Below are 101,447 nucleotides of genomic sequence, written 5' to 3'. Positions count from 1 at the left end.
GTCTATTTCTCATTACACTTTTTAGTCCACCAAGGCATTTACTCGCTTCTCTCAATCTACATCCTAACTCCACTTCCACTCCTCCCTTTCCTGCCACGTTCGCACCCAAGTATCTAAAACTATCCACTTCCTCCAGTCTCTCCCCCTTGATACTCACTTCCAGTCTGCTGCCACTTTCACCCTTTGTACATCTCATCACACACTTTCCCAAACTGTGTCACTAGCTTCTTCAATCCCTCCTCTGATTCTGCCACAAGCGCAGTGTCATCCGTAAACAACAACTGGCTTATCTCCCACTTTTCTCCATTTTCTTTAACCATCTCCAATCCCTGACCCACTACCTTTGCATTTACCTCTCGCACCACCCCATCCATGTATAAATTGAACAGCCAGGGTGACATAACACATCCCTGACGAAGTCCCACCTTTACCTCAAACCACTCACTCTCTCCATTTCTAATCCTGACACATGCTCTACTACTCTCGTAAAAACTCTTGACAGTTCCTAAAAGCTTTCCTCCTATCCCGTATATCTGCAGTACCTCCCACAGTGCCTTCCTGTCTACCCTATCATAAGCCTTTTCCAAATCCATAAAAGCCCAAAAAACATCCTTACCTTTTCCTATAGCTTTCTCACATACCTGACTTACAAAAAGAAATCTGATCTACGCAACCTCTACCTGGCGTAGACCACACTGTTCCTCACCAGTTACTCCCTCTGTTCCTCTCTTAATCATCTCAATCAATACCCTCCCATAAGCCTTCCCAAGTACACTTAACAAGCTAATCCCTCTGAAACTACTATATTCACACTTGTCCTCTTTTCCCTTGTAAAGTGGAACTGTACAGGCACTCCTCCAGTCCTCCGGCACTTTACCCTCTCTTAAAAGATATTAAATAACATCACCAGCCAGTCCACCATCACTGTACCTCCTTTTTCCAGACATTCTACATGACTCATCCTGCTTTCATCATCTTAACAACTGCCTTCACTTCATCCTTCCTTATGTCTCCTCCATTTTCCTCACTCATCACGGTCCTTTTCTTAGCGCTTCCCACTGCAACTACCTTTCCCTCCCTATCCCTCTTCACATTTAGCAACTCCCTAAAATACTTTGCCCATCTTCCTCTTACTGCCTTCTCTTCCATCATTATCTCTCCATCTACACCTTTTACCTTATCTTCTCTACTTGATTCACATCCTCTTCCTTTCTTAATTTCTTTCCAAAACATCTTTTTATTACTTTCAATATTTTGTGCCATACTCTTTCCCCATTTCACATCTGCTCCTCTCTTTGCCTCCTTTATCTTATGCTTTACTTCTCTTTTCTTTTCTTTGCCTCTCATATGATTATCTCATCCTATTTTGTAACCAATCTGTGAAAGCTCGCTTCTTCTCTTCTACAACCTTTTTTGCTTCCTAATTCCACCACTCACTACCCTACCTTCTATTTCCTCCCGTCCTCCTTTTTCCACACACCAACTTTGCACACCTTGTGACTCCCTCCTTGAAACATCCCCATTCCTCCTCCATTCCTAGTTCTACTCTATCCTTCACTCCCTCATTACATGTGTCCAAACCATCCCAATACTCCATCAACCCTATCTCCCAGCTCCCTTTCCATCCTCATTCTCCTCTCTCAACTTCTTGTACTTCTCCTTTTCCTTCTCATTTAAGCAGTTCACTTTAAGTATCTCCCTACCTTCTGCCCTTTTCCTCTTTCTCCATCTATTCTCCACTCTCAACTTACCCTCCACCAAAAAATTATCTATATTCCCCACGCTCTCCCCTTAGAACATGTACATCCTTAACTCTTCTTACTATACTCCTCGTTACCACCTTCTCCAATGGGTACTTATGCTTGACTTTCTTCTTAAGCAATGTATTTGCTATCATCAACTCTCTACACACATCACCATCAACTCTCCAATACAACTTTTTCCTGGAACTCTACACTTCCCAATCACTCCGTCTATTGGTTCATTTCCTACCCTAGCATTAAGGTCTTCCAGTACTATTACATTGACATTTCTCCCTAATCCCTCTATGCAATCATTTAAATCCATCCAAAAAGCCTACCTTTCATCTACAGTCTTCTCACTACCAGGGCCATATCCACTTACAAAAACCCACATATCCTTTCCCAGTTTCACCTTCATCCACATTAACCTTGAAGAAACCTCTTTCCACTTCACTACACGCTTACCTATCTCGTAACTTACTTGTATAGCCACCCCTTCTCCCTCGTCCTCTCTTCACTCCTGAGATCCTCCCAACTACACTCCCAAGCTCAAACTCGCCCCTCTCTTTCAACTTAGTTTCACTCAATGCCAACACATCCATCTTTCTTCGCACAAACACACTGTCTAGTTCTTCCCTTTTACTCACATCTATACCACATCTACGCACATTAAAATACCCAAACCTTAGGGTACTGGTTTGAAAACTCCAGACTCTTTTATGCCTTTTTTTTTTTTCCTCACACCACAGGGTTCGGTGAAATGAAAAAATTAATATTCAGAGAAATGGTACAGGACCATAACAAGAGTGGGGGCACAGCATAACGGAGGGACAGTCACAGTATAATAAATTAGCATCATTTCTCTATGAATAGAGATTTCCTCTACCACAGACAAAATTATGTGTGGCTCTGGTCCGTAGGGGCACCCAATATAGTCCCTAAAGCATCAGCTACATGCTATTCAGCAGCTTTTAACTCCGCAATAGGATGAAGCCAGTACCCCAGATGGGGTAACACGTGCGAAAAAAAATCGCACGTGATATAAGAAAACAACAATGAGTACGACAAAAATAGATATCACCACCCTCCCCTAACAATGAACCGCAACAACTTACCACTAGACGTCAAAAACTAGAATGAACAACAAAAAGTCGTACACGTTGGGAAAAATGGATACAACGTATAGAGATCAAGACACCCCTCCCCCCTCACCGATGAACCACAATAACCTGCCCCTATAGACGTCAAACCTAACATAAGGAACAGAAAATTTCGTATACATTAAAAAATATTAACAATAACCTACTAGAATTAATTGACCAATAAAAAATCAAGAAAGAATAAAGAAGGACCGAAACCAAAATTACGAAAACCTCAAGCTCCACGACAAGGTTAAGAAATCAACACCTCAGTAAGAAAAATAACAAGACAACTGGGTCTTCCCCACATCTGAAATTGACTTTTCAGACAGGCTGAACCAACTGGATGATGATGAGCTGGCCATCGGCATGCATTGGCATACACCTTTTGCCGACTGCGAGGAAACTGCGTCAGCCACTCAACGAAAGTTCATGTTCGATGTCCGTCAGTTCTACATGGCATGTGTGAGGTTGCTGGGCAAGTTCATATTTGACAACGAGACCCTATCTGACCTCCAGGTCCTGAACCCCAGCAAAAGGGTGAAGCTGCCATACACTTACACTGTGAGCCTTGCAACAAAGTTCGCCCCTGCTATCGACCAAGAACATCTGAAAGATGAGTGGGAAGACTTCCAGTTCATGAACGATCAGGAGGTGATCTCTGTGGGCCAAGAAAGGCAACCCAAGAAGCTTGATGCTGCCTGGAAGGACATACTTAAGAAGAAAACCCTTTTTGAAGCACCAAGGTTCCCTTTGATGGACAAAGTGTTGCCTGCCCTTCTCTGCCTCCCTCACAGCAACGCTGACAGTGAGATGATCTTCTCAATGGTCAGGAAGATCCACACTGAGGCCAGGAGCAGCTTGGGGGCAGACACACTGACTGCTTTCTTGCGGATCAAATTGAACTCAGATGAGTGTTGTAATGACTTCCGCGTGACTGCCAACATGCCAGAGAAAGTTAGGTCTTGTACTGCCGAGTACAACAAAGAGCATCAGTGAGCTGCAGTAAGTTCACTGCAGCTCCGCCTCACTGATGGTCTTTGCCGTATTGTTGTTCTACACAGTGTAAGCACATGCCACAGTATGAGCACCACATAATGAAAAACAGTACTGTTTACAAGAACCTTTGTAAAAAGTACTGTTTTTCATTATGTGGTGTTCATACTATGTCTTGTCTTTACATTGTATTTTCATTCTGCATTTTTTAAACAGATGAATATTGAATTACAAAAATATGGTTTTCATATGGTTTAATTACCGTTTTATACACAAACTTAAGGTCTCTAACGCAAAAGCTTACAGCAAGAAACCACAGTAGCTTAACAGATATGAAATTAGAAAGGGTACAACCAGGCCCGTGCAGAAGGGGGGTGCTGGGGGTGGAAGGCACCCAAAACACCTCCACCCAAAATACCTCCGGCCAAAATCCCACACCCAAAATCCTTCACCCAGAATACCTCCAAAAATGACCAAAATACCTCCATGCATATTGTGCTGTTTGTACTGCTTAGAAGGTTATAATCTTAAATTATCAAGTTTATGGGAATAATTATAATTTGCGGAATGAAGATTTAGATAAATTATAGCAATAGTCTGAAATTGGCCAATGAAATTTAACACAAGTAAATGCAAGGTAATGCACATAGGTAACAATAACAGTAAGTACGATTACAAGATATTTGGAAATTCGTTAACAAAAGTTAGTGGAAAAGATCTCTGCGTAATTATCAGTAACGATCTCAAATCATCCATGCAAATGATAATTGTTATGATGAGGACATTTGGGAATGATATTGTAAACAATATGTAGAGAATAGAATCCTATAGAAAGTATCATTAGAGGACTTTTTCATTCAGGATTATGGTAGTATGGTAGATCAAAGAAATAATCAATTCTATATAGAAATTGTTAATCAAAGGAATCAGACAAAACAATTGATCAAAGGAACTATTAATTCTCTATAGAAAATTTTAATCAAAGGAATCAGACAAAACAATACAACGACTTCAGTTCACATGTTCACCCATAGGTAATTGTTTAATAAATTGGATACAATGGTCCTTAAAATCAGAAGTTAAATCAAATAATGTATTTTACCCTATATCAGTACCTGGTCGCCATCTGTAATGGCATATAGTAATTGGCAAATAGTAATTGGAGTCGGAGGTATCTTATTTTATTTTATTTATTTATTTATTTATTCTATTTTATTTTTGAAAATCGGCTTAATTACTATATGCCATTATAGATGGCGACCAGGTACTGATATAGGGTAAAATACATTATATAGGGTAAAATACATTATTTTATTTGAACATGTGAACTGAATATCGTTTTATTGTTTTGTCTGATTCCTTTGATTAAAATTTTCTATATAGAATTACTTATTCCTTTGATCTATTGCTTTGTCTGATTCTTTTGATTAACAATTTCTATATAGAATTGATTATTCCTTTGATCTACCATACTACCATAATCCTGAATGAAAAGGTCCTCTAATGATACTTTCTATAGGATTCTATACTCTACGTATTGTTTACAATATCATTCCCAAATGTCCTTATCATTTGCATGGAGGTATTATGGGTAGTTTCGGAGGTATTTTGGGTGGAGGTATTTTGGTTGTGGGATTTTGGCTGGAGGTATTTTGGGCGGAGGTATTATGTAATGGATCCGCTGGGGGTGTCCGAGCACCTGCCCCTTTGCCCTGTGCCCCAAAAGTGCCCTTCACAAAAATATATAAAAGTGAATGAAAAATAATTTCTCACATGCTTATTCCATTTTCTTACCATTCAGAAATTATAATGTGGAAAATGGTGTTGTACCCTACCGGATAGTTGCCAAATACGAATAATACAAAAGAGTGAAGTGCCCAATTTCCAGCCCAAAGCACCTGCCCCTTGCAATGTCTGTGCACGTTACTGGATACAACGTTGAATCAATAAAATGGCCCCTCGTTTACACAACAAACCCTGTGAAGTGCTTCTAATTTAATTTAAGTCTAATGTTCCATGGCTTTGTTAATACGAACAAGGGTGAATATTTCATAGTGGACCGTGGTATTGTCACAAAAAATAATGCTTACAACATTGTCTATAAGACATCAAACACAAAGGTTTTCTTTCTATAACCACAAAGGAAATGGTTGGAACAAACTACCTGTTTATGTTGTGACTTCAAATACAATTGACAATTTAACAAAATGCCTAGATAAAGTTATGGAGTCGAACTCCAATCTGACTTCTCAGTATCGTGAGCTCATACATTTAGTGGTTTAACATCACTCTTCACACAATATTTCGAATCGCAAGCAGCCCTGTAATGACTAAAAAATCCGTTATTATTTGCTGTTGTTGTTCTATTATCACGTGAACTTCACTAGGGCTTTCTGGTGTAAGAACAATGTCATCAGAGAATCGAAGGTATGCACAAAGAGATGAAAACCCGAAGGTGACAATCGTTCGGTTGGACAGGAAATTCACGAAAGTTGGTGGGCTACAACTTGTCATAGGATCGGAGTGGTTGGGCAAATTATGAAGGTCTAGGTCGTAACAAGGTCTAAATATACAGGTCAGACCGTTGGAATTCTTCTGCGCAGCTTCTGACGTCATTTGGCTGAGTCCATTTTCTCTTTATGATACACTGAAGAAAACTGTGAAACGCCAAGGAAGACAGGAACTATAATATTTTATATATATATATATATATTATATATCATATATATTATATATTCATATATATAGACAGGAACTATAATATTTTATATATATTTATATATATGTTTTATATAATATTTGTCAGAATATAACTAATTGCGTGGAGCGTTGCGAGCGAAGGCAACGTCATTTTCCAACGACGGACCAGCTTCAACTGACAGCTATAGGACCCGCTAACCCCATTTTGAACAGCCAGGTGACGTTCACGGGCCCGCTGCGCCAACTCCCTCGAAATTCGGTCGGAAGTGGTTAGACCTTATATTCTTAGATCTTGGGTCGTAACAAACTGTATTTTCGTGATTCCAAGATAAGATAGAAAAAAGACGCCCAGCATGAAAAGTATTACATAAAACAGAATCCAATATAGATGCTACGATTCCGATAAATTCACTACATGTGACGTCACACGCTGCGTCGCTTCCCACGAGTGCGTGGGTTGACTTCTATTACATAACGTTGTTTTCGCTATCATAAGAAATAGCCATTTCTTGTGGCAGCAAGAATCACACTCGTCTCATGTACTCATACACATACCCTGTACCCTGTAGTTAGGGCAAACATCTCCACGACATAGATAAGATACGGCTTCTAAAAAAAAGTGTCTCCCATTTCCGGAAATGTAAAAACATGTTTGAATATTTGTCTAATGAAATGTCTTTTAGATTAAGGTAGTCTTAAAATTTTGTAAAATTATTCATAGCGCACTTAGGATAAATGTAGTATGAATGTTGTCATAACATCTCCACTCTTCACACTACATTGTTCCAGAGCTTCTTACGGTAATTGTTTACCTGATTTTAAGAGAGAGAGAGAGAGAGTATTAATGTAGAGGGTGCCCTAAGCTGCGTAAATTTAACCAGCCAAAACAAAATGTATAAAGGACTTTTAAAGGGATTAATGAGATAACCTTTGGATAAAATTATGTTTTTTGTTTTCCATAATATTACTAATTTCAACAAATCATAATAAGGACATGATTGTTCTTTTTTCGAATTTCCCGCTATTATTGACAATATCGATTTCCTTAAATTTTATGTGGATTCACTCCTACTGTACCGCAGTCGCTTTGTTTACTAAAGCACTCAGCTGTTCTTGCGTACTAACCTGCCAATGGTCATTGCCTTCTAGGTTAAGATTTGTGGTAAGGGATTATGTCAGTCGTGTTATTTTTGTTACAAACTTTTTTTCTGAAAGTATATGACTATGAGTGGTGAGACAGCAGTTGCAATGCAATAGAAAAGTGAAACTGCGATCAAAAGTAGTAGAATGAAGTTGTACCGTAGCATGGTTGTGGAATGTTTGGCGTGATGCTTATGCAGTAATAGGAATTGTCAAATCGACCAGCGTAATCAGACACTAATCAATCAATTAATGCGAGTGGCAAGGCACTAGTAATGCAGTGAGATACATTACATTCATGCCTCGGGAGGACTCCTAGTTTAGAAAATATATGAAGGCCTGTAAAATATATACATTTTTTGTTGTTGGATATTGAGTTTAGAATTTATCAAGTACCATTGCTTTCATCGTTAATTTATTCATAGAAGATGTTCCACCCCCTTATTAGATCCTTGAGCCTTTGCTTGTCATATGATATGACTGTTGGGATGATGTCTGTACTTGTAAATAACATGATTAGTAAACAATATTATGATTGTGAGTGACCCTGTTATCATTGTTATTTTGTATTGTTACTTTTTAAGTGCCTAGGTATTTAAGTTCCATATTGATGGACTTGCTATAATCTGGGTAGATACTGAATGAGCATGTGCTATTCTCTGTATACTTAGCTAGGTGTTCCTTTATAGGGGAAACTTGTTAGAAAAGTTGGACTGCACTGGGTAATTTGTTAGTGGTACACATCCATGTCTATTTTACTCATACCTGAAGGCAGGAGATAGGGATAAGTGGAGAGTGACTGTGTATAGATGATACTGTTATGCAAGGAAGGGAGGGACAGGGGATGGGGGTGGAGTTAGTGGGTGCTAATATGTGAATGATATTTTGACACAGCATAGAGGGATTTCTCCCCATCCCTTTTTTCTGCTTGATGGAATGGAGAGGGGGGTTGCCAGTTAAGTGAAGCAGCCTGACTGGATGTACTGTGTCTTGCTATATTGCTTCTGACCCAGGTCACTGGGCTGGATACAGGGGTGACCTGTCATCCATGAGGAGCTAAAATGAAAGGAGAGAAAGGGTGGTGGATGGGAGTGAAATAGGTGGGAGTAGGTATGTGCTTTTGACTTGGCTACCTGCCTTATTAGGGAGGATAAAGTTCTTGGTATATTGATAGACCTGATGAAAAATTACATTGTTATTGGCAATGTATTACTGACATTTTTAACTTTAAAAAATGAAACAAGGATGCAGAGTCAGTATAAGGAAATCTGTGTATTATTTGTATTGGTTTTGTTTCTGTATACATCATGACCTAATTATCATTCATCGATTGAGAGTATATGCAGAGAAGTGTTGGCTCACTTGTACACTAAAACCATTCTCCACAGTTTCTTTGAGCATGCCACAGTAGAATTACCCTTCTCCACTGAATGGCTCTTGGCAAGATCAGTTAACTTGCTCCAGTCATGTGTTCAACTCCCAATATGGTTGTGTTTTGTGGAGATTGCCCAGAGAAGCATACAGTACATACATATACCAAAGACTTTTTTTCCCCCTTACAAGGGAGGGAGCCAAAAAAGCAAAGGCATAAAACCACTCCCACCCATTCCATCCCCACATACTCCACTTCCATCCACCCCCTTCCCTCCCTTTTATCTTTGCTACGCCTGGATGACTGGTCATCCTTGCATCTTGTCCACTGCCCTGGATCAGAAGCAGTGTTGCAATACACAACACATCCACAGCAAGGCCGCATCATTAAATAGGCACCCCCCCCCCTATGTCCCCTCATGCAGAAATGGAGAAGATGGGGAGAAATCCTTTCAGGCTATGTCAATTTATTTTTCACACGCTCCCTCACCTCCCATCCCCCACCCACTCCCCCTTATGCATCACAGTATCATCCATACACAACCATTCTCTATTCACCCCTATCTTCTGTCTTCTCCCATTCTTCCTCAACATACATTCCCCTCTTTCCCAATGCCCCTTTACCCCATCCATTCATCTTATTCTTGGTCACCTCCTCATGTTCACTCCTTCCACCTCTGCCTTCCACACCTCTTTTACTGATCTTTCTTAACTCATTCTTTCCATGTGTCCAAACCATACCAATACTCTTTCATCAACCATATCTCCCAACACCCTTTCCACCTCTGTTCTCCTCCTCACCTCCTCGTTTCTCACTCTATCCAGCCTAGTAACCCCTACCGTACTTCTGAGGCACCTCATCTCAAACACATTCAAACTCCTCTCTTCCTCTCTTATGTTCCATGTTTCTGCCCCATACAGTGCTGTCGGCACAATCACTCCTTCATACAGTCTCCTCTTAGCATCCATTCCCAAGTGTGTATATCTCATTACACTTTTTAATCCACCAAGGCATTTACTTGCTCCTCTCAATCTACATTCTACCTCCATCTCCACTCTTCCCTTTCCCACCACATTCGCACTCAAGTATCTAAAACTATCCACTTCCTATAGTCTCTCTCCCTTAATACTCACTTCCAGTCTGCTGCCACTCTCTCCCTTTGTACACCTCATCACCTTACTTTTATTCACATTTATCTTCAACTTTCTTCTTTCTCGCACCTTTCCAAACTCTATTACTAACTTCCTCAATCCCTTCTCTGATCCTGCTACAAGCGCAGTGTCATCAGAAAACAACAACTGGCTTATCTCCCCTTTTTCTCCATTTTCTTTAACCATCTCCAATCCCTGGAGATGGTTAAAGAAAATGGAGCTTGTAGCATAGAAATTGTCCCAGACTAATACAACATTATTCCAAATTTTCTTCCTAGCAATAGTCTACTCAGTCATCTACAATAACCTGCCCCCAGTACACTCAGAATACATCCATACACAAACACACAATTTGGGATCACAAAACAGGCACTCACTGCTTAATTCTATACTTAACCAAACTTTCCCCAATTAAACCACCTGAGAAATCACCCCCCAAAAGAAACAAGAATTGTATTGGCATACCAGTGTTCAGATCACTACTCCACACTATATCTGTTCCAACACAGAATCAGCCTGACAAGAGACCAATTGCTTCAGATGCAACCACCACACAAACACAGAGCACTTTATACTACACTGACAGTGAGCATTGCTCTAACTCTATACTCTATAACAAGGTAAACTAGGTAAATGCTTAATGTTTCCAGACAGCAGCTCAAAATCTTTTCATTTAGTAACTTATGGGCTGAAGCTGAATCAGTGGCTGTGGCCATTTTCCTGGGGGCTGCAAGTCTCGTGCCAGAAAGATCCATCCAAGGCAGTGGATTGATTGCTTGAACCTCTATACACTGTTCTCACAGACAGCTGTTGCTAGCCTAGATCCAAATGAGATTCATGACCATCCCCCATTCCGACTACACATCAGAAATCGGACAAAACAGAATAAAACGAGTTCACTTAAGTAGACTCCTTTGCAGTAGTCATGCATTGACATACCAGCACAGTTTAGAAAATGCTAGAGATGACATGTCCATCCTGCCAGGCTGCATCACACACAGTTGAGTACATATTTACAGACTGTTTAGCCCTAACAGTGCACAGACAGTGCACAGTAGAATTAAGGTGGAGGACCTCTGGCTAGAGAATAAGGTGGTGTTTGGTTTCCTACATTGGCACTGGGCTAACCAACAGCAGTTGTACCCAAAGTCTCTCCTCTCTCTGTCAGCTTCAGCAATCTTTCCTCTGCATGTACACTTTAAGAGAAATGACAAGTGAAGACAGAGATCACAGAAGCATTATATATATGTAGATTTTAGTCCTTTTAGAGATATTGTAATGTGCCCAAAGGGGATGCCACAAAAATTGCATTAGGGAAGCTGCTGATGCAGTGCTTGTCACTGATAAATATCAGGTGGTCATCAGTCTTGGAAACTGTGAGTCCAAGATACTTGAAAATGATAACAAGCATTACTGGAATGTTATCAAGGGGAAGCAAAGGAGGATTGGGACGTATGCCAATGCTTTGATCAAACTTCCATAACTCCTCATTAAGATAAATTGGTGTGTTTGAGCCGGTCAATTGAGTTGCAGAACATTGTAGTGTAAGCATATGCAAGGTCTGCCAGGATGTAATCTGGATATACTCCTTAATTATTGTCATCAGATAATTATAAGTCTTGAGACCTGGTATAGATACTATATGCAATATGTCATAGGGAAGTAATAAGAACAAAATTGAAAATATTTTCATGCAAAATACTAATGAGATAGAAATAATGACATTAAAATGTGGGCCTATAGATCATTCAATCAATCTGTTGCCCCAAGTGTCTTACAGGAGACCCATAGATCCCAGGTAACTGGCAACAGTCACCAGATTGATCCAAACGTCGCTCAAGTAAAAGATGTTACGTTATTGACTTGCCTGGGTAAGGCTAGAATGGGGGCGTATAAAATGAGGTGTTCAGTGTCCTCAGTGTAATGATTGCACATGAGGCAGTTTCCTATGACTAGACCTATTATGTGTTAGAATTGTTTTAAAGGTGGATGATGACCAGAAATAGTCGTGCTAATGTGGTCCTTGCTTGTCATGTGGGAAAGGAATATTCTGTAAAGTTGATGCTTGGAGTAGTTTGGTGAAGTAGGGAGTATGGTCATTCTTGGAGTGCTTGTTTTGTGATCTGAGTGTATATGCATTTGATGGTAGGTTCTAGAAAATGTGTGAGTAGTATATTATTTATATATATATATATATATATATTTCCAATTTGTTGTGCATATGGGTGGTTATTTATATTATGGGATGGATGTGTGGGGATAGCTGAGTTCTTTTGCATGGAACTGTTTGCTTATCAATTTCATACACTTCTATGGAGAGGATCTTTGTTCTGTTGAGATTATATTAGTATATTCCATTAATGCTTTATTTTATGTAGTTTGTAGGGTGTCTATGTTTTCTTTATTGGAAGAAATTATATTGGGCTGGTGTAGTTGTGTTTTTTATCAACTGTTTGTGGACTAATTAGGATCTATTTTTTGGACATGGATTTAATGTAAAAGTAGGTAAAAACAATTTTGCCACCTGGATAGTCAATGAATGCTATAAACTTCAGGCCAAGGTGACTAAATGTAGTTTTTTCACAATTCAAAAATAATTTGGACAAACACCTAAGCAAAATTATATAATGTATGTTGATTAGTTATTTTGCTACAGATGTTTTAATTACCTGTTGAAGGATTTACTTACTTCTTAATTGTATTTATTTGTGTGTGTGTGTATTTACCTAGTATTTACCTAGTTGTATTTTACGGGAAGGGGAGCTATGCTCGTGGGGTCCCGTCTTCATATCTCATTTTATCTAAACTATTTTTAAATTCATGTATTGTTTTTGCACACACCACTTTCTCATCTAACTTGTTCCAACTGTCTATTGCTCTGTGAGGAAAGCTGTTCTTTTTCAAATCTCTTCTATAGCTTTCTTTTTTTATTTTCTTTCCGTGTCCTCTTGTATTTCTGTCATCCCATTTTATCAGATTCTCTCTATCAGTAATTTCTATGCCTTTCATGATTCTGTAAATAGCTATCAAATCTCCTCTCTCTCTTCTTTGCTCTAGTGTCTGTAGTTTAAGTTTTTGTAGTCTCTCTTCATATGATAGTTTTGAGAGTGTTGGTGCCAATTTTGTAATTGCTCTTTGTATTCTTTCAAGTTTTTTTATACATTTTTTTGTACTTGGTGACCATATCGTTGCTGCATATTCCAATCTTGGTCTTATCAGGGTGATTAGGATTTTCCTCACCATTTCTTCATCCAGGTATGTAAATGCCACTTTGATTGTTCTTATTAAATTATAGGTTTCTCCAAAAATCTTATTTATATGTTTCTCAGGTGACATATTATTCATAACAATGACTCCCAGGTCCTTCTCACTTTCTACTCTCTTTATTCCTTCTTCTCCCAAATTATATGATCCTGTTATTCTGTTTTTGCTTTTTCCAAATTCCATTATACTACACTTTTTTGTAATGAACTCCATCTCCCACTTCCTACTCCATTCTTGTACTTTATTTAGATCTCTCTGTAGTGATTCACAATCTTCTTCAGTTTTCACTCTTTTCAGTAATTTTGCATCATCTGCAAAGAAGCTCATATAGCTTTCAATTCCTTCATCCATATCATTAATATATATAGCAAACATTATTGGGGCCAGAACTGTTCCCTGCGGGACACCGCTTATTACTTCATTCCATTTTGAGTGCTGATCTCTTATCACTACTCTCATTTTTCTTTCTTGCAAAAAGTCTTCCATCCAATTTAGCAATTTACCTTGTATTCCTCCTTCATATTCTAATTTCTTAAGCAGCTTCTTATGTGGTACTTTGTCAAAAGCTTTTTTTAGGTCTAGAAATGCACAATCAGCCCATCCATCTCTTTCTTGTATTATATCTATTAGCCTTGAATAGAAACATATTAAATTGGTGACGCATGATCGTCCTTGTCTGAATCCAAATTGCCTTGGATTTAGTACGTTGTTTTTTTCCAAGTATTTTACCCATCTACTTTTGATAATTCTTTCACATATTTTTGCTATTGTACTTGTTAGAGAGACTGGTCTATAGTTGGTAGGTTCTTCTTTATTTCCTCCTTTATATATAGGTACTATATTTGCTTTTTTCCAATCTTCTGGAACTTTTCCTTCTTTTAAGGAACTGCTTATTATGCTATGTATTTTGTCTGCCAGTTCATTCCTGCATTCTTTCAGAATCCAGTTTGCTATTTCATCTGGCCCATGCGATTTTCTAACATCAAAATTACCCAAGTGTGTCAATATTTCATTCTTTGTTACTTCTATTTCTTCCATAGGGGGGACTTTTTCCTTCCACTCAATCTCTTCAGGTTGTATATTTTCCCTTGTAAACACTGATTTAAAATGTTTGTTCATAATTTCTGCCATTTCCATTTCCTCAGTGTATTCAACTCCTCCTTGTCTTAATTTCTCCAAGTCTTGTTTGTTTTTCAGTTTATTGTTTACAAATCTGTAGAATAGTTTTGGTTGATCTTTACACTTTTCTATAACATCTTTTTCATATTTTCTTTTTTCCTCTCTGCACTTTTGTACATATTCATTTCTATAACCAGTATATATTTTCCATTTTTCAGGTCTTCTGTCTTTTTTCCATCTGGTCCAGGCTTTGTCTCTTTTGTCTTTTAACTCCATACAACTTTTGTTGTACCAGCATTTTACATATTCTTTTTCTTGTTTTTGTCTTGGGACATACTTTTCCACTCCTTTTTTGTAAATTTTTGTCAAAATATTCCATTTCTCTTCCACTGATGTTTCTTCTTTGTATATTTCTTCCCAGTTTTCTTGTTGGAAGAATTCTCTTATTTTATCAAAGTTTGTTTTTTCATACATCATTCTTCCTTTTCTATATTGTTCATTTCTTTTCATATATTTTTCTTCATTAAGTTCCAGTTCAATCAATATGTGGTCACTTTTACCTATTGGTGTTTTATATTCAATCTTGTCCACTATTCTAGGTTCAGATGTAATTATTAAGTCTAGCCTCGATGGTTCTTCTTCATTTCTATACCTAGTGTTCTCTTGTATCCATTGTGTCATTGAATGGTCAGTAATCATCTCAAGTAGAGCATTTCCCCATGAGTCATCACCACTCTTTACTGTCATTTCTTCCCAGCAGATTTCTTTGCAATTAAAGTCGCCCATCATAACTATTCTTCCTCCGTCTTCCATTATTTTAGTTAATGCTATCTTTGTGTCCTCTAACATACTTTTATGTTCACTCTCCTCCCATGAGGCTGTTTTCGGAGGCACATAATTGATCACAAATTTTCTGCTCTTCTTATCTCGGTCTTCCACTTCTATCATAATCATCTCTACTGTATTCTTTCCATATATGACACCTTTCACGTTTATATCCTTCTTAGTCAGGAACATAACTCCACCCCCTTGTTTTTTCTCTCTGTTTCTAATCCAATAATTGTATGTATCATGTCCTACACTGTTGGGTGGTAGTGGGCCTTTTAATTTTGTTTCTACAATTCCCATTATGTCCGGTTCTTTTTCTTTCAAATAATCATTCAGTTCATTCAATCCTGTTATCAATCCATCTATATTTGTGTAAGACACTCTTAGTTTTCTGCCACTTCCATTGTGTTCTCTGTTTCCCTTATGTTTTTCTTTAGTATGTCGAACTGCTTTATTTTCATGTTCACTACTCTCCAATAGAATCTCTCTTTCTCTGACTCCGTTCTTTCCTCGTTTTTTGCCTTAGCTTCAATTCTTTTCTGCTTTTCTTCCTCTCTTTCCTCCTTATTCATTTCTCTTTTTATCCATACCTTTTTATATTGATCATTTGTTGCTAGTTTCCCTGTCTTGGATAGAATTTTCTCTGCCGTTGTTTGTGACCTGAATTTAATCTTAATTGGTCTGGTCTTATCTGTACTATATTTTCCGAGTCTGAATTTTTCCTCAATTTCCTTTATAATTTCTGGTTCATCTTCCTGGACTAATTTTAATAAACTGCTTACTCTTTCATTTTCCTCCTTGATTCTTGCGGTTCTGTCTGGGTTATGTTTCTCTTCCATTCCTAATATAATTATACATTTCTTTTTGTCAGCTAATTCTCTTACTATATTCTCCTTCTGTCTCATCACTTTAATAACTGAGTCTTCATTATGTTCTTTCAATTGCTGTTTGACTATGTCAGTGAATGAAACCTTATTCCCTTCTTGAGTTATTCTCCAATTTTTAACTTCTGTAGCTATTTTCTCTCTATTTTCATTACTATTCTTCTTCAATTTCTCATTCTCCTCCTTTACATTTCCTAACTGTCTTTTTAGGTCCTCTATTTCTTCAGTTAAGTTTCTGTTAGCCTTCTCTAGTTGTTCCAACCTTTCAATTCTCTGGAAAATGGAGTCTACATTACCTAACTTACGTTCCAAGTCCTCGATCACCTTATCAACTCTCTCCTCTAGTCTTATCAGTCGGGGGGGGGGGGGGTTGTGTCCCCCCCACCCTCTTTAAATCCCTGGAACATATTCTCGTCACTTTCTTCTGTATTGCTCCTCTCTATACTTCTAATCTTTACATTTTTATTAGACATTTGATCCTCACTCAGTCTTTTGTTTACCTTCCGCTTGTCTGTCTGGGCAAAGTCTACTCCCTCCTCATTTCCTTCCATTTCCCTCAGTAATCCCTCCCCTTTTCCTCTTTCCCTACGTTCCCACTACTCCACGAGCAATTTCCCCCCCACCCTGCAAAAACACTAGGCACTTCTCTTTGCGTTGGGATCCACAGACTTCAGTTTTCTTCAGAACGTCATCCAAGCCGTCCATTCGCTGAAGTGTGTGTGTGTGTGTGTGTGTGTATATATATATATATATATATATATATACATATACCAAAGGTTTTTTTTTTTTTTTTTTTTTTTTTTTTTCTTTTTTTCTTTTTTCTTTTTTTTTTCTTACATGGGAGGTACCCATAAGACAAAGGCCTAAAAACCACTCCCATCCATTCCATCCTCTACATACTCCACTCCCCTCAACCCTCTTCCCTCCCTCTTATCTTGGCACCCCCTGGATGATGGGTCATCCCTGCATCTTGTCCACTGCCCTGGGTCAGAAGTAGTGTCACAAAACACAGCAAGGCTGCTTCATTAATTCAGTGACCCCCCCTCTCCGTCCCCTCATGCAGAAAAGGAGAAGATGGGGAAAAATACCTTCAGGCTGTGTCAGTTTATTTCTCATACATACTCTCTTGCCCCCCATCCCCTACCCACACCCCCTCATGCATCACAGCATCATCCATACACAACCATTCTCCATTTACCCCTATCTTCTGTCTTCTCCCGTCCTTCCTCAACATACATTCCCCTCTTTCCCAATGCCCCTTTTACCCCATCCATCCATCTCATCCTAGGACGTCCCCTCATGTTCACTCCTTCCACCTCTACCTTCCACACCTCTTTTACTAATCTTTCTTCACTCATTCGTCCCATGTGTCCAAACCATCCTAATACTCTTCCATCAACCCTCTCTCCCAACTCCCTTTCCGCCCCCATTCTCCTACTCGCCTTCTCATTTCTCACTTTGTCTAGCCTAGTAACCCATATCATACTTCTCAGGCATTTCATTTCAAACACATTCAAACTCCTCTCGTCCTCTCTTATGTTCCATGTTTCTGCCCCGTACAGTGCTGTTGGCACAATCACTCCTTCATACAATCCCTTCGTAGCATTCATTCCCAAATGTCTGTATCTCATTACACTTTTTAATCCACCAAGGCATTTACCCGCTTCTCTCAATCTACATTCTACTTCGACCTCCACTCCTCCCTTTCCCACCACATTTGCACCCAAGTATCTAAAACTATCCACTTCCTCTAGTCTCTCTCCCTTAATACTCACTTCCAGTCTGCTGCCACTCTCTCCTCTTGTACATCTCATCACCTTACTTTTATCCACATTTATCTTCAACTACCTTCTTTCACACACCTTCCCAAACTCTGTCACTAACTTCCTCAATCCCTCCTCTGATCCTGCTACAAGTGCTGTGTCATCAGCAAACAATAACTGGCTTATCTCCCACTTTTCTCCATTTTCTTTAACCATCTCCAATCCATGACCCACTACCCTTGCATTCACCTCTCGCACCACCCTATCCATGTATAAATTGAACAGCCACGGCAACATAACACATCCCTAATGAAGTCCCACCTTTACCTCAAACCACTCTCTCCATTTCTAATCCTAACACAGACTCTACTACTCTCGTAAAAATTCTTGACTGCTCATAACAGCTTTCCTCCTATCCCATATATCTGCAATATCTCCCACAGTGCCTTCCTGTCTACCTTGCCAAGCCTTTTCTAGATCCATAAAAGCCCAAAAAACATCCTTACCTTTTCCTATAGCTTTCTCACATATGCCTTACCACAAAATTATCTACACAACCCCAACTTGTCCTAAACCCACACTGTTCCTCACCAATTACTCCCTCTGTTCTTCAAATCCTCTCAATCAAGACCCTCCCATAAGCCTACCTAACCACACTTAACAAGCTGATACCTCTGAAACTACTACATTCACACTTGTCCCACTACCTCTTGTAAAGTGGAACTATACAGGCATTCCTCCAGTCCTCCGACATTCTACCCTCTCTTAAACAAACATTAGATAACCTCACCAGCCTGTCCACCATAACTGTACCTCCTTTTTACAGACATTCTGCATGACATCCATCCAACCCAGGTGCCTTACCTGCTCTCATCATCTTAACAGCTGCTTTCACTCCTCCTTTCCTTATTTCTCCTCTATTTTCCTCACTCATCATGGTTATTTTCTTAGCATTTCCCGCTGCAACTACCTTTCCCTCCCTATCCTCCTTCACATTTAGCAACTCTCTGAAATACTCTGCCCACCTTCCTCTCACTGCCTCCTCTTCCATTATCATCTCTCCATCTACACCTTTTACCTTTTCTTCTCTACTTGATTCGCCTCCTCTTCCTCTTTTAATTTCTTTCCAAAACATTTTTTGTTTACTTTCAAAATTTTCTGTCATACTGTCTAGAGTAGCAAGATGATAAACACAGAAAACATCAATGTTTTGCCATTCATCTGTCTTCCATACTTCAATTAAATATGTGTTTGTGTTTACCTAGTTGTATTTTACGGGAAGGGGAGCTATTCTGGAGGTGTCCCGTTTTCATATCTCTTTTTATCTTGACTTTTTAAATTCGCGTATTGTTTTTGCGCACACCACTTTCTCATCTAACTTGTTCCAAACATCAATTACCCTGTGGGGAAAGCTATTCTTTTTCATTTCTCTTCTATAACTGTCTTTCTTGATTTTCTCTCCATGTCCTTTTGTATTTCTACTATCCCATTTTATTGGATTCTCTCTATCAATAGTTTCTATGCCTTTCATGATTCTATAAATAGTTATCAAGCCTCCTCTCTCTTCTTTGCTCTAATGTCTGTAGCTAAAGTTTTCTAGTCTCTCCTCATATGATAGTTCTGAGAGTATTGGTGCCAGTTTTGTAATTGCTCTTTGTATTCTTTCAAGTTTTGTTATACTTGGTGACCATGTCGTCACTGCATACTCCAATCTTGGTCTTATCAAAGTGACTAGTATTTTCTTCACCATTTCTTCGTCCAGGTATTTAAATGCCACTTATTAGCTTATAAGTTTCTCCAATTTTTTTTTTTATATGTTTCTCAGGGGACATATTATTCATAATAATGACTCCCAGGTCCTTCCCATTTTCTACTTTATTAATTTCTTCTCCCAATTTATATGTTCCCATTTTTTTTTTTTCTTCTTCTTCCAGATTCTATTATACTACACTTCTTAATATTGAATTCCATCTCCCACTTACTCCATTTCCATACTTTATTGAGATCCCTCTGTAGCGACTCACAATCTTCTTTAGTGATCACTTTTTTCAATAATTTTGCATCATCCGCAAACAAGTTCATATAACTTTCAATTTCTTTATCCATATCATTAATATATATATATATATATATATATATATATATATATATATATATATACGGTATAGCAAACATTATTGGGGCCAGAACTTTTCCTTGTGGAACTCCATGTATTACTTCATCCCAATTAGGGTGTTTGTCTCTTATCACCACTCTCATTTTTCTTTCATGCAAGAAGTCTTCCATCCACTTCAGCAGTTTGCCCTGTATTCCTCCTGCAGTTTCTAATTTCTTTAGCTACTTCTTATGTGGCACCTTATCAAAAGCTTTTTTCGGGCCTAGAAATGCACAATCAGCCCATCCATCTCTTTCTTGTATTACATCTATTAGCCTTGAATAGAAACACATTAAGTTTGTGACACATGATCATCCTTGCCTAAATCCAAATTGCCTTGGATTTAGTACGTTTTTTTCCAAATGCCTTACCCATCTAATTTTGATCATTCTTTCACAAATTTTAGCTATCATACTTGTAAGAGAGACCGGTTTATAGTTAGTAGTGTCTTCCTTGTTTCCCCCTTTATATATTGTTACTATATTTGCTCTTTTCCAATCTTCTGGAACTTTTCCTTCTTTCAGTGAACTGTTTATTAGACTATGTATTTTGTCTGTTAGTTCATTCCAGCATTCTCTCAAAATCCAGTTTGCCATTTCATCTGGTCCATGCGATTTTCTGACATCGAGATTATTGAAGTGATTCATTATTTCATTCCTTGTTACTTCTATCTCTTTCATAGGAGGGACTTTCTCCTCCCACTCGATATCTCTAGGCCTTATCAATGTGACTAATATTTTTCAATCATTTCTTCTTCCAAATATGTAAATGCCACTTTTATTGCTCTTAGCAAGTTAAAGGATTCCAACAATTTTGTTTATTTGTTTATCATAGGACGGGTCGTTTGAGATAATTACTCCCAAATCTTTTTCAGATCTCACTTTCTTTATCTCCTTAGTTCCAATATCATATTGTCCTGATATTCTATTTTTACTTTTCCCAGATACCCCGTCTGGGGTATTGGTTGCATGTTATTGTGGCAAAGTAGCATGCAGTTGATAGTTTAGGTACTATATGGGGCACCCCTACAGACCAGAGCCACACATCATTTTATCTGTGATAGAGGAAAACTCTGTTCATAGAGAAATTATGACACTTTTATACTATGACTGTCCCTCCGTTATACTGTCCCCCAACCCCTTGTTACTGTCCTGTACAATTTCTCTGAATATTCATTTCCTTTTTTGCCTACCTACCCTGTGGTGGGGGCAAAAGAATACTGCCACCAAGTATTTCCACTTGGATCGTAAGAGGCGAGAAGAAAGGTACGGGGATTGGGACCAGGCATCCTTCTCCCTGTAGCCCCACAGGGGACATTCCTATAAAAAAAGTAAAGGCATAAGAGGGTCTAGGAGTTTTCCAACCAGTACCCTAAGGTTTGGGTCTTTTAATGTGTGTGGATGTGGTACAGATGAGAGTAAAAGGGAAGAGATAGGTAGTATGTTTGTGAGAAGAAAGATGGATGTGTTGGCTTTGAGTGAAACTAAGTTGAAAGGGAAGGGCGAGTGTAAGTGGGAGGTTATCAGGAGTGAAGAGAGGGCGAGGGAGGGAAGGGGTGGCTATACTAGTAAGTGAAGAGATAGGTAAATGTGTAGTGGAGTGGAAGGAGGTTTCCTCAAGGATAATGTGGATGAAGGTGAAACTGGGAAAGGAGATGTGGGTTTTTGTAAGTGCATATGGGCCTGGTAGTGAGAAGAGTGTAGAAGAAAGGGAGGCTTTTTGGATAGATTTAAATGAGTGCATAGAGGATTTAGGGAGAAATGTCAATGTAATAGTACTGGAAGACCTTAATGCTAGGGTAGGAAATGAACCAATTGATGGAGGGGTTGGAAAATGTGGAGTTCCAGGAAGGAATCGTAGTGGAGAGTTGATGGTGGAGATATGTCTAGAGACTTGATGATAGCAAATACAGTGTTTCGGAAGAAAGTCGAGCATAAGTTCACATGGGAGAGGGTGGTAGATAGAGTGTTAATGGACTATGTAGTGGTAGATAGGAATATAATAGAAGGAGTTAAGGATGTACATGTGCTAAGGGGAGAGAGTGGGGGAATATCAGATCATTTTTTGGTGGAAGGGAAGTTTAGAGTGGAGGATAGATGGAGAAAGAGGAAAAGGACAAAAGGTAGGGAGGTGCTTAGAGTGAACTCTTTAAAGGAAAAGGAGGAGTACAAGAAGAAGCTGAGAGAGTGGGAGGGAGTGAAGGATAGAGTAGAGCTAGGAATGGGGGATGGTTCAAGGAGGGAGTCACAAAGTGTGCAAAGATGGTGTGTGGAACAAGAAGGATAGGAGGAAATAGAAGGAAGGGTAGTGAATGGTGAGATGAGGAATCAAAGAAGGTTGTAGAAGAGGAGAAGCTTTCTTTCACAGGTTGGTTACAAAATAGGATGAGGGAGTCATATGAGAGGTACAAAGAAAAGAAAAGAGAAGTAAAGCATAAGGTAAAGGAGGCAAAGAGGAGAGCAGATGTGAAATGGGGTAAGAGTATGACAGATAATTTTGAAAGTAATAAAAAGATGTTTTGGAAAGAAATTAAGAGAGGAAGAGGAGGCGAATCAAGTAGAGAAGAAAAGGTAAAAGGTGCAGATGGTGAGATGATAATGGAAGAGAAGGCAGTAAGGGGAAGATGGGCAGAATATTTTAGGGAGTTGCTAAATGTGAAGGAGGATAAGGAGGGAAAGATAGTTGCAGTGGGAAATGCTAAGAAAATTACCATGATGAGTGAGGAAAATGGAGGAGAAATGAGGAAGGATGAAGTGAAGGCAGTTGTTAAGATGATGAAAGCAGGTAAGGCACCTGGGCTGAATGGATGCAATGCAGAATGTCTGAAAAAAGGAGGTACAGTTATGGTAGACCGGCTGGTGAGGTTATTTAATGTTTGTTGGAGTGAGGGTAGAGTGCCGGAGGACTGGAGGAGTGTGTGTATAGTTCCACTTTACAAGGGAAAAGGGGACAAGTGTGAATGTAGTAGTTTCAGAGGGATTAGCTTGTTAAGTGTAGTTAGGAAGGCTTATGGGAGGATCTTGATTGAGAGGATTAGGAGAGGAACAGAGGGAGTAATTGGTGAGGAACAGTGTGGATTTAGGATGGGTAGAGGTTGTGTAGATCAGATTTTTGTGGTAAGACAGATATGTGAGAAAGCTATAGGAAAGGGGAAGGATTTTTTTGGGCTTTTATGGATCTAGAAAAGGCTTACAGGAGGGCACTGTGGGAGGTTTTGCAGATATACAGGATAGAAGGAAAGCTTCTAGGAGCTGTCAAGAGTTTTTACGAGAGTAGTAGAGCATGTGTCAGGATTAGAAATGGAGAGAGGGAGTAGTTCAAGGTAAAGGTGGGACTTAGTTAGGGATGTGTTATGTCACCCTGGCTGTTCAACTTATACATGGATGGGATGGTGTGAGAGGTAAATGCAAGGGTGGTGGGTCAGGGATTGGAGATGGTTAAAGAAAATGGAGAAAAGTGGGAAGTGAGCCAGTTGTTGTTTGCGGACGACACTGCACTTGTGGCAGGATTGGAGGAGGGATTGAGGAAGTTGGTGACAGAGTTTGGGAGAGTGTGTGATAGAAGAAAGCTAAAAATAAATGTGGGTAAAAGTAAGGTGATGAGATGTACAAGGGTAGAATATGGCAGTAATTTGGAAGTATTAAGGGAAAGAGACTGGAAGTGGATAGCTTTAGGTGTGAATGTGGTGGGAAAGGGAGGAGTGGAGGTAGAGGTAGAATATAGATTGAGAAAAGCAAGTAAATGCCTTGGGGAATTAAAAAGTGTAATGAGAAATAGACATTTGGGAATGAATACTAAGAGGAGATTGTATGGAGTGATTTTTGCTGACAGTACTGTATGGGGCAGAAACATGGAACATAAAAGAGGAAGAGTTTAAATGTGTCTGAGATGAAATGCCTGAGAAGTGTGGTAAGGGTTACTAGACTGGATAGAGTAAGAAACAAGGAGGTGAGAAGGAGAACAGGGGGGGGTGGAAAGGGAGTTGGGAGATAGGGTTGATGAAAGAGTATTGGGATGGTTTGGACACATGGAAAGAATGAATAAAGTAAGATTGGTAAAAGAGGTGTAGAAGACAGAGGTGGAAGGAGTGAACATGATGGGGTGACCAAGGATGGAATGAATGAATAGGGTAAAAGGGGAAGGGAGAAGAAACAAGATAGGGGTGAATGGAGAATGGTTTTGTATGGATGATGCTGTGATGCATGGAAGGGAATATGGAGGTGAGGGAGTATATGTGAATGATATTTTGATGCAGCCTGATGGGATTTCTGCCTGTATTCTCTTTGTCTGCATGAGGGGATGGAGGGGGGGGGGCAGATAAATGAAACAACCTTGTTACATTGCTTCTGACCTGAGGCACTGGGCAAGATGTAGTGATGGAGGAGCCAAGATATGAGGAAGGGAAGGGGATGAATGGGAGTGGAGTATGTGGGGATGGAATGGGTGGGAGTTGACTTAGCTGTTGGAATATGTATGTATGCATGTATATTTATATACAATATATATATACATACATACATTTACCAAAGGCTTTTTTCCCCCTTACACAGGGGGTAGCCAAAAAGAAAAAGGCATAGAAACCACTCCCACCCATTCCATTCCCTACATATTCCACTCCCCTCCACCCTTCTCCCTCGATCTTATCTTGGCACTTCCTGGATGATGGGTCATCCCTGCATACTGTCCACTGCCCTGGGTCAGAAGCAGTGTAGCAATACACAGCACATCCACAGCAAGGCCACTTCATAAAGACGGGGAGAAATCCCTTCAGGCTGCATCAAATTGTTTTTCATACATACTTCCTCACACCCATCCCCCACCCACTCACCCCCCTCATGCATTACAGCATGATCCATACACAACCTTTCTCCATTTACCCCTATCTTCTGTCCTCTCTCATCCTTCCTCAAAAGACATTCCTCTCTTTTGTAATGCCCCTTTCACCCCATCCATCCATCTCATCCTAGGATGCCCCCTCATTTTCACTCCTTCCACCTCTGCCTTCAACACCTTTTTTACTAATCTTTCTTCACTCATTTTTTCCATGTGTCCAAACCATCCTAATACTCTTTCATCAACCCTATCTCCCAACTCCCTTTCCACCCCTGTTCTCCTCCTCACCTCCTCATTTCTCACTCTAGCCTAGTAACCCCTATCATACTTCTCAGGCATTTCATCTCAAACACATTCAAACTCCTCTCTTCCTCTCTTATGTTCCATGTTTCTGCCCCATACAGTGCTGTTGGCACAATCACTCCTTCATATAGCCTCTTAGTATCCATTCCCAAATGTCTATTTCTCATTACACTTTTCAATCCACCAAGGCATTTACTCGCTTCTCTCAATCTACATTCTTCCTCCACCCCCACTCCTCCCTTTCCTGCCACATTCGCACCCAAGTATCTAAAACTGTTCACTTCCTCCAGTCTCTCACCCTTTATGCTGACTTCCAGCCTGCTGTCACTCTCTCCCCTTGTACATCTCATCACCTTACTTTTGCCCACATCTATCTTCAGCTTCCTTTTTTTCACACACCTTCTCAAACTCTGTCGCTAACTTCCTCAATCCCTCCTCTGATCCTGCTACAAGCGCTGTGTCATCAGCAAACAACAACTGGCTTATTTCCCAATTTTCTCCATTTTCTTTAACTGCCTCCAACCCCTGACCCACTACCCTTGCATTCACCTCTCGCACCACCCCATCCATGTATAGATTGAACAGCCAGCGCGACATAACACATCCCTGATGAAGTCCCATCTTTACCTCAAACCATTCACTCTCTCCATTTCTAATCCTAACACAAGCTCTACTACTCTCGTAAAAACTCTTGATTGCTTTTAACAGTTTTCCTCCTATCCCATATATCTGCAGTACCTCCCACAGTGTCTTCCTGCCTACCGTGTCATAAGCCTTTTCCAGATCCATAAAAGCCCAAAAAACATCCTTACCTTTTCCTATAGTTTTCTCACATATCTGTCTTGCCACAAAAATCTGATCTACACAACCCCTACCTGTCCTAAAACCACACTGTTCCTCACCAGTTACTCCCTCTGTTCTTCTCCTAATCCTCTCAATCAAGACCCTCCCATAAGCCTACCCAACTACACTCAACAAGCTGATCCCTCTGAAACTACTACACTCACACTTGTCCCCCTATCCCTTGTAAAGCGGAACTATACAGGCGCTCCTCCAGTCCTCCAGCACTCTACCCTCTCTTAAACACATTAAATAACCTCACCAGCTTAAATGTATATATATATATATATATATATATATATATATATATATAAATACACAAGCATGCATGCACACACTTTTCCACTGATAATAATCCATAACCCTACAATGATATGTAACAAACCTTTGAATCCCCCTACCACCTCATCAGTAAAAAAAAAAAAATGTCACTGTTGTGATATGGGTTTGCTTCTGTGTCACCAACTAGTAGGAGGAATAAGATAGCAATTGTGCTGTCATCCCTCTTTGTGTGTAAAAAAGTGAAAAAATAGTGGAATTTGATCACTTTTATGCCTGCTCAAGAGGCTTGTGCCATGAGTTCTACTGGGTGGAGATGAGGGTGATGTTGAGTTTTGGGAACAGACAACAGACCACCATGTATAAGTACCCATTGTTGGTGCTTGCCTGGGTAACTGAAGCTACTCCCAGGGATCAATGCCAACCACAGGGGTGGCAAGGGCTTGTGGCAGTTTTGCCCCCAACACCCACCATGCTATGGTTGGGGGATGGCCACATGACATAGATGAGGTTATGGATATATCGTACTCTTGATATGGGAAATCTCAAGTAGTACATGCATACATATACCAAGGGCTTTTTCCTCCTTACAAGGGAGGTAGCCAAGAAACAAAGGCATAAAAATCATTCCCTCCCATTCCATCCCCAATACACTCCACTCCCCTCCACCTTCTACCCTCCCTCTTATCTTGGCACCTCATGGATGACAGATCATCCCTGTATCTTATCCGCTGCCCTGGGTCAGAAGCAGTGTCGCAAAACACAGTACATCCACAGCAAGGCCACTTCATTAAATCAGCGACCCCCCCCCCTCCATCCCCTCATGCAGAAAAGGAGAAGACGGGGAGAAATACCTTCAGGCTGTGTCAATTTTTTTTTTTTTTTTCACATATACTACCTCATCCCCCGACCCATTCCACCTCATGCATCACAACATCATCCATATACAATCATTCTCCATTCACCCGTGTCCTCTCCCATCCATCCTCAACAGACATTCCCCTCTTCCCCAAAGACCCTTTCACCCCATCCATCCATCTCATCCTAGGTCGCCCCCTCATGTTCACTCCCTCCACATCTGCCTTCCATACCTCTTTTACTAGTCTTTCTTCACTCCATGTGTCCAAACCATCCCAATCCTCTTTCATCCACCCTATCTCCCAACTCCCTTACCACCCATGTTCTCCTCACCTCATTTCTCACTCTATCCAGCCTAGTAACCCCTATCATACTTCTCAGGCACCTCATCTCAAACACATTCAAACTCCTCTCTTCCTCTCTTATGTTCCATGTTTCTGCCCCATACAGTGCTGTTGGCACAATCACTCCTTCATATAATCTCCTCTTAGCATCCATTCCCAAATGTCTGTTTCTCATTTCACTTTTTAATCCACCAAGGCATTTACTCACTTCTCTCAATCTACATTCTTCCTCCACCCCCACTCCTCCCTTTCCTGCCACATTCGCACCCAAATATCTAAAACTATCCACTTCCTCCAATTGCTCTCCCTTAATGCTCACTTCCAGTCTGCTGCCACTCTCACCCCTTGCACATCTGATCACCTTACTTTTACCCACATTTATTTTCAACTTCCTTCACACACTTTCCCAAACTCTGTCGCCAACTTCCTCAATCCCTCTGATCCTGCTACAAGTGCATTGTCATCTGCAAACAACAGCTGGCTCACCTCCCACTTTTCTCCATTTTCTTTAACCATCTCCAATCCCTGACCCACCACCCTTGCATTTACCTCTTGCACCACCCCATCCATATATAAGTTGAACAGCCAGGGCGACATAAAACATCCCTGACGAAGTCCCACCTCAACCTCGAACCACTCACTCTCTCCATTTCTAATCCTGACACATGTTCTACTTCTCACATATAAACCTTTGACAGCTCCTAAAAGCTTTCCTCCTATCCCGTATATCTGCAAAAAAAACCCACAGTGCCTTCCTGTCTACCCTGTCATAAGCCTTTTCCAGATCCATGAAAGCCCAAAAAACATCCTTACCCTTTCCTCTAGCTTTCTCACATATCTGTCTTGCCAAAAAATCTGATCTACACAACCTCTACCTTTCCTAAATCCACACTGTTCCTCACCAATTACTCCCTCTGTTCCTCTCCTAATTCTCTCAATCAAGATCCTCCCATAAGCCTTCCCAGCTACACTCAACAAGCTAATCCCTTTGAAACTATTACACTCACACTTCCCCTTTTCCCTTGTAGAGTGAACCTATACAGGCACTCCTCCAATCCTCTGGCACTCTCCCCTCTCTCCAACAAACATTAACCCCTTCCATACGGTGCCGCACACGTAGGCGTCATGGGGAGCGAGTGTATTCGCGAGGCTGCCATATCGGCGTCTTGATTATATTTATTGTAGTCGCCCCACCATAATGACATTCTTTCTAATTCTTTTGTAATCGCATTTTCTATGGTTATCAAAATTCACGGGTGAAGAGAGAACGATCGATATAAGCGGTGACTATATTTTATGATGCGAATATTATTACGACACGTCGTACGGCTGGCATTGGCTGCTGCCACCGAGATCTAAGTCCATGACGCCTACGTGTGCGGCACCGTATGGAAGGGGTTAAATAACCTCACCAGCCAGTCCACCATCACTGTACCTCCTTTTTTTTTTTAGACATTCTGCATGGCTTCCATCCAGCCCAGGTGCCTTACCTGCTTTCATCATCTTAACAACTGCCTTCACTTCATCTTTCCTTATTTCTCCTCCATTTTCCTCACTCCTCATAGTCATTTTCTTATCACTTCCCACTGCAACTATCTTTCCCTCCCTATCCTCCTTCACATTTAGCAACTCCCTAAAATACTCTGCCCGTCTTCCTCTTACTGCCTTCTCTTCCATTATCATCTCACCATCTGCACCTTTTACCTTTGTTCTCTACTACATTTGCCTCCTCTTCCTATCTTAATTTCTTTCCAAAACATCTTTTTTTACTTTCAAAATTTTCTGTCATACTCTTACCCCATTTCACATCTACTGTCCTCTTTGCCTTCTTTACCTTGTGCTTTACTTCTCTCCTCTTTTCTTTGTACCTCTCATATGACTCCCTCGACCTATTTAGTAACCAAGCTGTGAAAGCTCGCTTCCTCTCTTATACAACCTTCTTCATTTCATCATCCCACCACTCACTACCCTTCTATTTCCTCCTGTCCTTCTTGTTCCACACACCATCTTTGCACACTTTGTGACTCCCTCCTTGAACCATCCCAATTCCTTTTCCACTACTAGTTCTACTTTATCCTTCATTCCCTCCCACTCAGCTTCTTGTACTCCTCCTTTTCCTTCTCATTCAAAGGGTTCACTCTAAGCACCTCCCTACCTTTTGTCCCTTTCCACTTTCTACACCTATCCTCCACTCAACTTACCTTCCACAAAAAAATTTATCTGATATTCCCCCACTCTCTCCCCTTGGAACATGTACATCCTTAACTCTTCCTATTATAATCCTATCTGCCACTACATAGTCCATTAATGCTCTATCTACTACCCTTCCATCCACCACCTTCTCTCATGTGTATTTATGCTTCACTTGCTTCCAAAACAAGTAGTACAAAAATAAATCTAGAAACCTGATAGTTTTATGCTATTGGACACTATACGTAGGTACAGTACCTTGAATAACTGAAAACTTGTAATCAAAGAGATCTTGTCCCATTTATCAGTCATGTATGAAGTGAGGTAAAGTAAGGTTTAGATGTTTTGGGTTCCTGCTTTTGGTATCCTTTAATAGTTTTGACTTTATAATATATAGTAATAATTATTACTTCAGATTTCAATGGTTGGAAACCTACAGCCCCACAAAAGTAGGCAGTTGTTCTCAGGCCATATGATAAATCTCTATGGGAAAAACATTAGACTTGTCTATGATGCATTATTATGAGACTGTTTCAATGTCTCCAACTTGAAGCAAATGGAGGGGAGAGGGTTGCCAGTTCTCTGTTCTATGAAAAATGAGGTAATACAATCACATTTGATAGAGAGGAATTTTAGATTCAGTCTAGAGCCCAAGTGTCATGCACCTCCAGATTGAGGTGAGGATTTTTATAGGTTTTGAAGAAGGAGTAGAGAATCTCTCTAGTGTCTGTCTCACAAGACCACCACTTGCAAGTACCCGTTGTTGGTCCCACAACATACCTCAATTAAGTAAACTAGCAACAAATTAAAAATATATATATATATTAAAATTTTATTTCTTTATGGACCTGTGACAGGTACCCACTAATGGTGATTCTACAAGATAGACATCAGTTATACATGTGTATATATTTATATATATACATATACCTGGATAAACTAATGTCATAACGCATTGGTAAATTTAACTTAAAACCCATTTATTGGAAAATAAAATTTCAAGTGAAAGATTTTTTTTCTATATATATTTCGACCACTCTCTGTGGTCCCCTTGTAAGGGGGAAAAAGCCTTTGCTATATGTATGTGATATGTATATAGTGTGTGTTGAGGGTATATTTGGGTAGGAAATTTTTCTCTTATACATGTTTCATTAACCACATCAGTATGATTGAAATTCTCACACACAGCATCAGCTACCATATGTAATTTGCATCACACTACTCCCATTATGAAATATAAAGTCACTGCTGTATTACTCATTCTCTTTTACTCTGTGTAGTAATTTATATGGTACATATATACATACATATAACAATGGCTTTTTCCCCATTACAAGGGAGATAGCCAAAGTCAAAGGCATAAGTCCACTCCCACCCATTCACCACCCCTACCTCCCTCTTTTCTTGGCTCTTCCTGGATGACAGTTATCCCTACATCTCACCCAGTGCCTTACATCAGAAGCAATCTAGCAAGACACAGCACATCCACAGCAAGGCAGCTTCCTATTATTGACAACCCCTCCCCTTCTATGTCCCCTCATGCAGAAAAAGAGAAGATGGGGAGAAATGCCTTATGGTTGCATCAAAATATCATTCAAACATACTCCCTCATCCCCCCATCCACCACCCACTCCCTTCCATGCATCACAGCTTCTATATACAACCATTCTCCACTCACTCCTATCTTGTCTTCACCATTTCCTCAACAGACATTCCCCTCCTTTCCAATGCTCCCCTTACCCCACCCATTCCTCTCATCCTTGGCTGCCACCTCATGTTCACTCCACCTCTGCCTTCCACATTTCTTTTACTAATATTTCTTCACTTGTTCTTTCCATGTGTCCTAACCATCCCAATACCCTTTCATCAACCCTATCTACCAACTCCCTTTCCACCCCCACTCTCCTCCTCACCTCATTTTTCACCCCATCCAGCCCAGTAACCCCCACTGCACTTCTCAGGCATTTCATCTCAGACACATTTAAACTCTTCCTCTCCCATATTCCATGCTTCCGTCCCACACAGCGCTGTTAGCATTATTACCCCTTCATACAATCTCCTCTTAGCATCTACTCCTAAACATCTATTTTTCATTACACTTTCTAATCCTCCAAGGCATTTACTTGCTTCTCTCAGTCTAGATTTTACATCCATCACCAGTCCTCTCTTTCCTGCCACATAGGCCCCCAAGTATATAAAGCTATCCACTTCCTCCAGTCTCTCTCCCTTAATACTCGCTTCCAATTTGCTGCCATCCTCTCCTGCACATCTCATCACCCCACTTTTACTCGCATCTATCTTCAACCCCCCCCCCTTGCACTTCTTCCCAAACTCTGCCACCAACTTCTCCAATACCTCCTTTGATCCAGCCACAAGTGCAGCATCATCAGCAAACAACTACTGGGGGTGATACCGAAAAAAACTTGTTTGAATGATACACCAAAGTCAACTCAAAGGTGGGACAACAATGCTTTTTCAGGGTTTCCAAGAGAAAGAGGACTAGGTAAAGGTTTAGATGTAGAAAGAGAAACTAGGTATAACAATGTACTAAGAAATTGGAATATTAATGACTTGATGGAGGAACTAATAGATTTAAAAAATTATTATAGAGCAATGCCAACAAAGAGATGAACAGAGAGCTTAATGATCTAAAAATTGGTTAAATAAGGTCAGAAGTGGTAATGAAATGAAGTTAAAAGTGAAGTGTTGAAAAAATGAGGTCAAAGAAATAAAAGCAGTGACTGAAAATGTTGGAGAATCAAGGAGACAGATCTCTTAGAAATAAAAAATCAATGGAAACTAGAACAAGAAAATCAGAAAATAACTTTTAAAGAAATAGTACAATAGCAGGTAGAGGAAAATGCTAAAGAAACAGTACTTAAGGAAAAGGAAAGCTGGGTAAGAGAAACAGTGGATAAAAAAGTGCATTGTAATTTATGGTGTTAAAGAAAAACATAATGTATACAATTACCAAAGAGAAAAAGAAGAGAAAGAAATTGCAAAGGCAATTCTGAAAGAAGTTCAAGAGGAGGGACAGGAATTGAACAAACCGATTGAAGAAGTGCATAGAATGAGACAACACTCCAGAGAAAAATACTACAGACCACTAAAAATCAAACTTAAGGTTTCAAATGATAGCTGAGGAAGTACTATCAAAAGCAGCAAAGCTGGCAAATGGTGAAAACTACAAAAATGTATGGATAAAAAAGGAAATGAGCAATGAGGAAAAAGATAAAAGACACTTAGAAATGAAGCAAGTGAAAAAAAAAATTGATACAGAAAAGGATGAGTTGTTTTGGAGAGTACTGGACCTGAGGCTGAGAAAATGGTACATCAGAAAAAAGGCAACATAAACCAAGAAAGAGAAGGAAAGAAAAAATTGAAAATAGCATATACTAGATTTCAGGACTAAATGAATTAAAAGACTACCTGGTATCTGTCAGTAGAGAAACCAGACAAATTTAAAATAAGATCCACTACCAGTAAATACTGTGGGACAAGGTCTATACAACCATTGAGCGAAAAATAGAATGGAAAAACAGGGTGGTGGAGGAGTCGTGCTTTTTACTAAGAAAGGTTTAAATGTGACAAAAATAATGTGGAATTGATTATGATAAAAGTTGAAAACAGAAACATGAAAAGTAGAAATTTTATAGTAATATATGTGCCCCAAAAAACACAGGCTTGGACAAATAGTGATCATTCCAAAATACTGGAAGACACAGAATTGAATTAATGAAAGGAGGAAACATAGTAACTATGGGTGACTTTAACTCAAAAGAAACATGTTGGGAAGAAATGACAGTGAAAGGTGGAGAGGAACTTTAGGGAAATATTCTACTGGTTATGACCTTTGAATACACATTGACTCAATGGGTAAAGGAAATTTTCCAGATATAAGAACAATGAAGAACTGTCAAGACAAGATTTAATATTTACATCAGAGCCTGAAATTGTGCATAAAATGGAATACAAGACACCAATTGGGAAGAGTAACTACATAATAATAGAGTTCAAACTAAAAGAACAAATTGATTTGAGAAGAAATGAGAAACATAGAAAAGGAAGACTAATGTACACCAAAACTGATTTTTTTTTTTTTTTTTTTTCCTCCAAAATGTGAAATGGGAACACTTCTTAAATGAAGAAACAAAGCTGGAAGAGAAATGGAACATATTAAAAGAAAATTACAAGGAGGGAGCAGACAAATATGTACCAAAGAAGAAACAAGAATGGGTATACATAAAGTGCTGGTATAACAAAAAGTGTAGCGAGGCTAAAGATAGAAGAGATAAAGCCTAGAAAACAATGGAAAAAACAAAAACAAATGGCAAATATATATCAAACTGAGAAATGAATATGTAAAAATATGCAGGGAAGAAAAAAGAAACTATGAAAAGGACATAATAGGAAAATGCAAGGACCAACCTAAACTATTCTACAGGTATGTAAATGACAAACTAAAAGATAAACACGAAATAGTGAAACTGCATGAAGGAAATAATGAATATGCAGATAATGTGGAAATGGCTGGAATTATGATCAAACATTTTAAATCTGTATTCATAATTGAATGTTAACAAAATTGGGAAGAACAAAAAGTAAGCCCCCACCCCATGAAAGAATAATGGTGACATAGAAAGAAATAAGGGACCAAATGAAAAAAAAAAAACCTTAATGTCAGAAAGTCACAAAGGTTGGATGGATATTGAATGAATTGGATATTGAATGAATGAATGAATTGGATATTGAATGAATGAATGAATTGGATATTGAATGAATGTATAGATGAAAATGGACAAAATACATAAGATAATTGATTTCTCACTCAAAGAAGGAAAAGTACCTCAAGATTGGAAAATGCAAATATTGTACCAATATACAAAGGAGGGGACAGAGAAAGTCCAACCAACTATAGATCAGTCTCCCTTACAACTACAATAGCAAAAATATACTAAATCCAAAACAATTTGGATTTAGACATGGAAGATCATGTGTCACAAATTTGATTTTCTTTTGCTCGAGGCTAATAGAAATAATACAAGAAAGGGATGGATGGGCAGATTGTGCCTTTTTAGATTTACAAAAAGCAGTTGACAAAGTACCACACAAAAAGCTACTAAGAAAAATTAAAAAATAAGTGGAGTACAAGGAAAGTTATTGGAATGGATAAAAGATTTCTTGAACAGGAGAAAAATGAAAGTGGTACTTAGAGACAAGAACTTGATCTAGGAAGAAATGATAACTGGAGTCCCACAAGGTTCTGTATTGGCATCAAGAAATCTAGTATAATGGAATTTGGAAAAAGCAAGAATAGAATATCGGGACAATATAAAATTGGTACAAAAGAAGTTAAAAAAGTCAACTCTGAAAGGGACCTAGGAGTAATTATCAACAATGACATGGCACCAGACAAACATATCAACAGAATAGTCAGAGATACTTTCATAAGAACATAAGAATGAAGGAGACTGCAAGAGACCATAAGGCCTACACTAGATAGCTCCATATCCATCACCACCTGTCATCCCCATCCATAAAGTTGTCTAATCGTTTCTTAAAACAACTGATAGTTTCAGCACTTACTACATGGTTACTAAGTTTATTCCATTCGTCGACCACCCTATTAGTAAGCCAATTCTTGCCTATTTCCTTTTTAAATCTAAATTTGTCCAGTTTGTAACCATTACTGTGAGTCCTGCCCTGTTGTTTTAATATGATGACCTTGTTTGCATCACCCTTGTTAAAGCCTTTGATCCACTTGAACACCTCTATTAGATCACCCCGCACTCTGCGTCTTTCCAGAGAGTGTAAGTTAAGATGCCTAAGCCTCTCTTCGTAAGGCAAATTTCTGAGTCCATGTCATTCATTTTGGTCATTCTTCTCTGTACTGATTCTAGTGAATTGATGTCCATTCTGTAGGATGGAGACTAAAACTGTACCGCATAGTCAAGGATGGGTCTAACTTTTGCTAGATAGAGTTTAATAATTACCTCTGAACTTCTATTCGTTACCGTCCTAGCAATGAAACCTAATGCTCTGTTATCTTTATTCCTGGCGCTAATGCACTGCTTCCTGGTTTAAGGTCCGGACTCACTAGAACTCCCAAGTCTCTCTTGCACTCAGTTTTCACTAAAAGCGTGTTATCTAAGCTGTATCTATTTTTGGGGTTGTGTAGCCCTATGTTTAACACACTACACTTAGAGATATTGAAGTTCATTTGCCATTTCACCGACCATGTGAACAATTTGTTAAGATCATCCTGCAGAATCCCTGTGTCGTCTCCTGACCTAATTAGGCGTTATATTTTAGTGTTGTCCACAAACTTACATCACTATTTATCCCATCGTTCAATTTACTAAGATTAATGAAAGTGGCTTTTGACTACATGGATGAAGAAATCATAAAGAAAATATTAGTTACATTAATAAGACCAAAATTAGAGTATGCTGCGACACTATGGATACTCAGTACCAAAAAGAACATAAGAAATTAGAAAGAATTCAAAGAACAACAACAAAGATGGCACCAACACTCCAAATTGACATACGAACAAAGATTGGCCAAACTTGAACTACCAACCCTGTAACAAAGAAGAGAAAAAGGAGATCTACTAACCATCTGCATAATTATGAAAGGGATGGAAGTCCTCGATAGAGATGATTTACCAAAGTGAGATAAAAGAAAAACAAGAGGACATGAAAAAAAATGATAAAGGATAGTTACAGAAGAGATCTGAAAAAGAATATCTTCCCACACAGAGTGGAAGATATCTGGAACAAATTGAATGAGGAAACAGTGAGTGCAGAAACTATACAAGAATTGAAGATCAAGCTGTATGCTGAAAGATACAAAAGCGGGTCACTACGAGCTTAGCTCTCTTCCCATAAAATACAACTAGGTAAATACATCTTTCATTTTTCTCCATTTCTTCTAACCATCTCCAATCTCTGGTCTATAACCCCACATTCATCTCTTGCACCACCCCTTCCATGTATAAATTGAACAGCCATGGCAACATGACACATCCCTGGCAAAGTCCCACCTTTACCCCAAACCACTCACTCTCTCCATTTCCAATTCCAGCACAGGTTCTATCACTCTTGTAAAAAATCCATACCACTTCCAACAGCCCTCCTCCCATCCCATACATCTGCAATACCTCCCACAGTGCCCCCCATTCCTGTCATAAGCCCCTTCCAAATCTATAAAGGCCCCAAAAAATCTTTATCCTTTCCCAGAGCTCTCACAAATCTGCCTCACCACAAAAATCTGTTCCACACAACCCCTACCTGTCCTAAACTCACACTGCTCCTCACCAATTACTCCCTTCATTCCCCTCCCAATCCTCTCAATCAAAACCCTCCCAACCATACTCACCCCCCCCCCTCTCCTGCAAAGCGGAACCACACAGGCACCCCTCCAGTCCTCCAGCACTCTAAACCCCCCTAAACAAACGCCAAACAACCCCACCAGCCAGTCCACCATCACTGCACCTCCCTTACCTAGATTTTTTGCATGACACCCATCCAACCCAGGTGCCCCACCCACTCTCATCACTCCAACAACTGCTTTCATCTAATCTTGTCTTATTTCTCCTTTGTCCTCACTCATCACTGTCACCCTTGCAGACCCTCCCACCACAACCACCTTTCCCTCACACCTTCCCTCACACCCAACAACTCCTCCAAAATACTTCGCTCACCCTCCTCCCACTGCCGCCTTGTCCATTATCATCTCTCCATCTACATCTTTTACCTTTTTTCTACTCGAATTGCCTCCCCCTCCTCTCCCAATTTCCTTCCAAATCATCATTTTATTACTTTTAAAAAAAATTTACACTCTAACCCCATTTCATATCTGCTCCCCTTTGTGTCTTTTCCATTTTATGTTTCACTTCTCTTCTCCATTGTACATCTCATATGATTCCCTCATCCCATCTTGCAAGCAATGGCTAACCTCTTTGATACGATGATGCCTACATAGGCATCATGAAATGCTAGTGGGTATGCGAAGATGCCAGTGTTGGTGTCTTGATTATATTTTGTAGTTGTAGCTGAGTGATCCCCAAATTTAGTGAACTGGTTTGATCACATTTTTTTGTGTTTATTATCAATTAGAATGAAAGAGAAATGGATAGCTTTAGATACTTGAGGTTGCATGTGGCGGGAAAGGGAGGAGTGGAGGAGGAGGTACATTGTAGATTGAGAGAAGCAAGTAAATGCCTTGGGAGATTAGAAAGTGTAATGAGAAATAGACATTTGGGAATGGATGCAAAGAAGAGATTGTATGAAAGGGTGCTCGTGCTGACATCACTGTATGAGGCAGAGACATGGGACGTAAAAGAGGGAGAGTTTAAATGTGTTTGAGATGAAAGTATATGTAATAATAAACACAAAAAATGTGATCAAACCAGTTCACATAATCCAAGGGTAACTCATGTACAACTACAAAAAAATGTATAATCAAGACACAGACGCTGGCATCCTCATGTACCTCATGATGCCTATGTAGGAGTCATCGTTAAGTGTGGTGGCAAGTTCAGTATTGTTAATTTCCTTCAGTTATCCTCCTTAAGTCTTAGGATAGTCTTATTCTCTTCTATAAGTTTGTGGATGACTTCTCCATAGGGCATTGTTGTAACCAGATTGTGATTTCAAATCCCTGACCCTTTTTCAGTGGCATATAGTGTTTCATCTTCTATGGTAGAGATGTGAATGAGCATGGCAAGAAGCACATGTCCAATTTAAGGAATGATGAAAATGAAACCAAGTAGACACCTTAGCACTTGGTTCCCCAAGCAATCCACTTTAACAGGTCCACAAGATTAAACTAATAACATCCTATAAGATAATACAGACATCATCACAACATACACTAACATGCCATCAAGGAATATGAACCAAAACTCAGTACATAATATCTGGACCCACAAGTTCTTGTCAGTATGTCAAGTCCCTGCACTGAAAACCAGCCAATCAGTGGCAAGGACAGTCAGGACACCTTAGATTTGACACATGCTGCTTGCCACACTCATCAGTGCCTCTGCCATGGAAGAGATGATAACATTATAGTCCACAGAAGAAGGGTTAGGGACCCAGACCTGCAGTCTGGCTACAACAGTAACCTGTGGAGAGAATGACTAAGAATGACTAGAAGGAATTTCACCATGCTGAACTTGTCATCACATTTGATGAAACAGCTATATATATGTGTGTGTATATGTGTCACACATTGATTCATAGTATTTTTTTCTCAAAATAGGTGGCACACCATGGAGCAATGAAGACAAAAGTAGTTTGAGGGCAGAGGAGAACCTGTGCTGCCCACCATGCTGCCCTTTGCTAGTGGTACTGTGTCCATAGAACCTCAGTATGATGGTGTTATCATGCTCAGTGCTGAAGCTGTGCTCTTTAGTGATGCTAAGCCCCGGCCTGATGGACGCAAAGTCTACCATGTCTTTGAACGGACATTGTCAACTTCCACACGGGATGAAAACTTGCAGACAGAAGAGTTTTCGTCCACAAGGGAACAGCTGCTCTCACAGGCCAGGGAAGACAACCTACAAAATATTCAACAGGTACTGTATTGGGTATTGGCATTATTTTCAGTTTTTTCTTCCTTCACTTTTACTTCTTACTAAAATTACTTGCTGTACACAGTGTCCATAAGCTACCTACACATAGAGCCTGGAATAAGCATAAGCATAGAGCATAAGGAAACTTCTCAACATGCATGCCACACAATACAGCTTATCTATATACCAAGGGCTTCTTCCCCCTTATAAGGGAAGTAGCCAAGTTGAGGCACGCACCCACTTGCACCCATTCTACTATCATCAGAACTGTTAAATCAGACATAATACATAGTATTCATTAAACAAAGCCTTCACTACATGAAAGACCACCCACCAACACGCACAGACTTCAAACAGACCCCAGAACACTAATACAACACAATACACAATACCATTCCATTAATACCACCCAGCTATATCAACATGAGCAGACATTACATACAGTTCCCTCAGACAAGGGAGCTCTTGCTGGCATTGAGCTCAAGAGGAATTTTAATTACCCCCTTTCCAGTACACCTTTCTGAATTTAAGTTAAATAAAACAAGGATATTTCATCGTAGCAGACTTTGCTGCACCCACCATATAACACTTAAGACATACCAATGCAGACATGGTAACACATGCCTATTCAGCCTGGCTGCCTCACAATCTTACACATATTTATAGAATGTCCAGCACTGGCAACACACCCACAGGACCACAATATATCTTGGGTGGAGGACCTCTGGCAAGAGCCAGAGAGGGCAGTCATTTTCCTCAATGACTCACATTGAGGGCTTACCAATAACTTTGAATCCCCTTGTTTTGTTTCCCTCCTCCTCTTCCTTCTCATTCCTCACTCCTCAGATGGGGTATTGATTGTATACACTCTGTGCAGTCAATATTTTAGGGACTTCAGTGACATCTTAACCCTTAGCATATGAGGACACTGACATGTGTGTCCTATGGTGCAAGTTGGTAGATGAGGATGCTGGCATTGGTGTTCTCATTATATTTATTTTGTAGTCATGGTTGAGTGACCCTAGTGGTCTGTGGACAGGCTTGATCGCATTTTCTGTGGTTATCCACAGTCAGGGTGAAAGAGAACAAGAGAAAAGAAAATGTTACAGTTGTAACTTTATATCTTATAACATGCATATCGTGATATATCATCAAATCATTGTACATCAGGCAGCCTAACACTTGCATGTGAATATTCAACTCCTCTATAATTAAAAACTAGTCTCCACTCGGAAAAGAATAATGATCATTTATTTTCTACTGTTCCTCCATCCTCTTACCCTCCATAAATCTCTTTTTACCACTCTTCAGTGTGTGTTCAAAGATAGAAGCACGTGATATTAGTGACAATACTGAATTCTCTTCCTTGTCCCTTTGTGTTGGACATTGAAACACTTTAGGGATTTTAGTGACACTTATGGATCTGTCATACAACACTCGTGTATACATACAAGGTCTGTTAAAAAAAGTACACGGACTGATATCATAAAGCAAAATGTACTTTATTTAGAAGTTACAGATCTGGGTCCCCTTCAAAGTAATCTCCTCCCCAACGTATGCATTTATCCCAATGGTGTTTCCACTTGTTGAAACAGTCCTGGTATGCTTCTTTTGTAATGTCCTTCAGTTCCTTCGTCGCATTTGCCTTAATCTCTGGAATCGTCTCAAATCTTCTTCCTTTTAAGGGTCTTTTGAGTTTGGGGAACAAGAAAAAATTGTAAGGAGCAAGGTCAGGGGGTGGGGAAGAACAGCAATTGAGTGTTTGGCCAAAAACTCACGAGTTCTGAGGGCTGAATGGGCTGGAGCGTTGTCGTGATGGAAGAACCAGTCACCACTCCTCCACATTTCTGGCCTTTTGCGACAGATGGCATCCCTCAGACATTTCAGAACTTCAGTGTAGTAAGTCTGGTTCACTGTGGAGCCTTCAGGGAGGTACTCGTGGTGAACAACACCCTTAGTATCGAAGAAAACTGTCAGCATCACCTTGACCTTGGATATAACTTGGTGAGCTTTTTTGGGTCTGGGAGATGTTTCACTCATCCACTGGGACAATTGGACCTTCATTTCAATATCAAAACCATGAACCCACGATTCATCACCTGTTATGATCCAGGACAAGAAGTTTTCATCTTCTAAACGATCAAGCAGTTTCTGACAAACCTGACGCGATGGGCTTTTTGTTCATCCGTCATCAGGCATGGCACAAATTTTGCAGCAACACAGTGCATCTTCAATCTTTTTGTCAAAATCTTGTATCAAGATCCAACTGATATCTTCAGCAAGCTCCTTGACAGTCAGATGTCAAATTGCCCACACCAGGGTGTTTATTTTGTCGACGTGTGGGTCGTCGGTTGATGTGGAAGGACGTCCAGGATGCTCATCATCTTCAATGGACTGTCAACCATCCTTAAAATGCTCATGCCACTTAAAACATGCTGTACGCTTCATAGCAACATCACTGTAAGCCGTGATAAGCATAGCAAATGTTTCAGTCGCAGATTTTCCAAGTTTAACACAAAATTTCACAAAGTCATTGCTCCTTCACATCATTCATTCTGAAATTTGCCAAACAAAAAATCACACTTCACTAAAGACCGCGTAGCTAATACACAAATAAAGATATCAGCAATCGGGAAATGGCATCATAATCAGCTGATCTGTGAACCAAGCAACACCAAGCAGATTTCCCTGGAGCCAACTGGAGCCATGCAATTCATACAGTCAGCATATTTTTTTAACAGGGCTCGTACATATTCTAAAGGCTTTTTTCCCCCATATAAGGGAGGTAGCCAAAAAACAAAGGCATAAAAACCACTCCCACCCATTCCATCCCTAACATACTCCACTCCCCTCCACCCTCTTCCCTCCCTCATATCTAGGCACCTGGATGACAGGTCATCCCTGCATCTCGCCCACTGCCCTGGGTCAGAAGCAGTGTCACAAAACACATCACTTCACAGCAAGGCAGCTTCATTTAATCGGCGACCCCCCTCTTCTTTCCACTCATGCAGAAAAGGAGAAGACAGGGAGAAATCCCTTTGTGCTGCGTCAATTTATTTCTCACACATACTCCCTCACCCCCCTCCCCCAGCCCCTACCCATTCCACCTCATGCATCACAGCATCATCCATACACAGCCATTCTCCGTTTATCCCTGTCTTCTGTCGTCTCCCATCCTTCCTCAACAGACATTCCCCTCTTTCCCAATGCCCCTTTTACCCCATCCATCCATCTCATCCTAGGTCAACCCCTCATGTTCATTCCTTCCACCTCTGCCTTCCACACTTCTTTTCCTAGTCTTTCTTCACTCTTTCCATGTGTACAAACCATCCCAATACTCTTTCATCAACCCTGTCTCCCAACTCTCTTTCCACCCCCTGTTCTCCTCCTCACTTCCTCATTTCTCTATCCAGTCAAGTAACCCCTATCATACTTCTCAGGCACCTCATCTCAAACACATTCAGACTACTCTCTTCTTCTCTTATGTTCCAATGTTCCATGTTTCTGCCCTGTACAGTGCTGTCAGTTTAATCACTCCTTCATACAATCTCTTAGCATCCATTCCCAAATGTCTATATCTCATTACACTTTTTAACCCCCGCAAGGCATTTACTTGCTGCTCTCAATCTACATTCTACCTCCATCCTCACTCCTTTCCCACCACATTCGCACCCAAGTATCTAAAAATATCCACATCCTCCATTCTCTCTCCCTTAATACTCACTTCCAGTCTGCTGCCACTCTCTCCCCTTATACATCTCATCACCTTACTTTTATCCATATTTATCTTCAACTTCCTTCTTTCACACACCTTTCCAAACTCTGTCACTAACTTCCTCAATCCCTCCTCTCATCCTGCCACAAGCACAGTGTTGTCAGCAAACAACAACCGGCTTATCTCCCTCTTTTCTCCATTTTCTTTAACCGTCTCCAATCCCTGACCCACTACCCTTGCACCACTACCCTTGCACCACCCCATCCATGTATGAATTGAACAGCCAGGGCAACATAACACATCCCTGACAAAGTCACACCTTTACCTCAAACCATTCATTCTCTCCATTTTTAATCCTGACACACGCTCCACTACTCTCGTAAAATCTCTTGAGTGCTCATAACAGCTTTCCTCCTATCCCATATATGTGCAATACCTCCCACTGTGCCTTCCTTTCTACTGTGTCATAAGTCTTTTCCAAATACATAAAAGCCCAAAATTCATCCTTACCTTTTCCTATAGCTTTTTCACATATCTGTCTTACCACAAAAATCTAATCTACGCAACCCCTACCTGTCCTAAACCTATACTGTTCCTCACCAGTCACTCCCTCTGTTCCTCTCCTAATCCTTTCAATCAAGACCCTTCTATAAGCCTTCCCAACTACATTTAACAAGCTGGTCCCTCTGAAACTACTACACTCACACCTGTCCCCTTTTCCCTTGTAAAGTGGAACTATACAGGCATTCCTCCAGTCCTCCGGCACTCTACCCTCTCTTAAACAAACATTAAATAACCTCATGAGCCAGTCCACCATCACTGTACCTCCTTTTTTTGAGACATTCTGTATGACATCCATCCAACCCAGGTGCCTTACCTGCTCTCATCATCTTAACAACTGCCTTCACTTCATCTTTCCCTATTTCTCCTCCATTTTCCTCACTCATCACGGTCATTTTCTTAGCGCTTCCCACTGCAACTACCTTTCCCTCCCTATCCTCCCTCACATTTAGCAACTCCCTAAAATACTCTGCCCATCTTCCTCTTACTGCCTTCTCTTCCATTATCATCTCTCCATCTGCATCATTTACCTTTTCTTCTCTACTTGATTCGTCTCTTCATCTCTTAATTTCTTTCCAAAGCATTTTTTTTATTACTGCCAAAATTTTCTGTCGTACTCTTACCCCATTTCATATCTGCTCTCCTCTTTGCCTCCTTTATCTTATGCTTTACTTCTCTTTTCTTTGTATCTCTCATATGATTTCCTCATCCAATTTTGTAACCAATCTGTGAAAGATTGCTTCTCTTCTACAACCTTAGCTTCCTCATCCCACCACTCACTACCCTTCCTTCTATTTCCTCCCATCCTCCTTGTTCCACACACCAATTTTGCACACCTTGTGACTCCCTCCTTGAACCATCCCCATTCCTCCTCCAGTCCTAGTTCTACTTTATCCCTCACTCCCTCCCACTCCTCTCTCAACTTCTTGTACTCCTCCTTTTCTTTCTCATTTAAGCAGTTCACTCAAAGCACCTCCCTACCTTTTGTCCTTTTCCTCTTTCTCCATGTATTCTCCACTCACAACTTACCTTCCACCAAAAAATGATCTGATATTCCCACACTTTCTCCCCTTAGAATGTGTACATCCTTAACTCTTTCTACTATACTCCTGGTTACCACTATATAGTCCATTAATGCTCTATCTACCACCCTTCTATCCACCACCCTGTCCCATGTGTACTTATGCTTGACTTTCTTCCTAAACACTGTATTTGCCATTATCAACTCTCCATTATCAACTCTCCACCATCAACTCTCCACTACAAATTTTTCCTGGAACTCCACACTTCCCAACCACTCTGTCTATTGGTCCATTTCCTACCCTAGCATTAAGGTCTCCCAATACCACTACATTGACATCTCTCCCTAATCCCTCTATGCACTCATTTAAATCCATCCAAAAATCCTCCCTTTCCTCTACTCTCTGCTGACTACCAGGCCCATATATACTTACAAAAACCCACATCTCCCTTCCCAGTTTCACCGTCATCCACATTAACCTTGAAGAAACCTCCTTCCACTCCACTACACATTTACCTATCTTGTCACTAGTATAGCCACCCCTTCTCTCCCTCAACCTCTCTTCTCTCCTGAGAACCTCCAAACTCACACTTGCCCCTCCCTCTCAACTTAGTTTCACTCAATGCCAACGCATCCATCTTTCTTCTCACAAACATACTGCCTATCTCTTCCCTTTTACTCTCATCTATACCACATCCATTAAAAGACCTAAACCTTAGGGTACTGGTTGGAAAACTCCTAGACCCTCTTATGCCTTCACCTTTTTATATATATATATATATATATATATATATATATATATATATATATATTGTAGTAATTAATTTATTACAAAGGCGAACGTTAGAGAACTTACCTGGTTGAGTTCTCTAACTAATCGTCAGAAATGAATAGTATTCTTGAGGCTTCAATGTCTGTAGAAATCATTAGCCGAGGTTTGATTGCCTTTTGGTACCAGGGTTAAAGCTTGTCTGGCGTTCAGTTGACTCAACTTAGTCTTGTATGGCTGGAATTCTTACGAGCCTTCAAAACGGCTTCGAAGCCACGGGACAATTGATACTTCAAGTAAGTTCTCAAGTTCCCGATTTGTTAATCAAATTACAACATAGGCTTAAATAAATAATAAAGAGGGAGGGGAGTTTAATAGTATTAATTAAAATTACGATAGTGTGGTACGAAGTTACAGGAAAGATTCCCGATTCGAAAATTAAACAAGCTTTCGGGAAATTGCCATAGCTCAAGGTAAACAATGCCATTCCCATAACAACAATTACCACAGCCTCCCCAACAACAAAAAGAAAGTGTTTAAAAAATATAACACTTTCGAACAAAATTTATAACAAGTTTTTGCTTGCTAGAGACCTTACTAGGTCTCTAGAGGCCAGTGCAGTCCCACGAGTTAGCCTCACAGAGGTAGGTTCCTGAGAGACACAATCGTCTTGTAAAGAGTTAACCTCCTCTGTGTCTGAGACCTCTTCAAAGGGTTCAGACTCTCTAGCCTGAACATTAGGAACCCCAGGGGATTCATCCTCAAGACTGGAACCCAACTCAGCATGGAGCTCTAGAGGGATTGAAAGTTTCATATTCACTTTAATAGTTTCCATCAGGCTTAACGTCAGAGACTACGCATCACCTTGTCTTGGTCAGGAAAAATTTCCACAATACAAACTAAGGGCCAGAAGGGTCTGGTCTTGAAGGGGAGTTTCAAAAAGGCAATATCTCCCTTTTCCCAGCTTCTAGAACTGTGATATGCAGCTCTATCCCTTTCCCTTAAGCTGACCAAGTACTCTGTCAACCATCGTTTCTTGAACTCTTCATAGAAATAATCCCTACAGTCCATAACCAAGTTGAGAAGAGAAGGGTAGTCTTCTCCTGATTCCCATTCAGGGACTTGTTCCAAGTCTCCAAACATCAAGGAAGGAAAGGTCCTTCCAATAAGAAAATTATTTGGGGTAATAACATCTACCTCATTTTCACAAGAACGATAAGTTAGTGGTCTATTGTTCAAAATTTTTTGAACATCAGACAAAAGAGTGGTAATCTCTGCCAGGGAAGGAACAGACCTACCCAATACCTTATACAAACATTGTTTCACTATCTGTATTAACCTTTCCCAAGTGGCACCATACCAAGCAGCATAAACAGGAATGGTTCTATGCTGAACAGGGGAAGTTTTAAATTTCTCTTCGAATTCAGAAGATAAAAGTTGTTCAATAACATTTCCTGCTTGAACAAAAGATTTAGCATTGTCAGAATAAACAGCAGAAGGAATATTATACCTGTTAGCAAACCTAACAAAAGCCCAAAATAAACTCAGGAGTGGACATAGTATTCACAACTTCTAAATGAACTGCTCTAGTATTGAAACATGTGAAGATAAGAATGTATATTTTAACCTTCTCTCCAGTCCTGTCTCTAACCCATAAATGCCCTGTGTAGTCTACACCAGTATGGGCAAAGGGCACACTTAAATTCACCCTAGAGGCAGGTAAAGAGGAAGGAGAAGGATAATTAACTGCACGGGAATTGTATTTCCTACAAACTATACAATCCTTCAAAATGCTTAATACAGCTTGTCTGGCCTTAAGTATCCAGAATCCGTGCATACGAAGGAAATTAAGTGTGGCTTGTAGTCCCATGTGCATAACTTGACAATGAGCAAAGAAAATTAGGATCTTAGTTAAATGATGAGATTTGGACAAGAGAAGGGGATTGACAACCTCATATTTGAGGTTAATGTTCTTGTCAATTCTGCCCTTGGACCTAATCAAACCATTCTTGTCCAAGTACAAGTTCATTTGACTTACCAAAGGAGGTACGTCATTAGTGTTGGAATTCTGCAAATAAGCCAATTCAGCAGGAAAGGAATCCCTTTGCATAATACTCATCAAATAATTAGATGCTGCCTTAACAGGGTCAGCATTAGACTTCTTGAACAGAAAGACAGCCTTAAAAATCAAAGAAGTGTGATGAAGTTTACTATAGGAAGAAAACTTAGAGACATCTATTAGAGGAGGAGTGTCAACTTGTACAACAGCAGCATTGACAATGTCTCCCTTGAAACAGGAGAGAATACATCCCAAGTGACCCTTTGGCCAAGTATGAGGAGGCCACAGCAACCATTCAGGTCCATAAACCCACCAATTACATTTTTCCTTGAACACCTTAGCACTACAAGGTTTAGTTAGGAAATCAGCCATATTATGTTCAGAAGGAACATAAGTAAAGGAAATGGGTGTGAACTTGGCCTTGAAAATTTCCAAAAGATTGGAAATTTCCTTCAATCTATTATTGAAAAATATATTTTTCTTAGGAGCCTTGTTGATCAGGATCCAAGAAAGGGCAACTTGACTATCAACAAAAAGAACCACTGATTCAACCAGTGGGGCAGCCACCAGTCTTTCCTCAAAAATAGTGTTGAGGCATTTCAAAGATAGAAAAGTTGCCATAAGCTCCAAAGACGGTAAAGTTCTGTGTCTAATAGGAGCCATCTTGACCTTGGCAAATAGAAGAGAGGTATTAGACTCCTTTAATTCTCTTCCTTCTTCCCCTACATATATGGCACATCCATAGGCTTCCTTGGAAGCATCAGCAAATACAAACAATTTAAAGGGAAATTCTGTACAAAAGGTTTTCCTTTTAAAGGATAGGTTATTAACCTCCCTAAAATTTTCACATAACTTGTTCCATCTAACAAGTATCTCTCTATCCAATTTCCAATCCCAATCCACCATCTTTTGGCACATCTCTCTAATAAGGATTTTTCCATGCAAGAGCACAGGAGAGAAAAACCCTAAAGGATCAAATACAGAAGACAAGGAAGACAAAACTTGTCTTTTGGTCGAGGCATTCTTGTCAAGGGAAACATCCTTGATTCTCAAAGTATCATGATCCTTATTATAAATATAACCCAAGACTTTAACCTCCTCTTTATTGCAAACTACTTCTTGATCAAGAACAGAAAGAACAGAAGTCGAATTGCATGTCCACTCCCTGAGAGGTAAACCTCCATTGAGCATGATCTCATTAATCTTCTCGACCATTGCAGGGAGGGAACAAAGCTCGTTGGTAGTGTAGACCAAATTGTCTACATAAAATTTATCCTTTATTAAGGAGGCAGTTAGAGAGTCAGGCTGCAAAGAAAGATGGTGTTGGATAATGAAATTTAGAATGAAAGGAGAGCAAATGAAGCCAAAAATGATAGTATTATACCTGAAGGGTATATACTGGTCGTTAATCCTCCTGAAAAAACAGAACCTGTTACGATCAGCCTCATCCTTCAAACGGATCTGCAAGAAGGCTTTCATAACATCAGCCAAAATGACATGATTATTGGTCCGGAAATACAACAAGAGAGAAGGTTGTTCATCAAGTCAACTCCCGGGAATGCAGCTTCATTTAAGGAAGGAGCTTTTCCGACTTTGAAAGAACAATTGAAAACTGGCCTTTTTCTAGAAGTGGAAAGATCATCATCCTTCAACACATGTCTATGGGGTATAAAGATTTGTCCAGGGCCTCTTTTAGTTACTGGCTCAATAATACCCAAGGCCTTTTGCTGGTCAAACACAGCTTCATAATCCTCTCTAAGCCCCTTTTGCTCAAGTTTGTCATAAACCCTTTGAGCTACAGCTAGAGATATCTTAAGGTTAGAGGGAACAAGTTCCACCAAATCCTTTTTCCATGGGATCTTCACATAGTAATGTCCATTCTTGAAGGAAATAGACTGTTTAAATTCATCAATGTGTAAATTATCAATATCCGGGGTCTATCTTTAATACCAATGGACTCTAAAGAATAGAAATTGTCAAGACCATGTTCAACATTAGAATTAATAAAGACTTCCTGCGAAGGATCAAATTGAGAACTTACAGGTTCTAAACAGAAGTTGACAAGAAACTTTTCTTTGCCTAACCTTTTGGGAGGAAAATATTCAACAGTCTTATAAGACTGAGTAAGGGAAGAGGCTTTCTCAGTTTTCTTTAGAGAAACTCCATTGGTCTTGAAGGAAGAATTATAGAAAACAAGTGAATCTCCATGATATTCCTCTCAGCAATTATAAGAATCCACTCCAAGGTCAGAGTCTGGTTTTATCCTCAAAGGCCTCTCCTTGCATTTGAAACTATCAACGTCTTGGATTTCATTAGAGGGCATTTCAGGAATCCCCCTTATCATTCTCTTTAAGTAGAAAGGCTTCTCACTAGGAGGGATATATTGAGCCCCAGTCCCATATGGAATGTAACCATTAGCAAGTTTGATAACCTTGCATGACGGGCTACCATACAAGGGGGCACTTTCAATTGAAAAGTTAGAGAAGTTTTGAAGAATATCGTTGCCAAGGATCCCTAAAACGTTCAGTTGGTCTCCCTTCACTTTTGGAAAACTTGGCGAGACAAAAAATTGGTGATTATTCATACTAAGTAGTAGAGAAGATAAGGAAGGAATTTGTAAGGACAAGTTGAATCCTTCAATGGCAAAGAACAAACTTTTGGAAAACTTGGCGAGACAAAAAAATTGGTGATTATTCATACTAAGTAGTATAGAAGATAAGGAAGGAATTTGTAAGGACAAGTTGAATACTTCAGTGGCAAAGAACAAACTAAACAAATTCATCCCTGAAGGGAGTTTTAAGTTAGCAGTGTAGTTAAAACCTCTTTTATTCATTAGAGGTAAACCAAAGGAAGAAACTAACTTGTCCATAAGAGGACTTAAACAAGGTCCAACTTTGTCCTCTACAAATTCCTTATTAATGATAGAAAACTGTGCTCCAGTGTCCAACAAAAAGAGACATTGGGCAGTTCTCTTTCCTCTGCTAATAGGAAGGGAGACCAAAGGAACAATGGAATCTGTTGAATTATGAAAATTAAACACTTTCCCTTCAGAAAGTGGTATCTTATAAGCCATAGGACACATGGCTCCATGGTGCTCGGGTTTGTTGCAAACAAAACATTTGTAAGGCAGAGCAGCCTTTAACCCAGGGCATTCCAAAGAACCATGTCCATGATTTAGGCATCTATTGCACAGTCCTAACTGAGATGCTCTAGCTTTCCTGTGCTCAAGGGTTTTATATGAAGTACACTTCGAACTAGCATGGTCGAAAGCGGGGCAAAATTTACATCTACTAATAGACTTCTTAATGGGATTAGAATTGGCCATAAAGGAGCCATCAACTCCCTTAATGGAATCAACTGGTTTTTTCAAGGAAATTTCCTTGAAAGCAAGGGAGCTGGTAGTGAGGCTTCTTTTAGGTTTGACACCAAGATCATCTGATCCCATTTTGAGTCTAACCAAAACTGACTGGTAAACTTCCTTGATTTGGTTAAAATTGGGGTAATTAGAATTAATCACAGAGACAATTCAATAAGAAAAAATTTAGGCAATTTAATTAAAATTAATTTACTTATTAAGAGGAGGCCCTCGCTTCCTGGCCTAGTGAAATCTACCCCAATTCCCTTAAGGTCTTGTAGCTTGGAATCTACAGACCTAATGTAACTTTCAAGGTCTCTCAAGAGTGAGGCCTCTGGTGCATTGATAATGGAAATCAACACCTTATCAAGAATTTCTTCCTTGTTGAAATATAACTCATCAAGAAGAAGGAAAGCAGAGTCAAAACTTGAATCATCCACTGGTAAGTTCTCTACTAAATGGAAAGCCTCCCCTCTGAGGTATCCCTTCAAATAAATTAACTTCTGACTATTAGTCAGATTGGGGATACCAGCTGAGGCATTCAGAAAACCCTTTTTAAAGTTTAAATAAGCAAAAGGATTGCTAGAATTGTTCTCAAAATGTTGAAGAATAATAGGAGGAAGAGGAAGTTTTACAGAATTATCAGTGGACGTGTTTAGTTTTTCACCTATTTGAGATTCAAAAACTCCCCGAACCCTAGATTGGTGGAGTTGTGCCAATTGGATACACACTTTTCGCGCTTAAATTTTCGCGGGCTTTTTTGTCCACAATAATGCCTATGTGGTAACTTTTATTGTTTGAGTTATCAGTAATGATTATATTTTTTCTTTTAAGGGTGTTTTTACCCCATCTGGATATATAATATAGCCCCTATAAGGTAGTGTGTATCCGATTGGCACAGTTCTTACCGGTTATGTTACGCTTGTTGACATCGGATGGGAAAAGTGAAATCATTATATATCTTCACATGGTAGCTTAGAAAAAAAAAATTGGTATTGTATAGGTAGAAAAAAATACTATAATTGTATACACAACTCTATAATAGAGAAGGAATTGTCATTATGTAGTTTTTTCAATTTCATTTTAGGTTGTCGAAACCAAAAATGAAACGTACTATATACTACACTGAAGATGAGTTAGCACAGCATGTAAACTCTCATGAGTTTCAACATGGTTGTGATAATACGTCGGTGACAATAAATGAAAGTAATATAACCATCGTGACTGTAAATGAGGGTTCTAGGACAGAGGGCCAAGGTGGCACAGTGCTCGCAATATCACCTATTTATATTTTTTGCGTCGCCAGAGACATTTATTGAATGCTTAGAAGGTCCTCATAGGGATTTGAGTGCTGTCATTACATCCTGTCTTCCCCTCCCCCTCTAAATTCCACATCCGGTTACCTCCTCTCCCTCAGTGCATAGGCCTACGCACCAATCCCCCCCCTCCCCCTCTCACACTCCACTTCCGTCTCTATGTAAGTGCAATTTCATACAAAGAATATATGTTTCACATAGAAACACAATTTCATAAAAGAAAAATAAGTACATGCATTATTTTTACACATTACACATAAAAATTCATTTCCAAAATCACCCATTTTCATTTAGTCAGGACGAAGTTTTTTTTGTACAATTGAGGTTTTAAAGGTTTTGTATGAGATGAATTGACATATGTAGGTCATTGTTATAATGTTTTTTTTACCAAGTTCCTCTTATATTAGGCTCAGGAACACGTAATCTCAATCCTTTGATTTTCTGTCAAAGTTTTTTTCAATTGTTCATAGTTGTCATTTTTTATTTTGGAATTACGTTAATTTTGTATTAGCAGGACTCTACGAACCCTATATTTATATTATAGTAACTTTAAATGGACAAAAAACACACGCATATATTTTATTTTAATTTTTTATTCTGTGTATCCTTTTGGATACATGCTCATCGGAGTCGCCAGCGCACGACGACTCCACCAATCTAGGGTTAACTCTTGTCTCCGTTCCTTATACGGAGACAATTCGAAAAGAACGGACAGGCGGTAAGCTCTGGATTTCTCCATATCCTCGTCCTTTTCTTCTTCAGGGAGCAAATCTTGAATTTCTTCATCGAAATCTTGTTTCTTTGAGAGGAAATTCTCAATCAAGTCCTTAGAGATAAGCCCCTTTTTATGAGCTCTCTGTCTTCGGAGTCTTTGCAAAACTTCCCAAGCGGACAATGTCTTATCGTGGCTAGCCATAACGACACCAACCCAACAATTCGTTACAAATACACGAGCAAAATAGTCGTGCCAAAAAACCGTCTTATGGACTAAGCACAACAAGGATAGGAATTAAGTAAAGATAATTTTTATTTAGATACTAGCTCAAATCGGATAAAGGCAACAAATCAAAAGAAACCACGACAAAATAACAATAGAGACCACCAAGAATAGAGAACTATTCGGAAATTTCCGAATGTTCACAAATAAGGTACCAAAGGCAGCAAAATTCCCGAAAGTTTACAAGGTCCTCAAATGAGGAAATTAATAAAACTGAACAAACTCGGTATAAAGAACAGGAAACCGGACTTCGTACCCACACACTATCATAACCTTAATGAAATATGTTTACATAGCGGCTTACTACACAAAGGGGTAATAAGTTAAAGTCGAAATCGACTACTAAAGTTAAATTGAAATTTTACGTAAATTCTCAAATTCCGAGTTAAAAAAAAAACTAAATCCGAGAATTCAGATTAGTTAGAGGAAACCTATAGTGTTATAAGACTGATCTGAATTCTCGATTAGTTAGAGAAGAAACATATGTAGTAATTAATTGATTACAAAGGCGAACGTTAGAGAACTTACCTGGTTGAGTTCCAACTAATCGTCGGAAATGAATAGTATTCTTGAGGCTTCAATGTCTGTAGAAATCCTTAGCTGAGGTTTGATTGCCTTTTGGTACCAGGGTTAAAGCTTGTCTGGTGTTCAGTTGACTCAACATAGTCTCGTTCGGCTGGAATTCTTATAAGCCTTCAAAACGGCTTCGAAGCCACGGGACAACTGATACTTCAAGTAAGTTCTCAAGTTCTCGATTTGTTAATCAAATTACAACATAGGCTTAAATAAATAATAAAGAGGGAGGGGAGTTTAATAGTATTAATTAAAATTACGATAGTGTGGTATGAAGTTACAGGAAAGACTCCCGATTCGAAAATTAAACAAGCTTTTGGGAAATTGCCATAGCTCAATGTAAACAATGCCATTCCCGTAACAACAATTACCACAATACTGTATATATATTATATATATATATATATATATATATATATATACAGTATATATATATAGGCATGTCCCCTTTGGGGCTGCAGGGAGAAAGATACCTAGTTTTAATCCCCATCCCAATTTTGTCACCTTGTACAACTCAAGTGGGAAGACTTGGTGGCAGCATTCTTTCCCCCTACCACTTTTAACATCATTCCCTCCATTTTTTATCCTACTTAAATTTCTTTTTCACCACTTCTATGAATCTACCTCTTTATTGTATTATTGCACCCAAGGAGAGAAGTGCTCATTGGTGACAGAATAAAATATCTTCCTCCTACTACTCCTCCCTTTCTTCACTTACACAATAGTTAGTTAGTTAGTTAGTTTAGGTTTATTCAACAATATAAAATACAATTTAGACATACATATATACATTTTTTTTTTTACAAAATTAGTAGTTGAAAAGGGAGAGCAAGAAGCAAAGCTTATGGGGAGTTGCTCTCCCTTTAAGGACTTTTTTTTTTTTTTGGGTTACATGTTAGTATGATGCATACATACACATCTACACACAAATATACATATATACACACATACATACATACACATATATACACACACACTTTCAACGAACGGACGGCTTGACGAACGCTCTGAAGAAAAGTGCAGATTGTGGATACCAACGCAAAGAGAAGTGCCTTTTTGTATTTGCAGGGGGGGGGGGATTGCTCGTGAGGTAGTGGGAAAGTAAGGAAAGAGGAGAGGGGGAGGGATTACTGGGGAAATGGAAGGTAATGAGGAGGTGGAGGAAATGGCCCTGACGGGCCGCCGGGTAGACAAAAGACCCCAAGACGAGTTGGATGATAACATGTCTAATAGGAATGTGAAGATTAGAGGTATAGATAGGAGCAATATAGCAGAAAGTGATGAGAATATTTTCAAGGGATTTAAAGAGAGTGGGGGGGACTCAAACCCCCCCCGACTGACAAGACTAGAGATGAAGGTTGATAAGGTGATCGAGGACTTGGAGAGTAGGTTAGGTCATATGAACACCATTTTAAAAAGGGTTGAAAGATTGGAAGAACTGGAAAAGGCGAATAAAAACTTAACTGATGAAATAGAAGAACTAAAAAGACAGTTAAGAGAGGTAAAGGGGGAGAATGAGGAATTGAAGAAGAATAGTAAAGAAAACAGAGAAACAATAGCTAAAGAAAGTAAAAATTGGAAGCAAACCCAAGAAGGAAATAAGATTTCATTCACTGACATAGTCAAACAGCAATTGAAAGAACATACTGAAGACTCAGTTATTAAAGTGATGAGACAAAAGGAGAATATAGTAAGGGATTTAGCAGACAAGAAGAAATGTATAATTATATTAGGAATGGAAGAGAAACACAACACAGATAGAACCACAAGAATCAAAGAGGAAAATGAAAAAGTAAGCCAATTACTAGAATCAGTTCAGGAAGATGAACCAGGAATTATGAAACAAATCGAAGAGAAATTTAGACTCGGAAAGTATAGCACAGACAAGACCAGACCAATTAAGATTAAATTCAAGTCACAAACAACGGCAGAGAATATCTTATCCAAAACAGGGAAACTAGCAACAAGTGAACAACACAAAAAGATATGGATAAAAAGAGAAATGAATAAAGAGGAAAGAGAGGAAGAAAAGCAGAAAAGACTGGAAGCTAAGACAAAAAAACGAGAACAGAACGGAGTCAGAGAAAGAGAGATTCTATTGGAGAGTAGTGAACATGAAACTAAGGAAGTTCGACATACAAAAGAAAAACATAAGGGAAACAGAGAACACAATGGAAGTGGCAGAAAACTAAGAGTGTCTTACACAAATATAGATGGATTAATAACAGGATTGAATGAGCTGAATGATTATTTGAAAGAAAAAGAACCGGACATAATGGGAATTGTAGAAACAAAATTAAAAGGCCCACTACCACCCAACAGTGTAGGACATGATGCATACAATTATTGGATTAGAAACAGAGAGAAAAAGCAAGGGGGTGGAGTTATGTTCCTGACTAAGAAGGATATAAACGTGAAAGGTGTCATATATGGAAAGAATACAGTAGAGATGATTATGATAGAAGTGGAAGACAGAGATAAGAAGAGCAGAAAATTTGTGATCAATTATGTGCCTCCGAAAACAGCCTCATGGGAGGAGAGTGAATATAAAAGTATGTTAGAGGACACAAAGATAGCATTAACTAAAATAATGGAAGACGGAGGAAGAATAGTTATGATGGGCGACTTTAATTGCAAAGAAATCTGCTGGGAAGAAATGACAGCAAAGAGTGGTGATGACTCATGGGGAAATGCTCTACTTGAGATGATTACTGACCATTCAATGACACAATGGATACAAGAGAACACTAGGTATAGAAATGAAGAAGAACCATCGAGGCTAGACTTAATAATTACATCTGAACCTAGAATAGTGGACAAGATTGAATATAAAACACCAATAGGTAAAAGTGACCACATATTGATTGAACTGGAACTTAATGAAGAAAAATATATGAAAAGAAATGAACAATATAGAAAAGGAAGAATGATGTATGAAAAAACAAACTTTGATAAAATAAGAGAATTCTTCCAACAAGAAAACTGGGAAGAAATATACAAAGAAGAAACATCAGTGGAAGAGACAAAAACAAGAAAAAGAATATGTAAAATGCTGGTACAACAAAAGTTGTAGGGAGTTAAAAGACAAAAGAGACAAAGCCTGGACCAGATGGAAAAAAGACAGAAGACCTGAAAAATGGAAAATATATACTGTTTATAGAAATGAATATGTACAAAAGTGCAGAGAGAAAAAAAGAAAATATGAAAAAGATGTTATAGAAAAGTGTAAAGATCAACCAAAACTATTCTACAGATTTGTAAACAATAAACTGAAAAACAAACAAGACTTGGAGAAATTGAGACAAGGAGGAGTTGAATACACTGAGGAAATGGAAATGGCAGAAATTATGAACAAACATTTTAAATCAGTGTTTACAAGGGAAAATATACAACCTGAAGAGATTGAGTGGAAAGAAAAAGTCCCCCCTATGGAAGAAATAGAAGTAACAAAGAATGAAATATTGACACACTTGGGTAATTTTGATGTCAGAAAATCGCATGGGCCAGATGAAATAGCAAACTGGATTCTGAAAGAATGCAGGAATGAACTGGCAGACAAAATACATAGCATAATAAGCAGTTCCTTAAAAGAAGGAAAAGTTCCAGAAGATTGGAAAAAAGCAAATATAGTACCTATATATAAAGGAGGAAATAAAGAAGAACCTACCAATTATAGACCAGTCTCTCTAACAAGTACAATAGCAAAAATTTGTGAAAGAATTATCAAAAGTAGATGGGTAAAATACTTGGAAAAAAACAACGTACTAAATCCAAGGCAATTTGGATTCAGACAAGGACGGTCATGCGTCACCAATTTAATATGTTTCTATTCAAGGCTAATAGATATAATACAAGAAAGAGATGGATGGGCTGATTGTGCATTTCTAGACCTAAAAAAAGCTTTTGACAAAGTACCACATAAGAAGCTGCTTAAGAAATTAGAATATGAAGGAGGAATACAAGGTAAATTGCTAAATTGGATGGAAGACTTTTTGCAAGAAAGAAAAATGAGAGTAGTGATAAGAGATCAGCACTCAAAATGGAATGAAGTAATAAGCGGTGTCCCGCAGGGAACAGTTCTGGCCCCAATAATGTTTGCTATATATATTAATGATATGGATGAAGGAATTGAAAGCTATATGAGCTTCTTTGCAGATGATGCAAAACTACTGAAAAGAGTGAAAACTGAAGAAGATTGTGAATCACTACAGAGGGATCTAAATAAAGTACAAGAATGGAGTAGGAAGTGGGAGATGGAGTTCAATACAAAAAAGTGTAGTATAATGGAATTTGGAAAAAGCAAAAACAGAATAGCAGGATCATATAATTTGGGAGAAGAAGGAATAAAAAAAGTAGAAAATGAGAAGGACCTGGGAGTCATTGTTATGAATAATATGTCACCTGAGAAACATATAAATAAGATTTTTGGAGAAACTTATAATTTAATAAGAACAATCAAAGTGGCATTCACATACCTGGATGAAGAAATGGTGAGGAAAATCCTAATCACCCTGATAAGACCAAGATTGGAATATGCAGCAACGATATGGTCACCAAGTACAAAAAAATGTATAAAAAAACTTGAAAGGATACAAAGAGCAATTACAAAACTGGCACCAACACTCTCAAAACTATCATATGAAGAGAGACTACAAAAACTTAAACTACAGACACTAGAGCAAAGAAGAGAGAGAGGAGATTTGATAGCTATTTACAGAATCATGAAAGGCATAGAAATTACTGATAGAGAGAATCTGATAAAATGGGATGACAGAAATACAAGAGGACACGGAAAGAAAATAAAAAAAGACAGCTATAGAAGAGATTTTAAAAAGAACAGCTTTCCTCACAGAGCAATAGACAGTTGGAACAAGTTAGATGAGAAAGTGGTGTGTGCAAAAACAATACATGAATTTAAAAATAGTTTAGATAAAATGAGATATGAAGACGGGACCCCACGAGCATAGCTCCCCTTCCCGTAAAATACAACTAGGTAAATACAACTAGGTAAATACACACACAATGAGATGCGACACGACGTCCGCTAACTCCGACCTCACGTAGGAATCGGGGTCATCTTGTGGGGGTCAGGTGAGAGGTGAGAGGTCAGGTCGATTCTTGACGGGACGATAATTACTTAATGCGCAGGTCCGGGTCACCGTGACCTGCTGGAACAAGAAAAAAAAAAAGAGCGGCAGACTTGGGTGGTACATGACAGTTTCTCCATGAATACAATCATGAAATGGACTAGAAATGTTCGATATACTAATACTTATAGATTAAAGACTTTTTTAAGTATCGTTTGAATGTTGATAAACATTTTGTCTTAGGTAATTCCTTTTCCAGTTTATTCCATGTGTTAACACCTATAATAGATAAGCATTGGCCTTTTTTGGTTGTTCTGTATTGAGTTTTAAAGAAGTCATTTGTATGCCTAGTCGCATAGCGAGTTTCGTAAGTTGAGTAAAATTTCAATATGTTTTGATTCATTTGTTTATTGTAGATTTGGTGCATAACAATGGCAGTTTTGTACTTTATTATGTCCTTGAATTTCAGTAGATTTAGTTTTTTAAATAAATGATTTGTATGTTCTAAACGACCTACATTGCAGATTTTACGCAGTGCCTTTTTTTGAGAGGTAATTATGCGTTGAAGATTAGTTTGATAAGTATTACCCCAAATTTCTGAACAATAGTTTAGGTATGGTAGTAGTAGACTACAGTAAATGGTACGTAGGGTATTTTCATTGAGGATATTTCTCATTTTATGCATAATTCCTAAAGTTTTGGATATCTTATTTATCACGTTGTTTATTTTGATCAGCTTAGTGCTTTCATTATTTTTGTAGAAAAGCAGGTAGTTAGTTTTTTATACGTTTAAGGATAGTTTATTGGCTGAAAACCAGTTGGATAGCTGACATAATCCTTCATTAATTGTCTTGATTAGTTTGTCGGAATTTATATCGGAGCATAGAATGGTGGTATCGTCGGCGAACAGTATAAATTTCATAAGGTTGGATACATTTGTAATGTCATTAATGTATAGTAAGAATAGTTTGGGTCCTAGAACTGAACCTTGAGGTACTCCGCATGTAACTGGAAGAATATGTGATCTTTCTTCCTCAATGGTGGCTACATATTGTTTCCTGGTTTTTAGATAACTTTTTAACCAGTCATTAACTTTACCTCTTAGCCCATAGTATTCGGCTTTTCGAATTAGGATTTCATGATTTACTGTGTCAAATGCCTTTTTCAGATCAATAAATATGCCGGCTGTCTTTTTCTTTTGTTCTATATTGTTAGTTATCTCTTCAATTAATTCCATTACTGCTGTTGACGTTGAAAGATTTCGTTGAAATCCATATTGACTATGGTAAATGACGTCATTTTTTTTTTAGAAATGAGTCAAGGCGAATTGTGAATAACTTTTCAAGAATTTTGGAAAACTGTGGTAATAGTGAAATTGGTCTATAGTTATTATAACTAGATTTGTCGGCTGATTTGAATATCGGTATTACTTTTGCTATTTTCATTGCATCTGGAAATATTCCTTGTTCAAATGATTTATTGCATATTGTCAGAAAATGATTTTTGATGATAGGCATAATTTGTTTGACGAGGTTCATATTGATTCCTGTGCAATCGAGTGATTTCTTGTTCTGCATTGATTTTACTGTGTTCATAAGTTCGTTTTCCGTGACGGGTTTTAAAAACATAGTGTTATTTATTCAGTGTTTCAAAAATGTCTCATAAGTTTGATGTGTTGTCTTTATTTGTTTCGCGAGGTTAGGTCCTACACGAGAAAAATTCATTAAATTCGTTTGCCACTTCTTTTTTAGTTTTTCCTTTTTTAATAATGTCTATGAATTCATCGGTGTTATTAATTTTGGGCCTAAAGTTGTTTATTACTTCCCATGTCTTTTTTATATTACCTTTATAATTTTCAAGCAGTGTGTCATGGTATATTTTTTTTCACAGTTGCGTAAAATTGTTGTAAGTTTGTTTTTGTACACTTTGTATTTGTGAAATTAAGAATTACCTTGCAAGCTATCAAGTATCCTTATACAATATTTATTTTGAGTTTTTGGTTTTATGCTTAACTTTTAGTGCATGTATATATATATGTATATATATATGTATATGTATGTATATATATATATATATATATATATATATGATAACATACTATCACTCTTAGTGCATGATATAAGTTTGGTAGGGTTTTGTAGTATAAATCTACTGAGGGCTGTTGGTTTCCTGCAATAGAGCCAAAGGAGTGGATTGATCGAATAATACATATTTATATACTCTACATTGTATAGTAGAGGATACAGGACAAATGATGCAAGCAGTATTAACAAACTTCAGAAGAAAAAAATATATAGGTTTAAACAGTATTGAATTTTGGTATACAAAGTGTACAAATGTCCTTAATCCTCTTCAAAGATGGGTGGTTGACTCAAAATACACTTTTTTGCCCAGACCCTATATAGGAGAAAAATACAAAAGGAAAGGGTCCTTAGTCCCTTATTTTGGCACAATGAGCAATACAAGGGTGGTATTCTTGTCCCTCATCACAGACAGAATAAAGAAAGATAAAGATGTGGAGTCATAAAAGAGGTGTAAGGAGTGTAGCAAAAAGGGATAATGGAAGATCAAAGTAATCAGCATTCCACTTTGAGTGGAGATTAGTCTCCAGTCATAAAGTTTATGCAGCCACTACTCTATACAGGGTGTGATGCAAATTGCATCACTGAGGTTAAGAAAAATTGAAAGAAATTGAGGTTTTAACATAAGTGCTCTTAGTTTTGGTGTACAGTAATAGTTGTTGTCGTTCCCCAGACTGTTTGGTCAAGCAGTCCTATCTCCCTAAGGAACCCCTTGGCTAAAATGGGGTTTTCCCACAAACCTTTTATGGAATGTATATTGCGTTGTTGACATACGTGATCATATACAGTGCAGCCTTCCATAATGTATTGTATAATATGGGGTGAAGTGTTGCATCCTGGATAGTTATCTGCAATGTGGTCATCCAGTCTTCTTATATCTTAGAAGGGCTGGATTGTGGCTGCATTGCAGTCGGCCAGTTGGACTCTGTCCTTACAGGTTCGTACAGGTTCCTTACCAGCTCTATGCAGATGGCACCAATCCTTGGGCAAGTACCACGTACAATAATAGTTATTGAATGTGATTAAAGTATATATACACCAAAGGCTAATTCTGTTTTTAAGAGGGCAGGCAGAGTCAAAACACACACCCAACTCATGCACAATTAAAACCTACTTTAACACCCTTCCTATCTCAACCCTCCCCTCTTCCCTCACTGACTGGAAACCTGTAGCTCCACAATGGCTGGCAGCAGTCTTTGGGCCCCTCCATAGATATCTGGAAAGAATCATGAGACTGCTGTCTGTGTTGAGTTAGTGAACTGTTCCTTTATCACGGGCTTGTAGTAGTAGGAGGAAGGGAGTAGTTGTCAGCTCTCCTTGTCTGAAAAAGTTAAGGAAATACTTCAAGTTGGCAAAGATTGTGGACCCAATCCAGAGACTAGATGTCAGCACTTCCAGATGGGCGTGATAGTAATGATGGAATTTGATGATTAGTAACATGAAAATTATTCTCTTTGGTATCTGTCATATGACCATCACGTAGAGGTGCTTATCTCACCAATTGGACAGTGGAACACAAATACATAGTATGCCCCTATATCAGCAAAGTGCTCATACCACACACACATACACCCAAGATTCTTGGCATAACATATGGTACATCTATGCCATTCAAACAACACATCACAAACATAAGGACAAAATGCATACTTAGACGTATTGCACTTAAATCAATTGAAGGAACAACATTTGGACAAAGCAAAGAAGCTATTACTACAGTATACAAGCAATGCCTACACTCAGTAATGAATTATGGGAGCCCCACATGGGCCCAAAATCTCACTAATGAACATCACAGCACCCTACAGACCATACAAAACAAAGCCCTAAAGACAATTACTGGCTGCACAAACACAACAGCTACAGATCATTTACACCATGCAATGAAAGTCCTTAAAGTCAAGGATCATTTTGACATGAGAGGCACACAAACACTGCACACTCACTATACTACATAGCAGAACACCCACACACACCAGGAAACATCAAAACAACACCCAGTACCTGTATCACACAAATACTCTCCTCTTCCTCCACAACCACCAGACACCAGCCTCAAGAAGCATATCTATAATCATATTGCTCACTGCTCCATCAACAAACTAAAAAATAATACAATGCTCAGAGCTGGGTGTTTTACCATTACAATCAGTGCATTACTGATTTTAATTTCCTTTAGAATCATTTTGATGAAAAAAGATAAATGGAAAGTATTTACTTTTATGAACATTCTCAATAAAATACCTAAACTACAGAATTAATATTCCCTATTCTAAAACATAAAATAACCAGAGCTGGGCACTTGTATTACTGCATTACTAACACACTACCTGTCCAGCAGTAATGTGCCCAGTTCTGACAATGCTGCATGCCAGACCCCCTGATATCCATTCCTCTTAATTCTCTCTCCCCAAAAAGGACAGAGTCCACCGGGCCAGACTGCAGTGCACCCACCATCCAGCCTATCTAAGCTACCAGAAGAGGCTGGATGACTGCATTGTAGATAACTATCCAGGATGGAACACTTCACCCCATACTATATAACACATTATAGAAGATTGCATTTTACACAATCATGCTCACCAACAACACAATATACACTATAAAGGAATTGTGGGAATATCCTGTTGCAGATGTGCCATTCTTCAGGGGAGGTGGGACTGCTTGGCTAGACAGTAGGGAATGACAACAACAGCTTGTTGTTGGTCCCTAGCATGACCATTGCATCCACTACCTCTTTATATGAATTTTGATGATGTATGACCTAATTCACTCCCATATTTGTTGTTTGAATTGCTAAGTTTGTTGTCTGAATTGTATAGTTTAGCCTGATCAAATCTATAAATTGTTTCTTTGCAGTAATGTCTTTCCATAATAGTTACCAAATTCTCATCCTCCTCTTTTATGATATTGTAATTTGTATCCCATCTTTTACTTGTGTAGACCTAATACATGAAGAACTTTGTGACTGCAGGTGCTAGCAGAAAATGGTTTGGGCAACCAGGAATGGTCTAACTGCTGTGAAAGCTTAGGTGTAGGAGCTTGGCAGACCTTATCATCAGATTCTCAGCAGCACTTATCTAATAGCAGGCCTGATCCTTCTAGACGGTCTCCATCCAAAGTAAGAAAACATAGTAGTTGAGATAAGTACCCCTCCATGTTCTCTATCTCTCTCTCTTTGTCTCTTTGTCTCTTCCCTCTCTGTCTCTGTCTCCCTCTCCTCTCTCTCATCTCCTCTCTCTCCTCTCTCTCCTCTCTCCTCTCCTCTCTCTCTCATCTCTGTTTGTCTCTCTCTCTCTTTCTCTCTCCAGAGAATGTTAATGGAACAAAAGATTTCCTGCCATTTTTTCGGATTTGGGAAATTCTTAAAAAGTCCGTTTCTTTGCAGCAGTACAGGTTGAGAATTCTTTATTTGAAAACCTTGGGACCAGAAGTGTTTCAGATTTCATCTGTAGGGACCAATGACAGGTACCTGCTTGTGTTGGTTTTGCAGGATGGACAGTAGAGAGAATCCTCTACCTAAATGTTATGTTAACCCCTTTTTCCCAGCCAAGTATGCATAGAATGGCATGACTGGAAGTAAGTTCAGTGCCTCCATTTTGCTACCATCCATAAATCTCTGCTGTACCACCTCTATCTGGAATAGGGACCCAAATTGAAGTACTACATGCTAGTCAGCACTCTGTGCAGGTATTGGCAAATCCTCAAGCTGAAAAGGAGCAACACCTGACCATGTTCATCACACCCTTTGAATTCTGTTACTGCCATGGGAGATTCCATGTCTCCACAGCAGCATAGCATTCCAGGATGTTGTACAAGTGAATGAAGGTAGTGGACATCCTTCTTTGTATGATGAGGACTTTTACATCCAGCTCATTGATGATGTACTGTTGAAATGCATAGCTCATAACATCACCTGAGCATTGAGAAGTTTGCTCTGGTCAAACCAACCTACAGTGTCATTTTGCAGCTACCAATTCTCTAAGGACAAGATAGCAGCAGATCATGAGGAAGTTCATGCCTACCAGCTGCACAGACCTTAGGTCCTTCATGGGCCTAACAAACCAGTTGGCAGAATTTTCACCAAGCATTTCATCTGCTTCTCCCCTCTGCCCTTTTTTGATCCCAAGAAGAATGTCACTTGGCTCACTGATTATGATTGAATGTTCAACAAGTACAAACAGGCCTGTTTAGATCCAATAATTCATGCTACCTTTGACCCAGCCCTCCCCACCATTCCACAGACAGGCACCTCATGCCTTTACAGGATTGGCTACCCTCCTGTAAAACTGTAGTGGAAGTAGTTTCATCTTGTCCAGTGTAGCTTGTGTTTGATAAGGTCTTACTACACCTCCATTGATCTTGAGTTATTAGCCATGATATGGGCCATGGTGAAGTGTCTATTCTGCTTGGTGGACCTGCAGCACTTCAGCCTCATCACAAAACATTGCCCACTTATCACCATTGTAAAACATTATGATAGGCAGTTGTCCTTGCTGGCAATGCATGGCAGTTCATGGTGGTTGACAATGCCATCATAGCCTAGTTGATGTGCACAATGTGAGCTCCCCTGGGACAACCTACCTGGTGTACCTTGTGGTAGCAATCCCCCAGCTAGAGGTGAGGTATCATTCAGAGCAAATCAACAGTAGCCAGTCGGTGTATAGAATGTGAGTGATCTTGTGTTCCAAAAAGTAGCACATCTCCCAGCAGCCAATCAGTGTGCAGGTCATGACCTGACCAGTTTGTATATAAAGGTCAGCAGAACCCATCAGAAGCAGTCAGCATTTTGGACTCTATGGAGAACACCTCTCCCACTCTCACCACTCAAGGCTTTGGAACCCCAATTGACTGCCTGAGAGCCCCAAAGGACAAGCAGAATCATTGCCTGGAACCTCTCCACTTTCCCAGCTGCTGACATGTGGAGTGAACCAAGCATCTTCACCACTACCAAAGTGACCAACCTTCGTCGTGGGACTACCCCCTAACCCCAAGAGTTGAGCCAAACAGTGGCAAATATCTCTGGCCACCAGCACTATGCAGGTGGCACCTATCCCCAGGAGGGGCTTCAGTCACCTGGGCGAGTACCACATTCCTTTCACAACACGCACTATTACATTTTTTCTGCACTGTGGAGTGTTTTTCCATTGTTCATCCCTCCTCTTGTACTATTAGCCAGAGATGTAGAGAGCAGTCCTGGGCCCATCATAACATACACATGCCCAACATGCTCCAAATCCATCACTTCAAGCAGACAGACAAAGGGCTCAGTTCAATGCAGCATATGCAAAAACTGGGCCCACTTCACTTGCACAACACTTGCAAACACAAATGAATACACAAACAATTGGACATGTTCTACCTGCCCTCCAATAACCTCACTCCCATCTTCCCAACCACAGCCTGCACCCTTACCCACACCCAGTCAATCCCTGCCCTTGTCCTCAATCAATCCTCCTCCTCCTTTGTCCCTAATCACACCTTTCCCTCTCTCTGACCCATATCCTATACCTTCCCCATCAACACCCCCAACCCCAGAAGGCAACATACAACATATACAGAACACACAACATCAACATATTACAACACAACATTGATGGCATCAACACAAACGAACAAGGACTCGAACATTCTCAAACAACACAACATACATGTTGCCATCATACAAGAAACAAAACTAAGACACTCACACAAAACACCATCATTTCACAACTTCACCACCATTAGACAAGACCAGACCGATGGCAATAGTGGTGGACTCATCACCCTGGTCCACCAATCCATCTGTTTTGTGGACACAAGTGCCACAACCAAAATCCTCCTCCCTACCACAGATAACACCACAGAAATCCAATCTATTCTAATCCATACAGGCAACAAATCAACACTGACAATAGTTAATATATACATTCCTCCCCTATCATCTCCCACAGTTCCAAACACCTTCAAGGCTCAACTTAATCAACTAGCCACTATCCCTAACCTTATCACAGGTGGTGACTTCAACACCAAGCCATCGGCCTGGTGTGTCGACAACCCAGACACAGAGGGCTTGATATACAGACTCAACTTGACTCACTGCCCATCATGAACAACACACATAATCATACGCATATTCCACACCAAGCCCTGTACACCCCCTCCTCTCCTGATATCACCTTCTGCTCCCCCTGCCTAACCCCAACAACTTCATGGAGAGTGGTCAGATCCCTTGGATCTGACCACCTTCCAATCATCATCACCACCAAAACAAGATGCACCCCAGTTGGCCAGACACACATACACCAATTACAGGAGAGCAAACTGGGAAGCTTTTACTGAAGAGACAGAACAACACTTTGAGACACTTAACAGTATACCAATCACAAACATAAACAATGCTATACACACAAAACATAGACAAGAGGTATATCCCTAGAGGCAAACGAAAATCACACAACCCCAATTTCACACCAGAAATCCAAGGCCTCATCAGACAACAAAATAAACACAATACCCCCACATGTATCCCACAAAACATAGTAGACCAAATACAAACAGTAAACACAGAGATTACCAATGAAATACATGAACAAAAAACACAAAATTAGCAAAAGTTTGTCAATACACTTGATAACAAAACAAACACCATCAAATTGTACAAAATGCTCAACAGCATTAAACTATCCAACAATAACACAACACACTCCCATGCAGCAATAACCACAACAACAGATAATTTACCCTCAAACAGACAACAAGCAAACACACTCATAAAACATTTTGTACAGACAAGCCATTTCACTTCTCACCCTGACAACCAATGCACCATTTGACATAAGAAAGACTTTCCCACAGACTCCGACTATACACCTTTCATAGAGTCAGACAAAACACAAAATACATAACCTCAAGCACTCATCCGCCTGTGGCCCTAACAACATAAATAACATCCACCTTAAACACATTGGACCACAAGGTATACATGCACTCACAAACATTGCAAACTACAGCTATTCACACAACACTATACCTGTAACTGGAAGCATGGAAAATAATCACAATTCCAAAACCCAATAAAGACCCAACAATCCCAACATCATATCGCCCAATCACACTTCTCTGCACCCCCTCCAATGTTATTGAACACCTCATACTTCAACTCATCACACCACATAGTCCCCTTGCTGAATCACAACTCGGTTTTAGGCCACTACACTCCACAAACACTCTTCTAATAAACCTCACACAAAGAATATTAGATGGCATCAATTCAGATAAGCCCCATCACAGAACACTTCTTATAACATTAGATATTAGTCAAGATTTTGGTAGTAACCCCTGCCACAAACTAACAAAATATATAACACAGACATGCACAATAACACTAAAAGATGACTGGCCAGTTATCTGGTAGGCAGAAATGCTTATGTGTCATATAATGGCCAATCATCGCACATCAGAAACATTAAGAATGGAGTACCACAAGACTCTGTTCTATCCCCCACACTGTTTAATCTATACATGAATGATATACCCACACCAGACACCTCAGAAATACAAATCTCTTCCTACGCAGACAACATAGCAATCACATGTACACATCGTAACACAGACAAAGCCACAGAAATAATACAGCCATACCTTGATACACTCAACACATGGTTTATTACAAACAGACTCAAAATAGCCCCAGCCAAATCTACAGCAACACTTCTCACCAACTGGACAAAAGAACACAAATACATTCCTCATCTCAATATCAACAACATTCTAATACTACACACACACACACAGAAAATTCTTGGTGTAACAAGATACATCCATGTCATTTAAACAACACATCACAAATATTAAAAATAAATGCACACCTAGACTCAACACACTTAAATCAATCACTGGAACAACATTTGGACAAAACAAAGAAACTAATACTACAATATACAAACAATGCATACACTCAGTGATGAATTATGCGAGTCCAGCATGGGCACCTAATCTCAGTGAGACACACCTCAACACCCTTCAGACCATACAAAACAAAACTTTAAAAACAATTACAGGCTGCACATATACAACACCTACAGACCACCTACACTATGAAACAAAAGTCCTCAAAGTCAAAGATCACTTTGACATGAGAGGCACACAAACACTTGCTGCAGCCTCCACAAACACAGCACACCTACTACACTACATAGCAGAACACCGACACACACTAAGGGAAAAAAAAAATCTATATCACACACAAATACTCTCTTCCTCCAAAACCATCAAATACCAGCCTCCAGAAACATATTCATAATCACTTCACTCACTGTTCCATTAACACACTAAAAGACAACACATTGCTGCATGCCAGACCCCCTGATATCCATCCCTCTGAATCCTCTCTCCCACAAAAGGACAGAGTCCACCTGGCCAGACTGTGATGCGGCCACCACCCAGCCCTTCTAAGCTACCAGAAGAGACTGGATGACCTGCATTGTGGACAAATGCCCAGGATGTAATACTTCAACCCATACTATTCAACGTGTCATGGAAGACTGCATTATACACAATCAAGCATGCAAACAACACAACATACACTCCATAAAGGATTTGTGGGAAAACCCAGTTTTGGTCATAGCATTCCTGGGGGAGACAGGACTGCTCAGACTGACAGTTTAGGGAATAACAACAACAACCTCTTCTTGCCCTGGCAAAATTACCACATTTAAGCCAGTCCCATGAGCCATGTTCCCTTGTATCTACTACAACTTCCTCAACAATCTACACCTGATGGTGATCTTACCCTGTGGAATGCTTATGTGGTTCCCTTTGCAGCCTTTGGTCACAGTGTTCTGGCCTGCTGACATGGCAGCCTGCACAGAGTGGAAGCCACCAAGTAATACACAAGATGAAGAGTGTACTGGCCTTGTTTCAACTGACATTTTCATCACTGACCATGCCCACCAGTAATGCCAGGTTTTGCAACCCAGTCAGCAGCAGGATTAATTACTGTGTGACAACCCCATTAGGCCCTTCAAGTCCATGTCAGCTGACTTCCTCATCACCTGTGGGGAGTCCTTCCTTATTTTTGCTGACTGCCTTTCACACTGGCCTGTTGTGGTGTCCTTCAACTCCAATACTACACCTGCTACAACAATATTGTTTTTAGTACTTCATGACCCAAAACTTAGGGTTCTGGTTGGAAAATTCCTCTACCACAGACAAAATTATGTGTGGCTCTGGTCAATAGTGGTGCTCCATATAGACCCTAAAGTATCAGCTGCATGCTACTGAGCTGATTTCAGACCCACAATAACATGCATCCAATACCCCAGACGGGGAGAGGGGGGTTACTGATTTAATAAAGTGGCCTCACTGTGGATGTGCTGTGTCTTGCAAGACTACTTCTGACCCAGGGCAGTGGGTGAGATGCAGGGATGACCCATCATCCAGGAGGAGCCAAGATAAGATGGAGGGAGTGGGGTGAATAGGAGTAGGGATGGAATGGGTAGAAGTGCATTTTATGCCTTTGTTTTTTGGTGACCTCCCTTGTTAGGGGGAAAGAGCCTTTAGTATATGTATGTATGCATGTACTTCATCCATGATTTGAGCAAGTTCACACATCTCCAAAGGGATGGTGTGCTCCAGTTTACTAACAGAATTCACTAGATTCCTATAGTGTGCCATACGTTAATGCCCTAGTACCCATAGTTGAATGGCCCTACTGAAGTGGCTATCAAGATAGTGAAACACCTCATCCTAAAGGGGACCCTGTCTGGGAACATGTGACACTGTGGCATTCAACAAGGGCCTCCTGGAGGTTTTGAACATCCCTTTACTAAACACTGCCCTGTTCAGGTCTTGTATAGGCATCCACTCAAGTCATGTGGCATGCCAGATCTGAGAATTGTGACTGTTAAGCTACCAATGCCTGAGATACCAAGATCCAGTATGATGATCATGCTCACTCCAACCACTGCAAATTAGCACCAGATTTTAAGTCAAGGACCCACCTATGGGACAAAGTGGGCATTGTCATGAGTATCAGCCATTCACAAGTTTACCAGGTCAGGAGACCTAGTACCCCCTTTCCCACAGCCATCCTACTACCTACAGATGGGTCCCCAGTTCCTAAGATGGTGTCACCAGGCACCCCCTTACCTCACAGCTTGAAAAGAATAAAGGCTAGGAAGGCTACTGAAGACCTTAGGAAATATGATTGTAAAGAGGGAAGGAAGTGTAGGGCATCATATTCTGTCATATGATGCTTACTGGTAACATTGGCACTCTTCCTTACGCATCCCATAAAAGTGCATTTTTGGTACCCCATAGGATACTTTGGATGCATCAGTATGCAGGATGTAACATCGTATGTATTACATATTTTCTTTGTTCCAATTTGTGCACACTTGTATGGGAATAAGAACCTTAAATCGGATAAGTTTTTCTCTACTCTGCTGCAAAAACCATAATGAGGTGCCAGTGATGCAGAGGAGTCGTTTGAATCCATGTTGATTTAGCAAGGTAGGTATGTGTGTTCAGGTTCTTACTTAGATCAGTCTCTCTTTCAGTTTAGATATGGTAAGGTGTAGGATGCTGGGTTTTCTGGAAGTTTGGTTTTAGGATGGGGATTGTATAGGTTCTTTTCTAGATTGGTGACAACATTGAACCCTGTGGAACTCCACCTGTTACATCTCACTAATCAGACATCCCAGTCCTTCACAACTGCACTCATGAAGCTTCTTTGAGGAAGTTCTTCATCCACACCAGCAGACTCCTTTTCAGTTTTATTTATATATTTATTATTTGTAATTGCAGCAATACCAGTTTGAAATGGTGTTCCCCACTGGCCCATCTGGCTGCCACAAGATGCGTGCTTTGCTGAGGCGACTTCGGCATCGAGGAGTTAATCAGGTTGAACTTGAACCTGAGAATAGAAGGATTGTGGTCAAAACAAGACGGTCAGCTTTCTCCATTTTGGCAGTTATCAAACGCACAGACCCACAAGCCAGGCTTATCATGTCCTCTGTAGATGACTCACTTGAAACAGACCCTTCACATATAAGCAGCCATTCTTCCATATTGTAGGAGAAAATTATAACACAAACTAGGAAAAATTATAGTCAATATTATCATTTTAACCTGGCATACCCCTCATTTTTCCATCCTCCTGTTGCACAGTAAAAATACTGTTATCTCTTCCAAAAACATTCCAGAATCTCAGACATTAACTGAAGTAAACAGCTGATACCTTTACTCATATGTCCAGGTTCAGTGAATGCTCATTTCCAAGTTGAAGATCTTCCAGGTGTGTGGTCTATGTAGAGTGAAGTATGGCTTTGTATTTTCCTGTTATCATGGAAGTCTAGGTTTCTAGTCTTGTATTATTGTCTTAGTCACAAACACTTGTGTATCTTCACCCAAGTGTTGATTGATTATCATATATTATTAAAAACTTTATCAATATCTTATATATGTGGTAAGGCGAAATATCAGTGAATCAGATTGTTAAACAAAATTTTCAAATGGTTGGTATATTCTACCAATAGTGAAGCTCTCATTGAGGTGTTGCATGAATTGCACTATATTTGGTTAACTTGTGCTTGAGAGGATATAATTGTAACTGAGTGCATTGGGCTTGTTGCTTATGAATCTTCTAAACACCTGCATGAATTTCTACGTACTTTCTATATCTTTAATTTATTCTGCTCAACATTTTGACCATTAGGGTGATGAGTAAAATTTCCACTAATTTTTGAAGGGTGATACTTTTGTAGACTACATTGTTGTTTTTCTAGTATTGCATTAAACCCTTTCCCAAATATTTGAGTTCCTGTAATATTTCCTGCTCATTGATAAGTGAGGAGTTCTTTCAACCTCCACATTATATCAGCCATGAATCCTTCAATCCCGGTGATCTACTTGACTTATTTTGTTTTGGCTAATGCAATGCAATTTCACTCAGTTGAAGGACAGAGTTAGAGCTGAACCAATGTCAACTGATGACCATATTTGGTCAAGAGTCTACCACTCAACTGAATAGAATTGTATGGCATTAGCTATGACACAATCTTTAAAACCTGTTATAGGATCAGTGAAGTACCTTGCATGTTGATTTTAAGTAATACATTCTCTAGAGTGATTTCAAAATTATCTACTTGTGCAACTCATGTTTACTTAAAGAGAAAAGTACAATATATCAGAATGCAAATGAAGTTTGCATTAAAATACTCATTTTTGTTAGGTATTAGTCATTTCATACATGGCAGTTTCTTGGGTTATTTTGTACAGTTGATATATTGGTGGAGAATTGTTTCCTTGAACAAATTCAGTTGTATTATCAGAAAAAAATTAAGTAGGCTGTTTCAGGTTCATCTTGTGAAGATGAACACAGCATTGTTTTGTCACTGAGCTGCAGGTTTGTAACATGTTAAGAAGGCACCAGTGTAATGGCCATGTCAGAAAATGGGGCTTATCTGATGTTCTGTTTATGGTAGAGCTTTACATGTGGTTTAATTTAAATTAGGGAGATAAGAATACATTTTGTTTTGAGTGGTAGATGTGGTATTTTGCCCAGGTTTTTCTGGGTGTAATGATTTGTATGGAGCTTTTAAGGTGTGATTGTTTTTATAGTTATTACTACATATGTTCTGAACAGCAGTGAGTGTATTTTGTCAGTGCAGCACTTGTTTGTAGTGTGGAAATTCACAGATTCACACTCACCCCTCCCATAGATCTCTCTGGGAAGAAATGTTGGACTGTTCTCTGTTTTGTATTATTGTGGGATTGTTTATATGTTTGGTTTGTAGTAGTAAGAGGGGAGCAGTTACTGAATGTTGACTCTCCTTATGTGAGATGTTCCAGAAACTAATTTTGAGCCCCCCATGGCTGTAACTAGATATGTCATTGATAGATTTTGAGGATGGATGGCAGGGAAACAATTTCCTCTGACATCCATCTCATCGGACCACCACTTGCAAATATCCATCATAGGTCTAAGATGTGGAATGTTATGATGTAATTGATTAAATTTGTAGGGAAGAATCTGCTACTTGGCATTATATGAACAGGTAATTTTATGATTATTTAGGTGCTTTATATATGTGTTTCTGTAGTTTTAGTACTCTTTGTTGGGGTACTGATGAACGTAACTAGAATGTATGTGCAGTCAGTCCATAAATCTGTTGTCCCAGGTCTCCCTTGCAGTAAGTAGACCTGTGATTCCCAGGTAGCTGACAACAGCCTTCAGGTCCTTTGAGATGGAAGTCAGAGAGAATCATCTCCTTTCTCCTAAGTTGTCCATCTCTAAAAACCTGTTAACACCCTCAATTCCACCAGGTGCAGCTCCAGTGGGGATGTTACTAGGAGTGGAATGGATGGGAGTGATTGCCTCCATTATAAGGGGGAAGAAACAGTTTATATATATACATACATATACAAAAGGCCCTTTCCCCCTAACAGGGGAGTTAGCCAAAAAACAAAGGCATAAAATCCACTCCTACCCATTCCATCCCCACATACTCCACTCCCATTCACCCCACTCCTGCCCTCTTATCTTGGCTCCTCTTGGATGACTGGTCATACCTGCATCTCACCCACTGCCCTGGGTCAGTAGTGTCATAAGACACAGCACATCCACAGCAAAGCCACTTCATTAAATCAGCGACTCCCCTTCTCCATCCCCTCTTGGAGAAAAAGAGAAGATGGGGAGAAATCTCTTCGGGCTGTGTCAATTTATTTTTTCACATGTACTCCTTCACCCCACATTCCCCCACCTACTCCCTTTCATGCATCATAGTATCATCCATACACAACCATTCTCCATTCACCCATGTTCTGTCTTCTCCCGTCCGTTCTCAACAGATGTTCCCATCTTTCCTAATGCTCCTTTTACCCCATCCATCCATCTCATCCTTGATCATCCCCTCATGTTCACTGCTTCCACCTCTACCTTCCATACCTCTTTTACTAATCTTTCTTCACCATCCCAATGCTCTTTCATCAACCCCATTTCCCAACTCTCTTTCCACCCCCATTCTCCTCCTCACCTTGTTTCTCTATATCCAGCCTAGTAACCCCTATTATATTTCTGAGGCACCTCATCTCAAACACATTCAAACTCCTCTTTTCCTCTCTTATGTTCCATGTTTCTGCCCTATACAGTGCTGTTGGCACAATCACTCTTTCATGTAATCTCCTATTAGCATCCATTCCCAAATATCTATTTCTCATTACACTTTTTAATCCCCCAAGGCATTTACTTGTTTCTCTCAATATACATTCTACCTCCACTCCCTTTCCTGCCACATTTGCCACCAAGTATCTAAAACTATCCATTTCCTCCAGTCTCTCTCCCTTAATACTCACCTCCAGTCTGCTGCCACTTTCTCCCTTTGTACTTCTCATCACCTTACTTTTACCCACATTTATCTTCAACTTCCTTCTTTTGCACACCATCCCAAACTCTGTCACTAACTTCCTCAATCCCACCTCTGATCCTACCACAAGCGCAGTGTCATCAGTAAACAACTGGCTTATCTCCCACTTTTCTCCATTTCCTTTAACCTTTTTATGTATATATATACATATATATATATATATATATATATATATATATATATATATATATATATATATATATATCATCCGTCGGCATCATTTGGTCATGGTTAACCAAAGATAAGCACCATGTGGGGGATGAGTTGGAAGGGGTCTTAACTGGAGGGGGAACAGCATCTACTGTGGCTATAAAGACCGATTTGGGAATGCACAGAGAGCATTTGTAGGTGGTCTCAAGTGGTGGGGCAGTGCTGGCAGTGGTCTTTCTCCTAATGCACTGCTCTAATGCTGCTCTGAAGGATTTCTTCACCAGTCTTGAGCTTGTTGTTTAGCTCTTGCCTCCATCTTGATCGGTCTTCTGCCAGTTCTTCCCACTTGATGTTGATGCCTATATCATTCATATCAGTTTTGCAGGCATCTTTGAATCATAGGTGAGGTTGCCCTCTTGGTCTGGTTCCTTGTTTTAGTTATCCATAGAGCAGATCCTTGGCGATCCTCCCATCCTCCATTCTGCAGGCGTTACCCAGCCAACGGAGACAGTGCTAGCACAGCAAGGTGTAAATAGTGGGGATAGAGGTTCGCTGAAGGACTTCATTGTAGGTAATATGATTGTACCACTTAATCTTCAAGATTCTCCTTAGATTTCTCAGGTGGTATGTGTTTAGGCACTTCTTTTGTCTTGCATTTATATTCCAGGTTTCACAGCCATAAAGTAGCATACTAAGGATGCACACTTTGTATACTGAAATCTTGGTACTGAAATTGAGTTTGGTGTTTTCTCATGCTCTCTTGGTGAGTTTTGCGAATGTTGCTGAAGCATGACCAATTCTTCTATTGATCTCGGTGTCCAAGGAGAGGTTGTTTGTTACCACTGAACCAAGATAAGTGAATTCATTTACTGTTTCTAGCTGGCAATTGTTGATGTGGATGCTTGGTGGGTGTTGTGTATTGATACCCATGATGTTTGTCTTCTTCAGGCTGATGGTGAGCTTGAAGTCGCCACATGTTTTAGAGAATTTGTTGAGGAGAGTCTGTAGGTCTTGTTTGGCGTTAGTTACTAATGCTGTGTCATCAGCAAAGAACAAGTCTCTTATAAGTATTTTGTGAATCTTTGTCTTTGCTCTGAGCCTAAGTTGTACAGTTTGCCATCTGATCATGTGTGGAGGTAAATACCTTCCCTGGAGCCACCAAATGCATGTTTTAGATGGCAGCAAAGTAGATGTCAAAGAGGCATGGGGCTAGTACACACCCTTGCTTAACTCCACATTTAATTTCAAAAGTTGTTGAAGATGAGCTGTCAAACTGTACAACCCCTTTCATGTCTGTGAAAGGATTTAATCACTGATAAGAGGTGGATATCTGATTCTTCTAGAACCTTGAAAAGACCGTCCCGGCTCACAAGATTGAATGCCTTAGTGAGGTCTATGAAGGCTATGTTCAATGGCTACCTTTGTTCCCTGCACTTCTCTTGCAACTGTCTGAGAGAGAATATCATGTCAGTTGTTGAGCGCCCTGCACAGAACCCTCTCTGAGATTATGGGTAAACCCTGTTTGCAATCTTCAGCAGTCTGTTCAGTGTTACTCATGCAAACACTTTACCCATAGTTACTCGTATTACAGTCGCTCCATTCCCCCCCCCCTTTTTTTCTCTCTCTCTCTCTCTCTCTCCTTCCCAGAATTTGCAGAGATCATATAAATGTATGAGGAGTGGTCCTTTTGCAGGTTTGATCACTTTGGCCAGGATTCCATCTAGGCCTGGTGCTTTGCCTGATGGTATATTGTCAATGGCTTTGCTAAGTTCTTTGATTGATAGTGTGCTGTCGAGCTCTATCATGATGGGTAGTTCTTCAAGGGCTTGGATGGTAGTATCGTTTATGGGGTTTTCGCTGCCATAGAGGCCTGCATAATGCTCAACCCAGTATTCCATCTGCTTGTTTCTGTCTCTGATGACATCCCCAGTTTTTTATTAGAGGGGGCCAATCTTCTTTTGTGTAGGGCCTATGGCTTGTTTGATGCCATCATAAACACCTTTGACATTCACAGTGTCTGCTGCTAACTGGATTTTTCCACAGAGGTTCATCCAGTAGCTATTAGTACATTTTCTTGCTGTTTGTTTCACCTTACTTTGTGCATTGTTTCTGACTCAGGATGATGGGCAAGATGTAGGAATGACCTGTCATCCATGAGGAATCAAGATGAGGGGGAGGGAGGGGTTGCGGATGAGAATGGAATGGGTGGGAGTGGAATTATGCCTTTTAACTTTGACTACCTCCCTAGTAAGGAGGAAAGAGACCTTGGTATATGTATGTGTATTTACCTAGTTTTATCTTCGGGAAGGGGAGCTACACTCGTGGTGTCCCACCTTTGTATCTCACAGTGTCTAGTTTGCTCTTAGATTTGTGTATGGATTTTGCACACACTATTGTTTTGTCCAGCTTGTTCCAAGTGTCCACCACTCTGTGTGGAAAACTGTTTTTCTTCAGATCTTTTCTATAACTATCCTTTTTGAGTTTCTTTCCATGTCCTCTTGTGTTTCTCTTGTCCCAATTTAGTAAGTCCTCTCAATCAAGTATTTCTGTGCCTTTCATGATTCTATAGGTGTGCAGTAGGTTGCCTCTCTCTCTTCTTTGTTCCAAAGTCGGTAACTTCAATTTAGCCAGTCTCTCTTCATATAACAAGTTTGAAAGTGCTGGGGCTATTTTTGTAGTTGCCCTCTGAATTATTTAAATTTTCTTTATATTCTTTTTTGGTACTGGGTGACTAATATTTTTTTAATCATTTCTTTATCTAAATAGGTAAACACCACATGAATAACGAACATTATTGGAGCCAATACAGATCCATACGGGACTCCACTAATCACCTCCTTCCAACCTGAATACTTTTCTCTGAGTACTACTCTCATTTTTCTACCATGCAGGAAGTCCTCCATCCAGTTTAGTAGGTTGCCTTGTATCCCTCCTATGTTTTCCAATTTTTTTAAATAATTTTTTGTGTGGTACTTTGTCAAAGGCTTTTTGTAAGTCTAGGAAAGCACAATCAGCCCATCCATCCCTTTCTTGTATTATATCTATTAGTCTTGAGTAAAAACAGATTAAATTTGTGGTACATGATCTTCCCTGTCTGAATCCAAATTGTCTCGGGTTTATTATATTGTTTTCTTCCAGGTGTTTTACCCATCTATTCTTGATAATTTTCTCACAAATTTTGGCTACAGTGCTTGTTAGGGAGACCAGTCTGTAATTAGTTGGTTCTTCCTTGTTTCCTCCTTTATATATTGGTACAATGTTGGCATTTTTCCAGTCCTTTGGTATTTTTCCTTCTTTGAGTGAGCAACTTATTATGTTGTATATTTTGTCCATTAGTTCTTCTTTGCATTCTTTTAGTATCCAGTTTGCAGTTACGTCTGGACCATGCAATTTTCTAACGTCAAGGTTCGTTAATTGCTCCATTATTTCTTTTTGTGTTATTATTTCCTTCATTGGGGGGAGATCGTACTTCGCTTCCTTTGTCCCAATGCTGTATTTTTTTCTCTAGTGAAAACAGACTTGAAGTGATTGTTCCTGACTTTGCCCATTTCTAGATATTCTGTGTATTTACCTAGTTGTATTATATGGGAAGGAAGCTATGCTCATAGTGACCCATCTTTGTATCTTTCAGCATCAAGTTTGTTCTTGAATTCTTGAATAATATTCGCACACACTGTTGCCTCATCCAATTTATTCCAGGTATCCATCACTGTGTGGGAAGCTATTCTTTTTCAGATCTCTTCTATAGTTATCCTTTTTGAGTTTCATTTCATGGCCTCTTGTTTTCCTCTTGTCCCACTTTAATAAATCATCTCTATCAAGGACTTCCATTCCTTTCATAATTATGTAAATAGTCAGAAGATCTCTCTCTTCTTTGTTACAGGGTTGGCAGTTCCAATTTGTACAATCTTTGTTCGGATGTCAATTTGGAGAGTGTTGGTGCCATCTTTGTCATTGCTCTTTGTATTCTTTCTGATTTCTTTATATTCTTTTTAGTACTGGGTGTCCATAGTGTTGCAGCATACTCCAATCTTAGTCTTATCAGTGTAACTAATATTTTCTTTACCATTTCCTCATCTAAATAGTCAAAAGCCACTTTCATTGACCTTAGTAATTTGAAGGTTTCTCCAACTGTTTTGTTGATATGCTTGTCTGGTGACATGTCTTTGCTGATAATTACTCCTAGGTTCCTTTCTGAGCTCACTTTTTTTTACTTCCTCTGCACCAGTTTTCCTTTTCCTCAATATTCTATTTTTACTTTTTACAAAATCCATTATACTACATTTCTTGATGTTAAAGTTCATTTCCCACTTTTGAATTAATTTCCAGACTTTATCTAAGTCTTTCTGTAGTGATTCACAAACTTCCTCAGTACTTACTTTCTTTAATGTTTTTGCATCATCTGCAAAGAAGTTCATATAATATTCCACACTTTCATCCATGTCATTTATATATATGGTAAACAAAATCGGAGCCAATACAGAACCTTGCGGGACTCCACTTATCATTTCTTCCCAGGTTGATTATTTGTCTCTAAATACTACCTTCATTTTTCTTCCAGTCAAGAAATCTTCCATCCATTCCTGTGATTTTCCTTGAATACCACTTATTGATTCAATTTTTCTTAATAGCTTTTTGTGTGGTACTTTATCAAATGCTTTTTGTATATCTATAAAAGTATTAGGATGGTTTGGACACATGGAAAGAATGAGTGAAGAAAGACTAGTAAAAGAAGTATGGAAGGCAGATGTCGAGGGAGTGAACATGAAGGGACGTCCTAGGATGAGGTGGATGGATGGGGTGAAGGGGGCTTTGGGGAAGAGGGGAATGTCTGTTGAGGAAGGATGGGAGAGGACAGAAGACGGGTGAATGGAGAATGGTTGTATATGGATAATGTTGTGATGCATGAGGTGGAATGGGCAGGGGGATGGGGGGTGGGGTGGTGTGTGTGAGCAGGATTTGACGCAATCCGAAGGGATTTCTCCCCGTCTTCTCCTTTTATGCATGGGGGGACGGAGAGGGGGGGGTCGCCGATTTAATGAAGCAGCCTTGCTGTGGATGTGCTGTGTCTTGCAACACTGCTTCTGATCCAGGGCAATTCCATCTGTACCATGCGATTTTCTAACGTCAAGGTTTTTTATTTGGTCACTGATTTCCTTTTTTGTTACAATCATTTCCTTCATTTGGGGGGGGATTTCTGTCTCTATTCCCTCACAGTTAGGTGTGTTCTCAGTTGTGAATACCGATTTGAAGTGGTTACTCATAACTTCTGCCATTTCTTGTTCTTCTGTGTATTCATGACTTCCTTGGCGCAGTTTTTCTATTTCTTGTTTGTTTTTTAGTTTACCGTTCACATATCTATAAAATACTTTTGGTTGTTCCTTGCATTTTTCTATTACTTCCTTTTCATAATTTCTCTTCTCTGTGTATTTTTGCATAATCATTTCTTAGTTTGATGTATGTTTGCCATTTGCTCTTTTTTTTTTTCTCTCTTTCTTTTTTCCATTTTTTCCAAGCTTTGTCTCTTTTATCCTTGGCTTCACAACATTTTTTGTTGTACCAGTTCTTTATGTTTATTTTTTCTTGCTTTTGTTGTGGAACATATTTGATCACACCCGTCTTTTAGTATATTCCATTTCTCTTCCATCCTTGTTTCTTCATTTAGGAATTTTTCCCAGTTTGCATTACGAAAGAATTTTTCAAGTTTCTCAAAATTCGTTTTGTTATACATTGGTCTTCCTATTCTATGTTTCTCATTTCTTCATGGGTCTATTTGTTCTTTTAGTTCAAATTCTATTAGTACATGGTCACTCTCTCCTAATGGTGTTTTGTAATCTATTCTGTCTACAATGGTGGAGATGTGTCTTGAAAGAGAGTTGATGGTAGCAAATACAGTGTTTAGGAAGAAAGTCAAGCATAATTACATATGGGAGAGTGTGGTGAATGGAAGGGTGGCAGATAGAGCGTTAATGGACTATGTAGTGGTGACCAAGTGTATGGTAGGAAGAGTTAAGGATGTACATGTTCTAAGGGGAGAAAGTGGGGGAATATCAGATCATTTTTTGGTGGAAGGTATATTGAGAATGGAGAATAGGTGGAGAAAGAGGAAAAGGGGCAGAAGGTAGGGAGTTACTTAGAGTGAACTGCTTAAATGAGAAAGAAAAGGAGAATGAGCTTAAGAAGCTGAGAGGGGAGTGGGAGGGAGTGAAGAATAGAGTAGAACTAGGAGTGGAGGAGGAAGGGGGATGGTTCAAGGAGGGAGTCATAAGGTGTGCAAAGATGGTGTGTGGAACAAGGAGGGCGGGAGGAAATAGAAGGAAGGGTAGTGAGTGGTGGGATGAGAAAGCAAAGAAGGGTGTAGAAGAGAAGAAACAGGCATTCATAGATTGGCTACTAATTAGGATGAGGGAGTCATATGAGAGGTACAAAGAAAAGAGAAGTAAAGCACAAGGTAAAGGAGGCAAAGAGGAGAGCAGATGTATTTACCTAGTTGTAATATACGGGAGGGGAGCTATGCTCGTGGTGACCTGTCTTTGTATCTCTCCGCATCAAGTTTTATCTTAAAATCTTGTATAGTGTTTGCACATACTGTTTTGTTGTCTAATTTGTTCTGTGTATTTATCGCTCTGTGTGGGAAACTGTTCCTTTTCAAGTTTTTTCTATAACTATCCTTTTTCAATTTTTTTCCGTGTCTTGTTTTACCGTTGTCCCACATTAATAGGTCGTTCCTGTCTAAAACTTCCATTCCTTTCATTATTCTGTAGATAGCAAATCTCCTCTTTCTCTTCTTTGTTCCAGAGTTGGTAGGTTCAATTTGGATAGTCTTTGCTCATATGTTAGTTCGGCGAGTGTCGGTGCTAGTTTTGTTGTCGCTCTTTGTAATCTTTCTAGTTTCTTAATATTCTTTTTGGTACTGGGTGTCCAAAGTGATGCTGCGTACTCAAGTTTTGGTCTTATTAGTGTAGTAAGTATTTTCCTTATCATTTCTTCGTCCATATAGGTAAATGCCACTTTGATTGCTCTCAATAAGTTGTAGGTTTCTCTGAACATCTTGTTTATATGCTTATCTGGTTTCATGTCCTTTCCAATCATCACTCCAAGATCTTTTTCATAGTTTGTTTTATTTATTTTTTCTTCCCCAATTCTGTAATCTTTTGATATTCTATTTTTACTCTTTCCAAATTCCATTATGCTGCATTTCTTAATATTGAATTTTACTTCCCACTTTTGAGTCCAATTCCATATTGTGTCCAGATCTTGTTGCAATGAGTTGCAGTCCTCTTCCGTTTTTACCTTCTTAAGTAATTTTGCATCATCTGCAAAAAAATTGATATAGCACTCCACACCTTCATTCATGTCATTAATTTATACAGCGAACATGATCGGGGCCAGTACTGATCCTTGCGGGACCCCGCTTTTTACTTCTTCCCAGTTGGAGAATTTTTCTCTAATTACAACTCTCATTTTCCTCCCAATCAGAAAGTCTTTCATCCATTCCAATAATTTTCCTCTGATGCCACCTTTTGACTCAATCTTATTTATTAGTTTCCTATGAGGTACCTTATCGAATGCCTTTTGCAGGTCCAGAAAAGCACAGTCTGCCCATCCATCTCTTTCTTCTATTATGTCTACTAATCTTGAGTAAAAGCAAATCAGATTTGTTGTACAGGATCTCCCTTGTCTAAATCCAAATTGATTTGGGTTCAGTATAGATTTTTCTTCTAGGTACTTAACCCATCTGTTTTTGATCACTCTTTCACAAATTTTTGCTATTGTGCTTTTTAGTGAGACCGGTCTGTAGTTAGATGGATCTTCCTTATCACCTCCCTTATAAATTGGTACAATGTTTGCTTTTTTCTAGTCCAATGGTACTTTTCCTTCTTTAATTGATGATTTAATTATATCATATATTTTGTCAGTTAGTTCTTCCATGCATTCTTTCAGTATCCAGTTTGCTATTCCGTCTGGACCATGTGATTTTCTGACATCCAGGAGTAAGAGTGAAATGGGGTAAGAGTATGACAGAAAATTTTGAAAGTAATAAAAAGATGTTTTGGAAAGAAAAGAGGAAGAGGAGGCAAATCAAGTAGAGAAATGGTAAAAGGTGCAGATGGAGAGATGATAATGGAAGAGAAGGCAGTGAGAGGAAGGTGGGCAGAGTATTTTAGGGAGTTGCTAAATGTGAAGGAGGATAGGGAGGGAAAAGTAGTTGCAGTGTGAAGCGCTAAGAAAATGAGAGTGATGAGTGAGGAAAATGGAGGAGAAATAGGGAAAGATAAAGTGAAAGCAGCTGTTAAGATGATGAGAGCAGGTAAGGCACCTGGGTTGGATGGATGCCATGCAGAATGTCTGAAGAAAGGAGGTACAGTTATGGTGGACTGGCTGGTGAGGTTATTTAATGTTTAAGAGAGGGTAGAGTGCTGGAGGACTGGAGGAGTGCCTGTATAGTTCCGCTTTACAAGGGAAATGGGAACAAGTGTGAGTGTAGTATTTTCAGAGGGATCAGCTTGTTGAATGTAGTTGGGAAGGCTTTTGGGAGGATCTTGATTGAGAGGATTAGGAGAGGAACAGAGGGAGTAATTGGTGAGGAACAATGTGGGTTGTGTAGATCAGATTTTTGTGGTAAGACAGATATGTGAGACAGCTATAGGACAAGGTAAGGATGTTTTTTGGGCTTTTATGGATCTGGAAAAGGCTTATGACAGGGTAGACAGGAAGGCACTGTGGGAGGTACTGCAGATATATGGGATAGGAGGAAAGCTGTCAAGAGCAGTCAAGAGTTTTTACGAGAGTAGTAGAGCTTGTGTTAGGATTAGAAATGGAGAGAATGAATGGTTTGAGGTAAAGGTGGGACTTCATCAGGGATGTGTTATGTTGCCCTGGCTGTTCAATCTATACATGGATGGGGTGGTGCGAGAGGTGAATGCTAGAGTAGTGGGTCAGGGATTGGAGATGGTTAAAGCAAAGTGGGAAATAAGCCAGTTGTTGTTTGCTGATGACGCTGCACTTGTAGCAGGATCAGAGGAGGGATTGAGGAAGTTAGTGACAGAGTTTGAGGTGTGTGAAAGAAGGAAGCTGAAGATAAATGTGGGCAAAAGTAAGGTGATGAGATGTACAAGGGGAGAGAGTGACAGCAGGCTGGAAGTGAGCATTAAGGGTGAGAGACTGGAGGAAGTGGATAGTTTTAGATACTTGGATGCAAATGTGGCAGGAAAGGGAGGAGTGGAGGTGGAATTAGAATGTAGATTGAGAGAAGAGAGTAAATGGCTTGGTGGATTAAAAAGTGTAATGAGAAATAGACATCTGGGAATGGATGCTAAGAGGTCATATGAAGGAGTGATTGTGCCAACATCACTGTACAGGGCAGAAACTTGGAACATAAGAGAGGAAGAAAGAAGGAGTTTGAATGTATTTGAGATGAAATGTCTGAGAAGTATGATAGGGGTTACTAGGCTAGGTAGAGTGAGAAATGAGGAGGTGAGGAGGAGAACCGGGGTGGAATGGGAGATAGCGTCGATGAAAGAGTATTAGGATGGTTTGGACACATGGAAAGAATGAGTGAATAAAGATTAGTAAAAGAGTTGTGGAAGGAGTAAATATGAGGGGTGGTGTCCTAGGATGAGATGGATGGATGGGGTGAAAGGGGCATTACAAAAGAGAGAAATGTCTGTTGAGGAAGGATGGGAGAGGACAGAAGATAGGGGTGAATGGAGAAGGGTTGTGTATGGATGATGCTGTGATGCATGAGGGGGAGTGGGTGGGGGATGGGTGTGAGGAAGTATGTATGAGAAAAAATTTGACGCAGCCCAAAGGGATTTCTCCCTGTCTTCTCCTTTTCTGCATGAGGGGTCACTGAATTTATGAAGTGGCCTTGCTGTGGATGTGCTGTGTCTTGCGATACTGCCTCTGACCCAGGGCAGTGGACAGGATGCAGGGATGACCCATCATCCAGGAGGTGCTAAGATAAGAGGGAGGGTGGAGGGGAGTGGAATATGTAGGGAATGGAATGGGTGGGAGTGGTTTCTATGCCTTTTTCTTTTTGGCTACCCCCCATGTAAGGGGGAGAAAGCCTTTGGTGTATGTATATAAGTATGTATTGAGAGATTATAAAATTGGTGAAGAAGAGGTCAAAAAAGTAAACTTGGAAAAAGATCTTGGAGTGATGATCAGCAAAGACATGACACTGGACAAGCATATTAATCAAATAATCAGAGAAAACTACAATTTATTGAGGTCAATAAAAGTGGTATTTGTCTATTTGGAAGAGGAAATGATAAAAAAAATTAACTACACTATTAAGACCAAAACTCGAATACACAGCAACACTATGGACACCCAGTACCAAAAAGAATATAATTTTTTTTAGAAAGAATACAAAGAGTAACAACAAAACTGGCACCAACTCTTTCCAAAATGACATATGAACAAAGAATGTCCAAATTAGAATTACCAACTCTGGAACAAAGAAGGGAAAGAGGAGACCTACTATCTATCTATAGAATTATAAAAGGAATGGAAATCTTAGATAAGAATGATTTTTTGAAATGGGACTGGAAAAACAAGAGGACACGAAAAGAAACTCAAAGATAATTACAGAAGAGATCTGAAAAAAAATAGCTTCCCACACAGAGTGGTAGATACTTGGAACAAATTAGACAAAGAAACAGTGTGTGCAAACACTATTCAAGATTTTAAGAAAACACTTGATGCTGAAAGATACAAAGACGGGTCAACACGAGCATAGCTCCCTTCCCGTATAATACAACTAGGTAAATACATACACACACAAAATACCACACAGAAAATTACTATATCAATTGGAAACAGTAGGAGGCATACATGGAAAACTATTGAATTGGATGGAGGACTTCCTACATGGAAGAAAAATGAGGGTGGTGCTCAGAGACAAATATTCAAAATGGAAAGAAGTGAGTAGTGGCATCCCACAGGGGTCAGTACTAGCTCTGATAATGTTTGCTGTACATGTAAATGACATGGACGAAGGCATTGAAAGTTACATGAAGTGCTTTGTAGAAGACGCAAAATTATTAAAGAGAATAAACTATGACTCATTGCAGAGGGATCTGAACAAAGTCTCGGAGTGGAGCAAGAGATGGGAGGTAGAATTCAACATCAAAAAGTGCTGTATAATTGAATTTGGAAAAAGCAAGAAGAGAATAACAGGACAGTATAAAATTGATGGAAAAGAAGTAAAGGAAGCAAATTCTGAAAGGGACCTAGGAGTAATCATCACCAAAGACATGTCGCCAGATAAACATATAAATAAAATAGTCAGAGAAACATACAATATGTTGAGATCAATAAAAGTGGCCTTCAAATACCTGGATAAGGAAATGATCAAGAAAATATTACAAACACTGATAAGGCCAAAACTGGAATATGCAGCACTGATATGGTCACCGAGGCAGTGGACAAGGTGCAGGGATGACCTGTCATCCAGGAGGTGCCAAGATAAGAGGGAGGGGAGTGGAGTGTATTAGGGATGGAATGGGTGGGAATGGTTTTTATGCCTTTGTTTTTTGGCTACCTCCCTCATAAGGGGGAAAAAGCCTTTTATATATGTATGGTATATGCAGAAAGAATACAAAAGAGCAACAACAAAGTTGGTCCCAACACTTGCAAACCTGACATATGAACAAAGACTAGTCAAACTGGGAATTGCCAATCCTAGAACAAAAAAGAGAACGAGGGGACCTACTAACCATCTACAGAATTATGAAAGGATAAGAATGCCTTGATAGAGAGGACTTATTAAAGCGGGACAGAGGAAAAACAAGAGGACATGCAGTGAAACTCAAAAAGGATAACTACAAAAGAGACCTAAAAAAAGAACAGCTTCCTACACAGAGTGATAGATATATGGAACACATTGGATGAAGAAATAGTGTGTGCAAACACAATACAAGAATTTAAGAACAAACTTGATCTTGCGAGATAAAAAAAGGGTTCACCACGAGCATAGCTCCCCTTCCCATATAATACAACTAGGTAAATACACACACACAATCAAAGTTGCATTTACATACCTGGATGAAGAAATGGTGAAGAAAATTCTAATCACCCTGATAAGACCAAGATTGGAATATGCAGCAACGATATGGTCACCAAGTGCAAAAAAATGTATAAAAAAACTTGAAAAAATACAAAGAGCAATTACAAAATTGGCACCAACACTCTCAAAACTATCATATGAAGAGAGACTAGCAAAACTTGAACTACAGACACTAGAGCAAAGAAGAGAGAGAGGAGATTTGATAGCTATTTACAGAATCATGAAAGGCATAGAAATTACTGATAGAGAAAATCTGATAAAATGGGATGACAGAAATACAAGAGGACATGGAAAGAAAATAAAAAAAGACAGCTATAGAAGAGACCTGAAAAGGAACAGCTTTCCTCACAGAGTAATTGACAGTTGGAACAAGTTAGATGAGAAAGTGGTGTGTGCAAAAACAATACATGAATTTAAAAATAGTTTAGATAAAATGAGATACGAAAACAGGACACCACACAAGGAAGACCCTTGATAGAGAGGACTTATTAAAGCGGGACAGAGGAAAAACAAGAGGACATGCAATGAAACTCAAAAAGGATAACTACAGAAGAGACCTAAAAAAGAACAGCTTCCCACACAGAGTGATAGATATATGGAACACATTGGATGAAGAAATAGTGTGTGCAAACACAATACAAGAATTTAAGAACAATAAAAAACGGGTTCACCGCGAGCATAGCTCCCCTTTCTATATGATACAACTAGGTAAATACACACACACACACACCGGGAAGACCCTTCATCCCCAAGGAGTGAGGATAAGAGAGAAACAAGGATGGGGGATGGGAGTGGGTGTGTGCCTTTGTCTTAACGCAAAAATACTAAAGAAAGTAAGAACAGAGGAGGATTATGAATCATTACAGTTAGACCTGGACAAAATCTGGAAATGGACTCAAAAGTGAGAAGTGAACTTCAGTCTCAAGAAATGTAATATAATGGAGTTCTGAAAAAGTAAAAACAGAATATCAAGAAATTATAAAATTGATGAAGAAGAAGAAGTAAAAAAAAGTGATCTCAGAAAGAGACCTTGGAGTAATAATCAGCAAAAACTTGACACTGGACAAACATATCAATGAAAGTCAGGAAACCTTCAACCTATTAAGGTCAATGAAAGTGGCATTTGACTACTTGGATGAGGAAATGATTAGAAAAATATTAGTTATACACTAATAAGACCAAAATTGGAGTACACAGCAACAGTATGGACACCCGGTACTAAAAAGAATATAAAGAAATTAGAAAGAATTCAAAGAGCAACAACAAAGTTGGCACCAACTCTTTCCAAGTTAACATACAAAGATTGTCCAAATTGGAATTAAAACTGAGGAACAAAGAAGAGAAAGAGGAGATCTGCAGATTACCTATAGAATCATGAAAGGAATGGAAATCTTAGATAGGAATGGTTTACTAAAATGGGACGATGGAAAAAACAAGAGGATACGAAAAGAAACTGAAAAAGGATAACTATAGAAAAGATCTGAAAAAAATAGCTTCCCACACAAAGTACTGAATACCTGGAATAATTTAGATAAAGAAACAGTATGTGCAAACACTTTTCAAGATTTTAATTAAAAACTTGATGCTGAAAGATACAAAGACAGGTCACCATGAGCATAGCTTCCTTACCGTATAATACAACTAGGTGAATACAATATATAGCTCTTTCTGTAAAATACAACTAGATAAATACACACACACACACACACATAGTGGGCAAAATGAATTACAAGACACCAATTGGAAAGAGTGACCACATACTAATAGAGTTTGAACTTAAAAAACAAAATGATGTGAGAAGAAATGAGAAACAGAGAAGGAAGATTAATGTACAACAAAACGGACTGTAAAACTTGGACAAAAAAAAATTCAAAACTCTAACTGGGAAAATTTTTCAAATGAAACAAAGATGGAAGAGAAATGGAACATAATTAAAGGAAAATACAAAGAGGGAACAGATAAATATGTACCTAAGAAGAAACAAAAAAGGTTTACATAAAGTTTTGGTATAACAAAAAGTGTAGTGATGCTAAAGATAGAAGAGACAGAGCTTGGAAAAGATGGAAAAAAAGACAAAAAAATGATCAAATGGCAAACATACATCAAACTGAGAAATGAATATGTAGATATATGTAGGGAGGAAAAAAGAAACTACAAAAAAGATATAATAGGCAAATGCAAAGACCAACCTAAACTATTTAACAGATATGTAAATGACAAACTAAATGGCAAAAACAAAATAGTGAAACTGCACAAAGGAAATAAAGAATATATAGTAGATGTAGAAAGGCTGAAGTAATGACCAGGCATTTTAGGTCTGTATTTTCAATTGAAAGCTCACAAATTTGGGATGAAGGACAATGAGGAAGATCCCCTAAAATGAAAGAAATAACGGTGACACAGAAAGAAATAAGGGACCAAATAAAGAACCTTGACATCAGAAAGTCATATGGGCCAGATGGAATTGCGAACTGGATATTGAAAGAATGTATAGACGAACTAACAGACAAAATACACAAGATAATTGACCTCTCACTCAAAGAAGGAAAAGTACTACAAGATTGGAAAAATGCAAATATTGTACCAATATACAAAGGAGGAGACAAAGAAAATCCAACAATCTATAGACCACTATCCCTTAAAAGCACAGTAGCAAAAATATGCGAAAAAGTTGTTATAAATAAATGGATTAAACACTTGAAAGAGAACAAAATACTAAATCCTAAACAGTTTGGTTTTAGAAGTGGAAGATCATGTACTACAAACTTGATATACTTTTACTCAAGATTAATAGAAATAATACAAGGAAGAGACGGATGGGCAGATTGTGCTTTCTTGGACTTACAAAATACTTTTGAAAAAGTACCACATAAAAAGCTACAAAGAAAAATTTAAACAACAGGTGGAATACAAGGAAAATTATTGGAATGGATGAAAGATTTCTTGAACAGAAGAAAAATGAGGGTGGTACATAGAGACAAGAACTCAAATTGGGAAGATATGATAAGCGGAGTCCCCCAAGGCTCTGTATTGACTTCAATAATATTTGCTATTTATATGAATGATATGGATGAAGGTGTGGAATGTTATATGAACTTCTTTGCAAATGATGCAAAACTGTTAGAGTAAGTACAGAGGAAGACTGCAAATCTTTTCAAGAAGACCTGGACAAAGTCTGGAAATGGAGTCAGAAGAGTGAAGTGAACTTCAACATTAAGAAATGTAGTATAATAGAATTTGGAAAAAGCAAAAATAGAATATTGGATCAATATAAAATTGGTACAAAGGAAGCTAAAAAAGTAAACTCGGAAATGGACCTAGGAGTAACTATCTCAAATGACATTACACCAGACAAACATTTCAACAAATTAGTTGGAGAAACTTTTGACTTATTAAGATCAATGAAAGTGGCCTTTGACTACATGGATAAAGAAATGGTAAAGAAAATACTAGTTACACTGATAAGACCAAAATGGGAATATGCAGCGTCACTATGGACACCTAGTACAAAAAAAAACCATAAACTAGAAAGAATTCAAAGAGCAACAACAAAGATGGCACCAACACTTTGCAATTTAACATACAAACAAAGATTGGACAAACTAAATTTACCAACCCTGGAACAAAGAAGAGAAAGAGGCGATTTGCTAACCATTTACAGAATTATGAAAGGGATGGAAATTCTTGATAGGGATGACCTATTAAAATGGGACAGAGGAAATACAAGAGGACACGAGAAGAAACTTAAGAAAGACAGTTTCAGAAGAGATTTGAAAAAGAATAGCTTCCCACACAGAGTAATAGATATCTGGAACAAACTGAATGAGGAAATAGTGATTGCTAAAACTATACATGACTTTAAGAAAAAAATGGATGTGGAAAGATACAATAGCAGGTCACTATGAGCATAGCTCTCTTCCCGCAAGATACAACTAGGTAAATACACACCAAAAGGCCCTTTCCCCCATATAAAGGAGATGGCCAGTCAAGGCATACACCCACCTATCCATCCCACATTATCCAATACTAGGTATGATAAATTGGAGAGTAGGAAACTGGATCTAACAAGCGTTGCTTCTTTTGTGTATACTACAATTAGGTAAATACAGATATTGAATCATAACCTATTTCAGTACAACAGACATGATTCCATCAAGAGATCTGTGGGAGGGCCTAAGGACTGTTGCTGGCTACTGTTAGGCTTTGGTTTCCATTCGGTGAAACTGTTGTGGCAACAGTTGTTATACTTAAGGGGAAAAAAGTGAATTGGAAATCCCCCTTCCATATATACTACTTACTGCTGAGTGAGGTGCCTATGGGAGAAATATTTGCACCCCTTTCACTCTCATATCACTTTTTCCATATCTACTTATAATTTATACAGTACTTAAACACTGAAAAGTATATTTAATGATATTATGTTTAATTATGACTTACCAAAATATAATTTATAAGTCATGCTGAGAAATGTATTTATAGATAATATATTTCTTTATAATTTATCCTCAGATATATATTTAAGTATTTAAACATATTGCTGTCCATCTGTAGCTGGGGGCAACTATAAATTATGTATATGGTGGTACAGTATTTAGTTGAGTACAGTTATTGCATGTGGAGAGAGCTATGCTTATGTTTATGTGTGTGCATGTACATGTGTGTAATCATCACCAAAGACAGGTCCCCAGACAAGCAGATAAACAAAATAGTTTGGAGAAACCTACAATTTGCTAAGATCACTAAAGATGGCTTTTGATTACTTGGATGAGGTAATGGTAAAGAAAATACTAATCACACTGATAAGACCAAAATTGGAGTATGCTGCAACACTGGACACCCAGTACAAAAAATAATATAAGGAAAATAGAATCCAAAACATAATGACAAAGATGGCCCCAACACTTTCAAAATTGACTTACAAGCAAAGATTGTTTAAACTGGAACTACCAACCCTGGAACAAAGAAGAGAAAGAGGCGATCTGTTGGCAATTTACAGAATCATGAAAGGCATGGAAGTACTTGACAGAGAAGACTTATTAAAGTTAGAAGAAAAACAAGAGGACATGAAAAGAAACTCAAAAAAAAGGATAGTTATAGAAAAGATCTGAAAAAAAAAATGTTTTTCACACAGAGTGGTGGATGTGTGGAACAAATTGGACCATACAAGAATTTAAGAACAAACTAGATGTTGCAAGATATAAAGACTGGTCACCACAAGCGTAGCTCCCCTTCCTGAATAATACAGCTAGGTAAATACACACAGGGTGGTGCTCAGAGAAGAGTTCAGCTTGGGAGGAGGAGTTTAGTGGAGTTCCACAGGGATCAGTATTGGCTCTGATAATGTTTGCTATTTATATGAATGACATGGATGAAGATGTGGAATGTTACATAAACTCCTTTGCAGACAATGCTAAATTGCTGGGGAAAGTGAATTCTGAAAAAGATTGTGAATCACTCCAGAAAGACTTGAACAAGGTTTGGAAATGGAGTCAGAAGTGGGAAGTAGATTTCAACATCAAGAAATGTAGCATAATGGAATTCGGAAAAAGTAAACAAAAAAGGGAGGAAGTAAAGAAGTGGGACATGAAAAAGTCTTGGGAGTAATCACAAATGACATGTCCCCTGATAAACAGACAAACAAAATTGTTGCAGAATTCTACAACTTGCTAAGATACAATAAAGGTGGATTTTACCTATTTGGATGAAGAAATAGTAAAAAAAGAAAAAAAAAAAAAGAAATACTAGTCACACTAATAAGGCCTACACAGGAGTATGCTGCAACACTATGGTCACCCAGTACCAAAAAGACTATAAAGAAAATTTAAAGAATCCAGAGAGCAACTATGAAGATGGCCCCAACACTCTCAAACCTGTCATATGAGGAGAGATTGTCAACACTGAAATTACCGACTCTGGAACAAAGAAGAGAAAGAGGTGACCTGCTGACCATGTACAGAATCATGAAAGACATGGAAGTCCTTGATAGAGAGGACTTACTAAATAAATTGGGATAAGAGAAACACAACAGGACATGAAAAGAAACTCAAAATGGACAGCTATAGAAGAGACCTGAAAAAAAAAAAGTTTCCCTCACAGAGCGGTGGATGTGTGAATCAAACTGGATGAAACAATACTGTGTGCAAAAAATATACACAAATTTAAGAGCAAACTAGACACTGTGAGATACTAAGACAGGACAGCATGAGTATAGCTCCCCTTCCTGTAAGATACTAGGTAAATACACACAATAAATTGGGATAATAGGAACACAAGACGACATAGAAAGAAACTCAAAAAGGACAGTTATAGAAGAGATATAAAGAAATAAAAAGCTTTCCCCACAGAGTGGTGGATGTATGGAACATGCTAGATGAAACAATGTGTGTGCAAAAACAATACTAGAATTTAAGAGCAAATTAGATATGGGAGATACAGAGACAGAACACCATGAGCATAGCTCCCCTTCCTGTAAGATACAACTAGGTAAATGCACACACACCTAAATGGTCCCTGAGAGATAAAGAAGAGAAAGAATTGGCAAGAAAAGTTCTAAAAGTAGTACAAGAAGAAGAGCAAGAAATAGGAAAGTAAATATAGGAAGTGCACAAAATGCGTAAATATGCAGAAGGAAAAAGTCGACCCCTAAAGATCAGAAAAGGTCACAAATGGCAGTGGAAGAAATTTGAGCAAAAACAGGAAAATTAGCAAGAAACAAACACTACAATAGCATATGGATAAAAAGAGACATGAATGATGAGGAAAGAGAAAGAGATGAGACATTAAAAAATGAAGCTGACAAAAAAAAAACAAGAAAAGAACAGAGACTAAGAAAATGCAGTTCTATTGGAGTGTGTTAGACATGAAACTGAAAAAAAATTATATTCAAGAAAAAGAAATTAAAGGTTCAGAGAACGAGATGGAGAGAGTAAAAAATCAAAACTAGCTTATACCAATATATACTGATTAAACAGACTAAATGATTACCTGTCAGAAGAAAAAACACATAATGGGAATTGTGGAGACAAACTTAAAGTCACTATTACCAGTGTTGTACATGGATTATATAATCACTGGCTTAGAAATAGAGAGGGGAAACAGGGTGGAGGAATCATGTTAAGAAAATTTAAATGTGACAAAAGTTACACATGGAGAGAACAGGGTGGAGATGATCACAATAAGAGTTGGAGAAAGAGAGATTCTAAAATGTTAGGTGATACAAGACTTTCATTAAATGAAAGACTGAAGGTTGGAGGTAACGCAGTACTTATGGGAGATTTTAACTGCAAAGAAATCTGTTGGGAAGAGATGACAGAAAGGTGGAGAGGATCAATGGGGAATGTGTTACTCAACATGACTATAGAACATACAATGACACAATGGATAGAAGAAAACACCAGATTTAGAATTAATGAAGAACTGTCAAGACTAGATTTATTATTTATGTCAGAATCTAAAATTGTGGACAAAATTGAATACAAGACACCAATTGCAAAGAGTGACCACATACTACGTGAGTTAGAAATAAAGGAGGAAATATATATAGAATTGAGAAATACAGAAAAGGAAGACTGATGTAAAGTAAAATGGACTTTGAGAAACTTAGGAAATTTTTTCTTAAAGCAAGCTGGAAAAAGTTCTACAAAGAAGAAACACAAGTGGAAGAAAAATGGATGATTCTGATGAAAATCTATAAAGGAGTGGATAAATATGTCACAAAGCAAGAACAGGAAAAGGTGTATATCCCCTTTAACATGGGCCAAAATCTCACAGGCAGCATTAGCTGCCAGACGTGCAATGTTGCGTCATAATACTCGCATTATAAAAAATAAAGTTACCGCTGTATTGCTCCTTCTCTTTCACGCGTGAATTTTGATAACCATAGAAAATATGATGAAGCCAGTTTACAGAGTATGGGGGTCATGCAGGTACAACTACAATATATATAATCAAGATGCCGACATCGGCATCCTCGCGAACCCACTTGCTCCTCATGACGCCTACGTAGGCGTCATCATATCGAAGGGGATATTAAGTGCTGGTTCAACAGAAGATACAGCAAAGTGATTGAAGAGAAAGCTTGGAAAAGATGGAGAAAAGACAACAAACCTAGTAAGTTGCAAATATATATTAATCAAAGGAATGAATATGTAAAAATACACATGGAAGAAAAAAGAAACTATGAAAAAGACACAATAGAAAAACATAAGGATCAACCAAATCTATTCTATAGATATGTGAACAGTAAACTAAAAAATAAAACAGGAAATATTAAAACTATGCCAAGGGAATGTGGAATACATAGAAGATACAGATATGGCTAAAGTCATGAGCAAACACTTCAAGTCGGTTTTCACTAGAGAAAATGTACAAAATTGGGGTGAAGGGAGAAAGTGAACATCTCTCCAAATGAGGGAAATAATAGTAACATGGAAAGAAATAATGGACTAAATAATGAACCTTGATGTCAGGAAATCGCACAGCCCGGATGGAATCACAAACTGGATATTAAAAGAATGTAAAGAACTAATAGACAAAATATATAACATAAATTTGTTCACTCAAATAAGGAAAAATACCAGAAGACTGGAAAAATGCTGATATCGTACCAATTTATAAAAGAGGAAATAAGGAAGACCCAACAAATTAGACTAGTTTCCCTTACAAGCACAATAGCCATAATTTGTGAAAAAGCTATAAAGAGTAGATGGATAAAACATCTGGAGAATATACTAAATCCAAGACAATTCGGATTTAGACGGAAGATCACGTGCCACAAATTTGATCTGTTTTTACTCAAGACTACTAGATATAATACACACAAAAAACTATTAAGAAAAATGGAAACCATAGGAGGGATATCCCACAAGGTAAACTTCTGAAATGGATGGAGGACTTTTTGCATGGAAGAAAAATGAGGGTAGTGATCAGAGATAAGAGTTCTGCTAGGGAAGAAGTGATTAGTGGAGTTCCACAAGGATCAGTATTAGCATCAATAATTGCTATTTATGTGAATGACATGGATGAGGGAGTGGAATGTTATATGAGCTTCTTTGCAGATGACGCAAGTAATGAAACGGACCATGACTCACTGCAGAGAGATCTGAACATGGTTTGGGAATGGAATCAGAAGTGGGAAGTGGAATTCAATATTAAGAAATGTGACATAATGTAATTTGGAAAAAGTAAAAGAAGGATAACAGGACAATATAAAATTGGTGCAAAGGAAGTAAAGAAAATGGGAACTGAAAAAGACCTTGGAATTATCATCATAAAGGATATGTCCCCTGACAAACAGAAAAGAAATTGTTGGTGAAACCTATAACTTGCCAAGATCAATAAAAGTGGCTTTTACTTACTTGGATGAAGAAATGGAAAAGAAAATATTAGTCACACTGATAAGGCCAAAATTGGAGTACAGGAGTCCCTCAAATAACGCAGGGGTTAGGTTCCTGAAATTACCGCGTATGACCAAATCCACGTATGCTGACTTTCCATATTAAATACCGAGAACCGTATGTATGTGTACGTGTGTGTGTGTGCGCGTGTATGTGGTGTATGTATGTGGCGTTTGTGGCGTATGTATGTGTTTGTGCGTATATACATTGTGTATGTGGCGTATATGCATATGAGTATGTGGCGTATATACATATGTGTGTGTATGTGGCGTATACACGTGTGTGTGTGTGTATGTGGCGTATACACGTGTGTGTGTATGTGGCGTATGTATATGTGTGTGTGTGCGTGCGTGCGTGTATGTGTCTGTTCATATGTACGTGCGTGTGTCTGTGTTCGTATTTGTGTGTACACGCACGCGCATTCACAACATACACTGGTTGTCTATTACGTGTCTACGTGTGCGTGTCTACACGTGTGCGTGTCTACACGTGTGCGTGTCTACACGTGTGTAAGCATGTATATGTCTGTTTTTGATCTCCCAAATCACCACCGCAAGTAACAACAAGAACCTCATAAGAGAAATTAAGACACGACAAGCGCAGTCATTATCACACTTATTAGTTGTGTTCCAAACGAAAGAAACATTACACTTCAACAGGTTAGGGTGGTAAAATTTCACGACAGCACGGCGCAGGTGGTGGAAGCGACAAGCTAAAGCTTGTTGGCTACCCCCCTACCACCCCCTACTCCCCCTCTCCTCCCCTCCCTCCCTCCTGCATCAGTACCCGGAGGTTGACACGTAACCATAGGCAGCCACCCACGGCTATCCCCTCGCCCCCACACCCTTGTTTGAGTAGTTCCCAGTGTACATAATGACCGCATTATATGAGGATCGACTGTATATGGTAAAATAGAAAGCAGTCACCACAAATGTTTGCGATGTTGCCGCGTGTGTGTGTATGCGTGCCCGACTCGGCGTGAATTTTAAAACGGTTCTCTACATTTGAGATGGTTTTGAAATAAAATCCGCGTATGATTGAATCCGCGTTATTTGAGGGACTCCTGTACACAGTGACACTATGGTCACCCAGTACTAAAAAGAATATAAGGAAAATTGAGAGAATCCAGAGAGCAACTACAAAGATGGCCCCAACACTATCAGAACTGTCAATTGAAGACAGGTTGTCAAAACTAGAATTACTGACTGTTGAACAAAGGAGAGAAATAGGTGACTTGTTGACCATCTACAGAATTATGAGAGATATAAAAGTCCTTGATAGAAAGGACCTACTAAATTGGGATAAGAGAAATACAGGAGGACATGGAAGCTCAAAAAGGACAGTTATAGAAGAGACCTGAAAAAGAATAGCTCTCCCTACAGTGGTGGATGTATGGAACATACTAGATGAAACAATAGTGTGTGCAAAAACAAAACACTAATTTAAGAGCAAATTAGATATGGCAAGATACAGAGACAGAACACCACAAGCATAGCTCCCCTTCCCGTAAGATACAACTAGGTAAATACACATACACACATAGATGGTCCCAACACTTTCAAACCTGTTATATGAGGAGAGATTGTCAAAACTGAAATTACCGACTGGAACAAAGAAGAGAAAGAGGTGACCAGCTGACCACCTACAGAATTATGAAAGGCATGAAAGTCCTTGATAGAGAGGACTTATTAAATTGGGATAAGAAAAATACAAGAGGACATGAAAAGAAACTCAAAAAGGATAGCTATAGAAGAGACCTGAAAAAAAAAAAAAAATCCACACAGAGCAGTGGATGTCTGGAACAAACTGGATGAAACAATAGTGTGTACAAGAATTATACATGAATTTAAAAGCAAAGTAGACACTGAGATACAAAGACGGGACACCACGAGCATAGCTCCCCTTCCTGTAAGATACATCTAGGTAAAAATACACATATGTGCAGGAGGTCATGGGAACAAATTAAGAACATATGTCTATAAAGGATGTGAAAAAATACAGCTTTCCATATAGATGCATAAATACTTGTAATAGCTTAGGTGATATAGCCAGAGCACAAATCATGAATTCAAATCTAAATATCAATATGACAAGAGCTTTTTCCCCCTTAAAAGGGAGGTAGCCAAGTCAGAAGGCACATACCCATCCCACCCATTCCACTCCCATCCACCAATTATATATCATAGATTTTCAAATTTGAATATGTTAATTGGAAACCAATAATGTAGATTACATTGGAACTGTACATGAATTTAAAGGTCAACTGAGGTTTTCAAAGAGGTGGTGAATATTTGCTAGATGTATGGCTTAGTGTTTTTTGATAAAATAATGCAAGAATATATCCTAATTATTATGCAGTGTGATAAAAAGGCCTATCAAAATAATGGTACCAGACAAACTTTTCCTTCACTGTTCTTTTAAGGCTCTATAGGCTGTGACATCACTCGTGCTGTTTACATTCTGATGCATGCCATATGTGTGCACTATAAAATGCCATGCTGTGCTGTCAGCTTGATCAGTGATCTGTCATATTCCGTGTGTTAGTAAGGTTTTATCAAGTATTTAGTTGAAAAATAGATTATTGTGTCACTGTAAATTGCAACAGTGATTCAACAAAACTCTGCTGCAGATGGACTTAATTTTCAATCTTTTTAGAAAGATCCTGTTCGCAAAAAGGACTGGATCATTCGGTGCAGACGGCATGAGTCATAGAAGCCTGGGTTGAAAGTGAAACTTTGTTCAAAACATATAAGAAAAACAGTACACTCGGGACCCTGGCCTTGTCAACAAACATGAAGACCTTGGTGAAATATATTCAACATATCTGCATAAGCCTATTGATGATAGGGAATGGCTGAAAGAAGGTAATAAGCCCAGTTCACACTGTCAAAAATTTTATAAAATTTTCATCCTCTCTCCAGTACAATGTAATAAAATTTCACAGTCTTTGACAGCGTGAACCTGGAATTTCTTGTAAATTATAATACAAAGTGTAGTAAAGTGTTTTGACAAGGAATTGACATGTTGAACTGGTTGATGGGGAATAGTAGCTACTACCAACACAGCACCATGTTTTTAACTTTGTACTTGCTTCATAGATGTACATCTGCTTAGCAATGGTGCAACACACAATAGCCTGCATATCATCTTGCTTTCATGTTCAAAATCACACAGAGAGCTTGAGCTCATAATAATGCAGAAAGCTCTTCTCAGGGATATCAGTCAGCTCTCACCTTGTCAACAAACATCCTGAACCAGTCTGTTTTAAGTATGAAAAACAAGAGAAGTTTGATATCATCCAGAAACAAAGGTCCAGGTTTAATTGTCCAACCCAGTGAACTCTTTTCATATGCGAAGGACAGATAGTACTCCGAATATAATTCCAAGAACCTGAACTAAAGTCATTGCTGAAGGGTATTCAAATCCTGTGTAATGTCCATCTGGCGCAGGCCTTTTTTTTTTTTTGTCTCTGGCACAAACTAGAAGGGCCAGGTGATTTCTTTTGCCCAGTTGTTGCCAACACCACTAAATTATGATAGGCAAGATACCTGTACAGCCTGAAAGAAATAAAAGTACCAATTTATGATTATTAATTTTGCTGTAAATTCATAAAAATAAATCTTCTTCACTCGATGTAAAGTCACTTTCATATGAGTATTGCATGGTGGCCATGTTGAAGAATGTAAACAACAGCTGTACATCATCAGTGTCCTAGCGATGGAAAATGTAACTGTGACATTGGAAAGTTCATCTACTATCAGGCACTTTTAAGATCATGTTCTTTGGATAAAATCAAGACTATAAAATGCTAGAAATGTGCATTTTAGTGTTCTAACATCTAAGTTATATTTTCATACATGAAATAATAATGAAATCCAAAACCTTCTGACTTGACCTTTATGATTATGTATGATGAAATTGGAGAGTAGGAGACAGGACCCAACAAATGTTGCTAATTTCCAGTTTACTACAATTAGGTGAACACACACTCAGAGATAATGGTTCCACTTGGGAAGAGCTGATTAGTGGGGTTTCACAAGGATCAGTATTGGCTCCAATAATGTTTGATGTTTGCTATTTATGTATATGACATGGATGAGGGTGTGAAATGTTACATGAGCTTCTTTGCAGATGATGCAAAACTGTTGAAGTGAGTACTGAAACAAATTGTGAGTTGCTGCAGAGATCTGAACAAGGTTTGGGAATGGAGTCGGTAGTGGGAAGTGGACTACAGCATTAAGAAATGTAGCATCCTGGAATTTGGAGAAAAAAAAAGTAAAAAAAAAAAAAAGAAGAAAAAGGATATCAGGACAATATAAAATTGGTATAAAGGAAGTAAAGAAAGTGGAATCTGAAAAAGACCTGAGAGTAATCATCACAAAGGATGTCCCCTGATAAACAGATAAACAA

The 101,447-nt window shown here is 39.0% G+C and overlaps 1 protein-coding gene across 2 annotated transcripts; it reads left to right on the top strand.

Moving 5' to 3' along the window:
• The first annotated feature begins 7,658 nt into the window (after positions 1-7,658).
• On the top strand, positions 7,659-100,620 carry LOC143036417 (uncharacterized). 2 transcript variants are annotated; one of them, XM_076203758.1, is made up of 5 exons: positions 7,659-7,739; positions 39,165-39,480; positions 63,986-64,132; positions 71,800-71,942; positions 99,693-100,620. In XM_076203758.1, exons 2-5 carry the CDS (start codon positions 39,232-39,234, stop codon positions 99,760-99,762), a joined length of 609 nt encoding a protein of 202 aa, XP_076059873.1. In that variant the 5' UTR covers positions 7,659-7,739; positions 39,165-39,231; the 3' UTR covers positions 99,763-100,620. The 2 variants fall into 2 exon arrangements, with proteins under 2 accessions (XP_076059873.1, XP_076059872.1); XM_076203757.1 differs by lacking the exon at positions 99,693-100,620 and having other exon boundaries at positions 71,800-72,805.
• Positions 100,621-101,447: the final 827 nt, after the last annotated feature.

Source organism: Oratosquilla oratoria, chromosome 20 (assembly GCF_046742065.1).
Source record: "Oratosquilla oratoria isolate Oo_2021 chromosome 20, ASM4674206v1, whole genome shotgun sequence".
In the NCBI taxonomy this organism is placed as follows: Eukaryota; Metazoa; Arthropoda; class Malacostraca; order Stomatopoda; family Squillidae; genus Oratosquilla; species Oratosquilla oratoria.
The sequence above is the reverse complement of the archived record's forward strand: the minus strand, read 5'-3'. Positions and strand labels throughout refer to the sequence as shown.

Bases quoted from the DNA above. Each gene is read 5' to 3' on its own strand.
- LOC143036417 (XM_076203757.1), top strand. From the start codon at position 39,232: ATGCTGCCCTTTGCTAGTGGTACTGTGTCCATAGAACCTCAGTATGAT. The intron at 39,481-63,985 runs GTACTGTATTGG...TTGTGACTGCAG, and splicing joins ACCTACAAAATATTCAACAG to GTGCTAGCAGAAAATGGTTT. The intron at 64,133-71,799 runs GTAAGAAAACAT...TTGTAATTGCAG, and splicing joins CTAGACGGTCTCCATCCAAA to CAATACCAGTTTGAAATGGT.